This window comes from Anomaloglossus baeobatrachus, chromosome 4, assembly GCF_048569485.1.
Source record: "Anomaloglossus baeobatrachus isolate aAnoBae1 chromosome 4, aAnoBae1.hap1, whole genome shotgun sequence".
NCBI classification, from domain to species: domain Eukaryota; kingdom Metazoa; phylum Chordata; class Amphibia; order Anura; family Aromobatidae; genus Anomaloglossus; species Anomaloglossus baeobatrachus.
Window position 1 is genome coordinate 349,997,119 of NC_134356.1, and position 144,179 is coordinate 350,141,297.

Below are 144,179 nucleotides of genomic sequence, written 5' to 3' on the forward strand. Positions count from 1 at the left end.
ACTAGTGCAAAGATATTTGCAGCACGTCTGCCTGCATTGCACACTCAAACTCATTGTAGCTAAGCCAATATACTAGCAAACACTGAGTGAACCTAGTGTCATCCTAAACGTGGCTATTGGACTTCTGTATTGTCCCACTAGTGCAAAGATATTTGCAGCACGTCTGCCTGCATTGCACACTCAAACTCATTGTAGCTAAGCCATTATACTAGCAAACACTGAGTGAACCTAGTGTCATCCTAAACGTGGCTATTGGACTTCTGTATTGTCCCACTAGTGCAAAGATATTTGCAGCACCTCTGCCTGCATTGCACACTCCAACTCATTGTTTCTAAGCCATTATACTAGCAAACACTGCTGCCAGTTTAAGGGCCATAGTTGCATTGTCAGTGATAATTATTGTTGTTTTTTCTGCTGTTAATAAAGATAGACCACCGCTGCAATCTACACCACCTCTCAATTTTTACTACCACATTTTAAGTGCACAATCTTGTCGCAATCAAAATGAGTGGCAAAATGACAGATGCTGGTGGAAAGGGTAAGAGGCGTGTTGGAAAAGGAAAAAAAGGGTTTGTCCGTGGGGAAGGTGGCAAAGCTCCATTAACATCTGCTGAAGATAGACCATCTACCAGCAAAAGTAAGATGTCTACTACTTACCGTGGACAATCCGATGTGCTGCCTTTTTTACAGACACGGACAACTGGAACAAAGGTAGATGATGGCCAAAAAAGGAAAATGCTTGAATGGATCTCAAGTGGTCCAACAAGTGCCCTCTCCGCCACCTCAACTACCGCATCAAAAAACACCAGTCCTCTGAGTTGTCATCCCAATCAAACTTGCTTTCTCCCAGCTCTGAAGTCTCCATCCGCCTTGCACAGTATGGTGGAACTGAGATGGCTGAGTCTGCATAGCTGTTCAGTCACACTATAGCCTGGGAATCAGAGGTCTGCTCCCAAGCTACAGTGAGTACAGAACAGGAAATGGTCTGCAGTGATGCCCAGAACCTTTGTGACTCTGATTCAGGCCATGAGGACCAAGTTTCTGAGCATAATGTTGACCCTTTTTCACAAACTGTAACACCTGTTGTTATAGACAATGAGGAACATACTGATGACGATGATACGCAGATACCAGATTGGGATGAGAACTTAAATATTCGGTCAGGGCAAGAAGAGGCTCGGTCTGAGGGTGAGAGGAGTGCAAACACAACAATTGATGAGGAAGTTCTAGATCCCACCTACTGTCAACCCACAGTCAGGCACTCGAGGAGGTCAACAGAGGTGGTGGAGGAGGTTGCAACTGATAACGAAGTTACCTTGCGCCTTCCTGGACAGAGTCGGAGTACTGGTAGCACGTCTACAACTGCATCCTCAGCCACCACTCTGCCTATGAGCACTAGTCGGGGTGGATCAACAGGTCACATGACCTCTAAGCCTTGCCTAGCCTGGTCCTTTTTTGACATAGCAAAAAATCGCCCAAATTATGTGATCTGTAAAATTTGTCATGGTTCTCTTAGTAGATTTCAAAACCTCAGCAGTTTGACAACTTCTTCCATGATTCGTCACATGAATAAATATCATATGTCTCGGTGGGAAGCTCACCGTGCTGCAATGCGGCCTAGCGGAGCGAACCATCCACCGCCCGCCCCTTCCAGTGCATCCGCGCGCTCTTCATATTCTAGGACTGTAGGGACAGCTGTCACACCTGGTTTTCCACGCACAACTTCCACCACAGTAACCGCAACAGGCAGTTTGCTTGGTAGGTCGTCAGTTGGTTTGGAGGGGGAAACAAGTGCGTGTGTACAGCTCTCTCAGACATCGATAGCACCAACGTTGGATGAAGGCGACATCATGTCTCCGCCTGCACTTTCCTCACAAAGCTGCATTTTTCCAGGGACACCCTACTCAACACCGTCTACACACAGCAGCCAGATCTCTGTCCCTCAGATGTGGACAAAAAAAAGGCCATTTCCTGCGACCCATGACAAAGCTAAGAGGTTGACTTTATCCCTCTGTAAGCTCTTGGCTACCGAAATGCTGCCTTTCCGCCTGGTGGACACACAGGATTTTAGAGACCTTATGTCTGTCGCTGTGCCCCAGTACCAGATGCCCAGTCGCCACTACTTCTCTAAGAAAGGTGTGCCCGCGCTACACCAGCATGTCGCACACATCATCACCGCTTCCTTGAGAAACTCTGTGTGTCAACGGGTGCATTTCACCACCGATACTTGGACCAGTAAGCATGGACAGGGACGTTACATGTCGCTGACTGGGCACTGGATAACTATGGTGATAGATGGTTAAGGGTCTGCTGCACAAGTCTTGCCGTCCCCACGACTTGTGTGTCAATCCTCTGTCTGTCCAAGTTCCGCCACTGCTTCTGCCTCCTCCACCTCATCTGGGTCCTCCACCTCCGCCCCAAGCCTGCCTGGTCAGGCCACCAGCGTTCTCACTGCGCAGAAGGAATCACGCACCCCTATTTACTATGCTGGCAGCAGAGTGCAACGGCATCAGGCGGTCTTTAGCTTGACATGTCTTGGAAATAGGAGTCACACAGCTGAGGAGTTGTGGTCAGCTCTGCGGTCCGAGTTTAATAAATGGTTGTCTCCACTCAACCTGCAGCCTGGTAAGGCCATGTGCGACAATTCTGCAAACCTGGGTGCGGCCCTTCGCCTGGGCAAGGTGACACACGTGCCTTGTATGGCTCACGTGTTGAACCTTGTTGTCCAGCAATTCTTAACACACTATCCCGGCCTAGATGGCCTTCTGACCAGGGCACGAATACTGTCTGCTCACTTCCGCCGTTCAACCGCCGCAGCTGAGCGACATGCATCACTCCAGAAGTTTTTCGGCCTGCCGGTTCATCGCCTGAAATGCGATGTGCCGACACGCTGGACTTCGACTCTCCACATGTTACAGCGACTGTGGCAGCACCGTCGAGCCCTGGTGCAATACGTCATGACGTATAGCCTGGGCGAACGAGATGCAGAGGTGGGGAAGATCACCCTGATGGAGTGGTCTCAGATCAAGGACCTATGCACTCTTCTGCAGAGTTTCGACATGGCGACGAATATGTTTAGCGCTGACAATGCCATTATCAGCATGACAATTCCAGTCATTTACATGCTGGAGCACGCGCTAAACACTATTCGGAGTCAGGGGCTGGGACAACAGGAAGGGGAGGAACTACAGGAGGATTCATATGTGCAAGACACAACAACATCACCAAGGTCCAGACGTTCATCATCACCAAGGCAGCAGGCATGGGACCATGGGGGACAGGGATCAACAAGGGCGCATGGTAGCAGGCGAGATGTTGAGGAAGGTGCAGGAGAACATGAAGAAATGGAGGACGAACTGTCCATGGACATGGAAGACTCAGCGGATGAGGGAGACCTTGGTCAAATTTCAATTGAAAGAGGTTGGGGGGAGATGTCAGAGGAAGAAAGAACGGTTAGCACCTCTATGCCACAAACACAGCGTGGACTTGGTCCGCATGGCCGCGCAAGACACATGAGCGCCTTCTTGCTGCACTACCTCCAACATGACCCTCGTATTGTCAAAATTAGAAGTGATGATGACTACTGGCTTGCCACAGTATTAGATCCCCGGTACAAGTCCAAATTTTGTGACATAATTCCAGCCATAGAAAGGGACGCACGTATGCAGGAGTATCAGCAGAAGCTGTTACTCGATCTTAGCTCGGCTTTTCCACCAAACAACCGTGCAGGTGCAGGGAGTGAATCTCCCAATTGTAACTTGACAAACATGGGACGGTCTCATCATCTTCAACAGTCTACCCGTACCAGTAGCACCGTATCTGGTGCTGGTAACAGCAATTTTATGGAATCTTTTCATAATTTTTTTAGACCGTCCTTTGCAAGGCCACCAGAGACAACAAGTCTGACACATAGTCAACGGCTGGAGAGGATGATACAGGAGTATCTCCAAATGAACATCGATGCCATGACTTTGCAAATGGAGCCTTCCTCATTTTGGGCTTCAAATCTTGAAAAATGGCCAGAGCTCTCAACTTACGCCTTGGAGATTTTGTTGTGTCCAGCTGCCAGCGTTGTCTCTGAACGTGTCTTCAGTGCTGCTGGGTGTGTGCTGACAGATAAGCGCACGCGTCTGTCCAGTGACAATGTGGACAGACTGACATTAATCAAAATGAACAAGTCATGGATCCACAAGGAATTTACTACCCCGGTGTCATCCTGGGGAGAGTAAATTCTTGTGGATTTGGAATGTGCTTGATGCAAATCAAAACATCCTGTTTGCAACTAGGGCACAAGTGCTGCCACTGATGGGGTGTCTGTGTGGCCCAATTTTTGGAAAAAAGGGAGACTCCACTTGGAGTAACCCTTGCTTGCTGTGTTTTTTAAAAATGATCCAAGATGAACAGAGCTGGGATCAGGAAAGACTTTGCTACCTACCCCGGTGTCATCCTGGGGACGGTTAAGCATGGCGTATTTTTGAATGTGCTTGATGCAAATCTAGCTGTGAAGTGTACAACTGGGGCACAACTGCTGCCACTGAATGAGTGGGTGTGTGTGGGGCCCAATTTTTGGAAAAAATGGAGACTCCGCTTGGAGTAACCCTTGCTTGCTGTGTTTTTTAAAAGGAGCCAAGATGAACAAGTCATGGTTCAGCAAAGACTTTGCTACCTACCCCGGTGTCATCCTGGGGACGGTTAATTATGGCGTATTTTTGAATGTGCTTGATGCAAGTCTAGCTGTGAAGTGTACAACTGGGGCACAAGTGCTGCCACTGAATGGGTGGGTGTGTGTGGGGCCCAATTTTTGGAAAAAAAGGGAGACTCCGCTTGGAGTAACCCTTGATTGCTGTGTTTTTTAAAAATGATCCAAGATGAACAGAGCTGGGATCAGGAAAGACTTTGCTACCTACCCCGGTGTCATCCTGGGGACGGTTAATTATGGCGTATTTTTGAATGTGCTTGATGCAAATCTAGCTGTGAAGTGTACAACTGGGGCACAACTGCTGCCACTAAAGGGGTGGGTGTGGCCCAATTTTTAGAAAAAAAGGGAGACTCCACTTGGAGTAACCCTTGATTGCTGTTTTTTTTTAAAAGGAGCCAAGATGAACAAGTCATGGTTCAGCAAAGACTTTAGCTACCTACCCGGTGTCATGCTGGGGACGGGTAATTATGGCGTATTTTTGAATGTGCTTGATGCAAATCTAGCTGTGAAGTGTACAACTGGGGCACAACTGCTGCCACTGAATGGGTGGGTGTGTGTGGGGCCCAATTTTTGGAAAAAAAGGGAGACTTCGCTTGGAGTAACCCTTGCTTGCTGTGTTTTTAAAAAGGAGCCAAGATGAACAGAGCTGGGATCAGGAAAGACTTTGCTACCAACCCCGGTGTCATCCTGGGGACGGTTAATTATGGCGTATTTTTGAATGTGCTTCATGCAAATCTAGCTGTGAAGTGTACAACTGGGGAACAAGTGCTGCCACTGAATGGGTGGGTGTGTGTGGGGCCCAATTTTTGGAAAAAAAGGGAGACTCCGCTTGGAGTAACCCTTGATTGCTGTGTTTTTTAAAAATGATCCAAGATGAACAGAGCTGGCATCAGGAAAGACTTTGCTACCTACCCCGGTGTCATCCTGGGGACGGTTAAGCATGGCATATTTTTGAATGTGCTTGATGCAAATCTAGCTGTGAAGTGTACAACTGGGGCACAACTGCTGCCACTGAATGGGTGGGTGTGTGTGGGGCCCAATTTTTGGAAAAAATGCAGACTCCGCTTGGATTAACCCTTGCTTGCTGTGTTTTTTAAAAGGAGCCAAGATGAACAAGTCATGGTTCAGCAAAGACTTTGCTACCTACCCCGGTGTCATCCTGGGGACGGTTAATTATGGCGTATTTTTGAATGTGCTTGATGCAAGTCTAGCTGTGAAGTGTACAACTGGGGCACAAGTGCTGCCACTGAATGGGTGGGTGTGTGTGGGGCCCAATTTTTGGAAAAAAAGGGAGACTCCGCTTGGAGTAACCCTTGATTGCTGTGTTTTTTAAAAATGATCCAAGATGAACAGAGCTGGGATCAGGAAAGACTTTGCTACCTACCCCGGTGTCATCCTGGGGACGGTTAATTATGGCGTATTTTTGAATGAGCTTGATGCAAATCTAGCTATGAAGTGTACAACTGGGGCACAACTGCTGCCACTAAAGGGGTGGGTGTGGCCCAATTTTTAGAAAAAAAGGGAGACTCCGCTTGGAGTAACCCTTGATTGCTGTTTTTTTTTAAAAGGAGCCAAGATGAACAAGTCATGGTTCAGCAAAGACTTTAGCTACCTACCCGGTGTCATGCTGGGGACGGGTAATTATGGCGTATTTTTGAATGTGCTTGATGCAAATCTAGCTGTGAAGTGTACAACTGGGGCACAACTGCTGCCACTGAATGGGTGGGTGTGTGTGGGGCCCAATTTTTGGAAAAAAAGGGAGACTTCGCTTGGAGTAACCCTTGCTTGCTGTGTTTTTAAAAAGGAGCCAAGATGAACAGAGCTGGGATCAGGAAAGACTTTGCTACCTACCCCGGTGTCATCCTGGGGACGGTTAATTACGGCGTATTTTTGAATGTGCTTCATGCAAATCTAGCTGTGAAGTGTACAACTGGGGAACAAGTGCTGCCACTGAATGGGTGGGTGTGTGTGGGGCCCAATTTTTGGAAAAAAAGGGAGACTCCGCTTGGAGTAACCCTTGATTGCTGTGTTTTTTAAAAATGATCCAAGATGAACAGAGCTGGGATCAGGAAAGACTTTGCTACCTACCCCGGTGTCATCCTGGGGACGGTTAAGCATGGCATATTTTTGAATGTGCTTGATGCAAATCTAGCTGTGAAGTGTACAACTGGGGCACAACTGCTGCCACTGAATGGGTGGGTGTGTGTGGGGCCCAATTTTTGGAAAAAATGCAGACTCCGCTTGGATTAACCCTTGCTTGCTGTGTTTTTTAAAAGGAGCCAAGATGAACAAGTAAAAAAGGGAGACTCCGCTTGGAGTCACCTTGCGGTGTTTTACATGATTTTAGAAGGGCGTGCCATGCCTATATCTGTGTGTCCTCCTCTTTTTCCTTGTCCAGCTCTTTTATTTTTGCATGAGTATATGTCCTTGTCACTTTCCCATGTGTTTGTGTTGTGTTGTGAGTTGTTTGTCACCTTTTGGACACCTTTGAGGGTGTTTTCTAGGTGTTTTTATGTGTTTGTGAATGCCTGCCATTGTTTCCTATGCGGTTCGAGTTCGGTTCGTCGAACGTTCGACGAACCGAACTCGAAGGGGGTCTCCGTTCGGCGAACCGACCTCATGCCGAACCGGGACCGGTTCGCTCATCTCTAGTCATAAGTGTACGCGGCTGTGCCAGTGATGCGCTGTCAGACTCACGCGAATATGGCATGACATCATCCGGCACAGCCTGCGCTTTCTGAACATGAGCGTGCATGTACCTAGAAACACATGCATGCTCCTGTCAGAAGTGTGCGCGGCTGTGCCGGTGATGCGGATTTTTTAAATTATTATTTAAATAAATAATTAAAAAAATAAACGATGTGCGGTCCCCCCTAATTTTCATTCCCAGCCATGATAAAGCCGACTGGGGATTGATATTCTCAACCCACAGCCGCCCAGTATTGCCGCATCTATTAGATGTAACAATCCCGGTGCAATACAGGCTCTTCCTGGAGCGGTGCCAGTAGGGGTAATAAGGGGTTAATAGCAGCGCACAAGTGCTACTAAGCCCTAGTTTATGATAGCACAGGCATCTATGAGATACCTGTAAGGTCTGTTTCACATGTCAGTGAAACACACAGATGTTCTTCACTGATGTGTAAAACACGCACATGTCCCTCCGTGTTCCATGATTCACGGCACACATGGGTTGTCCATGTGCAATCCATGATATGTGATCCGTCATCCGTGATTGTACATGGAAGTATGCTCACCTGCCCCATTTCTGCTCTCCATGGTGCTGAAGTCTCCAGCTCTGTAGCGTCCGGCCACCGCTCTCTGCAGGTACTTCCGGGTTGGCTCTGACTGCATTCATGAATATTCATGAGCTGGGCAGGAAGCTGCAGAGAGCAGGGGCTGCAGAGAGCAGGGGCTGCAGAGCGCATTGCTGGAAAGGTGAGTTGAAAATAATTATTATTAGGGATGAGCAAATGTATTCGCCACTATTCGGTATCCGACGAATAACAGGCTATCCGCTCCATTCGGTATCCGACAGACAAAACAACATCCACTCCGATACTTTAATTTTAATTTCTGACTTCCTGGCACCTGTTTTCCAGCCAATGAACACATCAGATGTTGCTTGCCCTCACAGTAAAGCTGCAGCCATCTTTGTTGTGGTGTTATTGTGATTGGCTTGGCCACACAGCGTTATACGGGATATATACGCCAGCGGCCATTTTGTGAACACACAGTCATAGGGAGCTGGCGATGTAGATAGACTGTATTGTGTGCGGGAGAACGTTCTTAGAGCCAACTAATAAATAGTCCTTGTAAGAGCTGAACACATTGTCCAGTAGCTGCTAGCAGCTCCATAAATCGCTTTTTTGACAACAGAACGCAGGTCGTTCGGTCTCTCCTATCCCACCTCTGTCATACACACCGATCACTGACCAATCACCGGCACGGCGCTGCACAGCTGTCACACTGCCCAAGCGGCTTTTCCTGCTGTTGAAAAGAACGGTCGCTCATTATTCCATCTCGTATTCCCTGCTCTCCCCGCACAACGGCGCGTATGATTGACGGGTCTATGTCGTGCAGTAAAATAAATAATTAAAAAACGGGGTGCGGTCCCCCCAAATTCTGATACCAGCCAAGATAAAGCCACACGGCTGGAGGCTGGTATTGTCAGGATGGGGAGCGCCACGTTATGGGGAGCCCACCACCCTAACAATATCAGCCAGCAGCCGCCTGGAATTGCTGCATCCATTATATGCAACCATCCCGGGACTCTACACGGCTCATCCCGAATTGCCCTGGTGCAGTGGCAATCGAGGTAATAAGGAGTTAATTGCAGCCCATAGCTGCCACTATGTCCTAGGTTAATCATGGCAGGCGTCTATGAGACACCCCCATGATTAACCTGTAAGTGAAAGTAAATAAACACATACACCCAAAAAAATCCGTTATTTTGAATAAAAGACAAAAAAACCCACCCTCTTTCACCACTTTATTAAAATCCCCAAATACCCCTCTAGGTCCGGCGTAATCCTCACGAGGTCCCACGATGCATCCAGCTCTGCTACATGAAGCTGACAAGAGCAGTGGTGGAACACTGAGTTCCACGCAGCAACTGAACTGAGTTATAACCCCGATTGCCACCACACCAGGCCAATTCGGGATGAGCCGGGTAGAGTCCCGGGACTGTTGCATCTAATGGATCGGCAATTCTGAGCGGCTGCTGGCTGACATTTTTAGTCTGGGGGCTCCCCATAATGTGGGGCTCCCCATCCTGAGAATACCAGCCTTCAGCCATGTGGCTTTATCTTGGCTGGTATCAAAGATTGGGGGGACCACACGCCGTTTTTTTAAATTATTTATTTATTTATTTTACTGCACTACATAGACCCACCCACTGGCGTCTGTGATTCGTTGCAGTCAGTCAGCTGTCACTCAGCGTGGGGGCGCATCTGAATGCAACCAATCATAGGCGCCAGTGGGTGAAGCAGGGAATACGAGACGGAATAATGAGCGGCCAGCATTTTCAAAAGCTGGAGAAGCCGTTGGAGCAGTGTGACAGCTGTGCAGTGCCATGCCGGTGATCGGTTAGTGATCAGTGAGTACGAGAGAGGGGGTAGAGGGGGAGACCGACAGACAGAGAGAGAGACCGAAAGAACTGCGTTCTGTTTGTCAAAAAAGAAATTACTTTGGTTTGAGAGCTGTTTTTGTGACTAGGTAAACGTGACGTGCTGCTCTGAGTACGTTATTCCAAGACACCAGAAATGCAGTCACCTACCTTATACAGGCTGTGTCCATACTGTTTCTGCCTTTTCCCATCCATTTCAGCCTTTTCCTCAGTCACCGCAGCTTGTCGTTAGGTCCAACGTGAAATTATTCGAGTTTCCCATAGCCTTACATTGCGCATCGAATATTCGCGAATAGTCAAATAGTGACGACCTATTCGTCGGATATTCGTCGAAGCGGATATTTTGGTATTCGATCATCCCTATTTATTATTTTAATTGTTCGTTTTTTTCTGGTACGTGTTTCACGGATGACACAGCATGGCTGTGGGTGCATCTGTCTGCAACCAATCACAGACAAGAGGACGGCCAGCGGGCAGGGAAAACATGTAAAGCTGTGTGTATGCGATGCACAGTACAGGAAGTGAATGCGCGACCTGGAAGCAGTGTGCTGCCACGACACCGAGTCTCGGTAAGTATGGAACGCTGTTTTATTTCAGTTTTTCTTTATTTTTCAATTATTTTCCCCAGTGCCAGATCCGGATTGTGCACTCGGAAATCTTTGAAACTGCGCGGATTCTGGACGTTCACAGTTTGGATCCGCTCAGCCCTAGTAGTGAATGCTTTTCACAAGCCATCGGAAAATTGTCCATAATTTTGTAAAACAGGTTTGCTGTTTGAACCTGAGTAAGGGTGGCTTTACACGCTTTGAGATCGCTAGTCGATGCTAGCGATGGCTAGCGTGATAGCACCCGATCTATCGTTATGCCGATATGTGAAGATCGCTGCCGTAGCAAACATTATCGCTATGGCAGCGCCACACGTACTTACCTGCCTAGCGACGTTGCTGTGACCGGAGAACCGCCTCCTTTCTAAGGGGGGGTTAGCTTGGCATCACAGCGACATCACTAAGCGGCCGCCCAATCAAAGCGGAGGGGCGGAGATGATCGGGACGAACATCCCGCCCACCTTCTTCCTTCCTAATTGCTGGCGTGTGGCAGGTAAGGAGAGGTTCCTCGTTCCTGCGGTGTCACACGTAGCGATTAGTGTTGAGCGAGTATGCTTTTCACTACTCGGTACTCGCACGAGTATCACTGTACTCGGGCTACTCAGCGGGGACCGAGTAATCTCGCGATACTCGTGCTGTACTCGTGGTCTTCATCCCTGCATGTTGGCGCTCTTTTGAGAGCCAGCCCTCATGCAGGGATTGGCTGGCAGACCACTGCAATGCCACAGCCCTGTTAGTTGTGGAATAGCAGTGATTGGCCGGCCTGCACAGCGTGACCGAGCCTTTATACCGGCGGGCGCGTTGTGCTCTGCACACAGCCATCCAGACAGTCAGTGCAGGGAGAGTGTTGCTGCTTCAGGGAAAGGTTTGCGGCCCTTTATAGTTATTTTTGTAGCAGGGCTGCAAACAGTGTGACCAGAAGTCCTTCTCAGGACTATTGTAGTTGTATATAGGCAGGCAGGGTATAGCCAGGTCGGAGTACAGGAGCAGAGTCCTTCTCAGGACTATTGCTGCTGTATACAGGCAGGGCAGGCAGGGTATAGCCAGGTCGGAATACAGGCTAGTGACCAGAAGAGTCCTTTTCAGGACTATTGTAGCTGTATACAGGCAGGCAGGCAGGGTATATAGCCATTCCTAGTGGTTACCGTATACCAGCCTTCATCATATCTGGGGCTGGTGTACACAGTCTAGAACAGTCCTGATAGTGTCAGACTTCTCAGTAATTGTCGCTCCTAAAAAGCTGTTAGGTTCTTAGTGCGTCTGTGCGTGCATTTAAAAACTGCACGTGTGTGGCTGTCGGTGGCAGCGTACAGGTGCACTTGTGTGCGTTTTTCACAAACTAGTTATATAACGCACAAGTCTAGTGAATAATACACGTCAATCAGCAGTGTCTGATAGTGTCAAACTTCTCAGTAATTGTCGCTCCTAAAAACCTGTTAGCTTCTTATTGCGTCCATGCTTGCATTTAAAAACCACACGTGTGTGCCTGTCGGTGGCAGCGTACAGGTGCACGTTTTGCACAAACTAGTATATAATGCACAAGTCTAGTGAATAATACACGTCAGTCAGCAGTGTCTGATAGTGTCAAACTTCTAAGTAATTGTCGCTCCTAAAAACCTGTTAGGTTCTTATTGCGTCCGTGCTTGCATTTAAAAACCGCACGTGTGTGGCTGTCGGTGGCAGCGTACAGGTGCACTTGTGTGCGTTTTTCACAAACTAGTATATAACGCACAAGTCTAGTGAATAATACACGTCAGTCAGCAGTGTCTGATAGTGTCAAACTTCTCAGTAATTGTCGCTCCTAAAAACCTGTTAGGTTCTTAGTGCGTCCGTGCTTGCATTTAAAAACCGCACGTGTGTGCCTGTCGGTGGCAGCGTACAGGTGCACGTTTTGCACAAACTAGTATATAACGCACAAGTCTAGTGAATAATACACGTCAGTCAGCAGTGTCTGATAGTGTCAAACTTATCAGTAATTGTCGCTCCTAAAAACCTGTTAGGTTCTTATTGCGTCCGTGCTTGCATTTAAAAACCGCACGTGTGTGCCTGTCAGTGGCAGCGTACAGGTGCACGTTTTGCACAAACTAGTATATAACGCACAAGTCTAGTGAATAAAACACGTCAGTCAGCAGTGTCTGATAGTGTCAAACTTCTCAGTAATTGTCGCTCCTAAAAACCTGTTAGGTTCTTATTGCGTCCGTACTTGCATTTAAAAACCGCACGTGTGTGCCTGTCTGTGGCAGCGTCAGGCTGCACATTGTCCCTGGATAGAGACGTGCATGATGGCCTGTAAACCTGAAGTGCCCATTGTAAGAAAGTGGGTCTATTGTAGTATAGCCCTTTGGCACGGCAGCCAAAAATTGGGAGGCTCCACATTGTCCCTGGATAGAGACGTGCATGAGGGCCTCAAAACATTGTTCCCATTGCAAAGGAGCGGGTCTCCTGTCGTTGTAATGCCCATTCTGAAAGAATGGGCAAAAAAATTTACCACTGGGGGTATACCTGAAACAACGGCCTAACTATTGTAACGGTCATCATGGTGGCGCATGAGGAGAAGGAGGAGCAGTCCAGCGATTAGCCAAAGTCCAGAAGTGTGTACCCATGGGTGAGTTGAGGTACATGGCAAATTCCCGTTACAAACTTTAAATTCCGCTGTCATTTGCTGGTGAAGTCTGGCCCAATCCAACCCTTGTTCAGCTTGATCAGAGTCAGCCTGTCAGCATTTTCAGTTGACAGGCGGGTGCGTTTATCTGTAATGATTCCACCTGCGGCACTAAAAACACGCTCTGACAAAACGCTAGGGGCAGGGCAGGCCAGGACTTCCAAGGCGTAGAGAGCCAATTCATGCCACGTGTCCAGCTTGGATACCCAATAATTGTAAAGCACAGAGGAATGTCGGAGTACAGTTGTTCGATCTGCAAGGTACTCCTTGAGCATCTGGGCAAACTTAGAATTTCTTGTGGCATTACCCCGCACCTCAGGGGCTGTGGTATGTGAGGGGCTGAGAAAACTGTCCCACATCTTAAAGACTGTTCCCCTACCTCTGGCGGATTGGACTTGTGCCCCTCTCGGCTGTACGCCTTGGTTGTCCACTGATTCCTGACCTATGCCGCTAGCGTTTTGTGAGGGGAATGCTTTGCCTACTTCCGTGACTATGGCCTTCTGGAACTGCTGCATTTTGCCTGACCTCTCCGCCTCGGGAATAAGAGATATAAATTTCTCCTTTTAGCAAGGGTCTAACAGTGTTACCAAATAGTAATGATTGTCGGCCAAGATGTTCTTAACGCGAGGGTCACGAGACAGGCAGCTTACCATAAAGTCAGCCATGTGTGCCAGACTCTTAACAGCCATCACTTCAGTATCCTGACCAACACGATGACTGAACATGCTGTCCTCCTCCTCCTCCTCATCATCTACCCTGTCCTCTGGCCAGCCACGCTGAACCGAGGATATGACTGCATGTCATATCCTCAATTTGGCCGGAGAGTTGCTCCATGTCTTCATCCTCCTCCTCGTCATAGTCCTCCACTGCACGTTGTGATGAGACGAGGCTGGGCTGTGTGTTATCACCCACACCCACTACTGTTTCTTGCTCCAACTCATCGCCGCTCACCATCTTGGTGGAGTCCTCAAAGTTTTGGCGGATGGTACATAGGTCGGACATCCATCTCCACTCCTCAGGTGTTATGTGTGGAGTTTGACCCATTTCCCGACGGCTTAGGTGATGCAGGTACTCAACAACTTCCCTCTTCTGCTCACATATCCTGACCAACATGTGCAGAGTTGAATTCCAACGCGTGGGGACATCACACACCAGTCTGTGATCCGGAAGATGCAAATGGCGCTGAAAGCCGGCAAAGCCGGCTGAAGCAGTAGGTGACTTTCGAAAATGTGCAGACAGGTGGCGAACTTTTACCAGCAGATCAGACAGCTCTGGGTATGACTTTATAAACCGCTGAACCACGAGGTTGAGCACATGGGCCACGCATGGAACATGTGTCAGCTGGCCTCGCCTCAAAGCCGCCACCAGGTTCCGGCGATTGTCACACACGACCTTTCCTGGCTTTAGGTTCAGAGGTGTGAGCCAGTGATCTGCCTGCTGTTTCAGAGCTGTCCACACCTCTTCTGCATTGTGGGGTTTGTCACCTATGCAAATTAGCTTTAGCACAGCCTGTTGCCGCTTTGCCGAGGCAGTGCTGCAGTGCTTCCAGCTTGGGACTGGTGTGGAGGGTAAAGTGGATGAGGATGCGCAGGAGGAGGAGGAGGCTGAGGAGCATGACATTCCGGAGCTGTAGAGTGTAGGTGAAACCCTGACTGAGGTAGGGCCTGCAAACCTTGGTGTGGGAAGGACGTGTTCCGTCCCTCGCTCAGACTGGGTCCCAGCTTCCACAATATTAACCCAGTGTGCCGTCAAAGAGATGTAGCGGCCTTGCCCACAAGCACTTGTCCACGTGTCTGTGGTTAGGTGGACTTTGGCTGAAACAGCATTGTTCAGGGCACGTGTGATGTTTTGTGACACGTGGTTATGCAATGCGGGGACGGCACACCGGGAGAAATAGTGGCGGCTGGGGACCGAGTAAAGTGGGACAGCTGCCGCCATCAGGTCGCGGAATGCTTCTGTCTCCACCAGCCTAAAAGGCAACATTTCCAGCGCAAGCAGTCGCGAAATGTTAGCATTTAGAAGTGTGGCATGTGGGGCGTTGGCAGTGTATTTGCGCCTGCGTTCAAAGGTTTGCTGAATGGATAACTGAACGCTGCGCTGGGACAAGGACGTGCTTGATGATGGTGTTATTTCTGCGTGGGCAACTGCTGGTGCAGGGCCGGAGGAGGCTTGACATCAGCAAGCACTGCTCCTCGACTCTGTTGTACATCCCACAAAGTCGGGTGCTTGGCTGACATGTGCCTGATCATGCTGGTGGTGGTCAAGCTGCTAGTTTTGGTACCCCTGCTGATGCTATCACGGCAGGTGTTGCAAATGGCCTTTTTAGAATCATCTGGAGCCAACTTAAAAAACTGCTAGACTCGGGAAGACCTAACATTTGTACAGGCACCTTGTGTCGTGTTGTTGTTCCGGGGAACAGTTGCCTGACTTCTGCCTGGGGCCACCACCCTGCTTCTTACTGCCTGTTGGGATGCTACGCCTCCCTCCCCCTGTGCACTGCTGTTCTCGCTCTGCATATCCTCCTGCAAGGTTGGGTCAGTTACTGGATCATCCACCACGTCGTCTTCCTCTTCCGCACCCTGCTCCTCCTCCTGACTTCCTGACAATTGTATCTCATCATCGTCCACCCCTTGTTGAGACACATTGCCAACTTCGTGAGAACGTGGCTGTTCAAATATTTGGGCATCTGTACATACAATCTCGTCATGACCCACTTCAACAGGAGCTGGTGAGAGGCCAGAATGTGTGAATGGAAACGTGAACAGCTCTTCCGAGTGTCCGTGAACGTGTACTCGGCCTGTTGATAGGAAGGAGGATCAGATTCTGAAATGTGCGGTGCAGTATCACGGCTACTGACACTTGACCGTGTGGAAGACAGAGTGTTTGTGGTGGTGCCAATCTGGCTGGAAGCATTATCCGCTATCCAACTAACAACCTGTTGACAATGTTCTTGGTTCAAGAGCGGTGTACTGCTGCGGTCCCCAAGAATTTGGGACAGGATGTGCGAGCGAGTAGATGTGGCCCTTTGTTATGGCGAAATTAGAGCTTGCCCACGACCTCGGCCTCTGCCTGCACCACCATCACGTCCACTTCATTGTTCGTTGCCAACGCCCTTGCGCATTTTGCAATGCTGTGCTGATGTGTATTCACTAGACTTGTGCGTTATATCCAAGTTTGTGCAAAACGCACACAAGTGCACCTGAACGCTGCCACCAACAGGCACACACGTGCGGTTTTTAAATGCAAGCACGGACACACTAAGAACCTAACAGGTCTCTATCCAAGGACAATGTGGAGCCTCACAATTTTTGGCTGCCCTGCCAAAGGGCTATACTACAATAGACCCACTTCCTTACTATGGGCACTTCTGGTTTACAGGCCATCATGCACGTCTCTATCCAGGGACAATGTGGAGCCTCCCAATTTTTGCCTGCCCTGTCTAAGGGCTATACTACAATAGACCCACTTCCTTACAATGGGCACTTCAGGTTTACAGGCCCTCATGCACGTCTCTATCCAGGGACAACGTGGAGCCTCCCAATTTTTGGCTGCCCTGCCAAAGGGCTATACTACAATAGACCCACTTCCTTACAATGGGCACTTCTGGTTTACAGGCCCTCATGCACGTCTCTATCCAGGGACAATGTGGAGCCTCCCAATTTTTTGCTGCCCTGCCTAAGGGCTATACTACAATAGACCCACTTCCTTACAATGGGCACTTCTGGTTTACAGGCCATCATGCACGTCTCTATCCAGGGACAATGTGGAGCCTCCCAATTTTTGGCTGCCCTGCCAAAGGGCTATACTAAAATAGACCCACTTCCTTACAATGGGAACTTCTGGTTTACAGGCCATCATGCACGTCTCTATCCAGGGACAATGTGGAGCCTCCCAATTTTTGGCTGCCCTGCCAAAGGGCTATACTACAATAGACCCACTTCCTTACAATGGGCACTTCTGGTTTACAGGCCATCATGCACGTCTCTATCCAGGGACAATGTGGAGCCTCCCAATTTTTGGCTGCCCTGCCTAAGGGCTATACTACAATAGACCCACTTCCTTACAATGGGCACTTCCGGTTTACAGGCCTCATGCACGTCTCTATCCAGGGACAATGTGGAGCCTCCCAATTTTTGGCTGCCCTGCCAAAGGGCTATACTAAAATAGACCCACTTCCTTACAATGGGCACTTCTGGTTTACAGGCCATCATGCACGTCTCTATCCAGGGACAATGTGGAGCCTCCCAATTTTTGGCTGCCCTGCCAAAGGGCTATACTACAATAGACCCACTTCCTTACAATGGGCACTTCAGGTTTACAGGCCCTCATGCACGTCTCTATCCATGGACAATGTGGAGCCTCCCAATTTTTGGCTGCCCTGCCTATGGGCTATACTACAATAGACCCACTTCCTTACAATGGGCACTTCAGGTTTACAGGCCCTCATGCACGTCTGTATGCAGGGGCATTGGTGAACCTCACAATTTTGGACTGCCCTGGCAAAGGAAAAAACTACAAAGACTCACTTCCTCAAAATGGGCACATTAGACTCAAGAGACCTTCATGTACGTCTCTTCTCAGGGACATCGGAGTGCCACACAATGTTTTCACGTAAAATCTTTCATGTAATCTCCAAAAGTAACATATACCAGCTCTATCTCACTATTGGGTATGTGCCCTTAACATTTCCGCCATGAAAATTCATTTTGGTGTCATTTTTGAAGGTTTTCTGGTGAGTCCGTAAAAATGGCGTAAAACGCGGACAAAATTGTTCACAGCTTTGACTTTTGAGTGATAAATGCTTCAAGGGGTCTTTCCCATGCTGTTGCCATGTCATTTGAGCACTCTTCTGAGACTTTTGTGACATTTTTAGGGTTTCTACATGCTGCCGGGGGTCATTTCATAAAAATACTCGGGTCTCCCATAGGATAACATTGGGCTCGGTGCTCGGGCCAAGTACACGAGTATCTTGGGATGCTCGGCCCGAGCCTTGAGCACCCGAGCTTTTTAGTACTCGCTCATCACTAGTAGAGATGTGTGCTGCCGCAGGGACGAGGCTCAACTTTGCCCAAGCGACAGCAGCGATAAAAATGCCAAGATGGGAAGGGGGGTTGAATACTTTTGCAAGGCACTGTAGTTATGACTGAACCTGACTGTTTAGTTGTTTGCTGAACTGCATGCATCAAGAGGTCACATTAACACATAAAAAATCTGGTCCATAATGTCAAATACAATGTAGCATATTGCGACTGTCTTGGCTACTTTTAGCCCTTATGTTGGCACAGGCAAGGAAGCATTGGGTCTACAGGGAACATGGAGGGGTTTCCAAGTCAGTCGTGTGGTTGGCAGACGTCCACTTGGCAAAAGTAGCTTAACCTGGTATTAATTTGCACTTACTTTTCAAATGTCACGGCAGAGTAGGAGCTGAACAACCTGGACATTCAAAGTCTAAGAGCCGTCTATAAGTGGCTCATAAATGATGGACATATTGTGATTCCTTTTAGACATATTGCTAATTTCTACACATTTTCAAAGGTGTCAACGCATAAAGAAAGAGTAATACATCCTGTGCGCATCGTATTCTCCACTTTTTATGCAATTTGTGACATAATTCTGGCACATTTTTCTTAATAAATCACTCCAGGGTATTAACACTTACTACAGTATTCATTAACTCAGAAAGTTCCTAGCTATAAATACTAAATATCTAACACATATGCTAATTTTGTTTCTACATTTCGTATAGACCTTTTGCTTTTGTAAAATTACATTTATTTTTAGACTTTACTCTTCATTGTTTAAATGTGACTTCACTGTACAAACTTCTCACCAGCTGCTGCTTAACAAATGAGAGATCCCATGGGAAAAAGACTTGTACTGGCATAGCAAAATGAGGCGTTTACTTAAGAAACCAATTTTATTTACATGGGAGCAAATAGAATAGAAATAGGTGAGGCACAAATGTTGACACAGTACAACCCTATTTAAAGTTGCATTTGCCGTATGTTCTAGAAGTTATTGGAAAGGGTTACAGACAAGCCTTATTTTAGTTTGATGGTGACTAAAATTTGTTCCATTTTGATAAATGCACATATTACATAAACCAATATATCTTGGTCAGCTACATTTCACACAAAGTAGTTTACTTTTATGAGGCTAGCCAGGTGAATCAACATCCATTATTATCTTCAGGTTTGTCAAATTTTTAATAATTATTTTCATATACACTAAAACTGCCACCATCTTTTGACTGCTCCTTGTTTTCAGGATCATATAAATAAATCCCCGTCTCATCCATAGTGACCAGTCGATCCAGGAAGTGCTTATCAATCCAGAAATGCTGACAAATGGACCGGGAAGTTTTCACTCGCATACTTCTCTGGTCTGTTGTCAAACATTTGGGGACCCACTTTTCAGATAGCTTCCTCATGTCTAAATATTCATGGATTCATGACACAATCCCATTCACAGGAAATCCCCATGATGTTTGCTATTGCTTTAGCTGAAATTCATCGATTCTCCAATATGAGGTTGTGCACAGCATCGACGATCTCCGGAACAACAACCACTATTGGTCGTCCAGGATGTTCCTCATCATTGGTGCTGAAGTGGCCCATTTTATATTTGGTAATCCAGTTCTTAACTGTGGAATATGAAGGATATTGATCCCTCAATGTCTGCGACATATCACCATGAATATCCTTCAGGGACTTTCCTTGCAGAAACAAGAATTTTATCACTCGTCTGCTCTCAGCTGCTGTGAATATCGGATTAGACTCCGCCATTTTGTTTTCCTGCATGCGTAGAACACTGTTGTCATAAGCAACAAACACAACATTTTGAAAACACATATTAGACACATAAGACTTTCATGTGATGTAACATTTGTTACCGTAGAAACAAAAAAAGATCACAAAGCCAAAAACTTATCAGCAGCCCCTCGTATAAGGCCAGGGACAGGGGGCTTAGATTGAAAGCACCATTCCATCAGTGAAAAACCAAAATGCTGAAGTAGTGCTTTAATTTAATAGATCCATATAATTGTTTAATTCACTGAAATTTAGTTATCAACAATTTCTGCCCAGAATTATATAATGTTTTATAGCTGCAGCGGGTGAAATAAGTATCAAACACTTCATCAATTTTCTAAGTAAATATATTTCTAAAGGTGTTATTGACATGAATTTCTCACCAGATATCAGTAACAACCCATCCAATCCACACAAACAAAAAAAAAATCGAACCATAGATGTCCATAAATTTAGTCATGTGGAATAATTACAAATGACATAGGGAAGAAGTTTTGAACACATGAAGAAAGAAAGGTGCAAAATGCATAGAAAGTCTTGACAGTAGCTGAAATCTATTAGAATTGCAATCCTGCCACTTAATGAAAAATAATATCAGCTGGTTCAATTGATGGCCTATAAAAAGTCTCTCATTTCCAAAGTGCCACACAAGAAACATCTTATGATGGTAAAACCAGTGTGCTGTCTCAAGCCCTTTGCAACCATATTATTGCAAAACATACTGATGGCATTTCACTACAGAAGATTCTAAACTAGCAAAGCTTCCAGTGAATACTGTTGGGACCATAAACTAACCACAACCAGGTTCTCCTTGCAACATTTTAGACAGAAGAAGGAAAATAATTATTAGAAGAGTTGTCCAAGATCCAAGGACCACCTGTGGAGAGCTATATACGAATCAGCATGTACAATTCTTTACAAAAAAATAAGTAATGCACTCAAACACCATGCACGTTCATCACGCAAGACACTATTGCTGAACATCAAGCATGTTCAACTGCATTTAAAGTTTTGTCAACAACATGTAGACAAACGTGAAATACTAGGAAAATAAAGTCTGGTCAGATGAGAACAATATTAAACTCTTTGAATACCATAATATACACCATGTTTGGAGGCCAAAAGTCAAATCACTAGTAATGGGCAAGTGTGCTTGGCACTGATCAGTACTCGATCGAGAATTGAGATACTTGAAACTCTCAATATTTGATTGACTATCCTGATACTCGGGCGCCATAATCAAGTCGCTGCCCTGCATGTTTTGTAGCTTGTTTTCCAGCCACTAAACATGCAGGAGTTGTATGACAATCAGGGTAATGCCATAGCAATGTTGGCTACTGACTTTACTTTGATTGGCTGGCCGCATCACGTCATTGGGTTTTTATATGACCGGTGATGGCATGCTTGGCTCACTGTACCGAGAAATAGTGTAGGAACAAGTTCTGCTGGAGAAGGGACAGTGTGTTATAGCGTGACAGTACCTGCTGGTGCAACATTAAACCAACTATCCTTTTCAGGGTTAATTTTATAATAACACCGCTCTCAGCTGCATTTAGTGTAGGTCAAGCTGCTGGAAATAGAATAGTGTATTAGAGGAATGTAGGCAGGAATTCTAGCCTTACTGACCATACTGCTGCTACATTAACTCAAAAGTCCTTTTAACAGCTAACTCAAATTCAATCTATTCGCTAATTATAACATTCTTATCTGCAATTAGTGTTGGGCTAGCTTCTGGAGAAGAGATAGTGTATTATAATCATGTAGGCTGAAATTCTAGACTTAAGCTGGTGTCACACTAAACGACAGCGACAACGACGTCGCTGTTACGTCACCATTTTCGGTGACGTAACAGCGACCTTGTAAGTCGCTGTTATGATCGCTGCTTAGCTGTCAAACACAGCAGAAGCAGCGATCATAAGGTCGCTGTGCTACATGTTCAGAGAGCAGGGAGCCGCGCTTAGCGCTGGCTCCTTGCTCTCCTGCAGCACACATCGGGTTAATTAACCCGATGTGTGCTGCAGCTACATGTCACAGTTCAGAGAGCAGGGAGCCGCGCTTAGCGCTGGCTCCTTGCTCTCCTGCAGCACACATCGGGTTAATTAACCCGATGTGTGCTGCAGCTACATGTCACAGTTCAGAGAGCAGGGAGCCGCGCTTAGCGCTGGCTCCTTGCTCTCCTGCAGCACACATCGGGTTAATTAACCCGATGTGTGCTGCAGCTACATGTCACAGTGCAGAGAGCAGGGAGCCGCGCTTAGCGCTGGCTCCTTGCTCTCCTGCAGCACACATCGGGTTAATTAACCCGATGTGTGCTGCAGCTACATGTCACAGTGCAGAGAGCAGGGAGCCGCGCTTAGCGCTGGCTCCTTGCTCTCCTGCAGCACACATCGGGTTAATTAACCCGATGTGTGCTGCAGCTACATGTCACAGTGCAGAGAGCAGGGAGCCGCGCGCACTGCTTAGCGCTGGCTCCTTGCTCTCTTTGCTACAGTATACATCGGGTTAATTACCCGATGCATACTGCAGCCACATGTCACAGTGCAGGAGCCGGCACTGGCAGCAAGAGCGGAGGCTGGTAACCAGCGTAAACATCGGGTAACCAGGGAAAGGTCTTCCCTTGGTTACCCGATGTTTACGCTGGTTACAGCTTACCGCAGCTGCCAGTGCCGGCTCCTGATCGCTTCATTTCGTCGCTCTCTCGCTGTCACACACAGCGATGTGTGTGTCACAGCGGGAGAGTGACGACCAAAAAATGAAGCTGGACATTCAGCAACGACCGGCGACCTCACAGCAGGGGCCAGGTCGTTGCTGGATGTCACACACAGCGACAGCGACGGGACGTCGCTGCAACGTCACAGAAAATGGTGACGTAGCAGCGACGTCGTTGTCGTCGTCGTTATGTGTGACACCAGCTTTACAGACCTTGCTGCGGCTACCTAACAAATCTATACTATTCTCTAGTAATACCGCTCTTAGCAGCATTTGAAGTAAGGCAAACTGATGGAGAAGGGATAGTGTATTAGAATTATGTAGGCAGGGATACTAGTGTTATAGACATTGCTGCTGCTACCTAGAAAAAAATCTATTCTGTTCTCTAACAATACTGCTCTTAGGGTGGTGTTACGCGCACCGATTTATCGTGCAATCGCATAAGCGATCGCTCCCGCCCGCATCGTTTGTGCGTCACTGGCAATTTATTGCCCGTGTCGCACAAAGTCGTTAAACCCCCGTCACACATACCACATACTTACCATCCCTAACGACGTCGCTGTGGGCGGCGAACATCCTCTTCCTGAAGGGGGAGGGATGTTCGACGTCTCAGCAACGTCACACAGCAGCCGCCCAATAGAAGCAGAGGGGCGGCGATGAGCCCACCTCTTTCCTTCCGCATTGCCGGCGGAACGCAGGTAAGCTGTGTTCGTTGTTCCCGGGGTGTCACACGTAGCGATGTGTGCTGCCACGGGAACGACAAACAACCGGTGCGCAGAAGGAGGAACGACTTTATGAAAATGAATGACGTGTCAACGAGCAACGATAAGGTGAGTATTTTTGCTCATTCACAGTCGTTCGTAGCTGTCCCACGCTACGATATCTCTAACGATGCTGGATGTGCGTCACGGAATCCGTGACCCCGACGACATATCGCCCGATATATCGTAGCGTGTGATGCCGCCCTTAGCTGCATTTACTGTAGGGAATCTTCTGGAGAAGGGTTAGCATATTAGAGGCTTGTGGGCAGGAACTCTAACCTTACAGACTTTTTTGCAACAACCTAAATCTAAAATTCATTTTCAGACCTACATCTATTCTGTTCCCTATTAATACCACTTTTAGCTGCACTCAGTGAAGGGATAGCTGCTAGAGGAGGGCTAGTTTTGTAATAGAGACATATAGTAAGGGTATATTGCTTTACGGTGCTTCTATAAGTATACTGCTGTTACATCCTAACTATGCTCGTCAGGGCATGGGTAATGTCATGGGACATGTGCCAGTGTAAGGCGGTTATAGTGCACGGGGAAATATATTGGCAGCTAGGGAACACGTACCACTGGATTTCTGCTGATATCAGGTTGCGGAAAGCTTCAGAGTTCACAAGCCTAAATGGCAATTTTTAGGCTGGGAGGTCCAATAAGCATGGGCTTCTGAAGCCTGAGAATACCAGCTCCTAGTTATAAACTTTACCATGGCTGGTTATCAAAATTGGAGGAGCCCGCACTCCGTTAAAATAAATTATTTATTTAAATAATTAAAAAAAAAGCCACATGCAGTCACTCTTATTTTGATACACGGCCAAGAAAACAAGCATGGCTGGTAGTTGCAGCCTGTAGCTGTGTGCTTTATCATGGCTGAGAATTATAATAGATGCAGACAGGGCCTCTGATTGAAAGCAGTAAGACACGCTGTCACACAGGCTGCGGGAGCTGTCTGACTGCAACCAATCAGAGATGCAGGGACTGCCAGTGGGCGGGGGAAGCAGTGCATATGCATCAAGATAATGAGCAGCACCGGAAGCAGTGTACAACCATGCGGAGACCTGTAAGTATAAAACACTTGCTTTATTCTTATTTTACTTCTTGTTTCTTTGATTTTTCTTTTTATTACCCAGACAGCCAGACATGGATCATTACCTGTAGTTCCTTGTGAACTTCTGGGTTGGTGCTTGGGTTCTTTTAAACCTGCGCAGATCTGAACTTTTACAGTCTGGGTCCGCCCATCACTAATTGCAAACTTCAAGGTTATTTGCCACCAGTTTTTTTTCACCTAATCCGAGAGCAGGATAATTTAGAGAAAGAGGCATATTCCACAGATGTGTTAATTACTGATCTGCTTGCTGTAGTTTTCATATAATCACTGATTTATTAGATGAAGCTTATCAATAGAGACCTAATATACCTGCTGTCATCTAGTCCTCCATATTCAAGAGCTCTGTATAAGCCTGCCATACCCCTGATTGGCAGCTTTCTGACTATATACAGTATATAGTATAGACAGTCAATCACTGGTCAATAGTGTGGTTATACAGAGCTCAGCATTCAGAAAACTGGTAGATCTGGGTCAGATAAAATTGTAATTTGATCAAAACTGCAGCAAGCAGTCCAATAACTGATACATCATTGGAATCAGGGTCTCTGTAACATCATGCTGCTCTCAGATAAAGTAGCAAAAACCTAGTGACAGATTAACTTTAAGGAGTATAAATAGGAAGAAAGAAGCTGTCCACATGTGCAGATTTCTTTCATATTCAGCATTTATTGTCTTATTTTATCATAAGTGCTTTTACAACTATATAAAGATTATAATTATTGATTTCCTAAAAGTAAATTAGTTATCTAAGCAGCATTGCTTGAGTGGTAAGTGTAAATATTGATTGCGTTCTGCATTTTACTACTACAGCATGTATTACGACTTCTACTGTACAAGTCATTTAAGGTGAATCTAAAAGCTTAATTTGATTTGTCAGTAAATGCAATCCACTGACTTCTTGATGAACTACAGCAGTGTAATAGATTTATTTGAAATGGCATTTAGGGTTGGTTTGAAAGGGAACAGGATATTCTTTCTTCTTTCATAGTTAAGATTTTACATTTAAGTGATTTCTGGGGGTTTGAATTTGATGACCTATTCTTAGGGTAGGCCATAAATATCAGAAAAGTAGTGGTATGACTCTTGGAATCTCTATCAATCAGCTGAGTAAAGAGGCATCAGCCAGTACCACATCCACTTTATTTAGTCTCAGACAGCTACTGCTAAATACACAGAGCTGTACTTAGTAAAGACAAGGCAGCACCCACACGGGCCCCTTCAATTATCTGATTAGTAAAGGTGCTAGCAGATGGACTTGATCTCAATTGTTAGTATTGTGCGGCAGCCCTCACTCAATGAACTGGGAGATATTCACTTGGCTGCTAGTTTAAGGCACAAAGAAACTGTTTTCTATTTAAACAGTCCAGTTGGTTTACTCACAAACATAAACCAGCACTGCAGCAACATAACAAAGGCCTTCGTGCGGCTTCAAGATAACACAAACAGGCTAAATGACACAGTCTTTTTCATCCGCGGGTACGCCCACACAGCTTGGATACAACCACACAGCAGTATCGCAGTGGAGGTATAGCACTGTCCACTCACTGACCTCAGTCAGTATACAACCCTCTTTTGTGAGATAACCTTTCTGGAGCTTGAGCAAGGCTCCAACAAACACTTAGGAAGACTGCTGCACTGTGATCACCAACTAGGAACTGTAACTTGCTCCAGACATTAACTCCTGCCAGTTCAGATCCTCGGAAGGACTCCAGCTTCCTAAGCACAGAGTAACCACAGGCTCCATGCACACCTGGCCTCCTAGCCAGTGTGTCTACAGGGAGGTCTGTAGCCAGCTCTAAACGCACATGGACTCCTACAGGGTGCCTCCCGGATTCAAACTGCTTCCAGGCATGCAAAGACCATGTGACCTAACAATCATTCTCATATATCAGACCAGACACATCCATGGGTGGAGGTATGTGAATAGCCAGAGCTGAGAATTCATACACCTGGCCCATAATACATTTATCAAGACTTGTTGAACTACAAGTCCCATAGTAAACTTTGCAGGTTTTACATTGCAGAGGACCTCCTCCACTGCAAGACATAGCCACTATGTGCAATGTAGGTGGTGGATACAATGGGTAAAAATAAAAAAAATCCTGAAAAACCCTTAAGAAGTGTTTTATTCATTGATTATTGTCCTACATTTGATGGTTAACTCACCATTGTTAAACAATGCTTGAAGCAAAAGCACCAAAATATTTTAATTTCAAAGTATCTTGAAAACTATTCAGACTTCCTCATTTTCTCACAAAAAGATATATAAGTATTGGTGGGTAGACTTTTGAAGTATTCAAAGTATTCATGATGAATAAAGAAGTGCTATGGCTAGAGATATTAGAAAAGGCGATCCAAAGGTAATGTACATTATTAAAAAAAAAAGTTTAATTATCAGTATAGATGGTATGTCATTTTGTAAATTACCTTAGTACAGCTTAACCCCTTCAGCCCCAGAGTGTTTTCTGTTTTTGCATTTTTTTTTGCTCCCCTTCTAATGTCAATCTTGCCATATGATGGCTTGTTTTTTGCGGGACGAGTTGTACTTTTAAATTAAACCATAAGTTTTACCATATAATGTACTGGAAAACAGCAAAAAATTCCAAGTGAGGAAAAACTGCAAAAAAAGTGTGATCGCACAATAGTTATTGGGATATTCACCGTGTTTACTATATGGTAAAACTGATGTGTCATTGGAATGCCTGAGGTTGGTGCGAGTTTGCAGAGACCAAACATGTATAGGTTTACTTGTATCTAAGGGGTTAAAAAAATTCACAAGTTTGTCCAATAAAAGTGGCGCACGTTTTGCGCCATTTTCCAAAAACCGAAGCGTTCTAATTTTTCGGGATCTATAGCTCAGTGATGGCTTATTTTTTGTGTCTTGAGCTGACATTTCTAATGGTACCATTTTTGCGCAGATGCTACATTTGATCGCCTGTTATTGCATTTTGCGCAAAACTTGCGGTGACCAAAAAACGAAATTTTGGCGTTTGGAATTTTTTTGCCACTACGCCATTTACTGATCCGATTAATTGATTTTACAGTTTGATAGATCGGGCATTTCTGAACTCGGCGATACCAAATATGTGTATATTTTTTATTTTTTTAACCCTTTAATTTTCAATGGGGTGAAAGGGGGGTGATTTGAACTTTTATTTATTTTTTTATTTTTTAAAACTTTTTTTACTTTTTTTTTTATTTTACTAGTTCCCCTGGGGGGCTATAGCGATCAGCAATCCGATTGCTCTGATCTATCTGCTGATCACAGCTATACAGCTGTAAACAGCAGATATGATCACTTCCTGATTAATTCGGCTCCGGGCCGAGTGAAAACGAAAGTGACTCGTCATAGCTACAGGCGTCATCACATGACCCTGTGCTACCATGGCAACCACCGAAAGTCACGTGATCACGCATGTGACTTCCGGTGGGGGCGGCGGTAAGTTGAAAATCATGACCGCGCGCATATACATCTCGCTGCCAGACTTTGGCAGCGAGATGTAAGGGGTTAAATGTTGCGAGTGGAAGTGATTCCACTTGTAACATGCAGGCACACATGTCAGCTGTTGAAAACAGCTGATATGTGCGCCGATCACCGCATCCTGCCCGGGGAAGGGGAAGGGGGTGGGGCTTAACATCACACGCTCCATGATGGATAGATTCGTCAAGGGTCGTGGAGGGGTTAATAAAGCCCTGAATACCTTATTAGAAACTAAAAATCCTCCTAAATACCCCATTAAAAAGTATTAATTGCTCGAGTGCAGCTTATAAAGTAATAATATGCTTCCTTAACAAACAATATTACTACAGGTATATGTTAATACAATTGAGAGTGGAGTTGGTGTTTGGTGAAGTCAGACTTTTCCAAGAAAACAAAGCTTGTGTTCGGAGTTTGGGTGCTTTATGATTGCAAACCACACATGTGGGCATCACTGTGCTTGAGTATTCATGGTGCTAGGCCCAGGACGAGGCACTGGCAGTGTTTATGTGCCTCGCACTGGGAGTAACAACAGTGTGATCAGATGTAGTTAGTGGTCAGCAAAAAAACAAGAAAAAAACTCCACCCACCCTCCCCGGGAAGTGTTCTGTTTATGGCTGGCTGCATGTGGGCAGAGACAAACACTGCCAATCAGTGACTTTAAATGAAGTTCAGGTCAGGTCCAGGTCCAAAACTGAACTTTTAAAAAATTCAGCTGGGTAAGCGTAGCCTGAACGTCATTTCTAGATGAGAGTGGCATTCACTTCAGCAGACAGCTGCGAGCCACACATCATTGGCCTACAAGCCACATGTGGCTTCTGAGCCACAGGTTGGGGACCTTTGCTGTACAGACTACAGACAGTTTGTGCTGCTATTAAAGACAAAATCACTAGTGAGTGATGTAAAAAAATAATTATTGTGGAGGCTCCTGAACTGCAGTTATTTTTGTACACTTTAACTCTTACAGCCATGACTATCCTGCCTTGATTTTTGTTTTATTCTTGTTGCACTTCAGTTTGCTCTCACATACATTACACTTTGTGAAATATAGTCATCCACACAATATGGTAGACTAGTGATACCCAACCATTCTTGCCTTGAGAACCTCTGTGTTGTGCACCGTTGGCCACATCCAGAGCCAGCATATTCAGTATTCTTACATCAAGCTCTTCCAACACACTTTTAGATCCAGTTCAAGCAACCCTCTATCTGGCATCATCCAACATCCATCTTAGCACTTAGTTTATCTCTATAACCCCAAGGCCAGTATATGCACTTCTAGATCTCGTGCTAATGTACTAAGTTGGTAGACAGCCACGAGGCACATGTTATGGTCTTGTGAGCCACATATGGCTCCCGAGCCACAGGTTGGGGATCCAGGCTGTAGTCCATCATTCAGTACTGAATATAGACTTATTTTGGACCCTAATAGTACCTGATAGGTGCAATACAATATATCTTTATTGGAGGTGGTTAGAAAATTCCATCGACTAGCACAGCCAAAGTGATATTTTGGATATGTGAAGCAATTATGTTGAGTGGTTTATAGGAAGTCAGTAGTGATAAAGAATTCAAAGTGCATATTAAAACTATTTCAGTAATGCAAGTAGGAAAAGAATTTATGAGGGATAATGAATGGCTATATATTTGATAAGTTTTGCATTTTCATTTGGAAGCTTAAGACTGTAAGAACAGGGCTGTCTTTGCGGAGCATGCAAGTAAGCATAAGTCAATGTACGCTTATCAACAATGATATTAATTATGCATATTGAAGAGTTCATCCAAGGACTTTACTTGTAAACAGATTTATTAGCAAACCTTCAATGTATGCTGAGTACAGGAACAATTGAGTGCAATTAATGGAAGTAAAACAGCGACATTAAACTGCTGTTGAAAGATGTAGACAGAATAGTTTTAATAAAGGAATAATTATGCCAATGATTTTAAATCTTAGAAGAAAGTGTTTAAACTAATTTGCCTCACTTAATATTCTATTGGCTAATTTCAGGCCAGTAATAATGTGCATGCATATCTAGTGACCAATCATATATTATAAGCTGTTTATTTATGAAAAAGGCTTGTGAGGATTTCTAGCAATAAACTTCCAGTGACATTCGTTTAGGTGATATACTGTATTTTTTTTTATTATTAAATGCACTTTTCCTCCCAAAAATTTGGGAGGAAAATGAGGGATGCATCTTATAATCCGAATGTAGCCTACTGGGGGTGGTGGAGAGGGTGGTGAGGGGTCACAGGAGGCAGGTGCAATGCTGCAGGGTGTGGACGCTGTGCTGTGGGCTTATGCGGGCGATGTGCTGTGCTGTATGCTGTACTGTGGGCTGTGCTGCGGGTTATGAGGCAGGGGCCACCATTTTAAAATTATCAGCAGTGTGGGCTTCAAATAATGGCACCTGGAGTCGGCACATGCGCAGACGGAGCTCTCAGCTCAAGATCACATCTGCGCACGCGCCACCTATAGCCCATTGATCTCCTATCAGTGGACGTAAGAAAAATGGCAGCCAGAGGTAGCACATGCGCAGATGAGATCTCGGCTTGTCAGTGAGCTGAGAGCTCCATCTGCGCAAGCGCAGACTGTGGGTGCCTTTTTTTAAAGCCTGCATCACTGACAGTTTCTGGATGCTCCTCCTGCCTCACAGTGCCCACAGGGTCAAAATGCTGTGGAGAAAAAAGCGCACATAGGGTCTTATCTGGTAAACAATGCAGGCTTAGAAAATGAAAACAGGTGCTCACCTATGGAAGTTGTGACAGGCACAACTCCTATGTATGCAGAAAATGGTCAAGCAGCAGCCCCGATGATGCAACAGGGAATCATGAATGGATGAGAAAGTCGGGTTTAACACTGCGCTAAAACCATGAAGCCAAACGATGTGATGAATTCTTTGCTATATTTTCTTTATTTAGGCCAAGTCTACGCGTTTCAAAGGCATGTCATGCTGTTTTTTCCTTTGTCCTGATGAAGAAGGCGGACATGCCTTTGAAACGCGTAGACTTGGCCTAAATAAAGAAAATATAGCAAAGAATTCATCACATCGTTTGGCTTCATGGTTTTAGCGCAGTGTTAAACCCGACTTTCTCATCCATTCATGATTCCCTAGTGCCCACAGGGAGCATCTGGGACACCCGCCGCACCGCCCATAAGTTTGCCCTACTCTACCACTGCCCCTGTCTCCTGTGACCCTGCTCCACCACCGCTGCCGCCCCCCTACGGTAAGACACCACCGGATTATAAGACAGACCCCATATTTTTTTCCCTTTTTTCCCTCTAAATTTGGGGTATGTCTTATAATCTGAGGCATGTTATAAATCTAAAAGTATGGTATGTGATACACAGGGAAACTATCAGACTGCACAACTTAGTTATAAAATAACTTTGATTTGGGGTAATGTACTGCGCTGACATCTCTCAGAGTCAGCAGGAACTGCAGGAACAAAATAAGATGGAAGTGGATGCCCCAGCTCATATCAAGTGGGAAATACAACTCTTCATTGGCACATGAAGTGGCAACACATGCTCATGTCGGAAAGCAAGATGGCCCTCAATATGAGCAAGGCTCAAGCTGACCTCTTTCTTCTTTTCCTTGTGCTCATCTTTCTACTAGTCAGGTCTCATCTTCAATCAGCAGGTGTCATCATCATCTGCTGGTTGTCATACACCTCCTTCTCTGTAACACCTTTAGATATCCACACTTAAGTATGTGGCAAGGAAACAACAGTATGCATTCAGTGATCTGCTTATGTGGCAACTGAACTCCAACCATTTTAAGATGCTGTTGGTCCACTTGATTGCTTTAACACTTAGTAGACTCTACTGCCTTTGAAGAAAAGAAAACATGTGCTCAGCCTCAAATGATCATAATAACCAGCCACTATCATTTCTTGCAGAAAGGGGTGCCCCCTCTGTGCTCTCATGTGCAGGAGAACTTGGGCCACTTCCTGGACTTGTCACATGACACATGGAGCAGCAAATATAAATAGGGACAGTACATATGTTATAAGGTCCAAAAAGTCAATATTTTGAGCAGCATTAATGCACCACAGCAGCAAAGATGTGGTGAAGCCTCCACAGTTGTGTGCTAGGTTGGTTGCAACATCAGGAGCCACTAAAGCCACCTTCTCCTAAACCCTTACGCATTCTCAATAGATATCACCCCATCCTCAATAGCAACAAGGCAGAACATTGCATCCATTCCCCACCCAAACCTCCATTATCATTGATACAAGCTTAAGCACTGCCAAGCTGAGGAAAGCCATACAGAGTGCAAATTGCTCCTCTGCATAAGCAGCAAACCTCATATGGGATTGCTCCTATTAACTACAATCCTGCATTGTAGATGGAGACAGTCCCTGTAGCACTCTGGTTGCACAATGTTTGGGCAAAGTAACATATGCTTGCTGCATGGCGCTAAATTTGATTATGTCTTGAAAAAGGTAGTGTGCATGGTCAGGAGAGTGTCTGAGCATTTTGTCCATTCTTATGTGGTGATTTACATCTTCCAGGTTTTACATCTAAAGGCCCCATTACACGCGTCGATTTATCAAGAGATATGTCGTCAGGGTCACGTATTCTGTGACGCACATCCGGCATCGTTCACAACGTCGTTGCGTGTGACACCTACAAGTGACTCTGAACGATCGCAAATAGGATGAAAATCGTGGATCGTTGACACGTCGTTAATTTTTTAAAAAATTGTTTATTTTGGGGAAGTAGCCAACATATTGCTCTGTTTGACACCCTGCCAACATCGAACAAAATTCAAACGATCGCCTGGGTCCAACAATATAGCGTTGATCGCTGATGCGTTGATTTTGAGATCTTTACGTGTGACAGCAAATTAACGACCAATAAGCGATACTGGCAAATCGTAAATACGATTTGGGCATGTCACGTCGCACATGCAATCGCCCGATAAATCGACGTGTGTAACGGGGCCTTAATTTGTCATGTAGCAATGTGCTGGAATTCAGTGAGGCATATGTTGGCACTTCTGTATGAGTAGTGTAAAGCAGTGACTGGTAATGTCGTGCAGAAGGCAAACTGGAGTTTTGATTACTTTGAAATCTGCCATTGGCAACTGATTAGGCATGCGTTTTACCTATCGAGGTCCTGCCAAGCAGCTACTAAATTTGTCAATAGGGACAACTGTGGCAGCCATGATTTATTCCTCCTAATATTTATTTTGCGAAAAAATGCTCACATTGATACATTTGTATCACTACTCTAGAACTATTGGAGCCCCTAAGAACAAAGGTATATACAGTAGGATGTTGAGGAGGAGCAGCAGCACCAGCTGGGGGAAGACGATGAGGACACTGATGTATCCCAGGCATAGGCAGGTGATATTTAGTGTGAAATTCAACTATCACAACATGTGTGGGGTGGAAAATGAACCAACTAGGGTCTCTGTCATGGTGAATATGGCAGCCTACACTCTTTATTGCTTTGTGGGCTGGAAGTCATATTATTAGCATCAAGTCGTGGAATGACTATTGGATAGTGATTCTTTTTTACCTTTGCTATAAAAACAAAATAGACATTATTTTGCAGCATCTGATTGGTAGTCAAAATTGTTAAATTACCAAGATAGGTTTAGCTCTCCACTCAGCATTTTGCTGAGCAGAGTCCTTATGTCTGTCCAGGAGACATCTTTTCACATATGAAGACTCAATGCTTCCTTGTCTGACCTTTTCTTAACAATCCTATCAAGGCTGCGGTTATCCTGGTTGCTTGTGCACCTTTTTCTACCACACTTTTTCCTTCCAATCAACTTTCCATTAATATGCTTGGACACAGTACTCTGTGAACAGCCAGCTTATTTAGCAATGACCTTTTGTGGCTTATACTTCTTGTGGAGTGTGTCAATGACTGCCTTCTGGACATCTAATATTCTAATTTTCTGAGATAATGACTTTTGGGTTTTCATTGGCTGTAAGCCACAATTATCAACATTAACAGAAATAAACACTTGAAATAGATCACTCTTGGTGTAATTTAATGACTCTATACAATATATGTATTTCCCTTTTTGTATTGAATTACTGAAATTAATTAAGTTTTTGATGATATTCTACTTTATTGAGCTGCACCTGTACTATATGACATGATGGACCAGACATTGTATCTGATGTACATTAACAAAAAGGGACACGCTGCCTGAACAACCAAGTTAATTTGTACCTGGACTATGTCCTTTCGACTGCAGATTAACTAGGCCCTGACCCAATGCACTTCCATGTCAGCAGATTGGAGCACTAGCAAAAACTGGCCCAGTTTGCTATGACCATACTTTTGTCCAGCTTCCAGTCTGCTTTCAGAGATTGTATTCAGCATGGCAGGTAGCTTTGTAATGCCCAAGCACACCAGATTTCAGGTCTGAAAAAACTTACATTTGTTAACATGAATTAGGCATGGAAAAGTCAGCATTTTCATTCATCTGCAACTCATAAGACCCCAACACATCTTCCCTCATGGTTTGACAGACTTGATTTAAGTTTTGTCAAAATATAGGAAAGCTTAGATGTTTTTCTTTCTAACGAAAGGTTTCCATTTGTCTTTCCTACCTCATAAGCTAGACAAATGAAGAATACAGGAGATTGTTGTCACATGCAGTATACGACTAGTACTTGTCAAATATTCCTGCAGCTCCATTAATGTTGCTAGGCCTCTTGGTAGCCTCCTCTACCAATTTTCTTGACTTTCAAGACATCGCATTTTGAGGGATGTCCAGTTTTAGATAAATTAACTCTTGTTCCAAATTTAAGCCACTTCATATTAACTACCTTCACAATGCTCAATAGTATAGCTAATGCATTGGAATTTTTTTTGTACCTTTCTACTGACTGATAATTTTCAACAATGAGATCCCTTTGCTATGTTGTAAGCTGTTTAGGAACCATGCATTTTTCTGTTATATAAAACTAAGAAAATCTCAGGAAAAAGCTACTACAGTCGAACAGCTAAACTGTATATGGGGTTAATCTGATCGAAACTCTTTAAATAATGGCAGCTGTGCACTGACTACTAATTAACATGTGTATAAATGTGATTAGCAAATTCTGAACTCAACCATCCAATTATAAAAAGGTTTTCACACACTTATGCAACCACATTATTTTAGTTTTATTTTTATTTTCCCTCTCAAAATGATTTCAGTTTTATTTTAAAATGGAATTGTACAGATTGTGACATTAAAGGTGGAAAAAGTTCTAAATTCTTCTTATTGTTGTCATTTTTTTACATGAAAAAAAAATCCTGGCCTTGTAAAGGGGGTGTGTTGACTTTTTACATTCAATGTACTGTATATACATGTGGACCAATTGTGTTTGTTTGGAACATAATGTTACACATTGTTTATACATTGCACACATTTGTAAATATGACTTAAGATTATTTACATACCCCAACAAATTACTGTAAAATTACAGATTGATGGGAATTGAAAATATAATTTACTGTAATAAAGACAACATAATCACTAGTAAAGAAAGTCCCTGTAGGAAAACATTATAGTGCTTTCTGTAATAATAACTATAGATCTGCTCGTTCATGGAATACTTGATTTAATTGCATTTGATGCATAAAAAATCAATGCTGATTATCAACATTTGCTGAGTATATAAGACATCTCCTGTGTATTTTGCTGAACATGATGTGTGAATATTAGAGAAAATAAAACACAAATGTATTGGTAGTTATAATGCCACCATTTCCATCTCTTTTTATTTAATTGATTACTTTATTATTTCAATTTATTCTAATGATAAGATAAGGATGATAATAATAATAATAATAATAATAATAATAATCATAATCATAATAGTAATAATAATAAAATAAAAAATGAAGAATTTTATTTCTATAGCTCCAACTTATTTCGTAGCACTACAAATCAGAGGGGACATGTATGAACTACGTAAGACAGTACACAGAAATGCATTATTGAAGATTTCAAACAGCAGAAATGAAGTCCCTGGTGGTAATCTGATACTCTATGAGGAAATAGGGGGGACATAAAAGGTAAAAAAAAGTGCTGGATGTTTATTGCCTAGCCATCATTATAATAAATACGGGCATTAAAATATCGCTGTATGAATTCATCATCATGCAGTATCTATGTAAGTACCGATACAAAGTGCTATTGAGTCTACAAAGGGTGTGGGAACATTTGATAAAAGTACCGTATTTTTCGGACTATAAGACGCACCGGACAATAAGACGCACCCTGGTTTTAGAGGAGGAAAATAGGAAAATAAAATTTTAAGCAAAAAATGTGGTCATGACACACTTATGGGGCGAGGATCTGCTGCTGACACTGTTATGGGGGTAATGTCCCCAAATTCTCTACTAAGGTACCCCATCCTGATAATGATCCTCCTGTCTTGTATATGATCCTGCTCATATACCCACATCCTGCTATATACCCCCATCCTGCTCATATACCCCTATCCTGCTCATATACCAGCATCCTGCTCATATACCCCCATCCTGCTATATACCCCCATCCTGCTCATATACCCCCATCCTGCTCATATACCCCCATCCTGCTCATATACCCCCATCCTGCTTATATATCTTCCATCCTGCTCATATACCCCAATCCTGCTCATATACCCCCATCCTGCTCATATACCCCCATCCTGCTCATATACCAGCATCCTGCTCATATACCCCCATCCTTCTCATTTACCCCCATCCTGCTCATAATATATCCCCATCTTGGTATATGGCCTGTATCCTATGACACAGAAAAAAAATAAACGTTTATACTCACATGCTGCACTCTGGTTTGATAACAAAAATGCACCCCCTTGCTGACTCTTGACAAATGTAAACAATGCGTTTGACAAAAAAAGCGATAAAAATGCATGCATTTTCAATGCGTTTTCACTTCGTTTTCCCTGCATTTGGGCTGTGTTTTGGACAGTGCATTTTTAAAGGAGACATAAATTATGATATGATAGGATTTGATAGATAGCTAAAATACATAAATAGATAGAGGGATAGATAGGAACAATAGATAGAAAGAATAGATAGCATGACTGCCTGCTGACAGCAGACAGAGCCCCTCAATGAGAATGAACTCGGGTGAACCTCTGACGTTAGTGCTGTGACAGGCAGTAGTGCGGGGCCTGCAGTTGTGATGTCAGAGCTTCACCTGAGATCATTCTCATCGCACGGCTCTGTCTCTGTCTCACAGTGTGATTTGCGGTCAAGGTGAAGGACTCACCTGTGGCAGCAAATCACCTGAGTGACATCCTGCTGATCGTGCGACTCACTTCAGTCACTCGGGCAACTTGCTGTAACACGTGGAGGACTCCAGCTGTGGCCGTGGGTAACATCACCACTGATAGCGCTACTCACTTCAGTTGCTGCGTGAAGCTCACAGCGAGCGGTCGTGCTCTATGGCTGCTCGCTGTGAGCTTTCCAATGTAACAGAGCTAGAAGCATCATGGGACCTCGTGTGGATTATGTCAGACCTGGAAGGGTATTTGGGGGTTAATAAAGTAACGAAGGAGGGTGTTTTAATTGCCACCGCACCAGGGTAATCAGGATGAGTCGGGTAAGGTCTCGAGACTGTCACATCTAATGGATGTGGCAATGCCGGGCATCTGCTGGCTCATATTTTAAAAATGATAGGCTTCCCCAGTCTGGGTATCAATTGGGTGGGACTACATGCCATTTTTTTAAAATTATTTATTGATTTATTTATTTTACTGCACAATATAGACCCGCCCACTGGCAGCTGTGATTGGTTGAAGTCTGACAGCTGTCACTCAGCGTGGGAGCATGTCTGACTGCAACCAATCTTAGGCACTGGCGGGCTTGGAAGCAGTGAATATGAGATGAGCCTAATGAGCAGGTGAATTGAATATGAGATGAGTCTAATGAGCGGCAGGCACTTTCAGAAGCAGGAGAAGCTGCGGGAGCAGTGTGACAGCCGCGCCAGTGATCGATGAGTATGAAGGTAGAGGGGGGAGAGGGAGAGGGAGAGACCGACAGAGACAAAAAAACTGAGACCAACAGAGAGAGAGACCAAGACTGACAGAGAGAGACCAAGTTTGACAGATAGAGGGAGACTGAGACCAACAGAGAGAGAGAGACCAAAACCGACAGAGAGAGAGAGATGGAGACCAACAGAGACAGAGAGACCGAGACCAACAGAGTGAGAGAGACCGAAACTAACAGAGAGAGAGAGACTGAGACCGAAAGAGAGGGAGACCAAGACCGACAGACAGAGAGAGACTGAGAAAAAAATCAAAAACTCCAGCACTCATTTGTGGTGAAAAGAATTGATTGTTCTTTATTGCATATCCATTAAATTAACGTTTCGGCTAATGCCTTCTTCATAAACTGGAATTTTCCTTAAAAATAAAACCACAAGGATAAAGTCCCATAGAAGCATACCAAGAAAGTGTAAGCAGACGCAGTGCATTACCTGTGCAGCCGGTAGTCAGCGGTGAATGTGGGACCATGTAACCGCGAGCGGGGTTTATATGTGAAAAGGGGGCGGGTCATAGTGATCACTTCCTATATCGTGGAACGCACAGTGAGACGCACGCCACGTGTGCGCAGTGAAATCCGGAAGTGCGCGCATGCGCAGAAACATATTTTGATTGTAAGCGCTCAGAATTCTTGAGACTCCAAACGGGACACTATTAGATACGTGTCTGTAAGATAAACAAGAAAATTGGCAGGATATAATACAACAGCCAGGAGAAGCATATAGAAAGCGATATCTAATGATATGAGATGTGAAAGAATATATACATTTAATATATGTACAGTTAGGTCCAGAAATATTTGGACAGTGACACAAGTTTTGTTATTTTTAGTGATGAGCGAGCATGCTTGTCACTACTCGGTACTCGCACGAGTATCGCTGTACTCGGGCTGCTCGGCGGGGACCGAGTAATCTCGCGATACTCGTGCTGTACTCGTGGTCTTCATTTCTGCATGTTGGCGCTCTTTTGAGAGCCAGCCCTCATGCAGGGATTGGCTGGCAGACCACTGCAATGCCACAGCCCTGTTAGTTGTGGAATTGCAGTGATTGGCCGGCCTGCACAGCGTGACCGAGCCTTTATATCGGCCGGCGCGCTGTGCTCTGCTCACAGCTATTCAGACATTCAGTGTAGGGAGAGTGTCGCTGATTCAGGGAAAGCTTTGCGGCCCTTTATAGCTTTTTCAGTTGCAGGGCTGCAAACAGTGTGACCAAAAGTCCTTCTCAGGACTATTCTAGTTGTATACAGGCAGGCAGGGTATAGCCAGGTCGGAGTACAGTAGCAGAGTCCTTCTCAGGACTACTGTTGCTATATACAGGCAGGGTATAGCCAGGTCTGAATACAGGCTAGTGACCAAAAGAGTCCTTGTCAGGACTATTGTACCAGTATACAGGCAGGCAGGCAGGCAGGGTAGTGGTGACCGTATACCAGCCTTCATCATATCTGGGGCTGGTGTACACAGTGTAAAACAGTCCAGATAGTGTCTGACTTGTCTGTAATTGTCGCTCCCCAAAAAAACCTGTTAGGTTATTATTGCGTCCGTGCTTGGTTTTTAAAACCGCACGTGTGTGCCTGTTGGTGGCAGCGTACAGGTGCACTTGTGTGCAATTTCCACACACTTTGATATAACGCACAAGTAGTGAATATACACGTCAGCAGTGCACAGCATTGCAAAATGCGCAAGGGCATTGGCAAGGAACAAGGAAGTGGACGTGATGGTGGTGCAGGCAGAGGCCGAGGTCGTGGGCAAGCTCTAATTTCGCCACAACAAAGGGCCACATCTAGTCGCTCGCACGTCCTGTCCCAAATTCTTGGGGACCGCAGCAGTACACCGCTCTTGAACCAAGACCAGTGTCAACAGGTTGTTAGTTGGATAGCAGATAATGCTTCCAGTCAGATTGGCACCACCACAAACACTCTGTCTTCCACACGGTCAAGTGTCAGTAGCCGTGATACTGCACTGCACATTTCTGAACCTGATCCTCCTTCCTACCACCAGGCTGAGTACACGTCCTCCTCGGACATTAATGATCCCACACTTGGACACTCGGAAGAGCTGTTCACGTTTCCATTCACACATTCTGGCCTCTCGCCAGCTCATATTGAAGTGGGTCATGAGGAGATCGTCTGTACAGATGGCCAAATATTTGAGCAGCCACGTTCTCACGAAGTTGGCAACGTGTCTGAACAAGTGGTGGACGATGATGAGACACAATTGTCAGCAAGTCAGGAGGAGGAGCAGGGTGCGGAAGAGGAAGACGACGTGGTGGATGATCCAGTAACTGACCCAACCTGGCAGGAGGATATGCAGAGCGAGGACAGCAGTGCACAGGGGGAGGGAGGCGTAGCATCACAACAGGCAGTAAGAAGCAGGGTGGTGGCCCCAGGCAGAAGTCAGGCAACCGTTCCCCGGAACAACACGACGACACAAGGTGCCTGTACAAATGTTAGGTCTTCCCGAGTCTGGCAGTTTTTTAAGTTGGATCCAGATGATTCAAAAAAGGCCATTTGCAACACCTGACGTGCCAGCATCAGCAGGGGTACCAAAACTAGCAGCCTGACCACCACCAGCATGATCAGGCACATGTCAGCCAAGCACCCGACTTTGTGGGAAGTACAACAGAGTCGAGGAGCAGTGCTTGCTGATGTCACTGCTACGTCTTCGCTGGTTGTGCATGCGAGCCAATCCTCTGTCCATGCTGCCTGCGAACAAGCCTCCTCCACTCCTGCACCTGCAGTTGCCTACGCAGAAAGAACACCATCATCAAGCACGTCCTTGTCCCAGAGCAGCGTTCAGTTATCCATTCAGCAAACCTTTGAACGCAGGCGCAAATACACTGCCAACACCCCACATGCCACAGTTCTAAATGCTAACATTTCGCGACTGCTTGCGCTGGAAATGTTGCCTTTTAGGCTGGTGGAGACTGAAGCATTCCGTGACCTGATGGCGGCAGCTGTCCCACGTTACTCGGTCCCCAGCCGCCACTATTTCTCCCGGTGTGCCGTCCCCGCGTTGCATAACCACGTGTCACAAAACATCACACGTGCCCTGAACAACGCTGTTTCACCCAAGGTCCACCTAACCACAGACACGTGGACAAGTGCTTGTGGGCAAGGCCGCTACATCTCGTTGACGGCACACTGGGTTAATATTGTGGAAGCTGGGACCCAGTCTGAGCGAGGGACGGAACACGTCCTTCCCACACCAAGGTTTGCAGGCCCTACCTCAGTCAGTGTTTCACCCACACTCTACAGCTCCGGAATGTCATGCTCTTCAGCCTCCTCCTCCTCCTGCGCATCCTCATCCACTGTGCCCTCCACACCAGTCACAAGCTGGAAGCACTGCAGCACTGCCTCGGCGAAGCGGCAACAGGCTGTGCTGAAGCTAATCTGCATAGGTGACAAACCCCACAATGCAGAAGAGCTGTGGACAGCTCTGAAACAGCAGGCAGATCACTGGCTCACACCTCTGAACCTAAAGCCAGGAAAGGTCGTGTGTGACAATGGCCGGAACCTGGTGGCGGCTTTGAGGCGAGGCCAGCTGACACATGTTCCATGCGTGGCCCATGTGCTCAACCTCGTGGTTCAGCGGTTTATAAAGTCATACCCAGAGCTGTCTGATCTACTGGTAAAAGTTCGCCGCCTGTCTGCACATTTTCGAAAGTCACCTACTGCTTCAGCCGGCCTTGCCGGCTTTCAGCGCCGTTTGCATCTTCCGGCTCACAGACTGGTGTGTGATGTCCCCACGCGTTGGAATTCAACTCTGCACATGTTGGTCAGGATATGTAAGCAGAAGAGGGCAGTTGTTGAGTACCTGCATCACCTAAGCCGTCGGGAAATGGGTCAAACTCCACACATAACACCTGAGGAGTGGAGATGGATGTCAGACCTATGTACCATCCTCCAAAACTTTGAGGACTCCACCAAGATGGTGAGTGGTGATGACGCCATTATTAGCGTCACCATACCGCTACTCTGCCTTCTAAAACGGTCTCTGCTGAAAAACAAACATGATGCATTGCAGGCGGAGCGCGATGAGTTGCAGCAAGAAACAGTAGTGGGTGTGGGTGATAACACACAGCCCAGCCTCGTCTCATCACAACGTGCAGTGGAGGACTATGACGAGGAGGAGGATGAAGACATGGAGCAACTCTCCGGCCAAATTGAGGATATGACATGCACACCAGTCATATCCTCGGTTCAGCGTGGCTGGCCAGAGGACAGGGTAGATGAGGAGGAGGAGGAGGAGGAGGAGGAGGAGGAGGACAGCATGTTCAGTCATCTTGTTGGTCAGGCTACTGAAGTCCTGGCTGTTAAGAGTCTGGCGCACATGGCTGACTTTATGGTAAGCTGCCTGTCTCGTGACCCTCGCGTTAAGAACATCTTGGCCGACAATCATTACTGGTTGGTAACACTGTTAGACCCACGCTACAAGGAGAACTTTTTGTCTCTTATTCCCGTGGAGGAGAGGTCAACCAAAATGCAGCAGTTTCGGAAGGCCATACTCACGGAAGTAGGCAAAGCATTCCCCTCACAAAACGCTAGCGGCATAGGTCATGAATCAGTGGACAACCGAGGCGTACAGCCGAGAGAGGCACAAGTCCAATCCGCCAGAAGTAGGGGAACAGTCTTTAAGATGTGGGACAGTTTTCTCAGCCCCTCACGTACCACAGCCCCTGAGGTGCGGGGTAGTGCCACAAGAAATCCTAAGTTTGCCCAGATGCTGAAGGAGTACCTTGCAGATCGAACAACAGTACTCCGACATTCCTCTGTGCCTTACAATTATTGGGTATCCAAGCTGGACACGTGGCATGAATTGGCTCTCTACGCCTTGGAAGTCCTGGCCTGCCCTGCTGCTAGCGTTTTGTCAGAGCGTGTTTTTAGTGCCGCAGGTGGAATCATTACAGATAAACGCACCCGCCTGTCAACTGAAAATGCTGACAGGCTGACTCTGATCAAGATGAACAAGGGTTGGATTGGGCCAGACTTCACCACACCACCAGCAAATGAGAGCGGAATTTAAAGTTTGCCATGTACCTCCATTCACCCATGGGTACACACTTCTGGACTTTGGATAATCGCTGGACTCCTCCTCCTTCTCCTCATGCGCCACCATGATGATGACCGTTACAAATTGCAATACTTAGGCCTTTGTTTCAGGTATACCCCCAGTGGTAAATTTTTTCGCCCATTCTTTGCAGAATGGACATTACAACGACAGGAGACCCGCTCCTTTGCAATGGGAACAATGTTTTGAGGCCCTCATGCACGTCTCTACCCAGGGACAACGTGGAGCCTCCCAATTTTTGGCTGCCCTGCCTAAGGGCTATACTATAATACACCCACTTCCTTAAAATGGACACTTAATGTTTTGAGGCCCTCATGCACGTCTCTACCCAGGGACAACGTGGAGCCTCCCAATTTTTGGCTGCCCTGCCTAAGGGCTATACTATAATACACCCACTTCCTTAAAATGGACACTTAATGTTTTGAGGCCCTCATGCACGTCTCTACCCAGGGACAACGTGGAGCCTCCCAATTTTTGGCTGCCCTGCCTAAGGGCTATACTATAATACACCCACTTCCTTAAAATGGACACTTAATGTTTTGAGGCCCTCATGCACGTCTCTACCCAGGGACAACGTAGAGCCTCCCAATTTTTGGCTGCCCTGCCTAAGGGCTATACTATAATACACCCACTTCCTTAAAATGGACACTTAATGTTTTGAGGCCCTCATGCACGTCTCTACCCAGGGACAATGTGGAGCCTCCCAATTTTTGGCTGCCCTGGCAAAGGGCTATACTGAAATAGACCCACTTCCTTACAATGGGCACTTCAGGTTTAAAGGCCCTCATGCACGTCTCTACCCAGGGACAACGTGGAGCCTCCCAATTTTTGGCTGCCCTGCCTAAGGGCTATACTATAATACACCCACTTCCTTAAAATGGACACTTAATGTTTTGAGGCCCTCATGCACGTCTCTACCCAGGGACAATGTGGAGCCTCCCAATTTTTGGCTGCCCTGGCAAAGGGCTATACTGAAATAGACCCACTTCCTTACAATGGGCACTTCAGGTTTACAGGCCATCATGCACGTCTCTACCCAGGGACAACGTGGAGCCTCCCAATTTTTGGCTGCCCTGCCTAAGGGCTATACTATAATACACCCACTTCCTTAAAATGGACACTTAATGTTTTGAGGCCCTCATGCACATCTCTACCCAGGGACAACGTGGAGCCTCCCAATTTTTGGCTGCCCTGCCTAAGGGCTATACTATAATACACCCACTTCCTTAAAATGGACACTTAATGTTTTGAGGCCCTCATGCACGTCTCTACCCAGGGACAATGTGGAGCCTCCCAATTTTTGGCTGCCCTGGCAAAGGGCTATACTGAAATAGACCCACTTCCTTACAATGGGCACTTCAGGTTTAAAGGCCCTCATGCACGTCTCTACCCAGGGACAACGTGGAGCCTCCCAATTTTTGGCTGCCCTGCCTAAGGGCTATACTATAATACACCCACTTCCTTAAAATGGACACTTAATGTTTTGAGGCCCTCATGCACGTCTCTACCCAGGGACAATGTGGAGCCTCCCAATTTTTGGCTGCCCTGGCAAAGGGCTATACTGAAATAGACCCACTTCCTTACAATGGGCACTTCAGGTTTACAGGCCATCATGCACGTCTCTACCCAGGGACAACGTGGAGCCTCCCAATTTTTGGCTGCCCTGCCTAAGGGCTATACTATAATACACCCACTTCCTTAAAATGGACACTTAATGTTTTGAGGCCCTCATGCACGTCTCTACCCAGGGACAATGTGGAGCCTCCCAATTTTTGGCTGCCCTGGCAAAGGGCTATACTGAAATAGACCCACTTCCTTACAATGGGCACTTCAGGTTTAAAGGCCCTCATGCACGTCTCTACCCAGGGACAACGTGGAGCCTCCCAATTTTTGGCTGCCCTGCCTAAGGGCTATACTATAATACACCCACTTCCTTAAAATGGACACTTAATGTTTTGAGGCCCTCATGCACGTCTCTACCCAGGGACAACGTGGAGCCTCCCAATTTTTGGCTGCCCTGCCTAAGGGCTATACTATAATACACCCACTTCCTTAAAATGGACACTTAATGTTTTGAGGCCCTCATGCACGTCTCTACCCAGGGACAATGTGGAGCCTCCCAATTTTTGGCTGCCCTGGCAAAGGGCTATACTGAAATAGACCCACTTCCTTACAATGGGCACTTCAGGTTTAAAGGCCCTCATGCACGTCTCTACCCAGGGACAACGTGGAGCCTCCCAATTTTTGGCTGCCCTGCCTAAGGGCTATACTATAATACACCCACTTCCTTAAAATGGACACTTAATGTTTTGAGGCCCTCATGCACGTCTCTACCCAGGGACAATGTGGAGCCTCCCAATTTTTGGCTGCCCTGGCAAAGGGCTATACTGAAATAGACCCACTTCCTTACAATGGGCACTTCAGGTTTAAAGGCCCTCATGCACGTCTCTACCCAGGGACAATGTGGAGCCTCCCAATTTTTGGCTGCCCTGGCAAAGGGCTATACTGAAATAGACCCACTTCCTTACAATGGGCACTTCAGGTTTACAGGCCATCATGCACGTCTCTACCCAGGGACAACGTGGAGCCTCCCAATTTTTGGCTGCCCTGCCTAAGGGCTATACTATAATACACCCACTTCCTTAAAATGGACACTTAATGTTTTGAGGCCCTCATGCACGTCTCTACCCAGGGACAATGTGGAGCCTCCCAATTTTTGGCTGCCCTGGCAAAGGGCTATACTGAAATAGACCCACTTCCTTACAATGGGCACTTCAGGTTTAAAGGCCCTCATGCACGTCTCTACCCAGGGACAACGTGGAGCCTCCCAATTTTTGGCTGCCCTGCCTAAAGGCTATACTATAATACACCCACTTCCTTAAAATGGACACTTAATGTTTTGAGGCCCTCATGCACGTCTCTACCCAGGGACAACGTGGAGCCTCCCAATTTTTGGCTGCCCTGCCTAAGGGCTATACTATAATACACCCACTTCCTTAAAATGGACACTTAATGTTTTGAGGCCCTCATGCACGTCTCTACCCAGGGACAATGTGGAGCCTCCCAATTTTTGGCTGCCCTGGCAAAGGGCTATACTGAAATAGACCCACTTCCTTACAATGGGCACTTCAGGTTTAAAGGCCCTCATGCACGTCTCTACCCAGGGACAACGTGGAGCCTCCCAATTTTTGGCTGCCCTGCCTAAGGGCTATACTATAATACACCCACTTCCTTAAAATGGACACTTAATGTTTTGAGGCCCTCATGCACGTCTCTACCCAGGGACAATGTGGAGCCTCCCAATTTTTGGCTGCCCTGGCAAAGGGCTATACTGAAATAGCCCCACTTCCTTACAATGGGCACTTCAGGTTTAAAGGCCCTCATGCACGTCTCTACCCAGGGACAACGTGGAGCCTCCCAATTTTTGGCTGCCCTGCCTAAGGGCTATACTATAATACACCCACTTCCTTAAAATGGACACTTAATGTTTTGAGGCCCTCATGCACGTCTCTACCCAGGGACAATGTGGAGCCTCCCAATTTTTGGCTGCCCTGGCAAAGGGCTATACTGAAATAGACCCACTTCCTTACAATGGGCACTTCAGGTTTAAAGGCCCTCATGCACGTCTCTACCCAGGGACAATGTGGAGCCTCACAATTTTTGGCTGCCCTGGCAAAGGGCTATACTGAAATAGACCCACTTCCTTACAATGGGCACTTCAGGTTTACAGGCCATCATGCACGTCTCTACCCAGGGACAACGTGGAGCCTCCCAATTTTTGGCTGCCCTGCCTAAGGGCTATACTATAATACACCCACTTCCTTAAAATGGACACTTAATGTTTTGAGGCCCTCATGCACGTCTCTACCCAGGGACAATGTGGAGCCTCCCAATTTTTGGCTGCCCTGGCAAAGGGCTATACTGAAATAGACCCACTTCCTTACAATGGGCACTTCAGGTTTAAAGGCCCTCATGCACGTCTCTACCCAGGGACAACGTGGAGCCTCCCAATTTTTGGCTGCCCTGCCTAAGGGCTATACTATAATACACCCACTTCCTTAAAATGGACACTTAATGTTTTGAGGCCCTCATGCACGTCTCTACCCAGGGACAACGTGGAGCCTCCCAATTTTTGGCTGCCCTGCCTAAGGGCTATACTATAATACACCCACTTCCTTAAAATGGACACTTAATGTTTTGAGGCCCTCATGCACGTCTCTACCCAGGGACAATGTGGAGCCTCCCAATTTTTGGCTGCCCTGGCAAAGGGCTATACTGAAATAGACCCACTTCCTTACAATGGGCACTTCAGGTTTAAAGGCCCTCATGCACGTCTCTACCCAGGGACAACGTGGAGCCTCCCAATTTTTGGCTGCCCTGCCTAAGGGCTATACTATAATACACCCACTTCCTTAAAATGGACACTTAATGTTTTGAGGCCCTCATGCACGTCTCTACCCAGGGACAATGTGGAGCCTCCCAATTTTTGGCTGCCCTGGCAAAGGGCTATACTGAAATAGACCCACTTCCTTACAATGGGCACTTCAGGTTTAAAGGCCCTCATGCACGTCTCTACCCAGGGACAATGTGGAGCCTCCCAATTTTTGGCTGCCCTGGCAAAGGGCTATACTGAAATAGACCCACTTCCTTACAATGGGCACTTCAGGTTTAAAGGCCCTCATGCACGTCTCTACCCAGGGACAACGTGGAGCCTCCCAATTTTTGGCTGCCCTGCCTAAGGGCTATACTACAATAGACCCACTTCCTTCCAATGGGCACTTCAGGTTTACAGGCCCTCATGCACGTCTGTATGCAGGGGCATTGGTGAACCTCACAATTTTGGACTGCCCTGGCAAAGGAAAATACTACAAAGACTCACTTCCTCAAAATGGGCACATTAGACTCAAGAGGCCTTCATGTACGTCTCTTCTCAGGGACATCGGAGTGCCACACAATGTTTTCACGTAAAATCTTTCATGTATTAATCTCAAAAAGTAACATACACCAGCTCTATCTCACTATTGGGTATGTGCCCTTAACATTTCCGCCATGAAAAATCATTTTGGGGTCATTTTGGAAGGTTTTCTGGTGAGTCCGTAAAAATGGCGTAAAACGCGGACAAAATTGTTCACAGCTGTGACTTTTCAGTGATAAATGCTTCAAGGGGTCTTCCCCATGCTGTTGCCATGTCATTTGAGCACTCTTCTGAGACTTTTGTGACATTTTTAGGGTTTCTCCATGCTGCCGGGGGGTCATTTCACAAAAATACTCGGGTCTCCCATAGGATAACATTGGGCTCGTTGCTCGGCCCGAGTACACGAGTATCTTGGGATGCTCGGCCCGAGCTTCGAGCACCCGAGCTTTTTAGTACTCGCTCATCACTAGTTATTTTAGCTGTTTACAAAAACATGTTCAGAAATACAATTATATATATAATATGGGCTGAAAGTGCACACTCCCAGCTGCAATATGAGAGTTTTCACATCCAAATCGGAGAAAGGGTTTAGGAATCATAGCTCTGTAATGCATAGCCTCCTCTTTTTCAAGGGACCAAAAGTAATTGGACAAGGGACTCTAAGGGCTGCAATTAACTCTGAAGGCGTCTCCCTCGTTAACCTGTAATCAATGAAGTAGTTAAAAGGTCTGGGGGTTGATTACAGGTGTGTGGTTTTGCATTTGGAAGCTGTTGCTGTGACCAGACAACATGCGGTCTAAGGAACTCTCAATTGAGGTGAAGCAGAACATCCTGAGGCTGAAAAAAAAGAAAAAATCCATGAGAGAGATAGCAGACATGCTTGGAGTAGCAAAATCAACAGTTGGGTACATTCTGAGAAAAAAGGAATTGACTGGTGAGCTTGGGAACTCAAAAAGGCCTGGGCGTCCACGGATGACAACAGTGGTGGATGATCGCCGCATACTTTCTTTGGTGAAGAAGAACCAGTTCACAACATCAACTGAAGTCCAGAACACGCTCAGTGAAGTAGGTGTATCTGTCTCTAAGTCAACAGTAAAGAGAAGACTCCATGAAAGTAAATACAAAGGGTTCACATCTAGATGCAAACCATTCATCAATTCCAAAAATAGACAGGCCAAAGTTAAATTTGCTGGAAAACACCTCATGAAGCCAGCTCAGTTCTGGAAAAGTATGCTATGGACAGATGAGACAAAGATCAACCTGTACCAGAATGATGGGAAGAAAAAAGTTTGGAGAAGAAAGGGAACGGCACATGATCCAAGGCACACCACATCCTCTGTAAAAAATGGTGGAGGCAACGTGATGGCATGGGCATGCATGGCTTTCAATGGCACTGGGTCACTTGTGTTTATTGATGACATAACAGCAGACAAGAGTAGCCGGATGAATTCTGAAGTGTACCGGGATATACTTTCAGCCCAGATTCAGCCAAATGCCGCAAAGTTGATCAGACGGCGCTTCATAGTACAGATGGACAATGACCCCAAGCATACAGCCAAAGCTACCCAGGAGTAGAGATGAGCGAACCGGTCCCGGTTCGGCTCGAGGTCGGTTCGCCAAACGGACCTCCCGTTCGAGTTCGGCTCGTCGAACGTTCGACGAACCGAACTCGAACTGCATAGGAAACAATGGCAGGCAATCACAAACACAGAAAAACACCTAGAAAACACCCTCAAAGGTGTCCAAAAGGTGACAAACAACTCACAACACAACACAAACACATGGGAAAGTGACAAGGACATATACTCATGTGAAAACAAAACAGCTGGACAAGGAAAAAGAGGAGGACACACAGATATATGAGTATATGCAAAGAAACATCGATTCCATTATTGTGCAACTTGAGCCCTGCTCATTTTAGGCTTCCAATCTGGATAAATTGCCTGAGCTCGCCACGTACGCCTTGGGGATCTTGTCGTGTCCTGCAGCCAGCGTTCTCTCGGAACCTGTCTTCAGTGCTGCTGGGGGTCTGCTGGCAGATAAGCACACGCGTCTGTCCACTGACAATGTGGACATGGCTCTCAGAGGACTTTTCTTCCCCTGGGTCAGCCAGGGGACGGGAAAGGCATGCGTATTTTTGAGAGTGCTTCATGCAAAGCATCTTTTTCTTTTTCAAAAGGGGGCTCAACCGATGCCAGTCAAGTGGGGTGTGTGTGGCCCAGTTAGTGGCAACGAAGGAGACTGTGGTTGGAGTCCCCTCGCTTTTCAAAAAAGAACCAAGATGAACAAGTCATGGCTCTCAGAGGACTTTTCTTCCCCTGGGTCAGCCAGGGGACGGGAAAGGCACGCGTATTTTTGAGAGTGCTTCATGCAAAGCATCTTTTTCATTTTGAAAAGGGGCATCAACCGATGTCAGTCAAGAGGGGTGTGTGTGGCCCATTTAGTGGAAACGAGGGAGACTGTGGTTGGAGTCCCCTCGCTGTGTCTCTAAAAGAACCAAGATGAACAAGTCATGGCTCTCAGAGGACTTTTCTTCCCCTGGGTCAGCCAGGGGACGGGAAAGGCACGCGTATTTTTGAGAGTGCTTCATGCAAAGCATCTTTTTCTTTTTCAAAAGGGGGCTCAACCGATGCCAGTCAAGTGGGGTGTGTGTGGCCCAGTTAGTGGAAACGAGGGAGACTGTGGTTGGAGTCCCCTCGCTGTGTCTCTAAAAGAACCAAGATGAACAAGTCATGGCTCTCAGAGGACTTTTCTTCCCCTGGGTCAGCCAGGGGACGGGAAAGGCACGCGTATTTTTGAGAGTGCTTCATGCAAAGCATCTTTTTCTTTTTCAAAAGGGGGCTCAACCGATGCCAGTCAAGTGGGGTGTGTGTGGCCCAGTTAGTGGAAACGAGGGAGACTGTGGTTGGAGTCCCCTCGCTGTGTTTTACATGCTTTTAGAAGGGCATGACATGGCTTGGAGGTTGACTTTCATCATATGCAAACTGTTGGCTACCAAAATGCTGCCTTTCCAACAACTGTGGTTATAGGCAATGAGGAACATACTGATGAAGATGAGACGCAGATACCCGATTGGGATGACAACTTAAATATTCGGTCAGGGCAAGAAGAAACTCGGTCTGAGGGGGAGGGGAGTGCAAACACAACAATTGATGATGAAGTTCTAGATCCCACCTACTGTCAACCCACAGTCAGACACTCGAGGAGGTCAACAGAGGCGGTGGAGGAGGATGCAACCGACGTCGAAGTAACCTGGCGCCTTCCTGGACACAGTCGGAGCACTGGTAGCACGTTTACAACTGCATCCTCAGCCACCACTCTGCCTCTGAGCATTATTCGGGGTGGATCAACAGGTCGCATGGCCTCTAAGCCTTGCCTAGCCTGGTCCTTTTTTGACATAAAAAAAGATCGCCCAAATTATGTGATCTGTAACATTTGGCATGGTTATCTTAGTAGAGGTCAAAACCTCAGCAGTTTGACAACTTCTTCCATGAATCGTCACATGAATAAATATCATATGGCCTGGTGGGAAGCTCACCGTGCTGCAATGCGGCCTAGTGGAGCCAACCATCCACCGCCTGCCCCTTCCAGGGCATCCGCGCGCTCGTCATCTTCTAGGACTGTGGGGACAGCTGTCACACCTGTTTTTCCACCCACAACTTCCACCACTGTAACCGCAACAGGCAGTTTGCTTGGTAGGTCGTCAGTTGGTTTGGAAGGGGAAACAAGTGAGTGTGTACAGCTCTCTCAGACATCGATAGCACCAACTTTGGATGAAGGCAACATCATGTCTCCGCCTGCACTTTCCTCACAAAGCTGCATTTTTCCAGGGACACCCTACTCAACACCGTCTACACACAGCAGCCAGATCTCTGTCCCTCAGATGTGGTCAAATAAAAGGCCACTTCCTGCGACCCATGACAAAGCGAAGAGGTTGACTCTATCCCTCTGTAAGCTGTTGGCTACAGAAATGCTGCCTTTCCGCCTAGTGGACACACAGGATTTTAGAGACCTTATGTCTGTCGCTGTGCCCCAGTACCAGATGCCTAGTCGCCACTACTTCTCTAAGAAAGGTGTGCCCGCGCTACACCAGCATGTCGCACACAACATCACCGCTTCCTTGAGAAACTCTGTGTGTGAACGGGTGCATTTCACCACCGATACTTGGACCAGTAAGCATGGACAGGGACGTTACATGTCGCTGACTGGCCACTGGGTAACTATGGTGATAGATGGTGAAGGGTCTGTTGCACAAGTCTTGCCGTCCCCACGACTTGTGTGTCAATCCTCTGTCTGTCCAAGTTCCGCCACTGCTTCTGCATCCTCCACCTCATCTGGGTCCTCCACCTCCGCCCCAAGCCTGCCTGGTCAGGCCACCAGCGTTCTCACTGCGCAGAAGGAATCACGCACCCCTCATTACTATGCTGGCAGCAGAGCGCAACGGCATCAGGCGGTCTTTAGCTTGACATGTCTTGGGAATAAGAGTCACACAGCTGAGGAGTTGTGGTCAGCTCTGCGGTCCGAGTTTAATAAATGGTTGTCTCCACTCAACCTGCAGCCTGGTAAGGCCGTGTGCGACAATGCTGCAAACCTGGGTGCGGCACTTCGCCTGGGCAAGGTGACACACGTACCTTGTATGGCTCACGTGTTGAACCTTGTCGTCCAGCAATTTTTAGCACACTATCCCGGCCTAGATGGCCTTCTGACCAGGGCACGGAAACTGTCTGCAGTGCTCACTTCCGCCGTTCAACCGCCGCAGCTGAGCGACTTGCATCGCTCCAGAAGTCTTTCGGCCTGCCGGTTCATCGCCTGAAATGCGATGTGGCGACACGCTTGAATTCAACTCTCCACATGTTACAGCGACTGTGGCAGCACCGGCGAGCCCTGGTGCAATACGTCATGATGTATAGCCTGGGCCAATGAGATGCAGAAGTGGGGCAGATCACCCTGATGGAGTGATCTCAGATCAAGGACCTATGCACCCTTCTGCACAGTTTCGACATGGCGACGAATATGTTTAGCGCTGACAATGCCATTATCAGCATGACGATTACAGTCATTTACATGCTGGAGCACACGCTAAACACAATTCGTAGTCAGGGGGTGGGACAACAGGAAGGGGAGGAACTACAGGAGGATTCATATGCGCAAGACACAACAACATCACCAAGGTCCAGACGTTCATCATCACCAACGCGGCAGGCATGGGACCATGGGGGACAGGGATCAACAAGGGCGCATGGTAGCAGGCGAGATGTTGAGGAAGGTGCAGGAGGACATGAAGATATGGAGGACGAACTGTCCATGGACATGGAAGACTCAGCAGATGAGGGGGACCTTGGTCAAATTTCAGTTGAAAGAGGTTGGGGGGAGATGACAGAGGAAGAAAGAACGGTTAGCACCTCTATGCCACAAACACAGCGTGGACTTGGTCCGCATGGCTGCGCAAGACACATGAGTGCCTTCTTGTTTCACTACCTCCAACATGACCCTCGTATTGTCAAAATTAGAAGTGATGATGACTACTGGCTTGCCACACTATTAGATCCCCGGGACAAGTCCAAATTTTGTGACATAATTCCACCCATAGAAAGGGACGCACGTATGCAGGAGTATCAGCAGAAGCTGTTACTCGATCTTAGCTCGGCTTTTCCACCAAACAACCGTGCAGGTGAAGGGAGTGATTCTCCCAGTTGTAACTTGACAAACATGGGACGGCCTCGTCATCTTCAACAGTCTACCCGTACCAGTAGCACCGTATCTGGTGCTGGTAACAGCAATTTTATGGAATCTTTTCATAATTTTTTTAGACCCTCCTTTGCAAGGCCACCAGAGACAACAAGTGTGACACATAGTCAACGGATGGAGAGGATGATACAGGAGTATCTCCAAATGAACATCGATGCAATGACTTTGCAAATGGAGCCTTGCTCCTTTTGTGCTTCAAATCTAGAAAAATGTCAAGAGCTCTCCAGTTACGCCTTGAAGATTTTGTCGTGTCCAGCTGCCTGCGTTGTCTCTGAACGTGTCTTCAGTGCTGCTGGGTGTGTGCTGACAGATAAGCGCACGCGTCTGTCCAGTGACAATGTGGACAGACTGACGTTCATCAAAATGAACAAGTCATGGATCCAGAAGGAATTTACTACCCCTGTGTCATCCTGGGGGGAGTAAATGCTTGTGGATTTGGAATGTGCTTGATGCAAATCAAAACATCCTGTTTGCAACTAGGGCACAAGTGCTGCCACTGATGGGGTGTCTGTGTGCCCAATTTTGGGAAAAAAGGTAGACTCCGCTTGGAGTAACCCTTGCTTGCTGTGTTTTTTAAAAATGATACAAGATGAACAGATCTGAAGGCAAGATGAAGGCAACATCATGTCTCCGCCTGCACTTTTCTCACAAACCTGCATTTTTCCAGGGACACCCTACTCAACACCGTCTACAGACAGCAGCCAGATCTCTGTCCCTCAGATATGGTCAAATAAAAGGCCACTTACTGCGACCCATGACAAAGCTAAGTGGTTGACTCTATCCCTCTGTAAGCTGTTGGCTACCGAAATGCTGCCTTTACGCGTAGTGGACACACAGGATTTTACAGACCTTATGTCTGTCGCTGTGCCCCAGTACCAGATGCCCAATCACCACTGCTTCTCCAAGAAAAGCATGCCCGCGCTACACCAGCATGTCGCACACAACATCACCACTTCCTTGAGAAAATCTGTGTGCGACAGGGTGCATTTCAACACAGATACTTGGACCAGTAAGCATAGACAGGGTCATTACATGTCACTGACTGGGCACTGGCAAACTATGGTGAGAGATGGAGAAGGGTCTGCTGTACAAGTCTTGCCGTCCCCACGAGTTGTTTCAATCCTTGTTCTGTATGTAGAAGTTAATACACTGCTTCTGCCTCTTCAACCTCGTGTGGGTCCTCTACCTTGGCGCAAACCCTGTGTGGTCAGGCCACCCTTCCTTGCAACTGCGCACAAGGACTACCACACACCTCCTTACTATGCTGGCAGCAGAGCTCAATGCCATCAGGCGGTCAAAGTTTTACTTTGAAATGTATGGGAAATGTGAGTCACACCGCTATTACAGAGAATAGTAGTCAGGCAGGGTCAAAACATTAATTGACAAACAGGAACAGAATGGGACGGCCAGGACTTAATCAGAAAACAAGCAGAGGTGAAATGCGTATCGGCCAACAAGGTACATAAACAGCAAGCAGGAAAAGTAGTCAGGTAACAAGCACACAAAATCATAAAACTGAACTGGGGGTAAAATTAACCAGAGGTTCATAGCTATGTCTGGCAGTGGTCTGCAGACAGGATGGGCATAAAAAAGGGTGTGGTGTCTTCCCATTGGTTGTAGCTGAATGATGGTATTTCATCTGTGAGATACCCACCAGCTACATTCAGCCAGAGATTCTGCATCTGTCAAGGTAATGCAGCCCAGTGGGTGAGCATAACCTGCGTCCACCTGCGCCGCTGGCATCGACTACTCTCCCATCATCAGCACTATTCATGAAAGGAACACGTTGTCACCTGGCGACCGGAGTACAAATTGACGGAGCGGACTCCGTTGGTGACTTAACAGCCGTGTGCGTCAATGATGCAAACCTGGCTGCGGGCCATCCTCAGGGCAATGTGACACACGTGCCTTTTAGGGCTCACGTGTTGAACCGAATTCTCCAGCAATTTTTAAAACACCATCCCGGCCTACATGGCCTTGTGCAGCGGGCACGCTCGCTATGTGCTCACTTCCATCGTGCGCACACAGCAGCTCAACAACTTTCATCACTCCGGAAGTCTTAGGGTCTGGCAGTTAAACGCCGGAAATGCGATGTTTCGACACGCAGGAATTGGAATCTGCACATGTTGCAGCGTGTGTGGCAGCACCGCAGAGCCCTGCTGAAATACGGTAAGACATATAGCCTGGGATAACTTGATCCAGAGGTGGTGCAGATCACGCTGCTGGAGTGGTGTCAGATCAAGGACCTATGCACCCTGCTACACAGTTTTGAAATGTCGACGAAGATGTTTAGCACTGGCAATGTCATTCTCAGCGTGACAATTCTGGTCATCTACAAGATGGAGCACACTGTAATTATTATTCGGAGTCAGGTGTTGGGACAAGAGGAAGGGGAGGAAGTACAGGAGGAGTCATATGCGGAAGGGATAACAAGATCTACGAGGTCCAGATGGTCAGCGGCACCTATGCGGCAGTCATGGTGAGGGAGAGGGATTAACAAGGGCGCATAGTATCAGCAAAAAGTGTTGATGAAAGTGCAGGAGCCCATGAAGAAATGGAGGACGAACTGGCGATGGGCATGGAAGACTCAGCAGATGAGTGAGAGCTTGCTCACATTTCGGTTGTGCGAGGTTGTGGGTAGAGGGCAGAGGAAGGATGCACGATTCTCACCTCTCTGCCACCAACACACCAAGGACTTGGTCCTCCTGGATGCACAAGACACATGAGCGCCTTCTTGCTGCACTACCTACATGACCCTCGGATTGTATGAATTTGAAGTAATCCTGAATACTGGGTTGCCACACTGTTAGGTCCCCGGTACAAGACAAAATTTGGCGAACTAATTCCTGCCATAGAAATAGACGCACGTATACAGGAGTATCTGCAGAATGTGGTACGCAATCTTAGATCTACTTTTCCACTAAACACCAGTGCTGCACAGAGTGAATCTCAACGCTTTGTCATGGATAGGAGGAAATGGTCTTTTACTTGTCCACATCGGAGGGACCGAGGGATGGCTGCTGTGCTGAGATGGCGTTGAGTACGGTGTCCCTGCACAGTTGCACTTTTGGTCATATCCCAAAATGAGTTGAAAAAGGACAGATGCTGTTGGAAAGGGGAACAGGTGTGTTGGAAAGGGGAAAAAAATTTTGGTCCGTGGATTTGGTGGTTAAGCAACTGTAACATTTGCTGAAGAAACAACATCTGTTACAGTGGGACTGGCAGATTTGGATAAAGTGGTGTATAATCTGTGACCGCTATATAACGAAAATTAATAAGAAAAGAAAGAGAAAGGTATATATCCCCATCAGCAGTCAGTGTCCACCGTGCTCCCAGTTGGAAAAGGAGAGGTTGGCAACTTGAAGGTTTGGTGGAGGATACAGAGCTGTGTGGCTATGAAACTAATAGTAGCCTGAACCGAGTTAGACGCCATTCGGATCTGGAGACTGTGAGCCCTGTTAGCGTCACAGGGTCCACATGCCCACCCAGCCCAGGAACTCCCTGTTAACAACACAGGGGCCATTGAGTACGCTGACCGTGTGCGTAGGGGCCACACCTGTGGACAGCAGGCGCATCAGCAGCAGCAGGCCTGTTAATGCCACTGGGCTGCACAAGCAGGACTGTTAGGACAGGAGCTGGTCTTAACCGTTCTGCGTTACCAACTGTGGTGGTGGCCTGCATCCACCACCCTATCCCTGCCTACCTCTGGCCTAAAGCCGCAATGGGTTCAACACATGGAGGTGTGCTCTTTCGGAGCATAATAGAAGACTGCGCACCTCCTTGTTGGCTCCAGCCCCTTTTATAACCTGGGTCCGCCCCAAACCAGGGTGAACCACAATGCACCTCCTGGAGACAAAAGTAGAGTGACACGTCATGAGTGGCATAACTAGCGTCCTATTTGGAAACGCAACTTCAATGATGACCTCATGGCTGCCATGACCCAAACACCTCACCAGTCATCGTCTGAGCATCAATAATGCGGTGACAAGTCATAGGTGTGGGCCTCTGCAAGCCATTTGGGAGGACACCTGATGCCCTGTGGTCTATATGGGACCCCCACATCAGGGCCAGGGCCAAAGAGTTCATTACCGGACCTAGTCTCTGATGCAGGAAGTGCCTGAGCATGCTCAGTAGCATGAAATACAGTCTCTGAAAAAAGACTATCAGCTTTAGCATGGTGTCTAGGCACAAAACAGGACTTAGACCCGGCACGGAATGCAAGCACCTGTGCAAAGAGGCTTTTCACACTTAGTGTGGGAGCATGCGCTGTATCCCGAAATGAAGACTTAGCGTCAGGAATGGCACAGTCAGGCTGAGCATACTCACTAGGCGAAACACTGTAATTATGCTGCAGCTGGGGTACATCGGCACACGCATGCGCACTAGCTGCCTCTCCACACTTAGACGTGGAGGGGAAATTTGTCTTGGAGATGCTGTCTATGAACAGAAGGAAAAGCTAAAGGAAGCCTGACTTTCTATCCCTCCGAATTATGAAATGCAGCAATGAATTCCATGAGTTTGCTATAACATTAGTGTAGCAAAATGTGCATGAGGGTGTGATGTAGAGGTGCTAGAAATAGCTTGTCACCAGTGGGGCACTAATGGAATACAACAGCCAGTTCTATGATGCCACAAAATGGCAGTATTTTGTGCTATCATTATAGCTTATTAAAAACAGAGCACGAGGTTGTCATGCAGAGGTGCTGCACATAGATTTGCAGTAGTGTGAATAGACAAAAGTACAATAGCCACGTTTAGGATGCCAATAGGTACACTGAGTGTTTGCTAGTATAATGGCTGAGTTTAAAAAAGTTTGAGTGTGCAATGCAGGCAGATGTCCTGCAAATAACGTTCCAATACTGTGAATTGACAAAAGTACAATAGCCACGTTTAGGATACAACTAGGTACAGTGAGTGTTTGCTAGTATAATGGCTGAGTTTAAAAAAGTTTGAGTGTGCAATGCAGGCAGATGTCCTGCAAATAACGTTCCAATACTGTGAATTGACAAAAGTACAATAGCCACGTTTAGGATACAACTAGGTACAGTGAGTGTTTGCTAGTATAATGGCTGAGTTTAAAAAAGTTTGAGTGTGCAATGCAGGCAGACGTGCTGCAAATATCGTTCCAATACTGTGAATAGACAAAAGTACAATAGCCACGTTTAGGATACAACTAGGTACACTGTGTGTTTGCTAGTATAATGGCTGAGTTTAAAAAAGTTTGAGTGTGCAATGCAGGCAGATGCCCTGCAAATAACGTTCCAATACTGTGAATTGACAAAAGTACAATAGCCACGTTTAGGATACAACTAGGTACAGTGAGTGTTTGCTAGTATAATGGCTGAGTTTAAAAAAGTTAGAGTGTGCAATGCAGGCAGACGTGCTGCAAATATCGTTCCAATACTGTGAATAGACAAAAGTACAATAGCCACGTTTAGGATACAACTAGGTACACTGTGTGTTTGCTAGTATAATGGCTGAGTTTAAAAAAGTTTGAGTGTGCAATGCAGGCAGACGTGCTGCAAATAACGTTCCAATACTGTGAATTGACAAAAGTACAATAGCCACGTTTAGGATACAACTAGGTACACTGTGTGTTTGCTAGTATAATGGCTGAGTTTAAAAAAGTTTGAGTGTGCAATGCAGGCAGACGTGCTGCAAATATCGTTCCAATACTGTGAATAGACAAAAGTACAAGAGCCACGTTTAGGATACAACTAGGTACACTGTGTGTTTGCTAGTATAATGGCTGAGTTTAAAAAAGTTAGAGTGTGCAATGCAGGCAGACGTGCTCTGCAAATGTCTTTGCACTAGTGGGACTATAGCAAAGTCCAATAGCCACGTTTAGGATGCCACTAGGTACACTGAGTGTTTGCTAGTAAAATTGCTTAGTTTAAAAAAGTTGGACTGTGCAATGCAGGCAGATGTGCTCTGCTAATGTCTTTGCACTAGTGGGACTATAGCAAAGTCCAATAGCCACCTTTAGGATGCCACTAGGTACACTGAGTGTTTGCTAGTAAAATTGCTTAGTTTAAAAAAGTTGGAGTGTGCAATGCAGGCAGATGTCCTGCAAATAACGTTCCAATACTGTGAATTGACAAAAGTACAATAGCCACGTTTAGGATACAACTAGGTACAGTGAGTGTTTGCTAGTATAATGGCTGAGTTTAAAAAAGTTTGAGTGTGCAATGCAGGCAGACGTGCTGCAAATATCGTTCCAATACTGTGAATAGACAAAAGTACAAGAGCCACGTTTAGGATACAACTAGGTACACTGTGTGTTTGCTAGTATAATGGCTGAGTTTAAAAAAGTTAGAGTGTGCAATGCAGGCAGACGTGCTCTGCAAATGTCTTTGCACTAGTGGGACTATAGCAAAGTCCAATAGCCACGTTTAGGATGCCACTAGGTACACTGAGTGTTTGCTAGTAAAATTGCTTAGTTTAAAAAAGTTGGAGTGTGCAATGCAGGCAGACGTGCTGCAAATATCGTTCCAATACTGTGAATAGACAAAAGTACAATAGCCACGTTTAGGATACAACTAGGTACACTGTGTGTTTGCTAGTATAATGGCTGAGTTTAAAAAAGTTAGAGTGTGCAATGCAGGCAGACGTGCTCTGCAAATGTCTTTGCACTAGTGGGACTATAGCAAAGTCCAATAGCCACGTTTAGGATGCCACTAGGTACACTGAGTGTTTGCTAGTAAAATTGCTTAGTTTAAAAAAGTTGGAGTGTGCAATGCAGGCAGATGTGCTCTGCTAATGTCTTTGCACTAGTGGGACTATAGCAAAGTCCAATAGCCACGTATAGGATGCCACTAGGTACACTGAGTGTTTGCTAGTAAAATTGCTTAGTTTAAAAAAGTTGGAGTGTGCAATGCAGGCAGACGTGCTCTGCAAATGTCTTTGCACTAGTGGGACTATAGCAAAGTCCAATAGCCACAGATAGGATGCCACTAGGTACACTGAGTGTTTGCTAGTATAATGGCTTAGTAACAATGAGTTGTAGTGTGCAATGCAGGCAGACGTGCTCTGCAAATGTCTTTGCACTAGTGGGACTATAGCAAAGTCCAATAGCCACGTTTAGGATGCCACTAGGTACACTGAGTGTTTGCTAGTAAAATTGCTTAGTTTAAAAAAGTTGGAGTGTGCAATGCAGGCAGACGTGCTGCAAATATCGTTCCAATACTGTGAATAGACAAAAGTACAATAGCCACGTTTAGGATACAACTAGGTACACTGAGTGTTTGCTAGTATAATGGCTGAGTTTAAAAAAGTTTGAGTGTGCAATGCAGGCAGACGTGCTGCAAATAACGTTCCAATACTGTGAATTGACAAAAGTACAATAGCCACGTTTAGGATACAACTAGGTACACTGAGTGTTTGCTAGTATAATGGCTGAGTTTAAAAAAGTTAGAGTGTGCAATGCAGGCAGATGTCCTGCAAATAACGTTCCAATACTGTGAATTGACAAAAGTACAATAGCCACGTTTAGGATACAACTAGGTACAGTGAGTGTTTGCTAGTATAATGGCTGAGTTTAAAAAAGTTTGAGTGTGCAATGCAGGCAGACGTGCTGCAAATAACGTTCCAATACTGTGAATAGACAAAAGTACAATAGCCACGTTTAGGATACAACTAGGTACACTGTGTGTTTGCTAGTATAATGGCTGAGTTTAAAAAAGTTTGAGTGTGCAATGCAGGCAGACGTGCTGCAAATATCGTTCCAATACTGTGAATAGACAAAAGTACAAGAGCCACGTTTAGGATACAACTAGGTACACTGTGTGTTTGCTAGTATAATGGCTGAGTTTAAAAAAGTTAGAGTGTGCAATGCAGGCAGACGTGCTCTGCAAATGTCTTTGCACTAGTGGGACTATAGCAAAGTCCAATAGCCACGTTTAGGATGCCACTAGGTACACTGAGTGTTTGCTAGTAAAATTGCTTAGTAACAATGAGTTGTAGTGTGCAATGCAGGCAGACGTGCTCTGCAAATGTCTTTGCACTAGTGGGACTATAGCAAAGTCCAATAGCCACGTTTAGGATGCCACTAGGTACACTGAGTGTTTGCTAGTATAATGGCTTAGTTTAAAAAAGTTGGAGTGTGCAATGCAGGCAGACGTGCTCTGCAAATGTCTTTGCACTAGTGGGACTATAGCAAAGTCCAATAGCCACAGATAGGATGCCACTAGGTACACTGAGTGTTTGCTAGTAAAATTGCTTAGTAACAATGAGTTGTAGTGTGCAATGCAGGCAGACGTGCTCTGCAAATGTCTTTGCACTAGTGGGACTATAGCAAAGTCCAATAGCCACGTTTAGGATGCCACTAGGTACACTGAGTGTTTGCTAGTATAATGGCTTAGTTTAAAAAAGTTGGAGTGTGCAATGCAGGCAGACGTGCTCTGCAAATGTCTTTGCACTAGTGGGACTATAGCAAAGTCCAATAGCCACAGATAGGATGCCACTAGGTACACTGAGTGTTTGCTAGTAAAATTGCTTAGTTTAAAAAAGTTGTAGTGTGCAATGCAGGCAGATGTGCTCTGCAAATGTCTTTGCACTAGTGGGACTATAGCAAAGTCCAATAGCCACGTTTAGGATGCCACTAGGTACACTGAGTGTTTGCTAGTAAAATTGCTTAGTTTAAAAAAGTTGGAGTGTGCAATGCAGGCAGACGTGCTCTGCAAATGTCTTTGCACTAGTGGGACTATAGCAAAGTCCAATAGCCACAGATAGGATGCCACTAGGTACACTGAGTGTTTGCTAGTATAATGGCTTAGTTATAATGAGTTGGAGTGTGCAGAGGACAAGAGGGTACAGTGGCAGGATTGTGGTGCTCTGGGTAGAGGAATGGAAGCCTGCCTTTCTATTCCCTCCTAATGGGGAAATGCAGGGAGGAAATCCCTGACCTTGGCTACACAGACGCTATTGCTGTTTGCAGGACCTGTCACCTATGGCTCTCTGACCCTGCCGCTTTGAGCCCTTAAAAGGACTGCTATAAAGTGCTCTCCCTAAGCTGTCTAACGCTGTGTATGCAGCGCATACAGCTGTATCGGCGATAGGACTCACGAGGACGGAGCTGCGACAGTGATGTCTGACACCAAAGACGCAGAAGGCAGATAATGGCGTCCGTGAAGAAAATGTCCGGTTTTATAATGCAGGGACATGTGACATGCAGATCCTATCACACATGCCGTTGCTTCTCTGGCTCAAAGTCCACTTAGCTGTGTGTGTGTCTGTGATTGGCTGACATGCTGGCCCGCCCCACAAGACGCGCGCGCTTAGGGAAGGAAGACAAGAAAAAAAAAAAAAAAAATGGCGATCGCCATTATAGAAACAGCAGTGATCTGAAGGCGCTGTTCACGCACACTATACACTGAAATGTGATAATAGTTTGATTCACAGAGTGACTTACACTATTACAGCAGAAACCAAGCTATGATTTAGCTGTTTTTTGGCTGCTAGAACCGTTCTCGAACGTTTCTAGAACTATCGAGCTTTTGCAAAAAGCTCGAGTTCTAGTTCGATCTAGAACATGCCCCAAAATCACTCGAGCCTAGAACTGGAGAACCACGAACCACGAACCGCGCTCAACTCTACCCAGGAGTTCATGAGTGCAAAAAAGTGGAACATTCTGCAATGGCCAAGTCAATCACCAGATCTTAACCCAATTGAGCATGCATTTCACTTGCTCAAATCCAGACTTAAGACGGAAAGACCCACAAACAAGCAAGACCTGAAGGCTGCGGCTGTAAAGGCCTGGCAAAGCATTAAGAAGGAGGAAACCCAGCGTTTGGTGATGTCTATGGGTTCCAGACTTAAGGCAGTGATTGCCTCCAAAGGATTCGCAACAAAATATTGAAACTAAAATTTAAATTTTTGGGTTTGGTTTATTTGTCCAACTACTTTTGACCTCCTAAAATGTGGAGTGTTTGTAAAGAAATGTGTACAATTCCTACAATTTCTATCAGATATTTTTGTTCAAACCTTCAAATTAAACGTTACAATCTGCACTTGAATTCTGTTGTAGAGGTTTCATTTCAAATCCAATGTGGTGGCATGCAGAGCCCAACTCGCGAAAATTGTGTCACTGTCCAAATATTTCTGGACCTAACTGTATATATATATGAGTACATATACACATAGGCATATAGAAAGCGATATCTAATGATATGAGATGTGAAAGAATATATGCATACAATATATGTATTAAACACCAATAATAGAAGAATAGAATCCGTACCACATTAATATTTGCAGTATGTATTAAATATAGGATCAATAATATATAACCAAAAATGTGGGGATATCGGATCAATTGGGACCATTCGGATTATATACTGAACCAAAAAAGGAGGGACCGAACAAAATGATCACTTCATATATCTTTATTAATGTAAAAATTTACACACACATATATAAAAAGTTAAAAAACACAGAGCTGTGAACTGGAAAAAACGGCGTCAAAAACCTACATAATATATATAATATAATAGCAGTATTAGGCCATAGTTTTACAGACAGTAGTACAGTAAGACACAGGATAGTGTAGTATACGGGAATTCAGAGGCTATGTATAGATGTGCTAATAAATAAATAATTTGGATAAATATAGAAAGATATATGTATATATATCTCTATGGGGTCATAGAGTAAACTGTCAAGTGCTGGGGAGTTATAGCAGTAATAATATCACAATGTGAAACTAAAATCAGCACAATTCATGCAGCTGACAATCAGCAAATGTTACAGCTGCTGACACCTTTGAACATATTATACACATATTATGCATGAATTCCACGAATTACTAAACTGATGGCCTGAAACTTGCAGGTGAAATATAGAGATAGGAGGACGGCTCAGATGATGGTGGCCAGAGGAAAAAAGAGGTATACTTAAGTATATATACCATTAAACTGGTGTCAGAATCGGCACAGTATTATTTATCAAAGTCAATAAAGATATTAGACAGTGAAATAATTACCAATGGCCACGGAGCACAGCCTCCTCTAGTTAATGCGACGCCTGCCCCGACGCGCGCACGTTTCGTAGCGACTTCCTCAAGGGGGTGGAGTCATTACGAGATGCCTAAACTTAAATGTATACACGCGACCAATAGGCGCAAGAATTATGCGCATGCGTCTTAGATCATATACGTAAGGAGTCACGTGGGGAGGGTGTCAGCTAGTGTCATAGCTGAACCGTCCAATCATTATATGGAACCGGGGAGATGGGCGTGGAAATACGACATAGAGTATTGTGGTAAATAGCGAAGCATAGAGAATAACATAGAGAATAACATCTTGGATCATCAAAGCAGATTTTCATGCACTACAACATATTGAATTCATGCATGATTAAGTATTAATCTACAAAGAAAGAAGGATTCGTACTAAATGAGGACGTCATACTATTGTTGCTATTGGTCAGTATATGTCACGTGATAAGCACGTCATATTCTAGGCGGGAACATGCGATGTGTGTCAAATAGGATGCGAGATAGTCAGTGCATGTCATACTGTGGGTGGGCAAAGACGGCAGAAGCCAAGTACATATAGAAAACAATGAATTAGGAATTAGGAGTAGTGTTAAAACAACAAGTAATAGACCGGATATCTCATGGGGAGAGGGAACGTGTTGGTATTAGTGAAAATAGTGTCGCATAATAACTGAATAGATTACCGGCCAAATATACACACATAAAGAACTAGATAGGAAATATGACAAAATTATATTAAAGAGTGTGAGTCTACATGTAGAAAAAACGCGTGTAATAAACCAAGAGAAATATATATACCTACATGCATACATATATATATATATATATACATATATATATACATCTCCCCAGCTTTTAGTTAGGAAAAATAAATTAGTGAAATTTGCTAAAGTGGACATAAAATATTAGTAGGATAAATGGAATTGTCTAATTGGATCTTTATATGTAAAAGAATTTCTACACATAAAAAGATAAATCCAACTAGAATGATGGTGCCAGTTAGGAATGGGATGAAAAAAGTGGTTGAACTTGTGTAATGAAATGGAGAAGGGAGGAGGGGGGGGGGGGGAGAGAGGAGAAATAGGGAATGTAATGGAGATAGCTCATCCAGTTGATAATAGTGTTGAATATTGATCATCACACATGGAGTATAAAGTATAATAGTGTGAAGTGTGAATAATGATAAATTTTAGGAGAAAGTGACCTAAATGATCCTAGCTAATAACAAAAGGGGTAGGTAATAAGGTCCTGAAGATCAAGACACAGGTGTGCGAAAACTAGTGCAACATGTTAATACAAACTATACACTGAATAAAAACAACAGTATGATTAAAGTTGAACAACATTCAAACCTACATGGTAATGTATAATAATATATGTTATAATCACGACCAGTGACTCTACACCATCCAATCAATACTGACACAAATACCATTCAAAATACCAATTATTATTATTACCACATGGAGCGTCAACAGGACCAAGGAGTAACAGCGCTCGTCCCTAAGTGACAGTGTTGGATAGTGAGGGAAGGAAGTGGCAATGACAGGAAGTGAAAGGGATCAGAGCGCACATTAATCGAAGGTCCATGGTTCAATCACGCCAAATGGAGGCACATTCCACATAATCCAAATGATATATGCGCACACATATATAACCATACACGTGTGCGCACACATACACATACGACCATGAACAGCACACAACCAGACAAGCATGGTATAATATCAATAACAATAAGGAAAATTCCTAGTAAAATTAATATTAATATCACTAAACCTAGCCCTAAGACTACAGTGTATCAATCTAATATGTCGTCCAGTTTGTTCCAAGGGTGGTCCAGACAAGATGTGTGTATGTATGCCCATGGCCACATGTGCATGCGTAGCACACATACACACGCTACCACGAACACAACCGGACAGACATAATATAGTATCAATAATAATAAGGATAACTCCCATTACTATCACTAAACCTAGCCCTAAGATTACAGTTTATCAGTCTGATATGTCGTCCGGCTTGTTCCAACGATGGTCCAGACGGGATGTTGTATTTCCAGATAATTATCCCATTACCCCGACATATATACATGCAGCAAACTCGAATATTCTCCATCACATATGATCAGCAGTACTAAACTGGATAAAAGAAATATAAAATAAAACAAAATTAAAACCAATTAAAAACATGATGGAAAGCTATCCAGACTCACTAAGTGGTCACAAAAAGGGAACAAAGCTAAGATTCTCATTAAGTCCCAAGGGGGATACCGTGTTCAGAGTCCATATCCACTTAGCTTCAAGTCTTGCTAATTGTTTTTTAACATTCCCACCTCTTATGTGAGGACGGATGTGATCTATCCCCCTCACCAAAAATTGTGAAGAATCACAATTGTGGTGGAGTTTGAAATGTTTCGGGATAGTCTTTAAAGTGGATATGTCAACAATGTCTTTGGCTGCCAAAATTCCGTTTACATGTTCGCGTGTTCTGACTTTAAGCTGACGAGAGGTAAGGCCAACATATATCAGTCCACATGGACATGTGGCATAATATACAACAGCCTTGGTGGTGCATGTAATGGAATGTGTGATATTAAAGATCTTATTGGCCTTTGAATCCGTAAATGTTTTGGCCTTAATGATATTCACACATGCAACACAATTCCCACAAGGTGAACAACCCCAAGGTGGACGATGCTGGTCAAGGAAAGTGATAGGTCTGTTGGTATAGTGACTTTGAACCAATCTATCACGTAAATTAGTTGACCTCCTGAAGGTGATATTTGGTCTAGTGTTAAGGTACTGGGAGAACACTGGATCTGTAGTCAATATTGGCCAGAATCTCTCAAGGCAAGCGTACAGGGAGGAGTATTGTGAATTAAATTTTGTAATAAACCTCACCTTGTTATTTTTAGTTTTGCCTACTTCAGAATTATATAACAAGTTCTGTCTCGGGGTAGATTTAGCTCTATTCAATGCCTTCTTAATCAATCTGCGACTGTAGCCCCTTTCATGAAATCTCTCACCAAGTTCAGCAGACTGTTTAATAAAGTCAACATCACCTGAACAAATCCTACGTAAACGCAGGAATTGTCCAACTGGAATAGACCTAATCAAGGCTGGAGGATGCGAAGAGCTGGCGTGTAAAAGGGAGTTAGTCGCAGTCTTTTTACGGAAAAGGTCAGTGTGAAGATAATTAAGATTATCACGTTTCACAATAACATCAAGGAATTCAACAGAATTCCGATCAGCCTGATAAGTAAGATGGATATTACAATCGTTTATATTTAAGGCTCCCATAAATTGATGTAGTTCCTCCTCCGTGTCCTGCCAGATCATGAAAGGGTATTGAGCATATGGATCCAAAAGGATTCCCTTTCTTTTAATTTTTTAACCCTGTCCCAGGGGACAGGGTTAAAAAATTTAAAAATATAAAATTAAAAAAAAATTAACAATTAAAAAAAAAAAAAAAAATTAAAAAATTAAAAAAAAAAAAATTAAAAGAAAGGGAATCCTTTTGGATCCATATGCTCAATACCCTTTCCCCACACGGTCTTAACAGGGAATATGAGAATTTCTGACAAGGAGGTATGAGGTCCGTTCTGCCTGATGACCCTATACGTTTATGATCTTTTTATGATGCTATGTTTAGAGGCAGCATGATACACATACACATGGGCTTATACATGACAATACATATAGTGTGATATTGGAGTTCAATCTTTTATAAAGGTTAGGTTGATATGTGTGCATTTGGGCCTATGCGTATGTGTACTCATATATATACATATATTGTATGCATATATTCTTTCACATCTCATATCATTAGATATCGCTTTCTATATGCCTATGTGTATATGTACTCATATATGTACATATATTAAATGTACATATTCTTTCACATCTCATATCATTAGATATCGCTTTCTATATGCTTCTCCTGGCTGTTGTTTTATATGCTGCCAATTTTCTTGTTTATCTTACAGACACGTATCTAATAATGTCCCGTTTGGAGTCTCAAGAATTCTGAGCGCTTACAATCAAAATATGCTTCTGCGCATGCGCGCACTTCCGGATTTCACTGCGCACGCGTGGCGTGCGTCTCACCGTGCGTTCCACGATATAGGAAGTGATCACTATGACCCGCCCCCTTTTCACATATAAACCCTGCTCGCGGTTACATGGTCCCACATTCACCGCTGACTACCGTCTGCACAGGTAATGCACTGCGTCTGCTTACACTTTCTTGGTATGCTTCTATGGGACTTTATCCTTGTGGTTCTCTTTCCTCACTATTAGTGAGATGTTCTAATAGCTTTTCTTTTTCTTTTCCTATATATAGCAACTTTGTCACTTTATCACTGCCCCACTGGGAGATAGCAGTCATTCCTTTTTTTCCCCTAATTAAGGTAATACATTTATCTATATAATCAATGACTTGTGTATATATATATATTGTTTTCACTCAGAATCCTCATTGTTTTTGTCCCATAGCTATTTCTCTCACTCACACAATAAAATTGAATATCTTCATATATGGAGCCATATATTACTGTGAGCTTCCATTAGGTATGTTGTATATTATTTTCATTACTAGATTCTGATCTAGATCAATCTCTGTTTTCTTAAATTGTTACATCAGGTTTCCCTTTTTCTTTAGATATACTGTACAAAAGTACGCTTGAGGTTCTTCCTAATATAGATCTGTTTCATCTATTAGGTAAAAACTTATCCCCCTTTTTTTGATATTACATGAGAATTATTGATATGAACATATGTATATATATGTCTATGGTACTGATATATGTTTTTTATTTTTATGGAAAATTCCAGTTTATGAAGAAGGCATTAGCCGAAACGTTAATTTAATGGATATGCAATAAAGAACAATCAATTCTTTTCACCACAAATGAGTGCCGGAGTTTTTGATTTTCTATTCATAGTGTTCTCCTGAGCACCGCCTAAACAGTGAGCCGGAACATCACGGTTTTTCACAGAGAGAGACTGAGAGACCTTCATTTTTGTTGAGAAGATCAGATGCAAAATGCAACCAAAATGCAGTGAAAGCGCACAGCTAAACATTTTGGTTGCGTTTTGACACATCTCATTCATTTCAGTGGATGGAAAATGCAACCAAAACGCAATGAAGAAGTGACATGCTGCTTTTTATTTTACGTATCAATTGTGACAAATATTTGTCAAACAAAATGATGCCTAAAAAAAGTAACATGGAGATGGAAATTTGTGATTTATCATTTGTCTTTGCTGGGGAAGCAAAAGCATGCATTTTGTCAATGACACAGTGCAGTTTAAAGCGCAACCAAAATGCAATGTGTGCACATGGCCTAATAATTCCTGCACATTTTACAGCATTTTTATGAGCTTTGTTTATCTAGATTATTTTCCTAATATGGTGAGCTTGGTAACTGGTTGAGAAAGAACTCAACTGCTGTAAATGTAGCCATCATGAAGATATAATTTATTTTTTGCTATCGTTTGGGATAGTTTTTGCACAAGTCATGCAATTCAGCATCTGGACAGCGCTTCATACACTGGAGGCTCTGGAGTAGCAGTTACCATTAAAATGTTTCATGATCTAAAACTAAAAAATCAAATGGAAGTCACCCAAAAGTGAATCCTGAATATGAATTTGCTTTAACTTCTGTGATAATTTCAACAAGTAAAAGCAAAGCAATGGCCATGTTGACACATTTATGGGAAAATATATCAGGCAACAGGTAGTGGCATACCCTCCTTCAGCTAATGATTCTGTTGCTGCCACAAATGTAACAACATGAAACCTACTGATTTTCCCATGACCCTGTCCAACTTGTCTATTGTAGTCTGTACTAGTGGAATGAATAAAACATCTGAACTATAGCTATGGAATTACATTAATTGCGGGAAAATGAAAAATATTTTTAGCACTAACTATCAAAAACTGATCTGATTTGATACAATATTCATAAATAGCATTACAAAATAAAAAGTGGCGAATGCTAAAGGTGCTATAGGGGCTGAATCTTCCCGAGTGCCGTCAAGGTCTTTAGTAAAATGTCTGGCGTACAAAACACCGACGCATTTGATGAATTTGCTCCTCCCCAGCTCTAAAGGTAGGCCTTCCCCTCGCCCCGTCCTGTTCATGCCACACCCTGCCCATACCACACCAATAATGGAGTAGCTGGCCAGGACTGGAGTGTAAACCCCAAAACCACACTGCACACTTACATATTTATATAGTTACACAGTTACTTAGGTAGAAAAAAGACCTAGGTCCATCTAGTTTAACCTTCCTCCACCAGTTCTACATTTTGTCCCTAAGTCACTTATAACCAACAATGTTGTGTGTACTGAGGAAATAATCCAGCCCTTTTTTAAAAGCTGTTAAGCCCCCATCACATTTAGCGACTTATCAGCGATCCCAAAAACGATGCAACCTGTAAGGATCGCTGGTAAGTCGCTGGGAGGTCACTGGTGAGATGTCACACAGTCAGATCTTACCAACGACTCAGTAATGATACAGGTCGCAGTAGCGACCTGTATAATGATCTCTGCTGTCATCGGGACCCTGTCACACAGTGTCAAACATAGCGATGCGTCCTGCCCAGCAGGACATCGCCTTTGAAGAAAATGGTTCCAACCATTCAGCAACGACTAGCGATCTCACAGCAGGGGCCTGATTGCTGGTAGGTGTCACACATAACGAGATCCGCAAACGGTGACGCAGCAACAATCTTATTAGCGATCTCGTTAGCATCTCGTTGTGTGTGACGGGGCCTTTATAGTATCTGCCATTACTACCTCTTGTGGTAGGGCATTCCACAGTCTGACTGCTCTAACTGCAAAGAACCCATTCCTATTTAGCTGTCGGAATCGCTTTTCTTCCACTCGCAGTGAGTGCCCCCTGGTCCTTAGTATTGTCTTTGGAAGAAATAAGTCATGTGCCAGTCCTTTATATTGACCACACATGTATTTATACATATAAATGAGATCTCCTCTGAGACGTCTTTTTTCTAAGCTAAACATATCTAACTTTTTCAACCTGTCATCATATGGGAGGCCTTCCATCCCTTGTAGTAGTCTAGTTAGCCGCCTTTGAACTGACTCTAACTTCTGAATGTCCTTTTTAAAATGTGGAGCCCAAAACTGGATCCCATATTCCAGATGTGGCCTTACATGCCTTACAAATGATTTATAGAGGGGTAACAATACGTTGGGATCACGGGATCTAATCTCTCTTTTTATACACCCTAAAATCTTGTTTGTTCAGGAATAAGCAATAAGAAACTAAAGTGAAAAGCATGGGAAGTAATGTAGCAACAAAAGGACAGCAACAGTAGTGATGAGCGAACCCATGAATATTTGGGTTCGCCAAACCAGCACGGACTAAACAAAAATTGTACCTGGTAGTCTAATTTGACCCTTAACTTGACCCCAGACAACAAACCTCATACAAGTCAATGGGGACGAGAAGCTCTGGGCTGTAAAATGGCCGTAGTAAAGCGGGCTTTACACGAGACGATAGATTGTGCGATATGTCGTTGGAGTCACGGTTTTCGTGACGCACATCCGGCATACTGCACGACGTGGTTTTGTGTGACACCTCCTAGCGACGCAGTATCGCTCACAAATCGTGAGTCGTTTACTCGTCGCTAGGTTTCATAAAATTGTTTAATTAAAATGGCGGCGGTTGATCATCGTTTCTGTGGCATCACATGTTGCTCCGTGTGACACCAAGGGAACGATGAACAGCAGCTTTACCTGCCTCCCGCGGCACCCGACGGCTTAATGGAAGGAAGGAGGTGGGCGGGATGTTTACACCCCGCTCATCTCCGCCCCTCCGCTTCTATTGGCCGCCTGCCGTGTGACGTCGCTGTGACGCCGAATGTCCCAACCACTCCAGGAAGTGGACGTTCGTTGCCCACAGCGAGGTCATCCGGAAGGTAAGTACGTGTGACGGGGGTTAAACGAGTTTGTGTGCCATGGGCAACTAATTGCCCGTGACGCAAAAACGACGGGGGCGGGTACGATCGATTGTGCTATCGGGCAATCTATCATCTCGTGTAAAGCAGGCTTAAGCGCTTGAGGGCTACAAATGGTAGTCAAAGGTTAGTAAGAGCAGAATAGTTATACATACGTTTTTTCCCGGAGGAGCACACTTCAGTCAGACTTTTTTCTGGCCATGCTTATTAACATTCATTGGTATTCACTGCTTCCCTCGCCCACCCTCTGTGTCAGTGTCTGTGATTGGTTGCAGACTGCTATACATGCCCCCTACCCTGTGTCCACATCTGTGATTGGTTGCAGTCAGTTTGCTTGTTCTTTTGGTTAATACGATGACAGTGATACTAGATTTCTAAAGGGTTTTTTGTTATAGCATTTGCTACTTTTGCACACTTAAAATAATACAGTGGTCACGGTTAATAATGCAGGGGTCCTGGGTTTAAACATTTCTAAAGAATTGAATACCTTCCATATTCCAAAGAAGTACTCATAGGATATTTAGCTTTTGAGCTCCGATGAGGAGAGTGAAAATGAGGGGAGGGGAGAGAGTCTGTAAAGCACTGAGGAAATAATGGCGCTATGAAACTAATAAATTAAAGAAAATTATTTTCAAAATATATTTTGTCTTTACAGCATTTTAACCTCTTTACTTTTTAAAGTCCATGAGACCTATCAGTTTCCCACTGACATCATATCAGACCCTTGAGATTAATACATAGTAAAGGGAGATATTCTGTTCTTACTCCATTAACTGTTTACATCTAGCCACCATCAGAGCTGAAAAATAGCTAATTGGTGGGGTTGCTGGGAGTCAGACCCCACCATTTTGGCTATTAATGACTTTATAAAAAAAAAAAAATAGAACTTCTGTGTAATGCTATTTATGTCACAACAGTATCATCCAGCTTTACAATTTCAATATTATCCCTCGGTTGAAAAGTGGGGTGTCTGTAGTCGTAAAAAATATTCTTATATATACAGTGCTTTAAAAAATGATTTGTACCTTTGAACTTATCCACATTTTTTCACATTACACCCACAAGCATAAATTTATTTTATTGGGACTTATGTGATATACCAACACTAAGTAGCAAGTACACTGACGAGCAAAAGGGTAACAATTTTCTGAACTTTTGATATTCAGGCTCCAAATCTAATCATCTACCGCAGCTCTGAGTGTGAGACAACCGTCATTTTATAGACAATCATCTTGGCTATCTCATACATAAATTTAACTTGTAATTATTTAGTATATAATCAGTTGTGCAGATTCTTGTCATGTCACTGCACTGTTAGTGTTTTGCTCCTAAAAATCTAAATTAAAATTTGTATTGCTTTGTTAGTATTTTGTAAATCCATCTTTGGCTTTCACCACTGTGTGAATCCTTTTGGCCATGCTCTCGATCAGATCCAAGCATGACGCAACAAAAATATGATCCCAGGTCTCTTCTACACCTTCCCAATGTTGGTGCGTACTGGTAACTTGACTTGGGTAGGTATACAGCTTTTTCTTCAACTCTAGCCACAAGTGTTAAGGGTGCTTTACACGCTGCAACATCACTAATGATATATCGTCGGGGTCACGGTGTTTGTGACGCACATCCGGCGTCGTTAGCGACATCGCAGCGTGTGGCAGCTAGGAGCTACGATCAACGATCGCAAAAACGGCAAAAATCATAATGTCATTGGTGTTTCATTCCGCAGGTTGTTCGTCGTTCCTGTGGCACCACACATCGCTGTGTGTGACACCGCAGGATCGACGAACATCATCCTACCTGTGTCCACCGGAAAGGAGGAAGGAAGGAGGTGGGCGGCATGTTCCGGCCGCTCATCTCCTCCCCTCCTCTTCTATTGGGCGGCTGTTTAGTGACGCCGCTGTGACGTTGCTGTGACGCCGAACGCACCTCCCTCTTGAAGGAGGGATTGTTCGTCGACCACAGCGACATCGCTGAACAGGTATGTGCGTGTGATGCTGCCGTAGCGATATTGATCATCACATGTCGACAGCGCGGGTGCTATCGCTCGCGACATCGCTAGCAATCGCTAGCGATGTCGCAGCGTGTAAAGCACCCTTTAGAGGTTTGAGGTCTGGGGATTGTGGGGGCCAATCCAGCACTTCTACTTCATTGTGATTGAGCCACTTCTTCACGCATCTTGAGGTATGCTTCGGGTCATTGTCCTTCTGGAACACTATGTCGTCCTTTTCATACCAATAGGATTCAAGTGTAAAAAGTAACTTGTCTGTCTTATAGGATACTCACATGTAGCTCAGCATTGAGATCACCATCAATCCTGGTCAAGTATCAAATGCTTTTGGCTGTGATCCCATATCACCAGGCTTCCTCCACACCAAACTTGACAGCTCTTTAAATTTTGTGATCCAATGAGTCATTTTACCTTGTTTTTTCCAGACCTATTTTCACACATCAAAGCCTTCCAAACATGGGTAATGTGCATCACATGGAGTTTGCATGAATGTCTGTGATGTTACTATTACAAAGCATGCAAGCCCCCTCTGCTGCCATTTTTGTCATGCCAGAACTGATAGACATTATGATGAGCCTTCCTGTTCTAAAGTATTTTGCCTGGCCTTCCACCTTTGGCTTCTAAAAGGAAATATGGATTTCAGTTCATATTCTTCCAAGTTTTGTAGCACTCACATGATACAGCTTGGTAATTTTCTTGGCCAAGAGACCACTAGTGATGATCAAGATGATGCTGTTCTCTTTTCTTAGTAAATCTTCATCATGGTTGTTCCTCGTTTCGAACCATTGACCTTTTGCTTGGGGGTCAACCTAGTAGCACACTGAGCTATTAGGAAATGTGGGAATATGTTGTAATTTGTAGTATACAGGAAGAAAGATTTTTTTCAAACACCAGGAGCAAAACAGTAACAATGCAGTGACATGACAATAATAGGTATAACTAATCATATGCCAAATGCTTATAAGTCAAATTTATGTAAAAAATAACCAAGATTTGTGTCTATTCTATAATATAAGGGTAGTTTAACTCTCAAAGCTGTAGTGGATGGTGAGATATTGAGACTGAAAATCAAAATTTCAAAACATTGTTATCCTTTTGCTCGTTAGTGTATTTAGGAAGTGTAAAGGAAATGATAGATGGTTTTCTAAATATTTTAAAAATATAAATCTGAAAATGATTATGTGCATTTGCATTCAATCCTCTGCAGTCAAATATCCCTACATAAAATACTAAGTGACCAATTGTCTCCAGAAGTAATCTAACTAGCAAAATTGAGTTCACCTGTGTGGAATTTATTCTCACTGTAACCATTGTTGTTCTGTGAAGGCCTGTGAAGGTTTTTTTTAGAACATTAGGGATCAAACAGCTTCATAAAAGCCAAGGAACACACCAAACAGGTCAAGGATAAAGGTTAGGAGAAAAGTAAAGCAGGGTTAGGTTAAAAAAATAACACTGTACAGCTTATCACCCAAAAATGGAAGGAATAGGACACAACTGAAAACCTACCAAGACATGGCCGTCCACCCAAACTGATATCCCAAGCACTAATTAGAGATACAGCTAAGGAGTCGTTGAGGTGGGAGAACCTCTCCACAGAACAACTATTAGTTATACACTCCACAAATTTGACCTTTATGGAAGATTGGCAAGAAGAAAGCCATTTTTGAAAACAAAATGTATGAAGTTCTGCTTGCAGTTTTCAAAAGGCCTTGTAGGCGATACTGCTAGTATGGGGAAGAAGGTGCTCTGTTCGGATGAAACCAAAGTAGCATTTTTTCGTCTAAATGCAAACCTAACAATGCACATCACCTTCAGAACATCATCATCAGCGTTGAGCATGGTAGTGGCAGCATCATGCTATTGGCTTGCTTTTCTTCAGCATGGAAAGAAAAGCTAATCAGAGTTGACGGAAAGATGGATGGAGCTAAATACAGGGCAGTCCTGAAGGGAAACCTGTTGGATACTGCAACAGACTTGAGACTGGGGCATAGGTTCATCCTCCAGGACCACAATGACCCTAAACATACTGCCAGAGCTAGAATGGAATGGTTTAGAGCAAAGAACATTCCTGTGTTTGAATGTCCCAGTCAAAGTCCAGACCTCAATCACATTGAGAACTTCTGGCAAGACTTGAAAATTGCTGTTGACATACGCCTCCATCAAATCTCACTGAGCTACACCTGTTTTGCACAGAAGAGTGGGCAAGAATTTCAGCCTCTAGATGTGCAAAGTTGATAGAGACATTCCCCAAAAGAGTTACAGCAGTAACTGCAGCAAAAGGTTGTCCTGCAAAATATTGACTAGGTGGCCTCAATACAAATACAAAATTTTTAGATTGTTATTTTGAAAATATTTAAAAACCATGCATCATTTCCTTTACCCTTCACAAATGCTCTCTACTTAGTGTTGGTATATCACATAATATCCTCATAAAAGCAATTTATGTTTGTAGGTGTAACTTGAAAAAATGTGAAAAAGTTCAGAAGTTAAGAATACTTTTCCGGCACTGTAGTGTACTATGGATTAGATGAATATTTTTTGCGATTTATAACTTTTATGTCATTCCCAGAAACTTCTATCACTTTTAGTTAAAAATTGCCTTTGAAGAATTTTTTACTTTTAAATAATATAATTGTACAGTATGTTTTAGATATATATTGCATTTATTATACATGTCTTTATGTATTTGCCAAACAAAACAAGAGGAAGACTCAGTTACGGTTCATTGAACCAAAAAAAATACATTTGAGTTCATTGAATTTACAATTTATTTCCTGTGCTGTTATGTATGCTGGTCTAAAAAAGAACAATAAAGCATATGCTTTATTTTTATCTGATTTGACAAGGCAGAAAGTCATCCTTTCAAATGAATAAGAAAATATGAAATTACCAAGTTTACTAATGAAAATTGACATTAGAGTTCAGGAAGTTATATTTATCTACAATGAATTGATGTTGTGATTTGTAAGCCACTACAATGATGAATGTCTTGCTTTGTATCTGTTATACAATGTACCCAGTGTTTCTAGTTTATGATCCTTTTACTTATGTGAAGTGTGAAGAAGAGGCTTTATAAAACGGAATAAATGACTAATATCTAGTGTAATATCTAGTGTGCATCAGGATAAACAGATAAACTATACTCTACCATTTTACGTCAGGACAGGCTAATGTACAGTTCTTCTGGTAATATATTAATAGCTTTGTTACAAATATTACATTTTTTATACTACATGTGCAGATCTACTCATTTAAGTACATATAATACTTTATATGTTATATATTGAATACAGAACTGTGCAATATATAACATGTAAGCAATAGGGATCAGCGAACTCCAACTGTAAAGTTCGGAGTCAATACCTTGTATCCAGTGTATGATCACCGCTCGCCGCAGCATCTACTGACCTCGATAGCTCCTCCTGGCAGAGCTGTGTGCACGGCCAAGAGGAGCTGCTCACATACACCCGCCTCAAAGCAGATGGCGGGCTGTGATCACCGCTCTCCCCGGATGGCATTGTCAGTGTTGAAGTGCTGGTGGGGAATGGGACAAGCCCCGCACTTTAACACTGACAATGCTGTCCGGGGAGTGTGGGGAAGCCCACACCTCCATGCCGGGACTGTCACTGTTAAAGTACTGGCAGGGTGCAGGACAAGGTCCCACACTTTAGGCCAGAGTGCTTCAGGTCACCAGAGGTCATACCGTGGGAACCCGGGTATGCCCGCTGATGAACCAAGTGACGTCACTGCTGGCAGCCGGGTCCTTCTTGTCAGTGTTTCCCGGAGCCTGGAGAGATTGGACATATTTATGGTCTCTCCAGGCTTGGATGTAGAAGAGCCAGGACCGTCGTGGGACCTCATGTAGATAATATCGGACCTGGAGGGCTGTATGGGGTGTTAATAAAGTGGTGAAAGAGGGGGCTTTTTTGTATTTTATTCCAAAATAGCTGTAGCATCCGGCATTGCCTGGGATAGTAACTGTCTCTCTGTGTCTCTCCCAGTCTCTGTCTGTCTCTCTCTCTCTGTCTGTCTCTCTCTGTGTGTTTGTCTGTTTCTTTCTATGTATGTCTGTCTTTTTCCCTGTCTGTCTCTCTATCTCTTTCCCTGCCTGTCTGTTTCCCTGTCTGCCTGTCTTTCTATCTCTTTCCCTCTTTGTCTGTCTATGTCTGTCTTTTTGTCTGTGTCTATCTGTGTCTGTTTCTTTGTCTGTCTGTCCCTGGGTCTGTGTGTCTCTGCCTGTCTCTGTCTGTCTCTTTCCCTGTCTCTCTTTCGCTGTCTGTCTCTTTCCCTGTCTGTCTGTTTCCTTCCCTGCCTGTCTGTCTCATTCCCTGTCTGTCTGTCTCCTTCCCTGTCTGTCTGTCTCCTTCCCTTTCTGTCTATCTCTTTCCCTGTCTGTCTCTTCTCTTACTGTCTCTTTCCCTGTCTGTGTCTGTCTCCTTCCCTGTTTGTGTATGTCTTTGTCTGTCTGTCTGTCTGTCTGTCACTTTCCCTGGCTGCATTGTGACATGCCAACATTCCATTTAAAGGTGTGGCTGTGCATTCTTCTAATACACTCATCTTTATATATTAGATAAAGGAATTTTTGGTGTTTTTTATTTTTTTTCACTTACAGGTTTATCATGGGGGGTATCTCATAGATGCCCCCCATGATTAACCTAGGACTTAGTGGCTGCTATGAGCTGCCATTATCTCCCTATTACCCCGATTGCCACCGCACCAGGGCATTCGGGATGAGTCGGGTAAAGTTCCAGGACTGTCTCATCTAATGGATGCAGCAATTCCGGGCGGCTGCTGGCTGATAGTTTTAGGCTTGGGGGCTCCCAAAAATGTGGGTCTACCAGCCTGAGAATACCAACCTTCAGCTGTGAAGCTTTATCTTGGCTGGGTATCAAAATTGGGGGGGACCGCACGCCTGTTTTTTAATTATGTATTTATTTTACTGTACGATATAGACCCGCCCACCGGTGGCTGTGATTGGTTGCAGTCAGACAGCTGTCACTAAGCTTGGGAGTGGGTCTAACTGCAACCAATCACAGGGAGAAGCAGTGAATATGTGATGAGGCTAATGAGTGGTAGGGAAGAAGAATGAGAGGCAGCCGAGCAGTGTGACAGCCATGCTGTGATCGGTGAGTATGAAGCGCTTGGAGAGAGAATCAATGACGTAATACTGTGACATCTTCATTCAAAGAAACCATATGTGAGTCAGAAATGCATGCAGGTATATTTTCCAGACTCTCCCCATTCATTTTTATCACTTTCCCACCCATTTCAGCCTTATACTCAGACCCCAGACCTCTTTGTTGGGTCCAGCAGAAAATTACTCTCATTTCCCATTGACTTGCATTGTATTCGCTATTTGCAACAAATACACGAGTATTACAAGAAATTTGTTATGAGTGTAGCGAATACGAATATTACAGTACTCTCTCATCTCTAGATGGGACCATTCTTGACTGCTCTGGTCCAGTGGCAATTGGGGTAATATAAGGAGTTAATCACAGCTGTGATTTGTCTGCTGTGATCAAGCCCTGAATTATTAATGGGTAGGGTTCTCTGAGACCCCCCATTACTAATCCTGTAAGTTAACAGAAATAAACACAAACACACAGAGAAAAATCCTTTATTAAAAAAAGCACCCTCTTTCACCAATTTATTAACCCCAAAAGCACCCCTGCAGATCCCATGTAATCCACACGAGGTCCCACGATAATCCTGGCTCTGCTACATCTGAGGTTGCAGTGTGCATTCACATTAGAAAACATGACCGCTCTCTGCTACTCTCAGGGACACACTGACTGAGCTGCAACTGTGAGCGGTGACATCACTGAGTTCACCTTAGGTCACAGCTAGAGGTTCCTATGGTACGACAGCTGTGACCTCATGTGAACTCATTGAACTCAGTGACCTCCTCAGGTGAAGTCATTGAACTCAATGCTGGATTACCGGATTAGGCAATGTCTGCACATTGAGTATTTGGTTGCAGACATTCCTGCACCAAATCTGCATCCCGTGGCAAAAAAGTGCATCCAAATCTACAGTATATTGCATTTAGATGTGTTTTTTCATGAAAAGATGCAGATTTGGTGCAAGAAATTGGTGTATAAATTTCACCACCAGATCTGCATCTCCTAGCAAAAAAAATGCAGTTTAGGTGCAGTTTTCTGCAGATTTGGTGCAAAAAAGTCTGCACCAGAGTTTTGCACCAAATTTACATCTTCTGGCAGAAAACCGCACTGAAACGATGTAAAAACTGTGGTTTTTATGCGATTTTCTGCCAGCAGATGTAGATTTGGTGCTGGAAATTCTACACCAAATCTCTGCACCAAATCTGCATCTCCAGGCAAAAATTTGTGTCAAAACTGCATCTCGATTACATGTATTTTTTGCCAGAAGATGCAGATTTGGTGTAGGAGGTTGGTGTAGAAATTTCAGCACCAAATCTGCATCTCTTGGCAAAAAACCCAAGATTTTCTGCCAAGAGATGTAGGTCTCATTAAACTCAATGAGATCACCTGAGATGAGGTCACTGAGTTCAATGAATTAATTTCAGGTCAGTTTACCTGTGCTCACAGGTGGAATACCATGAAACCCTCCAGCTGTGACCGCAGGTAAACTCAGTGATATCATCACTCACAGCTGTGGCTAAGTAAGAGTCTGCTTAAAGCTGTAGTTGGCGGTCATGTTCTTTAATGGGATCATGCACGGCAACCTCAGATTTAGCAGAGTCGAGATTGTCGTGGGACCTCGTGTGGATAACGTTGGACCTGCCGGGGTGTTTTGGGAGTTAATAAAGGGGTGAAAGATGGTGTATGTATTTTATTTCAAATAAAGGATTTTTTGGTGTTTGTGTTTATTTATTTTTACTTACAGGATTAGTAAGGGGGGGTCTCATAGACCCCTCTCCATTACTAATCCAGGGTTTGATGGCAGCGGACAAAGCCCAGCTGTCATAAACCCCTTATAATATTCTGATAGTCATTCCGGGTCAAGTGTGACGTCAAGTTTGCTTGCGAACCCGATTTATCATTTAGTGTAGTTTGTGCTAATTCGGCAAACCCGAATGTCCATGGATCCGCTTATCACTAGTAGGTAGATGTGGAAAAAATATGTCAAAGTTAGAATTTTTTTAAAAAAGTGAGAATAATTTATTTTTATCAATTTCCAAAATGCTAATTGGATGAACAAAAGACAAAGCTAAATGAAATCAATATTTGTTGTGATCACTTTTCAAATTCAACTCAACAACATTTTTTCTAGATACTCTTGCAAACGGTTTTAAAAATAATTCAGCAGGGAGGTTTTTGAAAACATCTTGGAGGGCTAACCACAGATCTTCTGGGTGTAGGCTTCCACAAATTACTTCTATCTTTTCATGTAATTCCAAAATGGATGATGTTGAGATCAGGCTATATGGGGACATGATCATTTTCAGTACTCATTTTTCTTTAAGCTGAAGATAGTTATTATGTTTGGGGTCGATGTCCTGCTCTAGAATAAATTTGGAGCCAATCAGATGCCTCCCTGATGGCATTACATGATGGATATGTCTCTGCCTGTATTTCCCAGCATTGAGGACACCGAGAAATGGGCAATGTTGAGGGCCTCTTGATGCAGTGATCAAGCAAGGAAACTTAGTGCAGCGGATGAAAGACACATTCATACTGTCCTACTAAGATTGTCTAGCAGTGCCATCAGCTCAGAACCTGTAGGAACCAATGGCACCCAGCTGAACCCATTTATTGTTCAGAAAAGTCTGGCCAAGAAGTGCAGACAAAATATAAAACTTCAACATGAAAACAAGAACAAGAGTCGAAATTTGTAGCAGAAGGCACTTAGTTTTCTGAAAAGCTGAATAATGGTACAATAATGTGTGTCTGTAAACAACAGTGAAGTATTGTGAAGGTCCATGTATGTTTGGAACTGCATTTTAACAAAGGAAATGGGGAATTGGTAAGTATGAATGGTGCCTTGAATGCTGAGAAATACAGGCAGATACTTATCCATCATGCAGTAACATCATACAATGAATTTTTCACATCATAATTCACTCCTCTCTCTTAGGCTTCAATTCTAAGACTGATCTCTCACCGCTGAAATAATTCTAAATGAATAATTAATTAAATATGATCCTTAATGTTAAGCTGTAGAGCACTTGTATCTTACAATATAATTGAACAAAAAAAAATTAAACAAAAAAAGTAGGTTGTCCTGGCTTTTGGCTGGGAACACATTTAGTCAAGGACATGCACATAAAAAATGATGAAGTTATATAAAGACATGCAGCAAATGATTATATTTCAGTTTATTTTAATCATCTGATTTCAAAATATAGTATTTAATTAATTGAATGTGTGTTATTTAATAGTTTTCAATTTAGTTTTCATACTATTCACTTAAAGACGGATGGTTATTATTCTTCCTAAATATCTGTTTAGATATATAATTGCATTTCTCATTAAATTAAAAATTTGATCTTTTCTTAATGTTCTGGATTGAGTTTCTTTCAAAAAACTTGGATACATTTACCTCTAGGTGTTATTAATTTCTTGTCTCACATTGTCTAGTCACTAATTTGTGATGCACATCTGGCATGGCTAGTGACGTCATTGCGTGTCACACTTACCAGCGACAGCTAACGATCCAAAAAGTGCCCAAAATTGTTGGTTGTTGACACGTCGTTGGTTTCCAAAAAATCATTGTTTGTTTGGTACACAGGTTGTTCGTCATTCCTGAGGCAGCACACATCGCTACGTGTGACACCCCGAGAATGACGAACAACACCGTACCTGCATCCTCTGACAATGAGGTGGGAGAGACGGTAATGCGGCTGCTCTCCGTCACTCCGCTTCTATTGGTGGTCCGCTGTGCGATGTCGCTGTGATGTCGCACGAACCGCCCCCTTAAAAAAGAGTTTGTTCGGCTGCCACAGCGACGTCATTAGGAATGTAAGTTGGTATGACGCGTACCGGTGATATTGTTCCTCCACGGGTAGCAATTTGCCCGTGACGCACGAACGATGGGGGCGGGTGCTATCGCTAGCGACATCGCTAGCGATGTTGCTGCATGTAAAGCAGCCTTTAGGCACTTAAATTGACATGTTATTTCATCCTTAAACAAAATCATAACATTAAGGCTTTTGGGTGCAAAAACAAACAATGACGTTACAATTTGTACTATGCTAGGCAATACTTATGCACTTCCTCAAAAACCTCCTCATTGGACTTCTATCAATCTACATCAGCAACAGAGTAGAATAGTGTATCAAATGTCACATTAGGTGACTCCTAGTCAACTACAACTGTGTAACTTACTAAGTGACATTGCCATAAACATTGTGGTTGTCATGTAATGAAGCAAAGTAATGCATCTCTCTGCATGGTACTAAATTTAACTGTGCAACAGTTTTATTTTTCAAATAGAACGGTCTCAATGTTGTGCTTATTACCAGGAGAGTATATTTGTACGAGGGGCTGCTGATAAGTCTTTGGCTTTGTGATCTTTTTTGTTGCTATGGTAACAAATGTTACCTAACATGAAAGCCTTATGTCTCTAATATATGTTTTCAAAATTTTGTGTTTGTTGCTTATGGCAACAGTGTTCTACGCACGCGGAAAAACAAAATGGTGGAGTCTAATGTGATATTCACAGCAATTGAGAGCAAAGGAGAGATAAAATTCTTGTTTCTGCAAGGAAAGTTCACAAAGGATATTCATGGTGATATGTTGCAGACATTGGGGGATCAATGCCCTTCATATTCCACATTTAAGAACTGGATTGTCAAATTTAAAACAGGCCACTTCAGCACCAATGATGAAGAACGTCCTGGATGACCAAGAGTGGTTGCTGTTCCAGAGATCCTGTGCACAACCTCATACTGGAGAATCAACGAATTTCAGCTAAAGCAATAGCAGACATCATGGTCTTCTTGATTTTCCGTGAACGTGTTTGTGTCATTATCCATGAACATTTGGACATGAGGAAGCTATCTGCAAAGTGGGTCCCCAAATGTTTGACAACAGATCAGAGTAGCATGCGAGTGAAAACTTTCCAGTCCATTTGTCAGCGTTTCCAGACTGATAAGAACTTCCTGGTTCGACTGGTCACTATGGATGAGACCTGGATTTATTTGTATGACACTGAACACAAGGAGCGGTCAAAAGAGTGGAGGCACAGTGGTTCTCCTCATCCAAAGAAGTTCAAGGTGGAAAAATCAGCCACTAAGGTGATGGTGTCTGTGTTCTGGGATAAGGAGCGCGTGCTGCTAGAGGACTACCTTCAAAAGGGTTCCACCATCAATACAAGGTATTACATTGAACTTTTGGACCAATTGAGGGCAGCTCTGTAGGTCAAAAGTCGTGGTAAGCTGTCCAAAGGAATCTTGTTCCTGCAAGACAACGCCTCCGCTCACACTGCACAAGCGACCATGGTAAAACTGATAAAGCTAGGCTTCCAGCTGGTTGACCACCCACCTTATTCACCAGATCTAGCTCCTTCTGACTATCATCTGTTTCCAAACCTGAAGAAACACCTCAAGGGTACCAAATTTCACACCATTTCTGATACCATGGCTGCTACGGATGCCTGGGTTGAGGCACAACTGAAATCCTTCTTTCTGCTAGGCTTACAGAACTTGGAATACCGATACAAGAAGTGTGTTTACATCAGTTGACAGTATGTGGAATAAATGTAAAGTTTCATCATCCTTTCTCGTTTCTTTCTGGGTAATGCCAAAGGCTTATCAGCAGCCCCTCATACATTGACCATTCTGATGTAGTACAGAATGATCGCCAACTTTCCATGATTTACAGCAACAATCCAGTGTGACTGACCCTCTATCTAATTTGCAAAATTTGGTAACATAATGGAATTTAACACTGAATATGTTGCATTAGCTGGACAAGCAAAATCAGGCAGTGAGGGGAAAGATAAATTGCAGCAAAGAAATTGGATTAATGTTACCTTGACATTGGTAGATGATGAAGGATGCTTGTCACTTACTGAAGCCATAAAAAGAATCTACAAAATTTGTTACTAGGCTCAACTGTGAAAACAGCAGTGTCCTTCTACTTTTATTATAACAGAAATAATGCAGCCAAGGATGCAACAAGGTATGGAGGAAGAGCAATTTACACCATCATGCTGTTGAGCTGGCTCTTTTAGTGATCCTATTGCTTTTTCATACTGTACGGGCCTACCCTGCTATTTCGCACTCTACTGTCCTTTACATCAAAGTCATTTGGGCTTTCTTTGGGGAGTGGTGGTCAAAATAATTCAAGAGGAAACTTCAATATAGGAATTCAGCAACAGATTTTCATAAAAATCCAAGTTTATTAGAACAATCTATAAGTCCATGTAGTGATAGTAAAATATCATGCAGAAAAATGCCAGATTAGATCAAGATCAAGATAAATCAAGATTCTATAGATCGTATTACCCCAAATCCTCAAATGATGTTTGATTTTTTCCTGTTTTCTAGTACACTATGTGGTAAAATTAATGGTAGCATTCAAAAGTACAACTTGTCCTACAAAAAGAAGAAGCCATCATACATCCTTTTGGACAGAAAAATAAAAAAAAAATCATGGCTTTGGGAAGAAGGGGAGGAAAAGACAAAAATGTAAAAACAGAAATTGGCCAAATCATGAAAGAGTTAAACAGCCTGTTGGTTACCACCACTTACCATCTGTTTACCCATAGCCAGCTGCCAACCTCTGCGCCAGCTATACAAGAGGAAGGCGCACGTCATAAAAGCAGGGGAAGGTGAGAAGAATTGTTGTTTTTTATTAATGTGATAGAGAGCAGAGATGTCACGGGGTGTGACGGGAATGACTAGGAACAGGGGAGAATGAACTGGTCCTCAGGCTAAGGGAGCCCTGGCTGACCTTGATCCCAAAGATAAGCCTGAAGGTGATGTTTGGGCTTCATCCTAACCCTAACTCCAGAACAACCCTGGTCTAGTGGCCTCCCTCCCTCCACCCAGGAGAGGGCCGGGACAGGAGTGATTAATCTCATACAAATAAACAGATGGGGAAAAAAAACAAAACTTAAACTCCCAGCAACCACTCACAGAGGTATAGACAATATTTGCTCAGGAGGAAACTAAAGGAAGGGAGGAAATAATCAGACAAGAGTATATCCGCAACACAAATAGCACACAGAAGTTCACCAGCAACTGGATATCAAAGCACAAGAACCGGGATCACAACAGCTATCATTGGCATGGGAGAACCGGCTCCACCATCTTTAAAAGGTGACTCAAGCAGTAGTCCACAGGCTAGCAGAAATTAACTCTTGCAAGCCTGATTACTAACAAGAGCACAGCTGGTCGACACCTGAACCTGTCTGTGAAACTCAAAAGCAGCATCATGTGAATTGTCTGACTATGCTGTGTGAACAGCGTCAGAAGTAGTTTTGACACTTGGTGAGTTTTGTGCCAGACACCGAGTGACAAGAGGTAGAACGGTGAGCTTATTTACAGGATGGTCCCGGGGGGGTATTATATCGGGATGGGAGAAATTATTACTGGAAGGGCACTAGATGGGGACACTGTATCAGGATGTGGTCACTATACCAGGAAAGGGCCCAGCATGGTGATCATTATATCAGAAAGGGGCCCAGCATGGTGAACATTATATCAGGAAGGGGCCCAGCATGTGGGACATTCTCACTGGACAGAGCCCTGGACATTAAAACTGCAAAGGGTACAAGATGGGGACATTATTACAGGAAAAGGCACATTTTTACAAAAAGGGGCCCTGGATGGAGGGCATTATACTGGAAGGGGCCTAGGATAGGTGACATTAGCTGCACATATGTCATTATAGGATTGGGGTGTCTGTGCAAAATTTTGTGATTGTAAATACGGCGGTACGGATTCCTTTAGCGGACACACACACAAACACACACACACAGAACTTTATATATTAGATTATCAGCACTTGCATGATATTTAGTCATTGATGTATTTTTTCACTGCTTAAGACTTGGAATTCAGTTTTTGTATGACAGACATATCATAATTTGCTGCCACACCTCATTTTACTTTATTTATAAGCAGTTAATAGTGTCATCATATTAGTTCAAATATTTATTTACACTAGCCCCATAGTGGTATTTTATTAATTACACTGGCATTGTATTACTTACCTCTAGGTGTTCCTACTCTGTTCCCTGTTGTTATTGTCTTCATCACGTACATGGCCTTTATATCTATTAATGGTTTTACTTCATTACATTACAATTAAAATTGATGAATTATATTGTTGTATATTTGAACTTTTTTTTTCTCTTGTTGATCCTTGAGTTTGAACCTTTTACTACACTCAGTCACTATACAGTATATATAAGAACCTTTCATATTTTTTCATATTTTGATATATGTTGTTGTACATTGTTCTATATTGCTTCAATATTACATACTGTATATTAGCAAAGGTAAGGTATGTAATGTACAAGTCTTAGGTAATTATAATCTGTGACAGAACAGATTGTAGGGATTTTTCTATAATAAGAAACCTGCGTTGGATTAGGAATCCGCCAGTCCTAATTAAAACCCTTTTTAACATACTGTATGTGTTCATAGATGAACGTTACTGACTCTGGGTTAAAGGCATCTTTCATTGCTGATCCAAACATTATAACTGCAGAATAAATATTGTATTGTGATCTTTATTCAATTTACTAAAGTCTTAACAGGGCTTCATTTATAAAGTGCAACAAAGGAGATGCTTCCCTGCTATCAAAACTTGCATCAATATGAACACCTGCCTATCTGAAAAATGTAGGTTACTCCATCTAGATGTAAATTCAAAACCATAGCATGTGACCTGTCCATAGGTAAGAAACTAGTATGAACTGAACTCATCTGAGATGTATTTTCCGGAGTATAAGACGACTGGGTGTATAAGACGACCCCCAACTTTTCCAGCTAAAATATAGAGTTTGGGATATACCATATATACTTGAGTATAAGTCGAGGCCTCTATGTTACCACAAAAAGCTGGGAAGCTTTATTGACTCGAGTATAAGCCTTGGGTGGGAAATGCAGTAGCTACTTGTAATTTTCAAAAATAAAAATAGATTCCAATAAAATTTAATGTGCTCATTCTTATCTCCCTTTGTAGTAATGTGCCCACCCTTGTGCCCCTTCCTTGCGTCCTTTAGTAATGTGCCCATTGTTTAGTAATTTCCCCTGCAGTAATGTGCCCATTGTTTAGTAATGTACCCTGCAGTAATGAGCCCCTTGTTTAGTTATGTCCTCCTACTGGTCACCTTCTTGTCCTCTATTATGCTGTTGTTTACACACAATAAAAATTATTCTCACCTGTCCTCCATTCCCATGGTGCTCTCAGCTGCTTCTTGCAGACCGCAGGCACTTAGACCTCTCGGTGATCTTGTCTAATGCTGTGGAGTTGTGCTATCACCGCTTGTTGTTTATGTGAGGCTCACTGGAATAGGGGCCCGCATTTCTTCTTTAACTCCCCTGAAGATTATTGGACATATGAAACACGTCGGGAGAAAGAGAACTGGGAACGGCAGTAATTTCATTTAAAGGGATCCTGAGTCCAGATATAGAGGGACCAAGGAGACGCCTATAATAATGAAAACTGTATCTTTTTGGAATATGAATGCACCAGAACGGGTGATACTGTTCCAATTATAATACTAAGGACAATGCTATAAATGTAACACTGGTCTCTGGTGGCTCCATAGATTCATATTGAGCATAGTCCTTATTTGTGGTTTCTTGAATCAACCCGTTTTATATCGTATGATTCAGATTTAGACACCTAATTGAATACCATCTGTTACATACAAACTGCATTTTGAACTGCAGCGTTTTCAGTGCAAATTTGCATGCTTTCAGCTTCCCCGGCAAAGTCTATGAGAAAGCCGAAAAATCAATACACACGCTACGTTTGTAAATGCAGCGTTTTGGATGCCCAAAATCGCTGCGGAAAAAAAAGCAGCATGTCACTTCTTTTGTGCGTTGTAGCTGCGTTCTCCACCCATTGAAATCAATTATGTGGGTCAAAACACAACCAAAATGCACTTGGACTGCATTTTTGTTGCGTTCTGCATGCTTTTTTGACAAGCAAAACGCAGGTCTCCAATGTCGGTCAATCTCTGTCTGTGGATGTCGGTGAATCTCCCTCTGTCTGTTGGTCGGTCTCTTTCTCTGTCAGTTGGTCGCTCTGTCTGTCTCTCTCTCTCTCTGTCGGTCGGTCTCTCTCTCTGTCTGTCCCTCTCTCTGTCCATCGGTCAAACTCTCCTCCTCTCTCATACTCACCGATCCCCGATCACCGGCGCGGTGCTGCACGGCTGTCACACTGCTCTGGCAGCTTTTCCTCTTTTGAAAATGCCGGCCGCTCATGATTCAATCTGGTATTCCCTGCTTTCCCCACCCACCGGTGCCTATGATTGATTGCAGTCAGACACGCCCCCACGCTGAGTGACAGCTGTCTTGCTGCAACCAATCACAGCCGCAGGTGGGCGGGTCTATATCGTGCAGTAAAATAAATAAATAAATAATTTTAAAAAAAATGACGTGCGGTCACCCCCAATTTTGATACCAGCCAAGGTAAAGCCACATGGCTGAAGGCTGGTATTCTCAGGATGGGGAGCTCCACGTTATGGGGAGCCCCCCAGCCTAACAATATCAGCCAGCAGCTGCCCGGAATTGCCACATCCTTTAGATGCCACAGTCCTGGGACTCTACCCGGCTCATCCCGAATTGCCCTGGTGCGGTGGCAATCGAGGTAATAAGGAGTTAATGGCAGCAGCCCATAGCTGCCACTAAGTCCTAGGTTAATCATGGTAGGCGTCTCCCCGAGATACCCTCCATGATTAACCTGTAAGTTAAAGAAAATAAACACACACATCCAAAAAATCCTTTATTTGGAATAAAAGACAAAAAAACCCACCCTCTTTCACCACTTTATTAAAATCCTCAAATACCCCTTTAGGTCCGACATAATCCACACGAGGTCCCACGACGCTCTCAGCTCTGCTACATGAAGCTGAAAAGAGTGGTCACAGACCAGACTGCTCTCTATCAGCTCCACGCAGCAACTGAAGTGAGCCGCGCGATCAGCGATGAAGTCACAGGTGAGTTGCAGTCTCGGGTGGAGGACTCCATCTGGCCGCGGGTAACCTGAGTGACGGCAGCACTAATCGCGCTGCTCATTTCAGTCACTCAGGGGATTAGCGGTCACCGGTGAGTCCTTCACCGGTGACCACTAATCAGGACGCCACACACAGACAGAGCCGCGGTATGACAATGAAGTCTGGTGAAGTTCACCCGAGTTCATTCTCATCACGCGACTCTGTCTGTGTGTGCTGTCAGCCAGCATGTAGCAGAGCTGAATTGCCGGGGGAACGCACTGTCAAAAATGCATCCAAAACGCATACAAAATGCATGGAAAAAGCATCCAAAATGCATGCGTTGTGGATGCATTTTTTTTTACAAACGCAGTGTCCAGTCTGCACTGAAGAGAACGCAACGTGCGAACATATCCTAACAGATTTTAACAGAGGTAAGGTGTTCCTTGCTTCCTTTTAGGCCCCCTTCACACGCATGTGAAAAAAACGAACCGTTTTTTCACGGAGGTATTAAAGGGGTGGTTTGCTCCCAGTGTGCCGTGTTTGTGGCACATGCGTGTTCTTCGTGTGTTATACATAAGAACACACGGAGAACGGAAAGTCCCGCCTTACCTGATTTTACCGGAGCTGTCTGTAGTGCTGAATGAAAGTGTCTGGCACAGGCCACGCCCCGCTGATGCTACTTTCGGCCCCCAGTGAAGAAGATGCGTTGTTCAAATTCATTGGGGGTTGGATGCAGGTGGAAGCCGCGGCAGAGACTGCAGGGCTGGTGGGGGTGAGTATGTGTTTTTTTTATTTTTACAATGACACGTGTGTTTCTCCAGCGCGTGTCACATGGGACCACATCCACACTACACTGTGATAAGTGTGCGGGCCGCGTGACACCCGTGCTGCCGGAGAAAAACTGACATGCCTCCGTATGGAGCACACGGGCTCACGTCTGCTCCACACGGAGGCACGGACCAATGGCTGAACACGTGTGTGCACATAAACCCATTGAATTTAATACGTTTGCCCGTGTCTCCGGTACATGCGGAAACGGACCTAGCACCTACCAGAGACACGTGTGTGTGAAGGAGCCTTAAAGGAATATATTAAACGTTTTGTTTTAAGGTATTTTTGCTATATTGGAACCATTACCTAATTATACGCTGTATAAGACGACACCCGGGGGAAAAAGACGACCCCCGACTTTTGAGAAGATTTTCAGGGGTTAAAATATAGTCTTTTACGCTGGAAAATACGGTAAATATGGATCGGGTAAAAAACAGTACTGGAGGGAGAAGAAATGATAAATCTCCCAATCAACCTAAATGCCACTTCATAGGGTCAGAAAGCCACAAAACAAAAAACAATATGAATGTAAAAGCACCAGAGACTCAAATGAGGGAAATACACCTAACCTGTATATGCAAATATTCATACACCAAAAAAAAACATATGCAAGCCAAAATTATATGAATCAATTATTAACATCTTTATTAAACATTAAAATACATAAAACTGAATGGATCAACTCAGGTGACGGATGGAATTAATATGGGGAGCCTGGCACCTATAACAATTATATATTGGACCTATATACATAGGCACAAAGTTATATATATTTTCTCCTAAACTAAATGAAGCCATATGCATCATAAAAGTCCCTATAAATTGTAATAAGGGGTGTATAATATTATATAATCACATGTGTAAAAGGTTTATATATGCATCTACATAAAGCAACATTTAGCCATTCATTTAAATCACATGTAATAATATTACCAATGGTCCAAATAGGTAGTGGTGCTACGGCCTCCCACAGACACACTGACGTGCGTTTCGCAACTGCCGTGCTTCGTCCAGGAGTCCTGATCTCAGATTTCAGGACTGGCCCTCATACCAAGGCCCACGTCCTTTCTTTTTCCTTGCCTGAAGCCTTCTCCCTCTATCTCTACCTGGCCACACTCTACATACTTTGTTCTCCTCTCTCTGTTTGCTAGTAACCCTACTATACATAAAACCATATAAAACTTAGCCTTCCTTGTACCTGACCTAACCGCTGGATGGCAACATTTCTTATTATAAAATGCATTCTAAACTCTGCCATATCTTAACCTGTCTTTTACCTAACACCTAGCTAGTTATTACATACGACTTATACATTAATTCACATTACCTTACAACATAAGAATATAAAATGTAGTCATTATTTACATTACAGGGGCTCATGGGCCATTACAATGGCATGGGCCCGCATGGCTTCCAATTGCAATAGGTCCCTAGTGTGACTGAAGGCCGAAGCAGGCGGATGAATTCTGAAGTGTACAGGGCTTTACATTCTTCTCAGACTCAACTAAATGCACCAAGGTTCATTAGATGATGCTTCACAATACAGACGGACAATTACCCAAAATATACTGCAAAAGCAACCCTTGAGTTTTTTAAGGCAAAGATTTGGAATATTCTGCAATGGCCGAGTCAATCCCCAGATATCAACCCCATTCGGCATACATTTTACATGCTTAAAACAAAACTTAAAGGGTTTAGTCTTTAGTAATATACAGATTAACCCTTTGACTAGTTGATGAGGCGTTAGTTTCCCAAACCTAGTCGTTCACTCCCACTTAGCATGTTATCACATCCCTGTGGGAGTGATAATAACATGGTTTACAAGAGTCGGCGTCATCGCCAGTGGTATACAGATCTTGCGCATTTGTACAGCTCTGTTCATTCACATCATTAAGCCTCTGAATCTCGGTGTATGCATCCCGACTTAAGAGAAGCACTCTGTGCATGCTTGGAAGTGCAGAACATGGCTCATTCATGAGCAGTGCATCTCTTTGATGTCAGGACATGCTAAGTGGGCCAATTAATCTGGGGAAACTAATGCCCCATCTACAAGTCAAAGGGTTAATTTGCAAGCAACCGCCCATAATCGCGGGACCGCGCTTTCCCCCTCGGCGTCCTTCGTTCTGCGCAAGCGCGGTGCTGCTGACCCCACGTCACCTCCTTCCCATCTATTTCCTGCCTCAGGGCAAGATGGGAATTATACTATTATATGGAAACTCAGTAAGTATAATTGTCCTGCTTTAATGACCGTACGTCTTTTTTTTATATTTTTTTCCATTGTGGTTGCTAATCACAGTAATGCCAGAAGTGAAGATAACTACAGTATTGGGCTAGGTTCGCACACTGCGTCTTTTTGACGCTGTGTTTTTGTGCGTTTTTGGCCGCTAAAAACGCACAAAAACGCACCTGCGTCGAAAAAACGCGTCAAAAAATGCATGCGTTTTTACCGCGATTTTGGTGCGTTTTTGGCTGCGTTTTGCTGCGTTTTTGATCTCTGCGTTTTTCCAATGCATTGCATGGGGGGAAAACGCAGAAAAACGCAGGAAAGAATTGACATGTCCATTTTTTTTTCAAGCTTAAAAAAACGGTTGTGTGCGGACAGCAAAATTGGAAACTCATAGACTTTGCTGGGGAAGCAAAGTCATGCAGTTTTGAGGCCAAAAACGCACCTGAAAAACGCGCAAAAACGCTGCGAAAAACGCACTGTGCGCACATAGCCTTGCTGTGTTTGGCAAACAATCCCTGCATGTTTAATGGCTGAAAATCAGCCAAATATGTGGGGAGGAGACTTGAAACTCACGAGGCGTACACAAAAATATCTGACAAGAAACAAATATTGTGAATATCTTAATATTCATACGAGTAGCAAATAGTGCTGAATATATTCGCTCATCACTAGAGAAGATATTGCTAGCACCTGTCAGCTTTCAATAAGTGTGACGGGATAATCAGTAAAACAGAGCTTTTTCTCATTACTAACAAATCTGCGGCTGCGACTCTTCTCTTACATCGATGTGCTCCTCTTGGCCGACACCCACTGCTGTGAAGTAAAAGCTGAAAGATGTTAGTGAGCTCTTCCAGCACATTATAATCATTTTGAAGTGTGACTAGTGAAGAGAGTACACTGTCATTACATGTCTCACACAGGAGAAAGCCTCTTCTAAGAAGGAGCATTTTCTTTTTACCCCTGTGTGTTGCTGCCTGGTAATCATAGGCTAATGTCATAGAGGGGATAAAGTACAACACCCTAGTGGAAAAAGAGGCAACGTTGTGAGCTATCTTATGAGAGAAGGGAAGAGCTAGAGGCAGAGACAGTCTCCCGCATGTTCTCCTGAAATAACAGTTATACTCTACAGTTTTTGCCACTGCTCTTGAAGTAAAGCACTATACATAGTGCCTTACATGCAGTATCATGCTCCAGAATTTAAGCCGTGTTGTACAGCAAGATAAAAATAAATGTTTTACCACATGCATTTTGCAGTATAAATGCAGCTGTTAAATATATTCAAGTGTTATAAAATGGTGTTATTATTCACACCATGCTATTCAGCAATATTTCTATCATTTAAATATCTATGCAAATGCCTTCCCAAATCTGATTTCCATGTTTCTATCCTTAGCTGAACTCTGTGAAGCAGCCGCTCAGGGAAGTTTGTGGTTGTCAGGGAAACAAGGTTCCCGTAGTAAACACTGCTAAAAAAAGAAATTGGGAGCCGCTCGGCACGATCCGATACCATAGATCAGAGACATGGAGGATTAAAAGGGAAAATAATTATTTCACATCCCTAATGCTAACACCCATTTAGGTCACTTCTCAGAAAATTGCTGTCAGAAAGTTAATGAACTCTGCATTTCTATTTATCTGTAATTACAATTTCAAACACTCCTATTTATTATTCATAAAAGAGATAGCTATTTCAAGCAAAATTTGTTTAATGATTGCCCTCATCCCATGTCTCCATTTAGGCTCATTTCTTTGGTTGGAGGGCTTATTAATGAGGGGAACATGCTTCTCATCACATATTTATTAAGGCCAAACCTTTTTTATACATGATGTATATAAGCTTTAGTAATTGAGCTCTACTAGTAGAGAACTTGGACGCTTTGCATATTTAGAAAATAAACATCAGATCCCCATTCTTACCATTTGTAATAATATATGTATGGCAGGGCTGACTGAGCCCTTGGGCAATTGGATAATGCTCCATGTCCTTATACCATCTTTTCCCCATGCAGGCATGGTAGGCCAGTGATAGATCTGAGCCATAATCTATTAAGAAGATTACTTTTCACTTCAGTGTTAGCTGTTACATTCACCTGTTTTATCTGCTGGACATCTGACAGAAGATGGGACAAAACCAGCTCCTCATGGTGACTAGAAAATGGGCAATGGGGACCAGGTTTCTCTTCCACGCAATGTTAAATGCAGTCATTATTCTCACACCTATAGTGTCCAATTACAGCTGTTTCAGAAGATAAGGTCCCAAGCTAATCCTGCTAGTACAGCGGGGCTGCAACGTCCATTAGCTCTTGGAAACTGTCTGCATCCACCAGGTGAAAAGGCATCATTTCCGTGGCCAACAGTTTAGATAGAATCATAGAACAGTAAAGTTGGAAGTTACTTCAAGGGCCATTGGGTCCAACCCTCTGCAAGTGCAGGTTTTCCTAAGTCATCCCAGCTATACGTTTATTCAGTTTCTGCTTGAAGATTTCCATTGATGGAGATCTCACCACCTCACGTGGTAGCCCATTCCACTCCCTGACTGCACTAACTGTCAGAAAGTTTTTCCTAATGTCTAATCTGAATCTCCTTCCTTTTAGTTTCATCCCATTGCTTCTTGTACCTCCTTGTGCTAATGAGGATAGAGTAGTGCCCTCTGCACTGTGACTACCTTTCAGATATTTGTAGAGAGTTGTTAGATATGGTGAATTTAAAGCTCTTAGCTTTAGCTAGAATTGTATAAATATCTGTACGGACAATTGCCAATTTTTTTTATTCTACTGGGAAGTGCTATGTCATGTAAGCAGATGTGTGTTTTTTTCTTTACCCGCCGATTTTTTTCAAATTGCCAGTAGGCTATATACCATATGTATAAAAGTGTGTCATCTCTCTCTGTTCATGCATTGTTGATATTCTGGTCCTGAGGAAGAGGTTTTCATACCTCGAAATGTGTAGACCTATGGAATAAAAGAGTTATTAATCTATCAACATTTCCACATCTTGTTCTGGCGGATTGCGCGGCTTTAACCTCTTTTCTCTCCTCCTGCTTTGAAGACAGCTTTGGCATGTGTTGGAGTAAATTATCTTTTACATGGCCATAACTGCATTGAGGACTGGGTACTGTGCAGAGAGAGGGTGGAAGTAAGGTGCACATGACCAACCGGTTGACGATGAGGGAAGTGTAGGCGGAGATGTAATGCTGGATTGAGAAACATGTGGAGTGCTCGATGTCTCACATGGGTCAAAAACACCAGGCATGGTTACTTCTGCAACAGCTGATGGCTCTCACTCTGTAATGCCTGATTGAAGCCACAGACTCAGACTGGCTGTAAGGGGAGTCTAGAGAAAAGCCGTTCACAAAGCAGGACCCCAAGAACTTTACAACCCTTTAACCCCTATACAGGGATTTGGAATTCCACAGAGCCCCAGAGATCACCACCTGTGGTAGGCTGTAGTCCGTGGTCGTTAGGCAGGGTCAAAAACCAGGAGATGCTAAACAGGAACAGAATCGGCAGGCAAGGATGTAGTGAGGAGACAAAGCAGAGGTGAAATCCGGAACTGGCAGCAAGGTACAAAAATGACAGGCAGGAGGGTAGACATAAAACAAGCAGAGGTCAGCGCACAGGACTCAAAATACAAACAGCACATGAGCCAGGAGTACAGAACTATCTCTGGCAGTGGTCATGTGACAGGAGGGGGAATAAGAAGGGTGTGGTGTCTTCCCATTGGCTGCAGGTGAATGGCAACTTCAGCTGGAAGACACATGCCACCCACAGTCAGCCAGTGGCACTGCAGGTTCCAGGGAAACCCAGCCCAGTGGATGAGCAGAGCCTGTGCTCCGCAGAGCTACGGGCACCGACTCCTCTCCCATCACCAGCACCATCCATGGTGGGAACATGGCGTCGTCTGGTGATCGGAGCAGAAGTCGCAGGAGCGGACTCCGGTGGGGATGTGACACACTCGCCCCGACTGTAGCAGGTAAACAAGTGGAGGTTCTGTGGCCAGAGACCTGTGGGAGAATAGTTTCAACAATAACTTTGGAAGAGGAAGTAGTAGCAGACGTGGTTGATTTGGTGGCCTGTGGTTGGGTAGTCCGCATTTTAGATCAGTAAGATTCCCACAGAAATGCATGTTGATTGAGCGTGTGCTGATTCATGCATGTACTGTAGTAGTCAAATTATTTGAATTTTTGCCCCTACTGTTTACAATGTTGGCAGATAATGAAAGCTGAGTCATCCTTTTGCAGTCTCACAAAAGGCCCAGGCTAGGCAACCCTTAATGCGAACTGCAGACGCATGACCACTGCTGGCCACAGCCAGAGTAGTGACTGAGGATGCAGTGCTTCTGAAGGTTGCATCCCTATCTCTTTGTGCTGGAATTGCAAACATTACCTCCTTGTCTTCCTCCTCTCCTCATCTGTTGAGCTACTCAGCTGTGTGCCTCTGGGTTCACACCAAGGGGGATCTATAACTTCATAATCATGCTCTATGTTGTCCCACTCCTCCTCTTCTTGTCCTGACATCTGAATCTCATCATCATCACCTCCATCCCCATGAATTAACGTTAGTTGACAAGGGTCGGAATCCTGCTCGGACCCTACTTTGTCTGGGCCAGGATCCAACTCACAAAGATTTTAGGCATTAGTGCAGATGCTTTCCTCATCTTGAGTCTATGAATCTTTGGAGCAGCCCTCTGATGCCCATAGGATAGAATGTGTGAACAGCTCTGCAGACTCACCCATGTGTGGCTTCCCATAGTCGATTTGGCGGATGGAGATTTGTTACACAGGGGAAACAAGTGTAATTGGGGTGGCACCTCTAAGGAATAAACTGTGTGTGATTTTGAGGTGCAGAAAGAGGAGGAGAGGCCACTTGATGCAATGCATGCCAACCATTTTAGCATATGCAGTTTCTCACCCTCATTTAGAAGTTGAAGTGATGTGCAGCTCCCAAAGAAATCTAGTGGAGTAGGCTGTCCAGTAACGGAAGTTGTTTTAATTTCTCTTTAGATAGGAAGAGCCAGTGTTTGCTCTTCAGCTTTGAGTAACATTATAACGCCCCACATGTACACCTGGAACAGCCTGCCTATTCACCCTTTCACCACAATCGTATCATGATTTACAGTACCACTCATGGTTGCTCCTTCCCCCTTGAAACATATGTTTCACAACCCTATGCCCACACATGTCAGACACTTAAAACAAAGGACAAATTATTTGTCTAGCCTGAGATGGCAATATTGGAAAGGCACTAAAAAATACGAATACCTGGAAATGTGGTTCACTGGCAAATTTTCAGCAGTCACTAAAAAGTACCAATACCTGGAAATGTGGATCACTGACTAATTTTGAGCAGGCACTTAGAAGTGGCAATACCTATTTAGCTAGTTCACTGGCTAAGTTTGAGCAGACACTAATAAGTACTCAATACATAGAAATGTGGTTCACTGGCTAATTTTGAGCAAGTACTAAAAATTACCAATACCTATTTAGCTAGCTCACTGCAAATTTTGAGCAGGCACTTAAAAGTACCAATACCTAGAAATGTGGTTCGCTGTGTAATTCTGAGCAGGCACTAAAAAGTACCAATACCTATTTAGCTAGTTCACTGGCAAATTTTGAGCAAGCACTAAGAAGTACCAATACCTGGAAATGATGTTCACTAGCTAATTTTGAGCAAGCATTAAAAAGTACCAATACCTATTTAGCTAGTTCATTGGCAAACTTTGAGCAGGCACTAATAGCTACCAATACCTAGAAATGTGGTTCACTGGCTAATTTTGAGCAGGCTCTAATGCAGCAGCACCTTCCCAAATCTTTAACAAGCAAAAAATGGTGCAGACCCTGCATGTCTGCATTTCATATGCAGAGGGCCATGTGACTTCAGCAGCCAATGACACAAGCCATTGTGCCCTAATCTTTAGTATTTTTTTCTGCACTGTGATTGGCTTCAGGAACATCCACAAATAAAGTTAAGAAAAAACTTCTTCGAGCTGCTTCAAGTTCCCACCCCCTCCACTCATTAAACACATCCCACCGTTCATCATACAGCACCACAATTCTATACAAAAGCATAACCTGTTATTGGAAAAACCTTTTTTAAAATGCAATCAGTTATCGAATAAAACTGAACATTGTCGACTTTTGGGGAAAGTGCTCAGATTTACAAGCCTGTGTTGAACCAGCTAAAGCTCGTACCAAATTTGAGATTGTGAGATTGGTGAACCTTTATTGAACAAGTAAGTTTGTCATCTCTACTCAATATCTGAATTATTGCTTACCCATAGTGGAAAAAGACAGCCTATTACCAGAAGTCAGTGGGGCATCAGAAATCTCAAGTCCATATGCGCGTATCACATTTGCTTCCTCAGCAGGAGAGGAAGCTAATGTTATATGAGCATTCAGGACTTGGGATTTCTGAAGCCCCACTGATTTCTGGCAATAGGCTATCTTTATACACTATTAGTAAGCAAAGATCCAGATATTGTGTAGAGATGAGCGATCGGATCAGGTTGCAATCGCCGAACTCTCCTGGGTTCTCCAATCAGATCGCCGATTCAATCGACGATCCTAGCCGAACCCATTGAATTCAATAAGAGGCAAAACCTTTGTGTTACAAAATGGTATAGAGCGCTGCAAATGGTGTAGCGGACCTGAAAAAGAAAGAAAATTAGGAAGGAATAAAGCAGGACATAGTTACTGAGTCTTCCAGAAGCTGTAGCGCTACTTCTGGGTCCACTAATTATCCCTCATACATATTCACTGCTTTCCCCGCCCACCAGTGTCTCTCATTGGCTGCAGTCAGACCGCACCTCAGCCTCTCTGAAAGCATTCTACAGGTGAAAATTGAATAAATGAATTTTAGAAATGCTGTGCAATTCCCTTACATATTAATATAAGCACAGATAAAGCACACAGTTACAGGATGCAGCCCTCAGCCATGCATTTATCTTGGCTGTGTATCAAAATAAGAGGATCCACATCTAGCTTTTCTTTTTTAATTATTTAAATAAATAATTTTAAATAATCAGCGTGCAGTTCCCCCAATTTTGATACCCAGCCATGATAAAGTCTGACAGCTTAGGACTGGTATTCTTAGGCTGGGAAGACCCATAATTATTGGGCCCCCCAGCCTAAAAATAGTAGCCTGCAGATGCCCAGGATTGCTGCATCTGTAAGATACGACAATCCCAGAACTTTACCCAGCAGTTCCCGATTGCCCTGGTGCTATGGCATTCGGGATAATAAGGGGTTAATGGCAGCCCACAGCTGTCACTAAGTCCTAGATTAGTAATGGAAAGCATGTATGAGACACCCACATTACTAATCTGTAAGTTAAAAGATATAAACACAAACACCAAAAAAATCCTTTATTTGAAATACAATACAAAAAAATCCAACCCTCTTTCAACAATTTATTAACCCCCAAAACAACCAGATGTAATCCACAAAAGGTCCCATGATGATTCCATCTCGGCTACATCTGAAGGCACAGCGCAGGGCCATAGAACATGACCGTCTGTTGTGAGCTTCAAAAAAATTTTTTTTTGGGCGTGCACACAGTAATAAATATTTTGAGGTGCCAGTAAACTGAGTAAACTCAAAGTCCAGACAACATTAGAAATCACTGCACTCTCAAGAAGTTGAAATCAAAATTGTGCTTTTGTTGTGAGTCTTGCGACCGAACATTCAGTCGCAAGACTGAGCTGTGCAATGAGTGGTAATGTCACTAAGATTAGTTGAAGTAACAGCTGGAGGTTCCCACAGCCCACAACCTATGTCTGCAGGTAACCTGATTTCAGGAGATCTGAATGAACTCAATATCTTCCCCTCAGAAGATCCTCTGAGGTCAGGTTACCTGTGGTTATAAGTGGAGGACCATGGGAACCTCCAGCTGTGACCGCAACTAACCTGAGTGATGCCACCATTCCTCACTACAGCTCAGTCTCTGCCTGAAGCTCACAGTGAATGGTCATGTTCTATAGCCCTGGACTGTGCCTTCAGATGTAGCCTAGAATTGTCATGGGACCTTGTGTGGATTATGTCTGACCTGGGTGTTTTGGGGGTTAATAAATTGGTGAAAGAGGGTGGGATTTTTTGCATTGTATTTCAAATAAAGTATTTTTTCGGTGTTTGTGTTTATTTCCTTTCACTTACAGATTGATAATGGGGGTGTCTCATAGATGCTTCCCATTATTAGTCTAGGGAGAATTCTAGAGATGTTTTTCAGGTGTAGGTGGTATGAGCATACAAGTGATAGGATTAGGGAGTGAAGAAGAGAGCTGAGTTAAATATATCTCCAAAACAGTGGATTTGCTATTGGGGAATAATGGTAGAACCATCAACAAATATGGCAATATTGGGTTTAGGAAGATTAGTAGAGGGAGGAAACACAAGTAGTGATGGGCGAACCTGAACTGCAAAGTTCGTACCGTGCACACGACCCCGAACACGAGCTTTCCTGGGAAGCTTGTGTTACAGTTCGGGTCCAGTTTGGGTCCAGGGGCTGTAAAAAAAGCACATTATTAAAAAACATTATGATCATACTTACAGGTCCCACGACGCATGCTGCAGACTCTTTTTCCCGGCCACTTCTGCTTCCGCATCCGATCATTGCTGTGCCCCCCGGTAAGCACCACTAACTAATGGACCTTCCTTGACATCATAGCCATGTGACCAGTCTGGTGTGAATGCTGTACAGACATTGACTTACAGACTGGTCACATGGCTATGATGTCATCGAAGGTCCTGTTAACTGAACTTTGACTGTCACTGTGCGAGTGTCGTATCAGAATCACCTGGAACGGCACACACTCTCCAGACAAGAGTTAGTCGGCTGCATGTATTTCCATGCAGTTGAGTCGCTCCTGTCCTGAGAGCGTCAGTCCGTTCTGGGTGATGCGATGCAAGACTGCACGAGTCATATGCAAGTGGAACTCCGGCCTCAGTGTCAGCCTGCTTCTCACTCAGTATAGACGCTGTTTGTGCAGAGTGAAGAAGCAGAGCTGACAATGCTCTCTCTGTTTCTCACTCTGTATAGAGTCTGCAGGACGCATTGAGGGACTTGTAAGTATAATGACAATGTTTACTATTAACTATATTCTTTATTTTAACCCCCCCCATACACACCCCATCACATAACTGTAATGCCCAAGTTCGGTGTTCGGTCACAATTTTGCGCTATCTCAGAACTCGATCTTTACAAAATGTTTTTGCGAGGCTCCCGATCCCGAACATCAAGGGGTTTGCTAATCACTGAACACAAAGAGTTTAGTTTTTGGCATATTCAGTTTTAGATAGAGGGAGGACATGATGTTAGAGACAGCTAGAGATAATCACTGGTATTTTGTAGTAATGCAGAGGTGGTGTCAGGAGACAATGTGTATAATAGTGTGTCATCAGCGTATAGATAGTACTGCAAAATCTACTAATGGTTTGTCCAACACTGATAGTATACTGGGCCAAGATGAGAGAGCCAAGGATGGAATCCAAGCAAAAGATAGGATGAAGGAGAGGTCAAAAGGGTAGGAGCAGAATTAAGAGAGAGCAGTATTCTTGAGCTCAGTAAAGTGTAGCATAGTGTGGAAGAGCTGGTGATCCACAATTTTGAATGCTGCAGAGAGATCCAGGAGAATCAGCAGGGAGTAGTGGCCATTAGATTTACCTGTTAGCATATTATTAGAGAATTTAGTAAAGGCAGTTCCAGCAGAGTATAAGGTGCAAAAACCAGATTGTAAAGGGTCAAGAAAAGTGATATCTGAGAGTATATGGGATTAGACCAAACAGTCCAGAAGTTTAGAAATGAAGGGGAGATTAGAGACATGTGTGTAGTTAACAACTCAGTTTTGGTTGATAGTTTTTTGACTAATGGGTGTATGCTGATGTTTTTGAAGGTGGAGGGATAAATACCAGAGGAGAGAGAAAGGTTAAATATTTTACTTAGGTGAGTGGTAACAGCCAGGCTAAGGAATTGAAGGAGATATGGGGGAATAGGGTCACTGGTGGAGGTAGTAAGGCAAGAAGATGCAAGGAGCTTGGAAACTTCTTGTTCTGTGACAAGTTCGAAGACAGAAAATGTCTGGATTAAGTGCAGGAGGGAAGAAGATGCCTGATATTAGGGGATTGGAAGATCATTTTCTGTCAGAAACATTTTCTTTGAAATAATTGGCCAGATTGTCTGTGCACTGAAGTTGACAGTTAGGGCATGTACTCTTGAACTGAGGAGTAAATGAAAAGTGTCAAAGGGTGAGTTAGGAATGGATTATTGGATAGTGAGGTGATGAGGATGTTGAAGTAAGCTTGTTTGAAGAGGTGAAGGGCAGACTTGTATGTTTTACGCATAAACTTATAATGGAGGAATTTAGCCAGACTGGATTTTCTCCACAGACATTTAGCTCACCTAAAGCACCACTGGAGAAAACGATTTTGCAGCATGAGGCAGGGTTGCCACCAACTATGCCAAGTTGTAATATGTGTAGGAGGTGCAGGTTCATGCAGCGCACTTTGTAGTGTTTCATTATAATGTTTCAGAGCAGAGCCAGGAGATGAGAGGGAGTTGCGATTGGTTCCAGTGATGCCAGGAAACTATGTTTGTGGGTATTGATGGCTCGGATATTCCTATAAGTGTGGTAAGTGTCAGTGTCCTAAATGGGGTGACATCTCTTGACAGAAAGTAAAAGAAGGTTGTGGTAAGAGATTAGTCATGCACTGAGAAGAGCCAGAAGAAGACCAAGTCCATTGAATTCTCATCTTCATGTTTAGGAGAGTTAGGGTACCGTCACACTTTAGCGATGCAGCAGCGATCCCACCAGCAATCTGACCTGGCAGGATCGCTGCTGCATCGCTACATGGTCGCTGGTGAGCTGTCAAACAGGCAGATCTCACCAGCGACCAGTGACCAGCCCCCAGCCAGCAGCGACGTGCAAGCGATGCTGCACTTGCACGGAGCCGGCATCTGGAAGCTGCGGACACTGGTAACTAAGGTAAACATCGGGTATGGTTACCCGATGTTTACCTTAGTTACCAGCGCACACCGCTTAGCTTAGCGTGTGCAGGGAGCAGGAGCCGGCACTGGCAGCGTGAGAGCTGTGGAGGCTGGTAACGAAGGTAAATATCGGGTAACCACCTTGGTTACCCGATGTTTACCTTGGTTACAGCTTACCGCAGGCTGTCAGATGCCGGCTCCTGCTCCCTGCACATTCAGGATTGTTGCTCTCTCGCTGTCACACACAGCGATGTGTGCACATCAGCGGGAGAGCAACAATAAAAAACGAACCAGGGCTGTGTGTAACGAGCAGCGATCTCACAGCAGGGGCCAGATCACTGCTCAGTGTCACACACAGAGAGATCGCTAATGAGGTCACTGCTGCGTCACAAAAACCGTGATCTCAGCAGCAATCTCGCTGTGTGTGAAGTACCCCTTAGTAAAATGTGAAAGGCTGTGAGAGGAGGTTAGAGATAAAAGATAAGTGACAGATAGGAAGAGTGGATCATCAATACAGATATTAAAGTTCCCCTTGATGAAATTTGCAGTATCAAAGACTAGAAAGTGTGGAGGTCAGGCAAAGCAATCGAGGAACTGATGAGAGGGGTAAACAAAAACCACTCACAGGGAGAAGGGCCTGTAAAGTCTGTCAGTGTGAATAAGTGAGACTACTGGGGAGGATAATGTAAAAAACACATTTTATTAAAAGGAGCAGACCAACACCTCCATCTGGCCTGTTCTCAGGTGTGGCAATATATGAAAATTGTAGCCCATCATACGAGACAGCTGCAGCGGCAGTGGTGTCCAATTGCAGGATCCTGGTTTCAGTAAGAGTTAAGAGGTTAAGGGAATTTGAGAGGAAAAAGTTATGGATTTGCAAGAGTTTGATACTTGCTGACCACAGTATAATTTAAATGCCAGGAGCATCCTTTGGATTTACAGAGGGCGACAATACATTTTGCCCTGAAATCCATCTGGCCACTGATTTGAGAAGAGGTTTATTCTGTAGATGACAGACGCAAAAGAAGTACTAGGTCCAAGATTACAAAGGGTGAAATTATGGTAGTAAAAAAGAGAAAGCCATAGGCAGAGGGGTTTTCTGTGAACTGGTATTTTGAGTTTTTAAGGGAAGGTGTTACATGAAAACCCCTATTAACCTGAAGATATGGGGTTAATAATATAATAATATTTATTCACTTATATAGCGCCATTAATTCCACAGCGGTTTATGTACATCAGATTTATCTGCAGGTTAATAGCATTTGGATCCTGCCCAGTGCCTGCACATTGAACCATGCTGCCAAGAAGAAATTAACTTTATTTCTCCCGGAAGGATTTGGGTTTCAGTCATAGGGGTGGCACTGGCATGGGTTCAGTCTATAGTGAGCAGCACCCTACACACTGACTGACAGCCGAATAGCATTAGAGAAGGTTGTCAGTTAGTGCGAGGTTCGCGGTTACAGCCAACATGCTGCCGGGGGATTAAAGTTCACTTCCTCCCAGCAGCGGGGTTCAATGTGAAGACACCAACAGGTTTCAAATACTATTACCGTCCAGATTAAACCCATATCTGAAGGTCAATAGTATTTTTTGACGTGACAAGATGCCTTTAATAGGAAGTGAAGTGACACCTGACCAGAGAAGACCAGAATAGCTTTAGAAAACATTGCAGGTTTAGTATAAGTATGTTGATTGAACTCTTTGATTAATATGTAGTCGTTAGGTGGATGAACATTTTTCCTGAATGCCATACTAGCAGGCTTTTAAAATATTAGAGATCTGTCAAATTTAAAAGATGATGTGAAGTTAAAATTGCTAAGACACAATGTAGAAGACCTCATGGCCACATCCAGTATGTCACTGTTGAGGTCACGCATAGAAGACTACATAAAAACCTGACAGTTTGGCATGGAATTATTTATTGTCACATAAATAAAATGTTACATTTTACAGAGGACAGAGCTGGCATTTACACTACACTTTTACTTAACTCTAGCTGACTTTGCCTGACATTTCTAAATGAAGTGCTGTGTCTCACATTAATATTGTGATGGTTAAGTATATTTTTTCGTGAAAGAGTACCAGTTATATTGTTGGATTCTTTTCTGTCCCTGTATTTTTTAATATGATACTGATTCATAACGGAGTTTTTCTGGATGCCAAAATGTGTTTTATACTGAGTAAAAACCACAGTTTGGTTTATTTTGTAGCTGTTATTATTTAGAAGCTATCTAAAATGACATTTTTGTTCTGTTCAATTTTTCAACAGGCTTTCCAATTTTGTCTCTCTTCTTTAACACAACACACTAATAACATGCTGCAAGCAGAGCAAATTATATATGTCACAACAGATAATTATAGAAGTACAGCTTTAAGGGATCACTCACATCTGCATATAAATAATCTCTCCGATACTCATCCAGAAAAGTGGGACGAGTGGTATGCATGCGTCAATCCATATGTTATGTGAGTGCTATGAGAGTGTGTTTTTTTTTCTCATCTAGCATCCGTATGACATGCGTTTCCTATCCGTATACAAGGCATTTTTAATGTCATCTTTTTTGTCCTAGAATACATATATAAGTTTTTAATGTATGTAAATTCTTGTTAGTTGTCAGAAAAATTAAAGCAATCAATTCTAAACATCTAGATAGATGGATAGATATCCTGTAGATAAATAATGTCCCAAACCGCCTACATATTATACACTTGCACCTTTTAGTAGCTTTCATGTGGCACTAAAGGGTGTTTAGCCTGGCTTAACCTAATAAATAATTTAAAAAAAACTATGTGGGCCCTTATATTAATCAGCGAAAGTAAACTGAGAGCTGATATTATCAGGCTGGGAGGGTCCATGGTTGTTGGGCCCTACCCAGCCTCTAAAAATACCAGCCCACAGCTGCCCCAGAAGTGGTATATTACATTTAATGTGCCAATTTTGGCACTTCACCTTGGCTCTTCCTGTTTTCCCTGGTACGGTTGCAATCAGGGTAATTGTAGTTGAGGCTTATGTCTGCTGTAGGGTGTTAGCTGGCATCAAGCCCTGGTGTTAGTAATGGAGATTGAGAGGTGTCTATCAGACATCCCCATTGTGAACCCAGTAAATTAAAAAAAAAAAAACCCAAGAAACACAAAAGTAGTTTATTTGAAAAAACACTCCCTGAATCATTCCCTGGTTCACTAACTTATTTATTAAATAAAAAAACATGCTAACACGGTACAAAGATATATTTTACCTGTATCGACATAGTCCAGGGATTCTAATGTAGTTAAGGGAAGCGCTAGGCTACTTAGCTTTCTAATAAATTGGTGAACAAGAGACAGTCTCTTGTTTCTATTTTAGGTTTACATTTCTGGAACACATAGGATTCCCTTGACCACTTTGGATTCCCTTTGTTTTATTTTTTTAAATAAATTGGTGAACCCTGAAAAGGGATGTTTTTTTAAAATAAACTATTGTATTACTATATGTACTGTATGTATTTTTTTCTTCTGACTTACTGGGTTAGTAATGGGTGTGAGTTGTCAAATTATATATGTGCATGATATCTATTCTATTCTATTCAATTCTAATATATATATATATATATATATATATATATATATATATATATATATATATATATATATATATATATATATATATATATATTTATCTATCCCTCTATCCCACTATCTATCTATCCATTATCTATCTATCTATTTATCCATTATCTATCTATCCATCTATTCATCTATCTATCGTTTATATATCTATCTATATAGCTTTTTTTATTATTATTGATTCCCAGTAGAGTTCTGATTGGGATCTGTGTGTAAAAATCAGCATACGGATGGTCCATGTGCTGTCCGTTTTGTTCTTGCATGCATAAACTAGCATTGGTGAGTCTCATCTGATATATGTGTTCTGTGGCAGCATACTGTGATTTTTTACTCGTGCCCATTTGACCTGAGAAAAATACCCAGATCTCCTCTGCCTCATTGAATGAAATTGGTCAGACTGCAATGCAATGTTTTCTCTCATTGCACTCCTTCGTATTATACGCCAGTGGGAGCCAGCTCTAAGACTGGAATCAACAAAAAGGAGAAAATGACTAAGTGACTAAACAAATACTATGACTAAACTAATACAACATATTAAAGAATGTGACCAGAGTGGAAACTTATGTTATAAAAAAGGCATATTAAATAAGTCCTTTGAACTCATTAAAACAGGGTAATAACTATCTTCCAATTACGGTTTATTGAGAAAACAATCTTTCTAAGAAATGTTAAGGGTTTAATAAGTAATTATTAACTAATTACGATAACTAAACATTCCAGTATGTTTCAAAGATTAGCAGATATTACAAGCCACAAAATATGCCAAATATGAATGTAAAATGCTCCTTTTTTACTGAATATAACAGCACAATGTTATAATAAGCAATAGCTCCCAGAAAACATGTGCAATGTAAATTTGCATTTGTATATTTGCATTAACAGCACAATACACTGTCAAACTAACTACAAATAAAATGCTAAATTTATTTATGTACAGAATATGTATTGTCCGCTGTAGGGATGAGCAGACCCGTGTATGTTGAGGTTCGTTGGGTACAGACAAACTTTAGTTAAAAGTTCGGTTCGGTATCTGAACTTGACCTCGGACCTTGAACCCCATGTAAATCAATGGGGACCCAATCTTTTGGGCTGTAAAATGGTCCCCCAGAGAGAGAAAAAAAAAAAAGTTTTTGATGCACATGCACACATTTTTTAAAGTACCCAAAGCAAAGTAAGGTAAATAGATAGAAAAGATAGAGATCCTCAAGCTATATAATGTCCCACCTACCCCACATATTAGAAACTTGCTCATTTCAGTGCCTTTCATGTAGCACTAAAGCGTGCTTAGCCGGCTATAAGCTTAAAAAAAGTAATTTTACGAAGGGCTGCTGCCTTTGGCTTTACCCAGAAAGAAAGGAGATAGGATGATGAAACTTTACATTTATTCCACATACTCTCCACTAATGTCAATGACACGCCCTACCAGGCCCTGGGGGCACTCGGAACAGGGCCGGTTCTGCTCTGGGAGGATGTCACAGCGGCAGGGCCTGACTCCGTGACCCTGGTGGTGTCATTTTAAATGAGTGGGGGATATTTACAGGGGATAAGTCGTGACGCCACCTGTGGTCTTCAGCCAGGTATGGCCGTCGCTGCTTAGACAGGACTGCTGGGACAGATGGTGACGCAGCTAAGATGGTACCTCTCCCCACAGGTGGAGATGGGACCCCAGGGCAGCTGTAGGCAGTGGTTTCAGCCAGTTGGATGTTTGAATAGCGTGGGGCTGGCGGCACAGGCAATGATTGCAGGACAGAGTGGGATTCAGTCACAAGTTCTTTACTCACAGTTGTCAGTTCCAGATTATCACGTCCGGACGGCCAAATGCTGCCCTTGGGAGTGCTGAGTCTTGCAGTGACGGGATCCAGCCAATCCCCAGGTAATTCGGAGGCACAAGACCGATGTACCTTTCCTGGTCATCTTCCTATGCTGGCTTCACCCTCCTACCCTGCATCTCACACACAGTGCCCTGATCCAGTATCAGCGGACCCTGTTTTTGGAGGCTCTTCTGCCTAATCCCCTGGCTATTTGTGGTACCTTTTCAGTGGATTTGCATGTGGTTGTGGCTTCGGCACATGAAGTTACCTCAACCTCCTGTTTTGCTAGCTAAGTTTGATTGTTCTCCACTAGCCTAGGGGCCAGTCCCCTTTGCGGCCAAGTCCCTCCACACCAGTCAGCCGGCTGTGGATGCAAGACCACGGGTGGGTCTCTCACTTCCTGTGGCTCTAGGACCCCTTCTTCCTTTTCTTCCACCAGGCACTTGGACGAGCTCCTCTGGCTCAAGTCCCCAGGACCTCTCCCCTTCGCTTCCTACTTTGTTCTCCTCCTAACTTGTTCTTTTTAGTATCACTTTCCTTCTTCACACTCTTTTCTAAGTGTCCACCCCTAACTAACCCCACCTCCAGACTGGCTCTGGGACTGTGCTCTCCCTAAGGAGTAACTCGCCCTAACCACGACCTGATGGAGTGTAGCTATACTAAGAGTGTGTGTGTGTGTGACATGGTCTGTGTGCTCATCCTTACCAGGGAATGGGATATCACACCTCTGGCTGAGGTGCAATACCTCTGTGGCGACTGGACCCTCAGGAGTGCCACATGAACATACTTCTTACATCAGTATTCCAAGCTCTGTTAGCCTAGCAAAAACAAGGATTTCGGTTGTGTCTCAAACCAGGCATCCATAGCAGCCATAGAATCAGAAATGGTTTGAAATTTGGTACCCTTGAGGTGTTTCTTCAGATTTGGAAACAGATGATAGTTGGAGGGAGCTAGATCTGGTGAATAAGGTGGGTGGTCAGCACGCTGGAAGCCCAGCTTTGCCAGTTTTTCCGTGGTCGCTTGTGCAGTGTGAGTGGAGGCGTTGTCATGCAGGAACAAGATTCCTTTGGACAGCTTGCCGCTACTTTTGGCCTTCAGAGCTGCCTTCAATTGGCACAAAAGTTCAATATAATACCTTGCATTGATGGTGGAACCCTTTTGAAGGTAGTCCACTAGCAGCACGCCCTTCTTATCTCAGAACACAGATGCCATCACCTTAGTGGCTGATTTTTGTACCCTGAATTTCTTTGGACAAGGAGAATCACTGTGCTTCCACTCTTTTTACTGCTCCTTATTTTAAGGGTCATACAAATAAATCCAGGTCTCATCCATAGTGACTAGTCGATTCAGGAAGTACTCATCAATTCAGAAACACTCTCAAATGGATCGGGAAGTTTTCACTCTCATGCTTCCCTCATCTGTTTTCAAACATTTGGGGACCCACTTTGCAGATAGCTTCTTCATATCCAAATGTTCATGGATAAGGACAAAAATACGCTCACAGGAAATCCCCATGATGTCTGCTGTTGCTTTAGCTGAAATTTGTTGATTCTCCAGCATGAGGTTGTGCACAGTATCGACGATCTCTGGAATTACAACCAGTCTCGGTCCAGGACATTCCTCATCATTGGTGCTGAAGTGGCCTGTTTTAATTTAGGCAACTAAGTTCTTAACCGTGGAATATGAAGGGCATTGATCCCCCAATGTCTGCGACATATCACCATGAATATCCTTCATGGATTTTCCTTGCAGAAACAAGAATTTTATCACTCCTCTGCTCTTAGTTGCTATGAATATTGCATTATACTCCGCCATTTTGTTTTCCCGCTTGCGTAGAACACTGTTGCCATAAGCAACAAATACAACATTTTGAAAACATATATTAGACACATAAGGCTTTCATGTGATGTAACATTTGTTACCATAGAACCAAAAAAAATCACAAAGCCAAAGACTTATCAGCAGCCTCTCGCAAAAGTGGTGTTGGATCTCCCTTATTTTTAATAGCCAACCAAGGTAAAGCAAACATCTGAAGGCTGTTACTATCAGACTGGGAAGATCCATGGTTATTTTGAACTTCCCAGCCTAAAAATACCAGCCCACAGACACCTTAGAACTGGTGCATCCATTAATTGTGCCAATTTTGGCTCTCTATCCTGGCTCTTCCCACTTGCCCTGTTGTGGTGGCAATTGGGGTAATATTGTTGAGGGTAGATGTGTTTGTGTGCTGTGTAGTGTCAGCTACAGGTTACGTGCAGGTGAGTACATCTACATGTATCTAAATGTAGATGTAGATGAGTACATCTACATGTATTTACATGTAGATGTAACTACATCTGATCATGCTGTTGTTATCCCCTGTGTGAACCGTTCAGCCACTGAAAGCGTCTCACACTGGGTGAAGCTCTGAGCGTAATCGAGCGCAGCGATGCTTGCTGGCTCTTCCCGCTTGCCTTGGTGTGGTGGCAATTGGGGTAATATTGTTGAGGGTAGATGTGTGCTGTGTAGTGTCAGCTACAGGTTATGTGCAGGTGAGTACAGCTACATGTATCTAAATGTAGATGTAGATGAGTACATCTACATGTATCTACATGTAGATGTTACTAACTACATCTGATCATGCTGTTGTTATCCCCTGTGTGAACCGTTCAGCCACTGAAAGCGGCTCACATTGGGTGGAACTCTGAGCGTAATCGAGCGCAGCGATGCTTGCGCAAGTGGTGTGCATATGTAAAGCACCCGAATGCTGAACATCAAACCTCTGGTTTGCTCATCTCTACCATTAGGTCTTGGGTCATGTGAACAAACCTCAAAAACAGTGGAAAACTGAAACTGTCTAGATTGGCCTCAGGGCAGAAAGGCTGTCATACAAGTCTTAGTTTAACTTTAGTGCCTTAACTTTAGTTGGTTAGGGACTGTCCCAGATGGGTACACTGTGACGAGGTGGGACAGCTTCTTACCTTTTTGCAAAAATGTATATACTAAGTACCCTGTTATTAAGCACTTGCAATTTATTTATAGTCAAGGTATTTTTCATACAATTTTTCTCCTTGTTTTTTTTCAAGTCTTAGTTTAAGCAGTCAATAAGGACCTTGGCCACCTCTTAGTAAGCTGTAATACATTTTTAATAAATGATGTCTGCACCTTCTCAAGTTTGGTAAATCACATGAGAAACATGACTAACCATGTCTTTGAAAAAATTATTGTAATATAGAATCACAAATGTATTCACAATAACCCAGTTTATTAAGACAACACATAGAAAAGTAATGTGCACACCTACCGTGTTTCCCCGAAAATAAGACCTCCCCTGAAAATAAGACCTAGCAGTAGTTTTCAGGAAGGCTCAAATATAAGACTTCCCCAAAATAAGACCTAACCGTGGTCAATAATGAAGTGTCATGCAGCGGTAAAAAAGTTAAAGAATCCTGCAGGACACTTCATTATAGACAGCGGACACCGCCTTTGGACAGATGAAAGGAGATAGAAGACCCCCCCGATCATACTCACCAGACGCTGACCGGGAGCAGGTGAGTGCATCAAAGTCCTGTGGCGGAACACACACACATACATACACACATCAGATCACACACACAGACACACACACACAGACACACACACACACAATCACACTGCAGATTGCATCCACACACTCACCACATCCAGCAATATCGCTTGCTTCTCAGTGGCATAAGGACCTGCGATGCTGTGCAGTTAGCTTCCAGGACCTGCCGGAGGATCACATGGCTGGAAGCACATGGTATCTCCGGATGTTGTGAGTGTGTGCACGCAATTGTACCAGTATATGCGATTTTGTGAGTGTGTGTGATTGTATACTATCTGATATGTGAGTGTATGCAATCGGATGTGTGAATGTGTGTTCTGATGTGTGACTGTGTTCTGATGTGTGAGTGTCAGTCAGATGCAGGGGAGCATAGCTGCTGGGAGATCACAGGGAGGAATGATGTGGAATGTGATGTGTGTGTGAGTGTCAGCCAGATGTAGGGGAGCACAGCTGCTGGGAGATCACAGGGAAGAATTATGTAGAATGTGATGTGTGTGTGTTCTGATGTGTGAGTGTCAGCCAGATGCAGGGGAGCACAGCTGCTGGGAGATCACAGTGAGAAATGATGTGTAATATGATGTGAGTGTGTGTGTGTGTGTGTGTGTGTGTGTGTGTCAGCCAGATGTAGGTTAGCACAGCTGCTGGGAGATCACAGTGAGGAATGATCTGGAATATGATGTGAGTGTGTGTGTGTGTGTGTGTGTGTGAAAGATTTGATGTATGCGAGTGTCAGCCAGATGTAGGTGAGCACAGCTGCTGGGAGATCACAGGGAAGAATGATGTGGAATCTGATGTGTGTGTGTGTGTGTGCGTGTGTGTCTGTATGAGTATGTGTGTGTATGAGTATGAGTGTGTGTATGTCTATGTGTGTGTGTGTGTGTGTGTGTGTGATCTATGCGAGTATCAGCCACATGCAGGGGAGGACAGTGTGCAGCATACCTGCTGGGAAATCACAGGGAGATCTGGGATCCATGCAGATGTCCGGGACTGATAAGTATGACGATCTTGGGAAGGGGGCGGGGGTCTGCTTTTTGTGTGTAAACTTACACCCAACCATGTCTCCTCGAGAATAAGACAGCCCCTGAAAATTAGACCTAGAGCTAGATCTAGAAAAAAATATGAAATATAACAAGGTATAAGGAAGGATACATAGGGATCTGGTTATGGAATAAATGTAGTACCATGAATAGTGTCCCACATGTGTCGCTACTACAAATATTTAAAAAAACTGACCCGCACATCCTACAAGTGTGTATAGGTGCCAGCTGAAAAAACATAACAATTACAAGATGCATACAGCTGCACACTAAAATGCCATAAATGTATAAGGGAACTCTGGTACTGCATTACTGCTATATGAAAAAATGAGATTTTTAGTTTATGATTTGGCCAATGCATGTAAGCCCGCACACCAACGGCAAGGTAAATCTCAATATTCCGGGTACCTAACTAAAATACCACGATCAAGGTTAAAAATATCCATGTCTGGCCAGCAGCTAGACTACAAAATCTACGGTAACTTGAATTGTCACTATCTGGACTAACCTCCATGTCTGGGAAGCTAGGACTCCTGGTACAAGGATCATGAACACAGCCTGGTTTATAGGGCGGAGTGCTCAGTCAGAAAGAGACCGACTACAAATATTTCAAAAAGATTGACCCGCACATCCTACAAGTGTGTATAGGTTCCAGCTGAAAAAACATAGCAAATACAAAATGGATACAGCTGCACACTAAATGCCATCAATGTATAAGGGAACTCTGGTACTGCATTACTGCCATATGAAAAAATTAGATTTTTAGTTTATGAATTGGCCAATGCATGTAAGCCCAGAACCAACGGCAAGGTAAACATGTGTCACATGTGTCGCTACTGATATGCAGCTTCATCAAAAGTAGTCATGGGGCTGTATGATGTTGTTTAAATACTAGATCACAGTAATTAATTTAGTAAATGTTAAAGTCAGACAATACCTGGACAAATCATATTAACTCCAATTGATATAGTGTCAGTATCACAGGCGGTAGTATGGATATAGTGTATTGTGTCTCCTATAACCAGTTGAAGCAAGACCAGCTCACATGTCAAGTGACGGATGAATACAAGCATCCATGATAGAATGGGTTATCTATACAAGATATCATTGAAAAAGTACCGAAAAAACTGTGGAGTATTACATAATACAAGAATATCATGAGGTATTAATAATGCTATTATTCTCCATGAGAATAATAAATATGGTTTCCCATTGATCCCCTTCTGAGACCTTGTTCAGATGTCCAGTTTTCCTGCAAGAGAGAAGAAAATAATCATTGTTCATTAGTGCTCTGGAGCTGATTGTCATTCATATCTGTGTATCCAATTTTACTGTTAGGGGCACTTTGCACACTACGACATCACAGCTGCGATGTCGGTGTGGTCAAATCGAAAGTGACGCACATCCGGCGTCACAGTCGATATCGTAGTGTGTAAATCCTTTTTGATACGATTAAGGAGCGCAAAAACGTCCAAATTGTATCATCGGTGTAGCGTCGGTCATTTCCATAATTTCAGAAGGACCGATGTTACGATGTTGTTCCTCGTTCCTGCGGCAGCACACATCGCTGTGTGTGAAGCCGCAGGAGCGAGGAACATCACCTTACCTGCGTCCTGCGGCTCACGCCGGCTATGCGGAAGGACGGAGGTGGGCGGGATGTTTACGTCCCGCTCAGCTCCGCCCCTCCGCTTCTATTGGCCGCCTGCCGTGTGACGTCGCTATGACGCCGCACGACCCGCCCCCTTAATAAGGAGGCGGTTTGCCGGCCAGAGCGACGTCGCAGGGCAGGTGAGTGCATGTGAAGCTGCCGTAGCGATAATGTTCGCTACGGCAGCTATCACCATGATATCGCAGCTGCAACGGGGGCGGGGACTATCGCGCTCGGCATCGCAAGCATAGGCTTGCGATGTCGTAGTGTGCAAAGTGCCCCTTAGTGTGGCATGTTTTTTTCACGCTTTTTCAACTCATGAATCAGTAAAATGTGGATAACTCTCGGATGATATATGGATTTTATCTGAGTGCAAACCATTTCTTTGATGGACCCATTTGCTTGAATGTATGATTTTGATCGGCAAATCAGATGTATTTTCAAAAAAAAGCTAATAGAACCTACACCTTAAATCACTACTCCAGGGTCTTTTTTATTTTACCTCTGGAGTATTGCTTCTAATCTGTACTTATACTTACTCGACACCGTCTTCACCTTCTATTACCGCTGGTGCTCCCATTTGTCTCCAGCACTTTGTGACTGATGTATCGATCCTTGTTTCATGGCGCGCCCCTGAGGTCACTATTCAATGCAAGTCTATGAAATCCTCGTTCTTGCTCTCAATGACTTGAGCACTTGTGATCGTTAACTCTGACTTATGACAGTCAGATATTGTGATAACAAGAGGGTGCCATGGGACCAGAGCGAATAAAAGGTGAAGACACCAGCAAGTAAGGGGCACTTTGCACACTGCGACATCGCAGGTGCGATGCTGCGATGCCGAGTGCGATAGTGCCCGCCCCCGTCGCAGCAGCGATATGTGGTGATAGCTGGCGTAGCGAAAGTTATCGCTACGCCAGCTTCACACACACACTCACCTGCCGTGCGACGTCCCTGTGGCCGGCGACCCGCCTCCTTGTTAAGGGGGCGGGTCGTGCGGCGTCACTGCGACGTCACACGGCAGGCGGCCAATCAGAGCGGAGGGGCGGAGATGAGCAGGATGTAAACATCCTGCCCACCTCCTTCCTTCCACATATCCTACGGAAGCCGCAGTGAGGCCGGTAGGAGACGTTCCTCGCTCCTGCGACTTCACACACAGCAATGTGTGCTGCCGCAGGAGCGAGGAACAACATCGGACCGTCGCGTCAGCGTAATCATGGATTACGCCGACGCTGCACCGATGATACGATTACGACGCTTTTGCGCTCGTTAATCGTTCGTATCATCCAGCCTTTACACACTGCGATGTCGCATGCGATGCCGGAAGTGCGTCATTTTCAATTTGACCCCACCGACATCGCACCTGCGATATCGCAGTGTGCAAAGTGCCCCTAAGTGTAATATTGGGGTCAGGTTCCTTAGATTAGAAGCGCCACTCCAGCACTGAAAAAAAAACTAGAGAATGGTGCTTTTGTCACGGGCAAGGAGGAGGCCGCCGCCGCTGCGCTCTCGCTGGCGCTCGGGTCCGGCGCTGCTGCTGCTGCTGCTCGGTGGCTCGAGCGGTGGGCCGGATCTGGGGACTCGAGCGGCGCTCCTCGCCCGTGCAGTGAAAAAGGGTGGTTTTGGGTTTGGGGAGTTGGTCCGTGACGCCAACCACGGTTTGTGATGAGGTTGGGACACCACCGCTGCTCTGGACGGAGATCCCGGGAGCGATGACAGGGAGCAGCCGAGATGTTTCTCTCCCCTCCGTGGGCAGGGGGGTTGGTGGTCCCGGGACCCGGTGAGGTGGGACGGGGAGGCAGGGTTGGCGAGGTGCAGGGTCGCTGGGGCAGCGCGGTACCAGACGGCACGGTGGTACTCACTCAGCCAATGATGGATACAGAGTCTCCGGCAAAACAAACGGCTGGATGGATGGGTCCCGCAGCCGGCTACTGTGGTTGCCCCGGAAGGTTGGTGGTGGCTGCCTTTCCCTGCACCTGTTGTGTATCTTCGGTCCCAATGGCTTCCCACCGGTAACCCGCTCCCCAGCTTGGATATGGGCCAGAGGAGCCCCTTTTGCCCGCAGGCTCTGGCCCTGGGAATTCTAACTGTGGCGGTAGTTGTATTTCCCTTTCTCGGTTTGGACGGTTGCCTTCAGTCGGGTCTTTGTTGCTAGGAAACCCCGGAGGTTCCGGTCGCTAACGGATTTGACCAGTTTAACGGCGACTCCAAGCCTGGTCGGGGTCCGTAGGCCCTGCCGGTTTGTGCTGGCTTCTCTTCGCTCCTCGGTTCGGTACCGGCGGGCCACCGCCCGTCCCCGGTCCTACGATTCCGCGTCGATCGGCCTCTCCTGCAGACGGCCACCACCGTCTGCCAACCTTGCTCTCGGTGCCTGGGCCATGTACCCGGACACGGTCAGTCTGCTCCTCTACTACTCCGTCTTGCTCCTTCTCTTTCACTCTCCCTAACTGTACTACTCCTCGACTACACTGTTCTGACTTCCTTTCCCGCCTCCAGGACTGTGAACTCCTCAGTGGGTGGGGCCAACCACCTGGCTCCACCCCACCTGGTGTGGACATCAGCCCCTGGAGGGAGGCAACAAGGATTTGTGTGTGACTGGTGTGCCTATCTCGGGGTGAGGGGTGTGTTGTTGCAGTACCTGTGACGACCTGGCTTGCCCAGGGCGCCGCACTTTCAAAATAGACATCTGACTTGAGCTGTGGATAAAATTATAATCTGATTTAGTTTTGAAAATGTTGGGCGCCCTTCAACAAATTATGGATGTAAGGCTGTGAGGCCTCGGTTATAATTATTATTTTACTTGACTTCCAGTTGCAAATATATGGACGTAGTCACAAATAATACCTCTGTCCCTACATGAGAAGATGATGGCCTAATATATCTATTCCTGAAACTAAATAAAAGCTGATTGGAAAACGCGCAATAGGTCCTTACCCAACGGACATATAAGAGAAATAAGGGAATGTGCTCCCCTTATGGGGTTGTGTGTCACCGAAGAAAAACAAAAAAGCCAGCACTAAATGTGCACTTCAGCACTAAAAATTCCAACTGTACTTATTATAAAAATTTGAAATTTTTGGCAAAAAAATTGCAATTTCTTGAGCTGCCTCGCCACATCACGGCAAATCTCTTTGGGGCAGTCCTACACTAAAATATTTTTAAAAAATGTGCCATATGGCCTCACATATGAAATAGTAGAACTGCTCTTAGCAGCACTTACTTGGTCTTTTTCAATCCCGCACCCATGACTGAATCATGGCTGTGGGAGGGACAGGCCCAAGCAAATGCTGCATGCATTAAATATCCTGTGGACAGGGCCTGATGATTGAATGTGAACAGCCACCAACCGCCAAAATCTAGACAGATGGAATACATCCGAAATTGGGGTGCATAGCAAGGTGGGGGTCAGCCACCAACCAATTCAATGAAGAAAAAGAAAAAAGCCAGCACTGAATGTGCATTTCAGCACTAAAAATTCCAACTGTACTTATTATAAAAAAAATTGAAATTTTTGGCAAAAAATTGCAATTTCTTGAGCTACCCCGCCACGTCACGGCAAATCTCTTTGGGGCAGTGTAGGACTGCCCCAAAGAGATTTGCCGAACGTGGCGGGGTAGCTGAAGAAATTGCAATTTTTTGCCAAAAATCTCAAATTTTTATAATAAGTACAGTTGGAATTTTTAGTGCTGAAATGCACATTTAGTGCTGGCTTTTTTCTTTTTCTTCACAGAATTAAAGCATGTAGTCAGCTGCTGCAGAATCCACATGTTAAAAAAGCCGATGCAGATCAGGAACAAAGTAGATGTGGAACTGTTACTGCGCTGCTGAAGATATGACATGTCCTGAGGAAGGGAGCTGAGACTCCAGAAACGCGTAGACCTGTGCAAAATAAAGATCCATTAATCTGAATACCTGAGCAGTGATCATTGGCGCAGCTTAAAAAAACCCCTATTTTCCTCTATTGTTCTCTGTTATCTGCAGTCTGGGTTGCTGCTGCCTTGATGAAAACTTTCCATGCCTGCATAGTAGTTGTGACTTTCACAACTTCACTTGGTGAGTATTACTGCTCCCTGTCTCTACCCCGTGTGTTATTGGGGTAAAACCCTATTGCGCTTCTTCTCCACAGCTTTTTACTCACGCCTTTTTACAAGGGGCAGTGAAATTCCTGAGAGCACAGTGGCATGTGTGAATCTGGAAGTTTCTAGAAGAAATAGAGAGTCTTCCTTCAGGATTCCAGTCACTTGCTCACCAGAAGGGATAATCAGTCCCGATTGTTCTAGTCTTGGGGATCCCAGTTTACCAAGATACTTACTCACAGGTAAGGAAATAGTGGCAGAGGAAGAGTACACCATCAAAAAACAAGAGAGGAACCAACTCTCATCAGGGCAGGAAATACCCCCATCGTTGTATGCTGTGATATCCCCCTGCAGAGCTTCAGTAAAAGGTGAAAGCTCCCTTTCCTGTCTCTGGCTGAATTATTCCCTGCCGCGCCATCCCTACCTCAACACATCCCACAGGACCAAGCCCTAGTTGAGGGGGCAAGAGGACAACCCTCTTGCACTGCGCATCACCACCTGACTCCTGGGCTTACCAGCAGTGCCCGGCCATACCACAGCTGAACATCCCAACTGGCATCACAAACTCTTTCTTTATTTAATTTATTTCTTTTTCTACCTTTTTTAAATATTATTTTTACTCCCCATTACAAAAAGCCTGTCGCTCGCGGCTGATACGGCCACATCTCCGCTCTGAGCCACCACTATGACATTAGAGGCCTCCGGGACGGCACATATGCACCCAGAACCACGAGCAGTTCTTGGTGCATATTGCTAAACCGTCCCTATATCTAATAGCATAGATAAAGAGATATTTAGAAAATAATTTCTAAAGATCTTTTATCGTAGGATAATGAGGCCAGCGACTAGTGGCAAGGGCATTACTTCCCTTGGTTAGTCGGCCCCCTTAGCATGTAAGCATGCCCCTGTGGGCATGCTAACATGCTGATAAATGTGCAGGTTCCCTTTAAACTTTCACACACAGTCTCCTCTTCCCCCAGTTTTGAGGCCTATGAAGAGCTTAAAAAAACACATTATAATCCTCTGTTCTAAACCCTCACTTGACTTCTTATGCCACCTCCGCTGGCATAGAGTCTTCCATATGGATCTCACTCATTCTCCCATGTGTCTTATTAGGGGGACAGCACACATCATTGATGGTGTAAGGTGAAGACCTATGACAAGTGAGTTTAATTAGCTGTTTTTTTATCTTTATCCCCTTTCCTAATGTTTTTTAATATGCTTTGAGGTCTGGAGACACTTTGGTGCATAAAAATGACTTATTATGGCTGTGAGGACTTTATAATTTTTCGTCAAATTTTACTTGGAGCATAAATCCAGGAAAAACTGAATGAAGGTGGTTTTATTCAAAGTGTTTCGAAGTGTCATCTCACTTCTTCATCAGAAACGCCACCTGATGAAGAAGTGGGGTGACACTTCCAAACGCGTTGAATAAAACCACCTTAATTCAGTTTTTCCTGGATTTATGTTATATCTTCAGCAGTGCAGTAACAGTTCCACGTCAATTTAGTTCCTGATCTATTCCTGAAACTGTCACAATATAGTTTTTCAGACATTGATATTCTGGAAGTGATGATTCCTCCAAAAAGCCCAGACGTTGAAATGCTCTCACTGGCATAGTTATTATTTCTATGGTATGGAATCTTCTCGTGTTTTTTTTTTTAAGAAAATCATCAATAAAATCTTTCTCTATCAAGACAGGAATAAAATTGTTAGAACTAAGGCCCCTTTCACATTGCATTTTACCTTCCGCTCACAGGTCCCGTCGGAGCATCCGTCCGAACCGCCCCTCCCCCATTCTGCAAAGCGTGTTCCGGACGCATGTGCCCGACAGGGCCATTCACTGCTATGGAGCGCACTGCGTTAGCGTGTGCTCTGTTTTGTGCCATTTTGTGCACATATACGTTTCTGCAGACGGACACCCGAACGTAGACCACCTACGTTCGGTTGTCCTTCTGCAGAAACGTATATATGCACAAAATGGCACAAAGCAGAGCACACGCTAACGCAGTGCGCTCCATAACAGTGAATGGCCCTGCCGGGCGCATGCGTCCGGAACACGCTTGGCAGAGTGGGGGAGGGGCGGCTCGGACGGATCCTCCGACGGGACCTGTGGATGTAGAGATATATGCAATGTGAAAGGAGCCTTAAAGGGAATATGTCAGCAGATTTTTGCTATCTAATCTGAGGACAACATGCTGTAGGGATTATCACAGCATTTCATGGATGCTTCTCCTATCAGACTGTGTGCTGTTGTTTACCTATAATGTTTGATTTAGCTTCAGGAGATTATCATCTTTGCTACACTAGGTAAGATAGAGGTCAGCTAATAGGACACACCCTTGCTGTGATTACTTACCATCGATAGACATTGTATATACAGAGCTTTGTGTGAGCGGGAGCAGCTTTCTCAGCTCTGCTGCATTGCTAAATCTAAAAGCTCTGATTGTGTCAGAACCACTGCACACAGTAATCTAAGGCGGGCTTTGCACACTACGACATCGCAGCCCGATGCTGCGATGCCGAGTGCGATAGTGCCTGCCCCCGTCGCAGCAGCGATATGTGGTGATAGCTGGCGTAGCGAAAGTTATCGCTACGCCAGCTTCACACACACACTCACCTGCCGTGCGACGTCCCTGTGGCCGGCGACCCGCCTCCTTGTTAAGGGGGCGGGTCGTGCGGCGTCACTGCGACGTCACACGGCAGGCGGCCAATCAGAGCGGAGGGGCGGAGATGAGCAGGATGTCAACATCCTGCCCACCTCCTTCCTTCCGCATATCCTACGGAAGCCGCAGTGAGGCCGGTAGGAGACGTTCCTCGCTCCTGCGACTTCACACACAGCGATGTGTGCAGCCGCAGGAGCGAGGAACAACATCGGACCGTCGCGTCAGCGTAATCATGGATTACGCCGACGCTGCACCGATGATACGATTACGACGCTTTTGCGCTCGTTAATCGTATCATCCAGCCTTTACACACTGCGATGTCGCATGCGATGCCGGAATTGCGTCAGTTTCAATTTGACCCCACCGACATCGCACCTGCGATGTCGCAGTGTGCAAAGTGCCCCTAAGTTATACATTACTGGATTCAGGGTCTCTGTCCCTACATCATGCTTTTCTCAGATGAGGTAACAAAAACCTGTTGACAGATTCCCTATAAAGATAGTGACATACAATGCTGGTGACCAGGCATAAGCTAAATTAACTTCGGACAGATAAATTTGAATTGTCTGGCAGATTTGATTTGCTCCAAGTAAAATTTGACGAAAAATTATAAAGTCCTCACAGCCATAATAAGTCATTTTTATGCACCAAAGTGTCTCCAGACCTCAAAGCATAATAAAAAACATTAGGAAAGGGGATAAAGATAAAAAAACAGCTAATTAAACTCACTTGTCATAGGCCTTCACCTCATTACTTACACCATCAATGATGTGTGCTGTCCCCCTAATAAGACACATGGGGAGAATGAGTGAGATCCATATGAGTGAGATCCATATGACTCAATGTCAGCGGAGGTGGCATAAGAAGTCAAGTGAGGGTTTAGAACAGAGGATTATAATGTGTTTTTTTAAGCTCTTCATAGGCCTCAAAACTGGGGGAAGAGGAGACTGTGTGTGAAAGTTTAAAGGGAACCTGCACATTTATCAGCATGTTAGCATGCCCACAGGGGCATGCTTACATGCTAAGGGGGCCGACTAACCAAGGAAAGTAATGCCCTTGCCACTAGTCGCTGGCCTCATTATCCTACGATAAAAGATCTTTAGAAATTATTTTCTAAATATCTCTTTATCTATGCTATTAGATATAGGGACGGTTTAGCAATATGCACCAAGAACTGCTTGTGGTTCTGGGTGCATATGTGCCGTCCCGGAGGCCTCTAATGTCATAGTGGTGGCTCAGAGCGGAGATGTGGCCGTATCAGCCGCGAGCGACAGGCTTTTTGTAATGGGGAGTAAAAATAATATTTAAAAAAGGTAGAAAAAGAAATAAATTAAATAAAGAAAGAGTTTGTGATGCCAGTTGGGATGTTCAGCTGTGGTATGGCCGGGCACTGCTGGTAAGCCCAGGAGTCAGGTGGTGATGCGCAGTGCAAGAGGGTTGTCCTCTTGCCCCCTCAACTAGGGCTTGGTCCTGTGGGATGTGTTGAGGTAGGGATGGCGCGGCAGGGAATAATTCAGCCAGAGACAGGAAAGGGAGCTTTCACCTTTTACTGAAGCTCTGCAGGGGGATATCACAGCATACAATGATGGGGGTATTTCCTGCCCTGATGAGAGTTGGTTCCTCTCCTGTTTTTTGATGGTGTACTCTTCCTCTGCCACTATTTCCTTACCTGTGAGTAAGTATCTTGGTAAACTGGGATCCCCAAGACTAGAACAATCGGGACTGATTATCCCTTCTGGTGAGCAAGTGACTGGAATCCTGAAGGAAGACTCTCTATTTCTTCTAGAAACTTCCAGATTCACACATGCCACTGTGCTCTCAGGAATTTCACTGCCCCTTGTAAAAAGGCGTGAGTAAAAAGCTGTGGAGAAGAAGCGCAATAGGGTTTTACCCCAATAACACACGGGGTAGAGACAGGGAGCAGTAATACTCACCAAGTGAAGTTGTGAAAGTCACAACTACTATGCAGGCATGGAAAGTTTTCATCAAGGCAGCAGCAACCCAGACTGCAGATAACAGAGAACAATAGAGGAAAATAGGGTTTTTTTTAAGCTGCGCCAATGATCACTGCTCAGGTATTCAGATTAATGGATCTTTATTTTGCACAGGTCTACGCGTTTCTGGAGTCTCAGCTCCCTTCCTCAGGACCATCAGGCATAAGAACACATCAAATCTACCATAATGGAGACCAACACAGTATAAATACATTTGATGACATCACAAGACCGCCCCTGATAGAAAAAAAAAAAAAAAGGGGGCGGGAAAGGGTGCATTGCAGTGACGCATGACGCAATACAAGTAACTTCATGAAGGATCTGAAAAATAAAATCAAGTATAGTGGCGATAACACATATCTCAGATCGTGAAATAATGAAATTACTCAAAACATAAAAACAGCAAAAATAACAGATCTATGTGTGATCATGATTATCTCTCAAAATATATATATATGTCTGTATGTGCAGGGAGGACATGAAATGAGCCTAGAACTCACTTAGACATGTCAGTGCTGGAAAACCCGCAATGTAGGATAGATCAGTGAGAGCATGCATCCAACAAGGCAATTACTGTTTCTGGGTGATGGAAGAAAAGAAACAGTCAAAATGCCCTGAATCCGTGAAAAAAATATTAAAGAGAAAAAAATCCATAGCCAAGGTTCAAGATGGAAAAAAGTCCAAGGATCAAGGAACCGCTTAGGAACATGATGTAGTGAGTGAGTTCAAGAAAGTTCAGGAGCGTGGGGAAAAAAAAAAAAAAAACCTTCCGCATGCGCAAAAAGCAAGTGCCAGAACCAGAAGGTGAAATGAGTACAGGACCGTGAGTAGAAAAGTTACAGCGCTAGCGCTGAGAGCCAGGGAGCAAGTGGATAGTGTGGCGCCCCAGGACCTGGTCGCCACAACAGCATTGCCCTCCCAAAAGGGTTAATGCTGAGCCTGGAGGTAATTGGGAGATCTATTGGCCAGTAAGTTAACACTCAACACAGTTCTCCCTCCGGCCAGCAGGGGGAGCTCTGAACCTGGAACTTCAGGGAGCATTCCTTAAGTCTGGCTGGAAGGAGGAAGTGTTAGTTAGTTTGGAGACAGGAGTGAAAGAGTGCAGACGCAGAGTAGTGCTGCCTTGTAAACTGGGGCCTAGAGCTGGGATAGCTTGGCCCAGTGAAGCAAGGGGAGCAGAGAGGCACAGCAGAGACTCGGACATCGGAGTCTGTAGTTGCCAGGGCATAAAATCCATCCCTGGTAGCTGAATCCGGAGGGCAGGAGAGCTGTAAGCCCCCTGCCCCAGAAGCAATCTGAAGGTACAACTGCATCCCAAGGGCCTGGTGTGGGCTCCAGCAGAGAAGCACCAGAGAGGGCCTGCGCAGTCTACCACACAGAAGAGGGGACGAACAACAAGTCCCAGCAGCAAGAGGGCAATTGCTAACCCAAAGTGCAGTGTCCTAAAACAGCAGAGAAAGATTAAGGAGTAGGCCTCATACTCAACTGGCCAAAGATCACCCCAGGCACTTCCAGGCCGGCCGGATCATCTATACCATCTGTGACGGTCTCCCTGGACTAAGTTTCTGCCGAGTAAAAGAGGAGAAGGTAAAGAGACTACTGTTTGTGCCTGTTTCTTTCATTGCTTGTCGGCCCTGCACCGTGTTAGTCACGCAGCACCATAGACTTCCACAAGCACCAACTGTGCCCCGGGCATTGCTCCACCTGTGGGGAGCAGTACTAATATTGCTGCCATAACATCATCCCGGTGGCCTCACACAGCAGCGGCGGCTTAATAGCCGCATACCACAGGTGGCGTCACGAACACAAACATTAAAGTCATCAGCCACATATTCAACTGACACCCACCAGGGCCACGGAGCCGGGCCCAGCCACCACTGACTACCACCGGACTAGTCCGGCCCGGCACCGGGTGTCCCATAGCCCTGGGGTGGGCGAGTCAACTTTTGGCGTCACGAACAGGATTTCGTGCCCGGTCACACCGGGTACTGTGCGCCTGAAGAACTGTGTAAAAGACTGTGTACTGGTTGTAAATTGCCGCCGCCATTAGCCGCGCCGAGCGCAGGAAGAAGGGGGGCGTGCCTGACAAAGAGCGCGAAGGGAGCGCGCCATCAGAGCAGAGCGCTGTTAACCCCGCGCGACCCGGAAGAAAATTTGAAAAGTGAACGGAGCCTGGTAAGGTTCACTAAGGGGGAGGAAGATGTCCGAATCCGAGGGAGAGCAGGTGGCTGCCATCGCCCAGGGCGCCGCAGCACCGGCCGAAGTAGTCCCAGTCGCCGTCGCCCCAGCCCCCACTATAGCGCCGGTAATGCCGATCACCATGCCGTACATACCAGGAGCAGAATGGCTGCCGCAGTACTCCGGGGAGTCCCATACCTTGAGTGACTTCAGAGAAAGCCTGCACAGCTTGTTCCGGGTGTATCCTCTGACTGAGAGCCAGAAGGTGGGCATATTAATGGGACAGCTAGCCGGCGCAGCCCAGCGTGAAGCGAAGTCCTGGCCTGATACAGATAAAGGGACAGCAGCCCAGATACTGGCCAAACTAAAGAGCACTTTTGACACCCGCACCGCAGCAGAGATAAAGATGAGATTCTTTGGGTGCAAGCAACGGGCCACAGACAGCATAAGGGACTATGCCTTAAACTTGCAGGAGGCCCTGAAAGCAGTTAAACAGGTGGACCCAGAGAGTGTACGTGAAGAAGACAAACTCCTAACTGAGCAGTTCATAGAAGGGCTCCTGTCAGACGCCCACAGGACACAGCTGCGTATCATGGTCCTGCAGAACCCTGCTCTGGACTTTGCAAAGTTTAAGGACCAGGCCATCAGGGTACTGAGAGAATCTACACCGAATGACCCAGTACCCCTCCGGCCTCTTGCTATCACGTACCCCGGGGTGGTGCCTGCAACACGAGCCACTGCAGGGGCTGAGGCGCAGTCCCTGGATAAGGATCCCACGGCAGAGCTCAGACAGCAGTTCCAGGAGCTGACCAAGACTGTGGCTGCCCTTGCCAAGACCGTGCAGTCTCTACAAATGACCCCCTCGCCTGCAAAAATCGAGTTGGCCTCCAGCCCAGAAGACGTCCCATGGATGCGACAGAGGAGGATTCTGCCGACCCGAGGCAGAGACACAGACCGGTATGATTCAACAGGACAACCGATCTGCCGCCACTGCAACCAGGCGGGCCACATTGCACGACGCTGTCCTTTAAACGGGCTGAGCCTGGGGCCAGGAGCCAACCCCCAGGTGTGAGGAAGCCCGGCTCAAACCCCAGCCGCAGCAAGTATGTGGGAGGACGACCGGTCCTTCCCATTGTGCTGGATGGGATCCCTTTGAATGCCCTCCTGGATACGGGGTCCCAGGTAACAACCATCCCCCACAAACTGTACAAAAGATATTGGGCTGATTCAGACATTGACCATGGCCCAGATGATGATTTAACGATTGTGGCCAGTAATGGTCAGCCCTTACCTCAAATTGGGTACAAAGAAGTAACCATTAAAGTGGGGCGGGTGGAATTGCCATGTCAGGGGATGATAATTGTAGATATTGATCGCAAAGAATCTGACCCACTGCTAACCCTTGGTACAAATGTGATAGAAAATTGTATTGCCGAAGTGATAATTTTGTTGCAACAGGCGTCTGAAACTGCCAGCTCCGGGCAGCAGCGTGTCCTACAGAGGGAGATCAGAGCCCTGATGAGGAGGCAGCAAGTAGAGCTAGCCGGAGGAGAAATTGGCAGTGTGAGGGTAAGTGACCCCCTCCCCATTGTAATACCCCCAAGAAGTGAAATGTTGATATGGTGTCGGGCAGCAATAGGCCTCAAGGGTCAGGATTACCATGCCTTGGTAGAACCAGTGTATTCAGACAGTAGGCCTGGAGTCCTGATAGCCAGAGGGGTAGCGGACGTCCGCAAGGGGAGAGTGCCCGTCCGTGTCCTGAATTGTGGGGAGGAGGAGGCCAAATTGCCCCGGTACGCCACTGTAGCAAAACTGTACACTGTCAGTAACAATACCATTAAAGCAGTGGAACCCTTGATCCCGTCCGACCAGGCGGAAGACAATGGCTCCAAGGGGCAGCCGGAAGACTGGTGCCAAAAATTACATGTAGGCACCGACTCCACCCCCTCGCACCAAAAGCATGGGGTTTACCGGGTGGTACAGGAGTACGAGCGGGTCTTCAGCAAACACCCCCTAGATTTTGGGCAGGTGAAAGGGGTTAAACATCAAATCCCCACGGGTGATCATCATCCCATTAAAGAGAGATACCGCCCTGTACCCCCCGCACAGTATCAGTGTGCCAAGGAAATGTTACGGGAAATGAAGGAGGCTGGGGTTATCAGAGATAGTTGTAGCCCCTGGGCAGCTCCACTAGTGCTCGTAAAGAAAAAAGATGGTACAATGAGAATGTGTGTAGATTACAGGCAAATTAACCGCATTACACATAAAGATGCTTATCCACTGCCCAGAATAGAGGAGTCACTAACAGCCTTAAAGTCAGCTAACTATTTCTCCACCTTGGATCTCACCAGTGGGTATTGGCAGGTTCCCGTGGCAGAGGCGGACAAAGAGAAGACTGCATTCACGACACCAATGGGTCTCTGTGAGTTCAACTGTATGCCATTCGGGCTCTGCAACGCCCCAGGGACATTCCAAAGGTTGATGGAGTGCTGCTTGGGCCATCACAACTTTGAAACCGTGCTGTTGTACCTGGATGACGTAATAGTCTACTCCAAGACTTATGAGGACCACCTGAAGCACTTAGCAGAAGTGTTTGAATCCTTGTCGAAATATGGCCTGAAGATCAAGCCGTCCAAATGTCACCTCTTGAAGCCAAAGGTACAGTACCTGGGTCATGTGGTCAGCGCAGAAGGTGTGGCACCTGATCCGGAGAAAGTCACTGTAATCAAGGACTGGCCAAGACCCACCACAGTGAAGGAGGTGCGGCAGTTCCTTGGACTGGTGGGCTACTACCGAAGGTTCATTGATGGTTTCACCAAGATAGCAGCGCCCCTTCAAGATCTCCTGGTGGGCCAGCCAAAGCAGGCTAAGAAGCAGAGCCCTCCATTTGAATGGAGCAGCCAACTGGAAACATCCTTTGTCCGGCTGAAAGGGGCTCTCACGGGAGAAGAAATTCTGGCCTACCCTGACTACAGCCAACCGTTTGTACTGTATACAGACGCCAGCAACGTGGGACTGGGAGCAGTTCTGTCCCAGGTACAGGGAGGCAGAGAGAGGGTGATAGCGTACGCCAGTAGGAAGCTTCGGCCCACAGAAAGGAATCCAGAAAACTACAGTTCCTTCAAGCTGGAGTTCCTCGCTATTGTTTGGGCAGTGACTGAACGCTTCAAGCACTATCTGGCATCGGCCAAGTTCACCATCTTCACGGACAACAATCCGTTGACACACCTGGCAACAGCCAAGTTAGGTGCGATGGAACAGCGATGGATGGCCCGGCTGTCTAACTTTGACTTTACCATCAAGTATCGGGCTGGCAAGAAGAATAACAATGCTGATGCGCTGTCCAGAATGCCTCACTTGCCCGAGTCTGGAGAAGACATGGATGAACTCGAAGAGATAGAGTTACCGGCTTTCCATCACCAAGGTGTGTCCCAGTGTGAGCATGCTGTAGGAGTGAAGCGCTCAAGCCAGCACGGGGTCTCGGTCAACCCCTTACTCCACCATAATTGGGAAGAAACACAGAACGGTGACCCGGCCGTGCGATTGGTCAAAGAGAAGCTAGCGCAAGCTGAGACCCATCTTGGCCCAGACGCTCCAGAGGAAGCCCAGCAGCTGTGGAAGGAGAGGGGACGACTGTTCACCTACCAAGGCAAGCTCTGCAAGAGATATGTCAACTATCGAACAAATGAACTTGTCTGGCAGATAGTGGTTCCGCAGAGAGATGCTCCAATGGTCCTAGCAGCGTATCATGATAACGCAGGACACTTCGGGTGGAAGAAGTTGGAAGCCCTACTCCGTGATCGGTTCTATTGGGTGCACATGAGAAAGATGATCGAGAAGTGGTGCCGAGACTGTGGCCCGTGTAACCTGAGGCGGAAAGACGATGCCAGCCAAAGGTCTCCCCTACAGCCAATTGTCACAAAGCAGCCCCTGGAGTTGGTGGCCCTGGACCACGTGAAGTTAACACCAAGCCGGTCAGGCTATGTGTACGCCCTCACCATTGTGGACCATTACTCTCGTTTCCTGGTAGTAGTGCCTGTGAAGGACCAGACAGCCAGGACAGCAGCTAGAGCGTTCCAGGCATCCTTTTGTCGACCTCACGGCTATCCGGAAAGGGTACTGACTGATCAGGGTCCTGCATTCGAGGCTGAAGTGTTCCAAGAGTTCTGTAACATGTACGGTTGTAAGAAAATCCGAACCACACCGTACCACCCCCAAACCAATGGACTGTGCGAGAAAATGAACCATGTGGTTATTGATATGCTGAAGACCCTGCCGCTGGAGGAAAGGAACCAATGGCCAGAAAAGTTGCCAGATCTGGTAGACCTGTACAACCACATCCCAGTGAATTCGACCAACTGCAGCCCCGCTTACCTGATGCGAGCCAGACCAGGCAAGTTGCCTGTAGACTTTGAGATGGGGACTGTGTCGCCTGAGGCGGTTCAAGAAATAGAGGATTGGGATACAGAACGGCAGCAGCGGTACCATAAGGTCCAGGAGTGCGTAGAGAGGAGCCTGTCTCAAGCAAGAACGAGGCAAGAACAGCATTACAATCAAACAGCCCCAGCAACTCCCTTAGCACCTGGAGAACAAGTCCTCAAGAAGAAGCGGAAGACGCATAAATTGGATGATCAGTGGGAAAACGAGCCCTACACCATTATCCCCTCCAACTTTGACAATAGTAAGGTATGCCTCATAAGCAAAGATGAAGGCAAGACCTATCAAGCAATTTCCCGAGACCGCCTGAAAGCGTGCCCTGAACGGTGCAGAATCCAAAGAGAAATGGAAGGAGTACAAGGAAGTCCCCAAAGTCAAGAGAAAGGAGGGGAGATGATTCAAACCATCCTTGGAAAGTTCCCCAAAACTTGGACCCGAATAAACAATGCCATAGTGGTACCAGTTTTGACGTTTCCGCAGTTGGTCGAGCCAGAAACAGAAAAGGTTCCGGATCCACCTAAAGAATCGTCCGCTCCGGCACGAGATGACACGCCAGCAGTGGAGCAGGAGGATCAACCCCCTGTCAGTGGTGAACCTGTCATACCCTTGGCGACTCCTAGATCACAAAGGCAACCATCACGCTTACCTATGGGGGTTAGGCCCACCTGTAGTGCTGAGATAGAAGACGCACCACGTAGTCAGGGGCAAACACCAGAGCTACGTAGGTCCCAGCGCAGCACTCGGGGACAACCCCCTCTAAGGTATAGGGAGTCAACTGTATAAGGGAAAGAGTACTTATTAGGATGTAAATAGTTATGCAAAATGTCTGCCATGTTGTGTACAAAATGTTTTCTTTTTCTTTGATTGTGAAAATGGACAATTGGGCCACTGGACTATGGGTGGCCAACACCTAAATTGTTCATAGTTAGCACCAGTGTGCTCAACACCCCTGAAGAAAAACCCGTCCGGCGTGCATAGAGTGGGGTCATCAATGCTCTGACGCACGCCCAGAGCCTACGTTGGGGGTTTGAACGCGGCGGGTCCCCCATGGAGCAGTGTAATGGACACCCGGCAGGGAGCCACACTGGACTCTTATAGTAATGTTTAAGGTTGTAACGTTAAAGTAATTGCGCCTCCCATAATGGGATGAAATGTTCTAACATGTCATGTTTGTCTCTACAGTCCGGGAGTACTGAATTTAACTAAGGGGGAGTGTGGCGCCCCAGGACCTGGTCGCCACAACAGCATTGCCCTCCCAAAAGGGTTAATGCTGAGCCTGGAGGTAATTGGGAGATCTATTGGCCAGTAAGTTAACACTCAACACAGTTCTCCCTCCGGCAAGCAGGGGGAGCTCTGAACCTGGAACTTCAGGGAGCATTCCTTAAGTCTGGCTGGAAGGAGGAAGTGTTAGTTAGTTTGGAGACAGGAGTGAAAGAGTGCAGACGCAGAGTAGTGCTGCCTTGTAAACTGGGGCCTAGAGCTGGGATAGCTTGGCCCAGTGAAGCAAGGGGAGCAGAGAGGCACAGCAGAGACTCGGACATCGGAGTCTGTAGTTGCCAGGGCATAAAATCCATCCCTGGTAGCTGAATCCGGAGGGCAGGAGAGCTGTAAGCCCCCTGCCCCAGAAGCAATCTGAAGGTACAACTGCATCCCAAGGGCCTGGTGTGGGCTCCAGCAGAGAAGCACCAGAGAGGGCATGCGCAGTCTACCACACAGAAGAGGGGACGAACAACAAGTCCCAGCAGCAAGAGGGCAATTGCTAACCCAAAGTGCAGTGTCCTAAAACAGCAGAGAAAGATTAAGGAGTAGGCCTCATACTCAACTGGCCAAAGATCACCCCAGGCACTTCCAGGCCGGCCGGATCATCTATACCATCTGTGACGGTCTCCCTGGACTAAGTTTCTGCCGAGTAAAAGAGGAGAAGGTAAAGAGACTACTGTTTGTGCCTGTTTCTTTCATTGCTTGTCGGCCCTGCACCGTGTTAGTCACGCAGCACCATAGACTTCCACAAGCACCAACTGTGCCCCGGGCATTGCTCCACCTGTGGGGAGCAGTACTAACATTGCTGCCATAACATCATCCCGGTGGCCTCACACAGCAGCGGCGGCTTAATAGCCGCATACCACAGGTGGCGTCACGAACACAAACATTAAAGTCATCAGCCACATATTCAACTGACACCCACCAGGGCCACGGAGCCGGGCCCAGCCACCACTGACTACCACCGGACTAGTCCGGCCCGGCACCGGGTGTCCCATAGCCCTGGGGTGGGCGAGTCAATAGCATTTGAATTAGAGTGACTGGAGTAAGACATGTAGAAATGCAACAATAAATGTGCACTAATCAGACCTGAATAGACTAGATCATGTATAATAGCCAGAGGAAATAAATGTGTATATATATAGAGAGGACACCTAAAGAAAGAGCAAGGACGCTCCTGCAGAGCGTCAGATCAAATAATGTATATTAAAATATAGGATTAGTGTGGATAGAAAAGCGGAGACTAGGAACCTGAAAAACCATATGTCCCAAGTGCAAGACTGAAAACCATCGTGGTGAGCTACCAGTGATGCCAGGGATCAAAGAGATGTACCTCTACTACAAACAATTGTAGGAGAGACAACAACGGAGTGTAAAAAATGTGATAATAAAGGGTGGGTGATGCAATCACCGTATAGTATGTCTGCTAATGACGCAATAAAAGTGAAAATATATATATATACATACATACAAAGAAACCAGTTTCAGAGGATCAGGAAAAACTGCACATTAGACAAGGATTTTGAGGATCAGGCCTCAATCCTAAAAGAGAGATTTTTGGATGAAAATTATCCCCTTACTACTACCGTGTTTCCCCGAAAGTAAGACAGTGTCTTACATTCTTTTTACCCCCAAAAGTGCCACTATGTCTTACTTTCGGGGTATGTCTTATATTGGAAAAAATCCCACAGCAATCGCAGCAAGTCTCCATGCAATGTACCGTATGGGGACTTGCCGCGACTGCGCCCTAAGTGTACCGCAAGTTAAGGAAACTTAACCACCAGCGGCTGCACATGAGGGCACTGAGGCTGCATGATTTTGTATGTTGTCCATGGTCCTGATGGACCACGGACAACATTACTGCAACATTTCAACATTTCTCGGTAGCCGAACGTTCAGCTGAGCGCCCAACCGCCGGCATGTGTCAGCTCTCAGCTGAGCGCTAAGCCGCCGGCATGTCAGGGCGCTCAGCTGAGCGCTTGGCCGCCGGCATGTTAGGGCGCTCAGCTGAGCGCTTTGCCGCCGGCATGTCAGGGCTCTCAGCTGAGAGCTATCACATTCCGGCGGCATGTCAGGGCACTCAGCTGAGCGCTCGGCCGCCGGCATGTTAGGGCGCTCAGCTGAGCGCTTTGCCGCTGGCATGTCAGGGCTCTCAGCTGAGAGCTGTCACATGCCGGCGGCATGTCATGGCGCTCAGCTGAGCGCTCGGCCGCCGGCAAGTCAGGGCGCTCAGCTGAGCGCTTTGCCGCCAGCATGTCAGGGCTCTCAGGTGAGAGCTGTCACATGCCGGCGGCATGTTAGGGCGCTCAGCTGAGCGCTTTGCGCTGGCATGTCAGGGCTCTCAGCTGAGAGCTGTCACATGCCGGCGGCATTTCAGGGTGCTCAGCTGAGCGCTCGGCCGCCGGCATGTTAGGGCGCTCAGCTGAGCGCTTTGCCGCCGGCAAGTCAGGGCTCTCAACTGAGAGCTGTCACATGCCGGCGGCATGTCATGGCGCTCAGCTGAGCGCTCGGCCGCCGGCAAGTCAGGGCGCTCAGCTGAGCGCTTTGCCGCCGGCAAGTCAGGACGCTCAGCTGAGCGCTCGGCCGCTATAACTGTACTGTAAAAAAGAAAAAAAATAAATAAATAAATTTTTACTACGTCTTACTTTCGGGGTACGTCTTACATTAGCCGACCCCCCCAAAACCCCCACTACATCTTACTATCGGGGGTGTCTTACTATCGGGGAAACACGGTATCAAGAGGGCATATCAGGCGACTAGAGGTTTGAAACAAATTGATCTTACTACTGAAAAAAACGTTGACACCCCTGCTGATGAGGTTGACTCCAAGAATATGTTCTCTGCCCACTTTTTGACTACCTTCAGCTGTGATGGGGACACTATCAAAAGCATCTTAAGGAAACATTGGAACATACTCCACAATGATCCATATTTGAAAGAGGTTCTACCTACCCACCCAGGGATCATGTACCGAAGGGCCTCTAGTCTAAAAAACCAATTGGCCCCCAGCAGGCTTAGGGACTTTTCTATTCCCTCCATTACGAATAAACCTATGGTTCCTATAAATGCTTTGCTAAAAATTGCCTATGTTGTAAAACTATTCAGCATGAGAGGGTCAGTTTCGGCTTGGCCCCAGGTGGGGGGGATTTTTTGATAAAAGGACATCTCACTTGTCAATCCGATTTTGTCATTTACCTGATAGAGTGTGATTGTGATAAGCGTTATATTGGGAGAACTACTCAGGCACTACATAATAGAATTAACTCCCACAGACACAACATTAAAGTGGGTTTTATGCTTCATGGACTATCCCGACATACTACTCTATATCATGACAAAAAAAATCAAACTAAAGGTCACCCCTAGAGAATATATACCCCCATACATATCTAATCGGATAGAGGTTCTTAATAAGAAAGAAACATATTGGATTTATAAACTCAATACGTTAAAACCTCGTGGCCTCAATGAGGTCACGGATCTATTTTATTAAATACCATCGGGTGGTTTGTTTATATATTTATTTTATATTTATATTCATATATGTTTTTAGTGCCTAAGTGCTTTTTACATTATATTTTTTATGTTTTTATTAATTCTTGTAGCATGGTGTATAGTTTCATTTTGTGTATCCTTTATAGGTTTTTAGCTATGTTTTATGCCAGGTCTATTTTATGCTTTTATTATCATCATGCATCATATTTATAAGTTTTTTTGGGACACAGATTCATATCTGTTTTTTTATTAGCAATAATTGCCTCGAACACACAATATATATATATATATATATATATTCTTTTTCCTTTTTCCTCTCCTTCCCCTTCCTACTTGGAGGCGCTCTTCTAAAATTTAATATGTATGTATTTATATATATTTTCACTTTTATTGTGTCATTAGCAGACATACTATACGGTGATTGCATCACCCACCCTTTATTATCACATTTTTTACACTCCGTTGTTGTCTCTCCTACAATTTTTTGTAGTGGAGGTACATCTCTTTGATCCCCGGCATCACTGGTAGCTCACCACGATGGTTTGCAGTCTTGCACTTGGGACATATGGTTTTTCTGGTTCCTAGTCTCCGCTTTTCTATCCACACTAATCCTATATTTTAATATACATTATTTGATCTGACGCTCTGCAGGAGCTTCCTTGCTCTTTCTTTAGGTGTCCTCTCTCTCTCTATATATATATATATATATATTTATTTCCTCTGGCTATTATACATGATCTAGTCTATTCAGGTCTGATTAGTGCACATTTATTGTTGTTTTGCTACATGTCTTACTCCATTCACTCTAATTCAAATGCTATCCACTTGCTCCCTGGCTCTCAGCGCTAGCGCCGTAACTTTTCTACTCACGGTCCTGTACTCATTTCACCTTCTGGTTCTGGCACTTGCTTTTTGCGCATGCGGAATGTTTTTTTTTTTTTTTCCCCACGCTCCTGAACTTTCTTGAACTCACTCACTACATCATGTTCCTAAGCGGTTCCTTGATCCTTGGACTTTTTTCCATCTTGAACCTTGGCTATGGATTTTTTTCTCTTTAATATTTTTTGTCACGGATTCAGGGCATTTTGACTGTTTCTTTTCTTCCATCACCCAGAAACAGTAATTACCTTGTTGGATGCGTGGTCTCATGCTCTCACTGATCTATCTTACATTCCTGGGTTTTCCAGCACTGACATGTCTAAGTGAGTTCTAGGCTCATTTCCTATGTCCTCCCTGCACATACAGACATCTATATATTTTTTGAGAGATAATCATGATCACACATAGATCTGTTATTTTTGGTGTTTTTATGTTTTGAGTAATTTCATTATTTCACGATCTGAGATATGTGTTATCGCCACTATAATTGATTTTATTTTTCACATCCTTCATGAAGTTACTTGTATTGCGTCATGCTTCACTGCAATGCACCCTTTCCCGCCCTTTTTTTTTTTTTTCTATCAGGGGCGGTCTTGTGATGTCATCAAATGTATTTATACTGTGTTAGTCTCCATTATGGTAGATTTGATGTGTTCTTATGCCTGATGGTCCTGAGGAAGGGAGCTGAGACTCCAGAAACGCGTAGACCTGTGCAAAATAAAGATCCATTAATCTGAATACCTGAGAAGTGATCATTGGCACGGCTTAAAAAAACCCTATTTTCCTCTATTGTTCTCTGTTACCGTGTAAAAAGGCTGCAGTCTCTCAGTTTTGTCACCGACCTTGAAGGCACCAGTGACCTAGGGACTGATACCCTGACAAGTGTGGCTGGCCCCTCTAGAAGTCTTTGAAATCACCTAAGGACAGGACCTCTCCTCAGTACGCTCTTCACTTCACCTCACACATCGACTAACTGCCACAAACTGAAATTTACCTCAGAATTAAGCTCCTCCCCTTTCTCTTTCTAGGGCTCTGCCTCAAGCGTTGGTTTTCGCTCAGGAGAATAACCCCAGTAAGGTAGTGTATGAAAATGTGTGTTTTGTAGTGAGCAGCAGAGATAACCATTAAAGCTAACAATACATGTTATACATATGGAAATATACATGTAATTGTGATCTGTGGTGACTAAGCACAAGGCACCACACATATTGTACCTGACAGGTCCACTTTGATGGAGACAGTACAGATGTGCACAGTGCATAAGCCCTTACTGTGATCAAAGCATTTTCTACACTTTGGAGTTCCAAACCTGATTACTCAATGCGGATCCTCCAAATGCACCTGGGAAAGTCCTTTAAACCCTGCCTTTTCCAGCATTTTCTTCAATCAGCACTAAACAATCTACTCTACAAATTGGCTTTTTAACTATACAAATGGTTTGCAATTGCAAATATTTTATATTTTACAAAGATAAGTATTTCTAATTTATCATCTACAGTTCTTTTTATAAGTGCCAGAAGAAGCAGTAAATTATGAAACTGAAGAGCGATAGCTCTGTGTTCCCAAGTTCTTCATATGATCATCAAGTCCTCAGGCTCAGTTCCAAATAGAACTGCCGGTGCAGAATGTTCACATTACATTAGCCCCTGATAACAGATATAAATATATCACTGGAGTAATTATAGTATACAGTGTTCTTCTGTAGACTCATGGGAGAGTTGAGAAATGTGCACAACTTTAGTTATGCTTCAAAGTCCTGTGACTTCATCTTTTTACAAGAGACCGAAGAAAGAGCAATATTTACTTATACCGTTTGCATATTTATTTCTCATTGGGTAGTATTCGTCAAAACTGACAATATTTTCTCCAGTGGTTTATGTTAACTAGACAATCCCTGAAAAGATAGCTTCTTATTAGTGAATATCTGAGGTACTTTGATATACAAATAATACTATTTGTTTTTCACTTGCACTGTTTCTGGATATAATAACTAGGGATGATCGAATACCCTATTATTCACTTCGACGGATATCCGGCGAATACCTTGCCACTATTCAAGTATTCGCAAATATTCGACGCATAAAGTAAGTTTGTGGGAAACCAGAATAATTTTACATCGGACCTGTCGGTGAAACAGTATGGGTACAGCCTGTAGAAGGTGGCTCACTGCATTTCTGGTGTCTTTGAATAACGTGGTCAGAGCAGCACGCGGCGTTTACGTAGTCACCAGAACAGCTCTCAAACCAAAGTAAAAGATGGGAGATTGCTAAGAAACAGTATTTAGTGCCTAATAACTGTGATAAAACATCAAATCAAGCCCTGACCACCCAAAAGAAACACTTTTAGCATATGTTCTCACGTTTCATTTTTTACATTTTTCCTTTTTCGATTAGAAAGAGCTGTAACTTTTACATTATATTGGTGTCTGTCCCGCACCTCTTTTTTTGGGACATATTTGACAGCACTTTAAAAGGTCAGCTTCAATGTGCCCGTTGGGATGTTGACCTTGCCCTCCTCCTCCTCCACCAACACCAACACGCTCCAGAACAACAACCCTAAGTACACTGTACCTCCAAAGCAACAAAAGAATAGCTACACTTGAAGAGGATCAAAGGTTTGAAATGGTCTAGCCAGAGTCCAGATCTGAATCAAATTGAAAATCTGTAGGTTAGCCTTAACCCCTTAACGACCGCGGGCAGTAATCTTACGTCCTAGCGGTCATAGTGTTTCTGCCCGCGGTCTGCTGTAAGCAGCTTTCAGCCATCGGCGCACATCTCAGCTGATTTTTACAGATGAGATGTGTGTCTGCCAGGCACAAGTGCAATCATTATCCTCCCGTGCCTTTTAACCCCTTAAATGGTGCTGTCAATATGTGACAGCGCCATTATAATCGCATCGGCGGTAAACATTTACTTACCAGCCAATACCGGAAGTCATGTGACCTGATCACATGACTTCTGGTTGTTGTCATGGCAGCAAATAGTGATGTGATGACTCCTGTAGCTCACATGACTTCCTGCCTCACACAGCCGAGATCTGGGTGAGACAGGTTAGGAGCATATCTGCTGTTTACAGCTGTGTAGCTGTGATCAGCAAATAAGGCAGAGCGATCAGACAACTGATCCATATAGTCCCCTAGGGGATCTAGTAAAATTAAAAAAAGTTAAAAAAAAGTTTTAAAAAATAAAAAAAATAAATAAAAAAACCTAAAAGTTTAAATCACCCCCTTTCACCCCATTGAAAATTAAAGGGTTAAAAAATAAAAAATATACACACATTTGCTATTGCTGAGTTCAGAAATGCCCGATCTATCAAGATGTAAAATCAATTAATCTGATCGCTAAACGGCGTAGCGGCAAAAAAAATTCCAAACGCCAAAGTTCCGTTTTTTGGTTGCCATAAATTTTGCGCTAAATGCAATAACAGGCAATCAAAAAGTAGCATCTGCACAAAAATGATACCGTTAAAAACATCAGCCTGAGAAATAAGCCATCACTGAGCCATAGATCCTGAAAAATGAGAATGTTACTGGTCACTGAATGTGGCGCAAAATGTACGCCACTTTTTTCGGACAAACTTCTGATTCCTTTTTAACCCGTTAGATAAAAGTAAACCTATTCATGTTTAGGTGTCCACGAACTCACACCGACCTGAGGCATCACACCGACACATCCGTTTTACCATGTAGTGAACACAGTGAATTAAATATCTCAAAAAACAATATCGCACTTTTTTCTGCAATTTTTTCGCCATTTGGAATTTTTTTTACAGTTTTCCAGTACACTATATGATAAAACTTATGGTTTCATTTAAAAGTGCAGCTCATTAAAAACGAGCCCTCACATGACCATATTGACTGAAAAATAAAAAAGTTACATCTCTCTGAAGAAGAGTGGTGAAACAAAACAACGGAAAGCACAAAATCGGCTGGTCGTGAAGGGGTTAAGAGTAGAGTTGAGCGATGTTCGATTCGAATGGTTCACCGATTTCAAATTTGAGTGATTTTGGGGGGTGTTCGAGTGGTTCGACGAACTCGAACACTTTCCTTCAAGTTCGGCAGATCGAGTTAGCGTTCGATAAGGGCTCGATCACCAAAAAGCGTAGCTAGTTACCAGCTGGCTTTTCACTGTAATACTGTGAGTCACTGTGAATCATGATATTATCAAAATTCAGCGTATAGTGTGCGGGGGGGACGGGGTTTAGATCAGTGCTGCTGCTGAGTGCTGAAAGAATGGCGATCGCCATTTTTTTTTCCTAACCACGCGTACAGTGGGGCAGGCCAGGCTGTCAGCCAATCACAGACACACACACAGCAAAGTGGATTTTTGCCAAACAAGCAAGAGCATGTGTCATTGGATGTGCATGTCACATGTCCTTGCCATGGAGAAAAAACAATTGAGATAAAGGAATCGGGTTTGATGCTGCGCTAAAAACCACAATATCCAAGGTTGTAAAAAAACGTTTTCTTTATTTCCAAAGGTCTACGCGTTTCAAAGGCATGTCCGCCTTCTTCATCAGGACAAGGAAAAATAAAAGAACAGCCTAACACATGCTGCACCCAGAGGATACATATATACCACTAAAAGGGAGTGGTCATGTATGCGGAAATGACATCATCTGTCAAATGACTAAGCTGCACATGAAGCAAACAGAAAAGAGTGAAAAAAATAGGGGAAGTTTATACATAAGGGAAAAAAGAAAAAAGTAAATTGGTGTAAGTGAAGAGAAATTGTTACCAATAAAAATATAAATAAGAAAAAATAAAAATCAAAAAATGAAATGAAATTTTTTTTTTGTATAAAAATATATATATATATATATATATATATAGACATATTCACATACAGTGAGTGCGTCCTATGATGGTTTAAAGTGCAGAAAGGATAAAACCTTGTGAACTAGAGAAAAGCTGTGCCCAATTTTCAAGTATTAAACCTTTAAAAAGGAACAAGTAAAAAAACTTTCCATATAAAAAAGGTGGAATCATGATAAATTTAATGTGGAATATGCAATATGCATGTGTATCCAGACAGAAGTGTTGAGTGAGAAAGATAAACGTAACATGAAAAACCCCATCGCGCGTGCGCAGGCAAAGGTTCCTAGAAAGAAGGAGACCAATTGACTGAGAAAGGTAAAAAAAGGTCAGGAGCGTGGGAAAAAATGAAATGCGCGTGCGCAATACGCTCATTGCTAGAACACCGGCACTCCTGAAGGGGTGAACGGAGTTCAAAGAAAGAGGAAAAAAAATCCAATTGGTGCTGCTGCTTTGCAGCATATGCCCGTGGTAGGGAATGAAACTGCTCAGGAGCGGGGAAAGAAAGCAGATAAAAGGATGTTAAGGAAGTGAAACAAAAAGAGAGAGAACGGAATGAGAGTATAAAAATACCTGATAGAAATACAGATGTGCGGGGTTTGAACAAAGAGGAAAATGTATAGTGATAAGGAAAAAGGAATACATGTACACTTGGGTGCTAAAAACACACGATGCTCCATTAAAAAACACACTTATAAAAACATTATCTGTATAAAAAAGAAATGATGATTACAATCATATAAAACATGTGGATAAAGGACATATGTTAGACATATAAAATTTAAAAGAAACGCGCTCAATTTAAAAGAATAGGTAAACTGACACATATAATAAAAGACAATCCAAATGACCCCTACAGGAATAAGAACTATAACCATCTCCAGGTGACATTGACCTCCATAACTCAATGTGTAGATGCAACCAAAAGATAATCGTAATAAATGACCATGGATGAAGATATGGATGAAAACATTGACATATAATGAAAAGGTATGAAAAAATAGAAATAAAAAAATAATAATAAATAATAAATAAAAAATAAAATAAATAAAAAATAAAAAATTATATATAAAGATATAAAAAAATATAAAGATATAAAAAAATATAAAAAAAATATATATATGGGAAAAATCAAAGAGGGGGAACTGATATAATATGATATGGTATGATATGATTGCTTAGGATATATAAAAACGGAGATGAAAACAAACAAGAAAAAATGAAAATATGAAAAATAAAAATAGAGGACAGAAGGTCAATAAAAAAGGTCAGTGACCTCATTGAGACCATGAGGTTTTAAGGTACCCAGCTTATGAATCCAAAAAGTCTCTTTCTTGCTGAGCAATTCCAATCTATTGGGTGTGTCAGTGGTAATATGTTCTATCGGGGTGATTTTGAGAGACCACATTTTATTGTGAAATAAGGCACAATGTCTAGAGAGACCATGCAGCAAACCGACCTTCACATTGTGGCGATGGGAATTTAGTCTGTTGTGTAGAGCCTGCTGGGGGCTACCATATTTTCGGAAAGTGATTCCAGGGTGGGGGGGGTAGAGTGTCTCTGAGAATCGGGTCATTTAAAAGGATGTTCCAATGCTTGGAAAATATTCTCCTGATACTGAGGTTATCGCTTGACCCGATTCTCAGAGACACTCTACCCCCCCACCCTGGAATCACTTTCCGAAGAGCCCCGACTATTAAAAATATGGTAGCCCCCAGCAGACTGAAGGGCCCCCTAAAAATGGTCACTAATGCTTCTACAGTTGGGTCTTTCAGGTGCAATGTTAGGAACTGCTTGTGCTGTAGAAGCATTTGTCACAGTAGAACGTCTTTTTGCTCCAATAAGGGACTTGAGAATTTTCCCATTAAGCACCATATGACTTGT